Source organism: Mixophyes fleayi, chromosome 7, assembly GCF_038048845.1.
Source record: "Mixophyes fleayi isolate aMixFle1 chromosome 7, aMixFle1.hap1, whole genome shotgun sequence".
NCBI classification, from domain to species: domain Eukaryota; kingdom Metazoa; phylum Chordata; class Amphibia; order Anura; family Limnodynastidae; genus Mixophyes; species Mixophyes fleayi.
In genome coordinates, this window is record NC_134408.1 from 112,266,962 (window position 1) to 112,410,000 (window position 143,039).

Below are 143,039 nucleotides of genomic sequence, written 5' to 3' on the forward strand. Positions count from 1 at the left end.
CCATGTCGGTATTTGCCCCGCCCCCTCCATAATCACACTTACCCTCCCATCTGGGATCCCCCGGAGGCAAAGTAAAAAGTTGGTAAGTATGAGATATGCTACATTCTCAAGAATATTGGTTTAGCCAACAAAATAGCAGCACTATAAAGATAATCAAAATTGTCACGCAAATATTAAACATAACTTAGTGTGGTTTAATTAAATGTAGAAAATAAAAATGTAAGTCTGGCTGACTAAACCATAGATATGAATCTGGTGCAAATAACTGCAAAATATAAAATTATGTTAACACCAGAACTTAGGTGGAAAAATTTGGATATACACGTTATACTGCACTTATTGCTCCTGAGATGCAATCCAGCAGCTGCGCTGGATTGAAGTAACATCTGGAGGAAACAGAACAGAAAGCAGGCTATTAAGGATAAAGTAAACGGGATAAGGAATAGAATGGAAAAGAAACTGAAGGCAGATCAGTAGAAGGAATGTGTATAGCTGTAGAAGAAAAAACTATAACTATAGCCATTCAGATCATGTACTGTATTCTATTATGTGGCGGTACAGCATAGAGGGCCGAGCAGTAAATGTGCCAGAACAGAATTTTACATGTGACAGCAGGTGATGAAATAAGGATTATGAAATTATAACCTAATGTTTGCAACAGTAATTTGTTTTGCATACTCAAAATCGTAAAAGAAAGAATATATAAAAAAAGAGAATAAAGGATTCAGTTGACATAACTTACATATACCACTTTGTAACTTCCACTAGTCCATGGTTTGCTTGTTTTTTTTGTTTGTTTTTTTAAAGGCCAACAGCACAGTAGTATCACTTACCTTGTTCTGTATGTTCGTGCAACTTCCAATTTGTAATCTGTAACTTGTATGATATACTATATTGTGTATTAAAGGTGAGAATATCGAAGAGCCACTTCACGTAAATATATGCTGGCCGTGGGAAAATGTGTCCCATGATCTCACTGGTAACACAGTGATTAAACTTTGTGCGTAAATGTTATTTAGCTTACTACATGCTAGTGTCCTAAATTAGGAATGAGCACATTGTTCATTAGCATTCCAAGGTGTAGATTTATCAAACCTAAAAAGGAAAAAAAAAATGGAGGTGTTGCTCATAGCAACCAATCAGATTCTAACATTCTTTTCTCTAGCACATTATTATTGTTAATATCTTTAATTTATTAGGCGCCACAAAAAGTCTGCAGCGCCATACATGCCATTTACATTAGTATATAATATATTATGGACTGTTGCTGAGAGTGTATTACATTAGACTAAACATAATACAATAAATACACTAGTTAACAGATTACAGACAACTTGGTAATGCATATCAAGTTATTTACAGGTCAGTGAGCAAGAGTTAAGGTAATGGTTTATGTGAAGGAGGCCTGGACTCAAGAAAACATGGCATCTAGAAAATAATAGCTAGAATCTGATTGGTTACTATGGGCAATAACTCCACTTTTCCTTTTTAGAAGGTTTGAAAAATCTACCACAAATGTACTAGAGCAGACCAAACATGCAGCTATTTCTTAGACCAAACTATCCAAAACATTGCTTTGCGTGTGGACCCATTTGAATGGGACTGGTGGAAAATCCAATAAGCCTGCAACAAGGGTGTGAGGTCATGTGGCACTAACCATGCTGCATGTGATCCAGTCTCTTGACCTAAGTACAGAGTGAAGAGATTCATCCAATTTGGATACAAAAACCAAAAACAAGCTATATTTTTTTTTGAGAAGCTCCTGAGACTTTTATGTTTATGGTTTTGAACTCTGACCATGTTTAATGGTCAAAGTGAGGACTGTAGCATATTAATATAGACTGCACCACCATGCATGACGTGCACAGAAGCCTTTGCTTATGGAAACTGAAATGAAATGAAATGAAATATTGACATTACCCAGGAGAAAGGAAACACATATCCCCTTGTAAAAGTACTTTGCAAGCATATCCACACTGCAATTCCCTGGCGTTGATGTTACCGTTATTATTTGGTAGTCCACAGAAGAGCAGTATACAATAATGGAGAGCCACTAAAACTTACTCAATTTCTGTTGTGAAATAAAAGGTTGCAAATCAAAAGGTTCAAGAGTTATCTCCTCTTTATTCAGTGAAACATTTTTTTTATTAATCCTGAAAGAGAACACTCCAGTGATTGACGATGTAATAGTTTTGTAGCTTCATGCTCATTCATCTAAAGTTCAGCACAAATCAAATAAGGCCACTTTCCCCCAAAAAGAATAGGATTGGAAATGCAAACACATCCAACCACATAAGTCTGTGTTCCAATGGCTTGTTGTGAGTCCAAAGTATTAATCACACATATGCACAAACACACACACATTCATTAGTCTTTGGATGACTTTCATATCTACCCATTTCCTCCAATATACTCATCCTTCGGAGGTTCACCCAAAAATAATAAATAGGCAAAAAATAATTTAAAAAATAACCATTCCAAGTGTCTGAAAAAGGCCCAAGGCAGGTGAGGACATTCTGCATCTGGCTTTAGTCGCCAGTGCAGTCAACAATGTGAAACCCGCACTGAAACACAGGATATTCTGGTTTCCGTATGATGCTCCTCTACACCATTGACAGAGATTTAGTGTCCACTCCTTTCAGACAGAAGTGTAGCAGCTGATAGTCATGCAGTATGGCATAGCCATTATGTCACTATATAGCACAACTGTGCTCAGTAGCTGTGTCCCAGATAACTTTCACCTGTCCATAATTGTGCTTCTGTCACAGCAGCAAAAGGTACAAAAATGTAGCAAGTTGTCCAGGTTACAGGGCCTCAGACCTCGGTTATGGAAAAAGATTATTGGCTTGTACACTACTGAATTGTTTTTCTTACCTGTGATGTAATGAAGATTCTGAATGGCTTTACATACCACTAACAAATCCTGGGGTAGTGTTTCAGATGGGGGTGTCATTCAGAATGAACAACAGTATTTTTAAGTTTTTTGTGACACAAGAAGGTTTTCATCAGTCATATGTTCAGGACAGAACCCCTCTCAATAACATTTCGCTTCGCTGCTACACTCATAAGCCATGCTTTACTGTTGGAGTTACCCACTTCAGCATACCTGTGCGCTCCCTGACTTGAGGGGTCAAAGGAGACATCTTAACATAGATTTGAACCACCAAGATTTTTTTTTTCCAAGGGTGTGCGATGCATTACAAGTGCCACAGGCAGTGAAGTGATTTAAGAGATGATCTATTGGCAATAAAAGGACACCTCTGTTCTGCCCCATGGCTTCACATTGCTGGTTCTTGTTATTTGGACAGAAACAGAAGCATGGGCGAATGGCACATCCAGTGCATTCTCTCTACATGTACGTAGTCCAACCACTGCAGAAGAGGTCACTGCTTAGACAGGACAGCGCTTCGGTTAGCTTTCATCTTCTCCAGCCGCTTGACCAAATGACTATTGCCTACTTCAAGCTCCTCAATTTTATCCAAGGCTGTACGGAGCTACAGACAAGAGAAAAGAAGAAGAGATGAAAAACGAGGACATTTTTTTTAAAAAAATAAATAAATTTGAGGTTCTTTTAAACAAAATATAAAGCTATTTAAAATTTCAAAAACTGGGAAAGGGATCACGGTTTTAATTTGTCAATTTTGGAGGCCAGAAGTACAGTCAGGTCCATAAATATTGGGACAGCGACACAATTCTCATATTATGGGCTCTATACACCACCACAATGAATCTGAAATGAAACAAGTAAGATGTGCTTTAACTGCAGACTTTCAGCTTTAATTTGAGGGTATTTACATCCAAATCAGGTGAACGGTGTAGGAAGTACAACGGTTTCTATATGTGCCTCCCACTTTTTAAGGGACCAAAAGTAATGGGACAGACTAAACAATCCTACATCAAACTTTCACTTTCTAATACTTTGTTGCAAATCCTTTGCAGCCAATTACAGCCTGAAGTGTGGAACACATAGGCATCACCAGACGCTGGGTTTCATCCCTGGTGATGCTCTGCCAGCCCTCTACTGCAAATGTCTTCAGTTTCTGCTTGTTTTTGGGCCATTTTCCCTTCAGTTTTGTCTTCATCAAGTGAAATGCATGCTCAATCGGATTCAGGTCAGGCGATTGACTTGGCCATTGCATAATATTCCACTTGTTAGCCTTAAAAAACTCTTTGGTTGCTTTTGCAGTATGCTTCGGGTCATTGTCCATCTGCACTGTGAAGCGCCGTCCAATGAGTTCTGAAGCATTTGACTGAATATGAGCAGATAATATTGCCCGAAACACTTCATAATTCATCCTGCTGCTTTTGTCAGCAGTCACATCATCAATAAATACAAGGGAACCAGTTCCATTGGCAGCCATACATGCCCAAGCCATGACACTACCACCATGCTTCACTGATGACGTGGTATGTTTTGGATCATGAGCAGTTCCTTTCCTTCTCTTCCCATCATTCTGGTACAAGTTGATCTTTGTCTCATGCGTCCATAGGATGTTGTTCCAGAACTGTAATGGCTTTTTTAGATGTTGTTTGCCAAACTCTAATCTGGTCTTCCTGTTTTTGTGGCTCACAAATGGTTTACATCTTGTATCTATATTCACTCTTGTGAAGTCTTCTCTTGATTGTTGACTTTGACACATATACACCTATCTCCTGGAGAGTGTTCTTGATTTGGCCAACTGTTGTGAAGGAGTTTTCCTTCACCAGGGAAAAAATTCTTCTGTCATCCACCACAGTTGTTTTCAGTGGTCTTCCGGGTCTTTTGGTGTTGCTGAGCTCTCCGGTGCGTTCTTTCTTTTTAAGAATGTTCCAAACAGTTGATTTGGCCACACCTAATGTTTTTGCTATATCTCTGATGGGTTTGATTTGATTTTCCAGCCTAATGATGGCTTGCTTCACTGATAGTGACAGCTCTTTGGATCTCATATTGAGAGTCAACAGCAAATGCAAATGTCACACCTAGAATCAACTCCAGACCTTTTACCTGCTTAATTGATGAAGAAATAATGAGGGAATAGCCCACACATGTCCATGAAATAGCTTTGGAGTCGATTGTTCCATAACTTGGTCCCTTAAAAAGTGGGAGGCACATATAGAAACCGTTGTAATTCCTATACCGTTCACCTGATTTGGATGCAAATACCCTCGAATTAAAGCTTAAAGTCTGCAGTTGAAGCACATCTTGTTTGTTTCATTTCAAATCCATTGTGGTGGTGTATAGAGCCCAAAATATGAGAATTGTGTCGATGTCCCAATATTTATGGACCTGACTGTATATACTTTTATAGAAATGTGGCGCTTTGATACAATAGGTAAATTGAGAAGGCGTTCCACACACATGAAATACTACACAGTGTAAACGTTTTCTATTACAACCCAAATTATTTGAAAACATCTGCAGTAATGGTCAAAAATATTGCCACCCTTTCACTTTTTCAATTAACTTACAATGTCCTCTAAACACAAGTTGAAAGCAACACCAACCAGTATTTGGTCTCTACAATTCTTTCTCTATTGATATCACAGAACCTTTTGCTTTTATTCTGAATGTAATATTGTATATACTTTTAGATCATATAATGAAAATAAATGACATTGACAAGATTATTGACATGCTAGGAGTTGTTCAGTAGCACATCCTTTGGTCAAATTATTTGCAATTAACTGCTTTCTGTAGCTATAGATTAGCTTCCTGCACCATTCTACTGACAGTTTGGTTTAATCTTCTAGAGCAAAGATCTGGACTCATCATTGGCCACTTTAAAACAATCCAGCTTCTTTTCTTGAACCACTCCTGGGTGCTCTTTGAAATGTATTTTGGGTCATTGTATGGCTTTTGAAGGAGTCCCAGCTTTCAGGCACTGGGTTAAACACTGCGCTCCATTGCCTGGTAATCTCCCGATTTCATGATGCCATGCACACATTCAAGACTCAGTGCCAGGTGTAGCAACCCCAAAACAACACTGAACCTCCTTCATGTTTGATTGTAGAGAAAGTGTCCATTTCTTTAAAGGCGTCATTTCACTTTCTGTCTCCATAGGGATGATGTGCTTTATCAATTTGTTCTCATCTGTCCACAGAACATTCACCCAGAAGGAATTAGGCTTGGTCAGATGTATTTTGGCAAAGTCCAGTTGGGCTTTCTTATGTCTCTCTCTCAGCTGTGGGACCCTCCTGCGCCTTCTACCATATAACCCCCTTTTATCGAGTTGGCGACCAAGGGTACTAGTTAAAACAGTCATACCTTGTTACTGAAGGTCAGCTTGAATAGGTTTGGTAGCAGATTGAGGTGATTTCTGCACCATTCGAACAATCTTGCGCCCACATCTAAGGAGGCTACAATGTCATAAGCCTTATACTTTCTAATAAAATTACACACAGTGGAAATGGGAGCATCAAGATCTCTAGAGATTGATTTGTAGCCTTGAGACTTGCCATAATTTGCTACAATCTTATGTATGATCTCCTCATGCAAAACAAGATTCAGTACTATTCTCTATTCAGTCTTATTTAATGAGTTTTACATACTACTCACCACAAATTAGTTTAGTTCCAAAGTGCCTGAAATCTAATTATTTCTAACCACTTCTGAAAAGGTGCCAATAATTTTGACTAGCCCATTTAAGGATGTGTGTGGAAAAAGCTACCACTTTTTGTTTTATTCCACTACAAACCAATAAAATACCTAGGTCGATAGCATTATTTAATCTCAACAATTTTCTGGAAGAAATGATGCATTATTAGAAAAGTCTGCCAATATATTTAGCAGCAACTGTATTTAGTGCCATCATGGAGCAGCTCTGTACAGTAGTGGAGACTTATTGAAGATTTAATTAAACAGACAGTTTGATGTTCTGACTCGCTAGAGCGAACAATAAAAGTTAAAATGTGGGCTTCAAGTTGCAAGAAGTGTAGGCACCCAGAGCACCTCTACTTTTGTGATGTAATGTATCTATTTGTGCACAACTACATCTATTTATATGGTAAGTGTATGGCATAGAGTTTGTTGGTGGGGCAAAACTTTGCACCTTCTGATTGGAGTAGATGGACAGTTTTGGCTGTTGCATGCTGAATGGCAACTAGCCTAAGTCACAAAACTTGTACTGAACCCTAATCTATGGAGAACAAATTGACAAAAGACGACAACAGAATCCCATGGTTATAAAGACAAAAAAGCCAACATGCAAAACTGCAGATTATAAGAGCTTTTATACAGACAAATCAATATTCACCTCCCTCTGTAATCTTCGTTTTTCAGCTTTTAATTCATCTTCTACTTTTTCAGAATTTTCTGCTGAAGATTTGTACCTAGTTAACTGACTTTCTAGCCGGATAATCTGAAAAAGATATTGGCAGAATATTTCCAGAATATGAAATCAGGCGGAATTAAACAATAGATCCAGACGCCCTACAACAGCCAAGAATCATGGCTATAGTAGTCCAATAGCTGAAGAGTATTTTTTTCCTGTTCTATAAAACTATCCTTTACCCACTTTGTCTATTTAGACCAGCCAGTTATCAAACATCATGGAATTTCTAAAAATCTTGGCACAGCTCACAGAGCACTAGTGTTCTGTCAGAATATTATAAGATCTAAACAAACGCCTCCCTATCTTAGCATTCTTTCCTTTACCATCAGTTATAGAATTTGTTTAAGAACTCACATTCTGTTCTAGGGCAGTTATCTCCTGCGTGGATTTGGTGATCTTAAACTTGAGGTCACTGATTAGTCGGTTAGCATCTCCTACAACAATAGGAAATTGAAAAGTCAAACACAAAATTTAATATGTAAAGAATCCTTACAATTACACAACTACCACAGGCTGCAAATTGGGGTTGTGGGGTTTGCAAATACATGTGTGGTTTGTGATCATAGGCAAATTTGTCCCAATTTTTGCCATGGCATGTTGGGAAGTATGTTGTATGTATGGTATAACAGCAATAAGACAAGTACATCACATGCCAGCATTTAAAGCAGCGATGGGAAAGAGGCAGCCCTCTCAGTGTTCACTTTCGGAAACCAACTTTTTCTTGCTTTATTGTCAAATGTGTGTTATAGCTTGTAACATTTGTTTAAAATGCCTGCAGATATGTTATTACTGATAAGTGTCTCTTTGATTAAATGCATTGTTTTAACTTATTACAGAGATAAAAGGACCCTTTTGAAGGTTAGAGGGTAGAACCATGCAGCCCCAGAAGTGTATCGGGTAGCCCATCACTGATCGAAAAAAAGTTATATTATAATATATGGTCTCTCAGTTCAGCATATGGTATTAAGTGTAAGGGAGCAGCATATAGTTTGAACATGGCAGCAGTCAATATCCCCTGCAACTCTTGTAGTCACACTCCTGGGTAAAGCAGACTTGGGCTTATTTATATCTGTGTGTATTGGATAAAAAAAAACGACCCAAAAAACAGTGTAATAAATCCAAAACATTGGTTGATGTGGCACCATTTACAATTTGACAGCATAGTGGGCAGCACAGTGGCTAAGTGGTTAGCACTTCTGCCTTACAGCACTGGGGTAATGAGTTCAATTCCCGGCCCTATCTGTGAGGAGTTTGTATGTTCTCCCCATGTTTGCGTGGGTTTCCTCCAGGTGCTCCGGTTTCCTCCCACACTCCAAAAACATACTGGTAGGTTAATTGGCTGCTAACAAATTGACCCCTAGTCTGTGTGTCTGTTTGTCTGAGTGTGTATGTTAGGGAATTTAGACTGTAAGCCCCAATGGGGCAGGGACTGATGTGAGCGAGTTCTCTGTACAGCGCTGCGGAATTAGTGGCGCTATATAAATAAATGGTGATGATGATGATGATGATGATGATAGTGTGTTGCATGGTTAGCAATGCAGCATGCTGCATGAGTCCCCAGCTTGTTGTCCAGGATGCAAAATGCCCCTCAAATGCCACAATGTGGGCTTATGAAGAGTTTCTGCTTTAGATGCATAACAAATGCATAATAAGCGCACTGAAAATGCACATGGCTAGATCATTGGCATTTATGACTGCAAGGAAATGGCAAGGCCTGCTCTCATTGAGCACGGGTTAAATACAACCATACAAAAATGCAAAGTCCCTATCTCACTTGCATTTTTAGTGTTTCCTTAGGTAAAGCAGAAAGTGTGACCACTTAATTGGTGTCAAATACCAACATAACTTATACAATGCATAATTTATACATAAACATATACAAGGAAATTAATTTATCTGTGAGTTATAAAACAAACCTGTTATAAATGTAGCATCAGAGGATGGCATCGCTGGCTTCCTGGGTCTGTGGAACTGTGTGGATCTACACATGTCTACAATAAGTGGAGTTAGTTATGAATATGTAGGTTTGAACTTGGTGATGATAGGGTCCCGTTATTAGTTTTAACCTGGCACAAGTTTACTCACATCCATGCCCATTCCAAAAACAATGCAAATATATACATTACATATCTCCCATGATCCACTTTATGAAGGGCAGAGTGCCCTATGTCAATTTTTAACTCAAATTTCCCAACTTAGATTAAGTGGAATAATTTGGACGATAACCTCAAATTTTGGAAAATACACTATATGGACACAAGTATTTGCCCACACCTGTTAATTATTGAATTGAGGCGTTTCAAATAGACCCATTGCCAGAGGTTTATAAAATCAAGCACCTAGCCATGCAGTCTCCATTTGCAAACATTTGTGATACAAAATGGGTTGTTCTGAAAATCTTATTGACTTCAAGCATGGTACGATAAGATGCCACCTTTGCAATAAGATTGCTTGTGAAATTTCACCCACGGTCAACTGTAAGTGATATTAGAAAGTGGAAGAGTCTAAAAACAACAGCAACTCAGCCACAAAGTGGAAGACCACATAAAATCACAGAGCGGTGTCAACGACTGCAAAGGCGTATGATGCGTAAAAGTTGCCAATGCTCTGCTGATTCCATAGATGAAGAGTTCCGAACTTCAACTGACATTAATGTAAGCAGAAAAACTATGTGTCAGGAGCTTAATGGAATGGGTTTCCAAGGCCGAGAGCTGCATGCAAGCCTCACATCATCAAGACCAATGCCAAGTGTCGGATGGAGTTCATGTAAAGCACACTGACACTGAACTGTGGAACAGTGGAAACGTGTTTTGTGGAGTGACAAATCACGCTTCTCTGTTTGGATTCAGATGGGCGAGTCTGGGTATGGCAGAAGTTTGGTGGAAGAGGGATAATAGTATGGTGCTTTCTTTCAGGGTTTGGGCTAGGCCCCTTATCTCCAGTGAAGGACAATTTTAATGCTTCAGCATACCAAGTCATTTTGGACAATGCTATGCTTCCAACTTTGTGGCAACAGTTTGGGGATGGCCCTTTTCTATTCCAACATAACTGTGCCCCAGCGCAAAGTAAGAACTACAAAGACATGGTTTGATGAGTGCAGTGTGGAAGAACTTGACTGGCCCACACAGAGCCCTAACCTCAATCCCATCAAACACCTTTGGAATGAACTGGAACAGAGCTAGTGAGCTAGGTTTTCACGTCCAACACCAGTGCCTGACCTCATAAATGCTCTACAGAACGAATGGGGACAAATTCACACAGAAACACTTCCACATCTTGTGGAAAGCCTTTCAAGAAGAGTGGAAACTTATTGCTGCAAACTCTGTATTAAATATGTATTTGAATACAATGTCATTACAGTCCCTGTTGGTGTAATGGTAAAGCGTCCGAATACTTTTGTCCATATAGTGTATATGCTATACACAATTTTAGATCATCAGATTGAATCACTAACTAAATGTGGGGTTCTCTTCATCTTTCTTTGAACTTGCTCTGGGTCTTATACTTTGTTTATTGACAGAGGCCACTTCCCCTTGTTCTCTATGCTGGGATATTCAACAACCCTACATTCACAAATTCTAGTTAAACTTATGGTACAGAGCCAGGAAATAACAGAGCCTGTATCCACCAACTGCCTGTAGCCAAGAACTATAGTGGCTGTATCCCTAAACTTGCATACCCACCAACACCTACAATCGTTATTCCGTTACCTTGCGTATCAACTCTGTCCCCCACCTTGTAAACTCGTTTGGGCAGTCCTCTTATCTTCTCTTTCGGATCATTGTAATTTATTTTTATTTTTTTATCACTAACCCCTCAATGTACAGAGCAGAGTAATATAAATAATATAGTGGCATAAAATATATAAATAAAAAAAGAAGTGACCGATGAAGGGGAGGAGGGGCACAATTATAATTGACAGGACCCAATGTTATCATTTTGAAGGTGCCCCAAACCCTCTTGGTACCACCTCTCAAATTAAACGCAACCTCTGATCTGCTTTCTTCCAAAACAACACCCAACATTTTTAACAATCTGACACAAGTGGCTGAAGCATATATACATTCCTTCTAATTCTCCAGTTTCATACCACAGTCCAAATAATTGGTTAATTGGCTTCTGACAAAATGGACCCCAATTTGTATGTGTGTACATACAAAATTTAGAATGTAAGCTCCAGTGCTGCAGAGACTGATGTGAATGCTTACACATTGTCTGTACATCGCTGTGTTATACAAGTAGTAGTTGCAGGAAGCATAAATCAATAGTCACATAGATTAATGGAGACGTCAGAGACACCTTATGATGTTGGATCCCATTAGACTCACATAGACCGCTACAGCTTTAGATAAACCATTGAAGGGAAGTGTAAATATGAAGACATCAATTTTTTCTAAGAGGTTTTGTTTGCTACGCAGAGCTTTAGATGGTGACTAAGTGTTTTGAATAGAGTGTAAACACACAAATAAGCTATCCTATCCTCTCACAGACTGCACCAGATAGATGTAACCCTGCTCACTTTGCACATCGGTGCCATTCTCCAAATCTTCACCCTCTGCATTTTCAGGGCTTCTGTTTCCAAGGTTTCTCTCTTCCAGTTGGCCTTTTAGCTTCTTAATCTGAGGCAAGAGAACATTCAAAATTTGCATATTGGTAAGGGCCAAGGATAATGCTCAGCACATAGCTATATAAAAATGCACACACTATTAAAGACTGCATACATGGATGCACTGCAACGTTCTATCTGCAGACCATGTAAGTAGTCTTATAGTTGTGTGGTCATTGAGGGCTCAGGTGTATGGAGGATGATTTAGGATTGCCAGATTACATTTTGTTCTCAGACTACTTTAAATCACATCCTATAATTTCTACAAAAGCGTTTTTAAAACGTTACCAACAGCAGAGGCAGCCATTGTGTAGACTCGACCAATACTTAGAAGAATGCAGAATAACTACAGGATTATAGTGAAGAAGTTTAAAATAAGTAGGTGTAATCTTATGTTAGCCAGTGGGAGAAGCTCTATAAAATTCTAAAATGTTTTAAAATTGTGACATTCCCCTTATGGATTCTGAGGTGTTCGGGGCTTTGATAATTTTTCTGTATTACTATAAATTATTTTGTTAGTTTGAAGTCATTCACCTGTGTAAGATTACACCAAATGAGACAGAGAATTTGTTTCCTGACAACTCATGTTCAGAGTGTGTGAAGATTGTAAAAGGTTATATGTTGAAATGGACATACTTTAAAAGTAAAAAAACACAACATAACACGTTTAATAATAAAACGGCAGGTGAAAGGAATTAATGCAAGTTAAAGTGATGCATATTGTACAATCTCAGCTTTTGCGGACATTGAGCTGCTATGTTTATGGGTCCCATCATTTCAAAGCAGAAAACCAGGACAATCATGTGACTCCTCTACAAACAACATTGAAGGCTTTGCAGACTTCTTGGAATTCACTGCACAAAAAAAAAAAAAGTTGTGTTCTAATCCTCTGATACTTCTCAAAGAATAACAACTGCAAATATCCAAGTGATTCCCTTAGAATATTTCAAATAAACGAGCAATAAGGCAGATACTTCTTTTGCTCAGGGCATGTACTTTCCAAAAAGAAAAAAGGCACAGCTGCAAAGGACATGGCCGATTCTTTGTACATGATTATCTGAAGTGATAAATGTCTGTAGAACTTATAAACACATTTCTGAACCTCCCATAGAGTCTCACATTACCTGCTCCAGGAAGGATTCTCTCTCATCCAGCAGCTTCTTCAGCCTGATTTCTTCAGAGTTCAGGAGAAAAGGCAGAGACAGAAAGAATGAAGAGTTAAGGTGGAGGAGGAGATGGATGGATGGAGGAAGAAATGGAAAGCAAGAGGAAAGGTGGAGAGCAAACCAGGGTGTTGGTCATTATCGCACACAACTTTTATTATGAATTCATGCAATTCACAAACTGAGTTCACTACAGTATGTCAGTCAGAATTTGTACAACATTCTCTGTACTACCCTTATTGTACTGCACAGTGGACAATAAAAAAATAAATTATTGGTGTGTTCAGTTATAAAACACCTTAGAATGTCCAAATTCTTATAAACTTTTAGAATTATGGTTTAATTGTAAGACCAGTGCTATAAGACCCACAGAAACACTACAAACCCGGTAAACCTGCTCACTTCATTACAATGGCTATAAGGTACTTATCTAATAAAGCATGTCTGATGTTTATAACATTTTAGTGGAACAATGTTTACAAAATATGTAGGTGTAAAGTACAGTTTTAGTTGAAGAATTAATGCACGATTGAATCATCATTTCAGGGTATAAAAATGGTATTGGATCAACACATGGCTTATATGAATTTTGGTAATGCAACTTTATAATAAAACCACCCCTGCATCAAATAATGTCACCATGATATAGTCACCATGCTTAGGCTTAACAGTTTTAAAAAATATTTTAAAAAGATTAACGATGAATGCCTTTTTCACCAACACATTACTAATATTGTATACTTGTACAAAATAGTGTTTATTTTAAGTTTAAGCCAACATTTAGCTTAATTACCATTACAACGCTTGCGATATCTGATGAAAGATCATTTAGTGGACTCTTCCACTGGGGGCATATTAATTCAATTCTCAGGCAACACCAAAGTAAATTAGTTAGAGTGCTTGAAGTGCACTTGAATGTAATATGCTTTGTAAATAAAGATACATGCACTTTCAAAAGAATAAAATTGGTTTATTTCCATTATATACAGCTTAGAATACACAACCAACATTCTTATCTCTCCCTCATTACTTATAGATTTTATTAATCCACTTCTCCCCTCGCAGCAGCAGATTCCATTTGGAACAGACACACAATGTATTTACCTATATTAGTTATCTGTAGTTAAAGCTGGTTTGCCCTGGGAATGCATGCAGTGCATATAAGATCAAAATCTGTATTTTTCTTCACTAGAAATAATACATACTCACATCACTATCTAGTAGGGCTTTAAAAATATTATTTCAATTAACAAACCACATAGTAATGTGTGCGCGTGTGTTTGTATACATGGATCTAGCATTATTATAACAAGTTCCCTATTGGAAATACAGATACGGTTGAACAAAGCTGAAATTGTAACGAATATTCATGAATAGCTGAAATGCTTAAAGTACAATGGTCATGCACAAATAATGATAAATAATGGCTATTGTATATACTTCAATTCCACCTTACTTTTAATATTTAGTTTTGTAAAGTACAATAAGCATGATATGCCACATGATGGCGATGTAGCACTTCTAAAACCAGTTAGTTAAGAATAACCAATTTGAAAAAGAATGACTGGACTTGCAATGTAAGAGGGGCAATTTTACACAACATACATAAAAGTGGTACGTAGCACATTACAGAAACAAATAACAGATAAAATAAAGTAGAAGCAAACCGCTTGAGCATATTTTAACTAAATATGTTTAATGAGCCTATATCAAACACATTCCATTACACAGTCTGCAACTGGGTAAAACAGCACTGTGTTAACTACTTGTGGCTGCAAAGGACTGTACATTTCATATCTATTTCATGGTAAGTTCCCAAATAGTGTAATGATATTTGTACTTTATTAAAACATGCATCAATCTATACATTTACATTTTCTCCTCCCATCCAAAAAAAAGTGTATATGGTAGAGGAGTGCTGACTGAGCGATTGCTCAAGTCTATTGTACATTAAAAATGTTATTTAAGTAGTCTTATTTTTGGGTGTAGAGTTAATATATGCAATCCTATATGCAGATCTAGGCCGAAGCAGGAGCAGCATCTTATGGTAGAGAAACGACTGGAGCACTACAATTCTCAGAGGCTGCAGAATATGCTGAGCACAGTTCTCCAAAAGGCCGGCGGCATTTCCACAAGAGGATGTCAATGAGCCGCTACCCATTTGCCCTCCATGTCAATCCCATTACAAAAATCCAGCCATTTAAATAAACTATTCTAGTAACCGAGGGGAGAATGGATCTGATAGAGTGTGCATGTCTGAGTCTCATCTCCTTATATACACATACAAAGCTAACATACATATGTTTAAAAAAACAAACAAACATTGATTTAGTAATCATTTCTTTGTTGTACATTCAAACTGTTTAACATGGAATGTGAGATCACATTAAACACCAATCCAGTGACAAGCAAGTGAAATAAATAAAATCCCCACCATACCACCTGTCTTAGTATCTCTGCAACTTAAGAAAAAAAAACCTTAAAACTGTAACAGCGCAAGGAATATTTTTGTTATTCTTGATGGAAAAAGCATAAGGTGCTTCTGTGTAACAGAGGAAGCATGGTTCACGGTAAAAGGCCACCGCTCAAGTGAAGCAGATGTTCAAAAACAGTGCTACAACCTAAGGCACGTAGAAGGAAATTGGTCCTACAAGGATTTTTTTTTTTTTTTAATATTAAAAGTACGGTTTTGACCCAGGAACACAAGATTACTTTCTGGCATTGCCAGGACATACGCCAAATCCTTTCAAAACAATATATACTTTTCTGCAGAACAGGGAGAGGAAGTGAGAGTGCAAACCTAAAAATATATAAAAAAAATCCTGAGTACAGGCATCATGGGAATGAACACACATCAGCCTTGGGTTGCAGGCAACATTTTGAGAACAATTTCCTTGGGCCAGCCACTGTCCTGATATGTTGCCGAGTTAAACATCTAAAAACTGATCTTTCTATAAAAATGGGGACACTTTAAGATTGTGAAGGGTATAATTCTGTGGTGGTCTCCTCTGGTAGCAAAAGATGACAAGGTACTAGTGCAATAGCGTAAACTGTGAAGGAAGTTCAGCAGAGCCACAGGGACATCTACATAGCGCAGAGAATCATTTACATCTCTCTCAGGAAACCACACAGTCCTCCTTGTTTTTGCCTTTTCCTCTCTTGGGAGTTGCATCGGAGCTGTCCTCCATTCTTATATCTTCCATAGACTGACTGTACCCTGTTGACCCTGAAGGTGCACAGGGCATTTCACTCTCTCCAGTGTACTTCTCACTTCGTACAGCGCCACCTTCTTCCTCATCTGTTTCATCTCCTTCTTGTGTTGATTCTCCCTCACTGTTAAATATTTCACATGGAACAATTTCCTTTGGATTTTCAGCAACTTTTGCCATGTCGTCTTCTTTGTGCTGATATTTGCTATCTGAGAATTTTTCTTGTTCCGCTTGCTCCCCTATCTTAGAATCTTCACTTTCCAGAAAAACACACTCTGGTTTTTCATTCTCTTGATTTTTTGGACTGGTATTCAAGTTGCCGGCATCAGTAAAGTCTTCCCGTTGATCTTGGTTACTATCCCCACCAACTACGCCAACATTTACTGCCTCATCCTCTGTAATGCTTTTCCTTTTATTTAGATTGCAAGACTCTGGAACATCAAATGCTTTGTCGCTTTCACATCCCACTATAGGAACAACTACTTCTGTTACTATTGTGTCTTTGGACATCGGTTCGGGAGCAGGAAAAACTTTACACTGGTCAACATCATGCCTACCACCCTCAGTGCCACTCTCTACAGAGACTGACAATTTCTCAGCCATCACAGACTCTGTTTCAACATCATTTTCTGTTTGGCCCAGGTTTTCCCCAATAGGCTGCAATCCCAAATCATACTGTGGCGATTCCTCCCCAATTTTTACTATCTCCTGACAGGAGATCATATGTCCTAGATCTGTTATTGCTGCATCATTGGCAGTCTTCTCTTCTAAATCCTTTTCACAAGACTCTTCAGTGCTGCAGCTTATGTTATGATCATACTGTGACCTATTTATGGCTTCATTCTCCTCGCTCTTAGTGCGATTGGATGGAATTTCAATTGTGTCATCTGCTTCAGAATCTGCAATCTGAACTTCTTCTTCTGGATTAATATTACTTTCACTGAATGTGTGCTCTTCCTTACATTCCTCATCTTCCTTAGGGAGGTCCTCCTGGTGGCTGCTTTTATGGTCCACGTTCATAAAGTCGCTCACACAGAATGTAGCTTCTTCGTTAAGTCCACTAATAGCATTTGGAGTCTGAGCAACAAATTCCAGAGCATCCTGAAAGACTTCACTTCCTGACGGGCTTACATCTATCTGGTTTAATGTTGCCTCTCCATCTACCTCTGAGAAATTTTGCTCCAAAACTTCCTCTTCTACCCTTTTATGGTCAACTTCTGCCATCATTTCCTTTTCATTGTTTACATTGTCTGAATCCTTAGCCAGCCCTTCTTCCTGTTGGTCCAAATGTGTTTCATCATCAAGGTAGGTACAATCATCAGCAGGTTTTAGCTCCACACTTGTGTTACCATTAATATCCTTCTCACTGTTCTCCTGTGTTGCATCTCCACCCTGTGCATGCAATGGTATTTCCGGTGGAGCATTCTGTAGCTCTCCATGTCTATCCTGCTCAGTCTTGGATGGGGGACCTTCACCCACCACTGACATAGTCTCCTTTTTCTCCACTTCTTCTGATATGCCTAAAAAACCATGGACAGTAAAATGAAGAATCCATAGGAAGTGTAAACCCACAACCCAATAGAGCTCAGAGAGAGAAAGAGAAGTTATTTTCTTTCCAGGAAGATTATGTAGAAAAGCAACAGGTTGGACAGTGCAGGAGAAATGCCACCCACTGCTAAGAAGCCAGGATAGCTGCTGAAGAGAACAGATATATAGCAAAGCAGAGCCTGTATGTCCTGATGCTTCCGAATCTGCTGCAAAAAAGGTGGATGAGCATTTTTACACCACAACATGAGCTGAACATTAAGTGCAAAAACAATAACCTGCTTTATATTTCTGGCACAGAAAGCACCCACAAAAAAAACTGGAAACCGTTCTAGTTTGCTCTATTCCCTCTAAACCACCATGTGCTTTCTCCAAGTATAAACAAAACAGCTGGAATTAGATCCTCTAAAAACCAGAGTCTCAGTTTTAAAATGATTAATGGCACCTGTGCTCCATTTCAGAGAAGACTGTTTGCATTCCCTACTGAAATGTTTGTTGTGCAAAGCATCCCCACACCACCATAAGCCTTAACAGAGTAAACAGATGGATTACTGCAATCCAAGATATAACTGATAATTACCAGGTAAAAGTGGTGCAATCCAGGGACGAAAATCTGCATTACATGGAACAAGTCCTGGAGTCTACTTCTAAGATACTTGCTTTATAATCTATTTTGCCTTCATCTGTCCAGCTACTTTTACTTTGGAGGAGGGAGGTAGATTTTTTTTCAAAAATACCCTTACAAGGTAACGAGCTGAAGGAGTTACACAAAGCACAGCATGCAGGGTTAGTGGAAAGTTACCCAGCTCAGAGTAGGATTTGCCAGAGAATCACTCACAGTGCCACTTACCCATTGATGTTGCCCTTATCGGTGGATCTGGTGGGCCATCCATATTTACATGGGGTTCTAATGAAGCGTCTCCATTGGAAGTAACCCCGGAATCCAGTGCAATGCCGTTTTTCTAAGAGGAGAAGAATGAACTGTGCATTAGCTGCCACTGGAAATATAACTCTTCCACGCTGGATGTAGTTAGTGAGAATGCCTTACCAAACATGGGAACTGAATAAACAGTTGTGCAAAGATTTCTTAAGGCTCATTCAACAGAAATAAGGTAGTAATTACTTTTCTATCAGATACGTTATTTTTCATTATAAATCTTGCTATCACAGAACTCCTGGCTGTTTGTTTGAGTTTAACATTTTGGCTTTCGCCTTAATAGCTGAAACAGTTTTAATCTTTCAGCTACTGACAACACATGTGGGAGGCTTGAATGCATGACAGGAAAAGGGCATCTCTTGTGAAAGGTCAGCTTGTATTTAGAATCTCAGCAATTTAGCCCCTTTCTTAAAAACTTTTGTTTTTCTTTTGTTTACAACTGCCAGATACAGAGGTGAATACGTATTTGGGGATGTTACAATGGAAATGCGCTTCAAAATATTTATATATGTAAATATTATTCTAATGTTAGAAGCTCACACAAAATTAAACTTGGAGACATTCATATTACAATAGAAACAACAGATTATAATTGTAGTGCTATATCCATGCTATGTACCTTTAACTCCTCCCTCAGACGGGTCACCTCTTCCCTGAGGGTATCACGTTCACAGCGAACTGGATCAAAAAACTCTTTTTGTCTCTCTAGAGCCTGCACTTCCCCAGGTAGGAGAGGAGGAAGAGACCAAGTGATGTGGAAGAAAACAGAGCAAGAAAAGTGTGGAAGGAAAAGTGAATTGATGTGCAAGATGTAAAAGTAAGACAAGTATATGGCGAGAAGGGAACATCATTAAATCTAGATAGTTAACGGCCAATACTAGGGTTCATGGCCAGTGCATTAAACACATTCAGAGTGAGCTGCATCTCCAAGTTATTTTAAAATTCCCTAAATAAAATGCTAGTGATTGCTGACCGCTTCCTACAAATCTGGGCAGCTGAGAGTTCTCACTTATACAGTGCAGACTTTAGATAATAATCTAGTAGACTACTTTTCTCTACAGAGCAGTACATGAAACTATAAGCATACCCGTCAACCGCTGGAAAGATCCTAGTTATTAAGTTGCAAGTGAAGGAGGGACGCGATGCCGCAGATCGCATCATTTTAGCCTTGCCCCCCGCGGTGAAAGGCAGTAATGTCATTGTGCTGTGGGGGCAGGGCTAAAATTATAAAAACTGCATCACTGAGGCCCCTGTCCCACCAACAGGAAGTGGGCAGGATCCAGAAGAAATGCCTGCTCTCCCAGGGGTTCAATGGGTACTACCCAAAATTTGTGAGTCTCATTTACTTTCAGGGAGTGTAAGTATAGGCAAGTAAGACTATAACAATGAAATGGCATGTAAGCTCAAGTAGAGAGCCAATTCTTCTCATATAGGGCTGGTAGCCAAAAATCATTGTGGGACAGATATAACACTGCTCTGGGGTTCTTCTCACAGACTATCCTGTATATTATACTATATATCATGTACATTATATTATTGAGAGTCAATGACTTCTCTGCGGCTTCCAAGTGTGTGTCTCACCAGATCAAGCCGTGACAATTTACAGCAAGCCTTAAATTATATTCCTACCCCTATTTTTTTATCCTTCCACTCTATGGTCTCTTTGAGATCACAAATCTCACGGTCGCCGATTTCTTGTTTCTGTTGCAGCTGGCGAATCTCCTAATAGGCAGCAGACAGACAAATTAAAGAAAGACAAAAAGGACAGGATGTTCAGGAGAGAAAAAGAGAGGAAAGTCTGAATAAAAACATTTTTATTTTTTAAATAAAAGGGAAAAAAAAAAAAGGGAATAGTCTATCATAAAACTGATCCACCCAAGAAGGCTTTGATTATAATGTAGAACTGAAGATAAGCATTGTTTTGAAGCCTGATTGTGGTCCCACTGTGGACAGTAACTCATATTATACAAATAAGACTTGACTAAAGTAGGTAAAAAAAAAAAAAAAAAAATATCTGTGCAGAATTCTCACCAAGTGCAATTGCGATTACAAAAAATAAAAAAGATTTTTTTTTCTATCTCACCGTCAGCAGCGACTCCCTCTGTTCCAAAGCATCCTTCATCTCAGCCAGCTGGAAACGCAGGACGCTCTGGTCGTGCTTCTGCCGTTCGCATTCCTGCCAGGAACAAAAGCCGTAACCAACAAAACACCATAAATATAAACACTATCTACAGTCTGCAGATACACACTATGGCGGACTCTGGATGAGAAAACACTACAAGAAAGAAAATCCTTGCAGGTTTATTGTTCCAGAGTGGAAATAATTCTCACATTTTCTGCAGTCACCGGGTATTAGAGCATTTGCACCACACAATAGTCCCAATCAAATGGATATTGGCGTCTCAAGCTATACATTTTGAGAATTACATCTCTATACATGCCTCCTTAGAGCCAGTAGTAAGGATGTGGCAGAGAGGCCAATATATGGTGGTAACAAGATCAGATGACAGAATATATAATTCCAACAATAAAATATCATCATACATATATACAAGTTAAAATACCCCAAAATACACATATATTAAATAAGAAATATAATCGTTCAATAAATACATTAAGGTCAAAGCTATCTTTGAACTATCAACGGTTTACTGTCATTTCAGCATGTAAAATGAAGAACTCATGTCACCATGTTAATGGATAACATAAAAAAACACTTAAATAATACAATAAACTAAGGCATGTTGTACCCACTGACATTCACCTGGCAGTAACCCATTATAATCATTCTTTTCTATTCATCTCTAATATATAAACTTTCTCTATGTAATCCTGAACAACAAGCCAATGTTGCTGCTGGGTGCCAGGGTCTAGAAAGACATTGGTCAAAGTACAAGATAAATACACTAAACATTGGATTTTTACAAAATCTTTTGGTGAACAGGACTGAGTATGCCCTAACGCTGTGTTGTGTCCCCCCTAGAACTTGTAGGTTCCATCACTTACTTTATGTTTTTCGTCATACTGGCGTCGGGACTCTGCCAGTTCTTCCTCTAGCTCCAACAGAACCTCCCTCAGGGTGTCCACCTGATACTGCAAGGAACTTTTCTCATTGTCTAACTGGGCATTTGTCACCATGGACCTCTTGTACTTCTCCTCCACCTCTGCCAGAGAGTCCTGGGAAACAGCCAGAATACAAAGTGTGGTATTAATAATGGATAAAGAGAATGTATAGCAAGAAAAATAAAAAAAACAAAAACTGGGCTATTAGTAAAAAATCAATTAGTTGTTCTGCAGTCTGAAGTGAACAGATGGTTAAACAGGTTAGTTTGCACACCTATGACACACAAAGGTTGATATACACCTCTGACATGCCCTGACATAGGATTACTGTCACACAAGCTAGTACCTTCATCTCCTTTAGCCCTTGCATGTATTTGCCTTCTACATCCTCAATCTGCTCCTTTAACTCACTGATCTCCTGACAGAGGAAGAAAGAATGCACAGCAATGATGTAGTGGACAAAGGAAGGTGTGAAGGAAAACAGAACAGAGCGCACGCTTTCTGCTTTGTGTAGCATTGCTATTGGGGGTGAACACATGTATCTTAAACCAGTGGCAGAAAACTAGCAGACTGGGGAAGACAGCTGTGTACAGCTGGAATAGGACTCAGCCAGCACAGAAACCCTTAACAGTCCAGACACTCCCTAATCCTAACATGACATCAGAACAGAATTGGGAACATTTATCCTGAGCCTAAAAATGTGCTGTGGTTACCATATCTTTCAGCTGGAAAAAGATGACATATCTGGGCACGAATAAAAATACAATTATTATTTTAGCAAGAAAACCTTTTTAAATTGCACTACAGCTATCTACTAAAATCAGTCATTACAATAGTCATCAGGTGATTGATATAAAATGTGCAGAGACCTTTTTTTTAAATTTTATTTTAATTATTTAATTGCATTGCTTTCCCTTCAGATTTTCATACATGATGTTAAACCAAAAGAGGAACAACTATAGTAGAATATTTTACCTATACAAGTCAAAAAGTATGAAAAAGACAGAAATGAAGTGTCACCGGTTCAGTAAGTGATAAATACAATGGAACATTTCCTTCACCAACTCTACCTTTTCAGAAAGAGCTCATCAACTTTTCTTATTTTATTAAACAAATCAAAGTACGGAAACTTTACACGTATAGATGCGGGTTGGGTACTAAATAACGCTGTATAACACACCGACACTATTTACCCCAACCTAGTTAGTATGAAAGTGGGATCCACAACATGTTGATCTTCCCGACTGGTAAAAAAAAAAGCTGACTTGCAAGAATTTCTCCAGATTCAAAGCCCGGCACACAGAATTACGTCACTTGTGAACTCGACACTATTACTGCTGGTTTTAAGGGGCACTGTAACTAGGAGCCGGCTGGACAATGCTTTTTACTAATCCTTGTGCATTCTCCAGCCGGCTCCTAGTTACAGTGCCCGCTTAAGACCAGCAGTAATAGTGTCGAGTTCACAAGTGACGTCATTCTGTGTGCCAGGCTGTGAATCTGGAGAAATTCTTACAAGTCAGCTTTTTTCACAGTCGGGAATATCAACATGTCGCGGATCCCACTTTCGTAATAACTAGGTCGGGATGAGTAGTGTCGGTGTGTGGTATGTCGTTAAAATGACTACCACCGATAGATGCAGATGTAGCAAGTGGTGTTGTATCTTTATCTAAAACGGTATCAGGGTTTTGCAGCTTTAGTGATTCCACTATGCACCGTGGTTGTAGTTACTGGGAATAAACAAAAAGTTGCTAAAAGGAAAACGGATTGTTAAACCAGCATGACTGTATCCCATCTCACAATGCAACAAGGCAAATAAGCTGGCTGAGACCAAAAAAGAAAGAAGCAAAACGTGTAGCACTGTTTCTGAACAAAGGAAACAGAGGTCTGACCATTCCAGTGTAAAAATAATAAAAGATTGCTGTAAATTAAAAAAACGAAAAAAAGAAATAACTGGGAAAAACACAGACTGGGCAAAAGAAAAAGATGTTCTAGAAACACGTGGATAATGAAACAAAAAAGTGACATCACAAAAGGTATTTTAAAGTTTCTAGGTTAATAATTTAGGGAGGGGGGGAGAGGGGGAGTGGATGCATTTCTCAAGACAATTAAAACTTGTAGAAACTGTAATTTCAAATCATATTTTAGTTTTGCCCATAATCAAACAATGCCCATGAAGAAAAATGATCCCATCACTTAGTCACCAATATGCTACTGGACTATCTGTTATGTGTGTGCAAGTAAGCACCTTAATACCAGATCATGTGACTGGGAGGTGAATTGTGGTCAATTTGTGCTCAAACACCTTTAAATGCAATACATCCAGCTACAATCACCAGATTCTACATTATAAATTAATCTTTGTTTTACTGTTAAAGATTAACCAAGACTACATGTTTTAGAAAAGTCTGAATTAGTACTAAAACTATGAATAGCATCCACCCATTACATGCTTCCATTCCCGATTACAGGACTTTTTACCACCCTTTACACAGTTCACAAAAGACTACAACCCTCTGAACCCCTAACAAACATTGCGGTGTGACTGGATCATATGGTCCGCAAGGCACTCTTTAACTCTGCATTCTGGCTGGACCAATATGCGCTACAGAATTTGCTGGCTCTATATAGATAGCTATTGATGATAAATATATAAAAGGTTATAACAAAAACATCCCCACTCTTACTGCAGCTATTTGATGATGTCTTGCAGTCATAATGTCACCAATGCACAGAAAAAGTATACAAGTAGCTCAGATGCATAGTATAAGTAATAAGTAGAGATGGGCGGGCTCGGGAGAACCGAACCCACCCGAACTTTGCCTATCCGAGTAACGAGCCAAGCAGGCTCGGTACTCTCCCGCCCGCTCGGATTCCAAATCGAGGCCGAACGTCATTGTGACATCGTCGGATCTCAGGGCTCGGTTCTCGCGATATTTGAAATCCATAAATACCTGCCTCCACAGCAATCCATCGCCATTTGACAGAGGGAGAGAGCAGGGTGTAGTCACAGGCTGATTAGAGCAGGGACAGAGAATATACCTTATTCTTCATCCAATTCTGATAACAATTCTGATTATAATTCTGATAACAATTGATAGAGAAGAGAGGAGGATAGGGGAGTCTTTATTTCAATATTTGGCACTACAAGTGCTTTGGGGTGTCCCCCATTCTTTTGCATTAATATTTCTGGCTGTCAAAAGTCCTATTTGTCAGCAGTATCTAAAACAATTTGTAGCACTTCCAAGTGCTTTGGGCTCATAATGGATTCAAAGCAGTCCACATATGAGCAGAATCAGCAACCAGGTTCTGTCACCAGTCCTGATGGTAGTGTTCCCAGTACGTCATCTGGGAAAGGCGATGTCAAACTACACAGTCTTTGGAAATCAGTCAAGAAAACACACACCAAAAATACATTTACCGTGTTGAAGCTAAAAAGAAGTGTAACTGAGGAAAAGTTAAGTGCCGATAAAAAAAAAATTCCCAACAAGCCATTCTACACACGCAGTGGCAAAGAGAGAATGAGGCCTTCGCCTTTCTCTATTAGTGGCAGATCCAAAAATGTTAACGAGCGTACAAGTGGTGCACAACTACTGTTACGCGTCAAAGCTGAGCTGCAAGATAACAGTAAGGCATTAGAGGAGAATGTTTGCTCAGAATCAGAAATGACACCAATCCCTGTGGAGAGTCCATCCAACAGTGGTATGTCTAATCGTGAGCATTCTGTTAGTGTACCCATAAAGAGGGGCCCTTTCAGCAGTTCTGCTGATGTGTGCTTGAACAGCCCAAGTGTAGCCGGTGATAAACCAAGTGATGATGACACTGTCTTTAGAAGATGATGTGGGGGAGATTTGGGTATCCGACGAGGGCGCTGATGATGATGCGGTTGATTGTGTAAGTCCTGCACCAGAGGCAGCAGTGTGGCACCAGTGGCACGTGAGGTTCTGGTACCAATTTGCACTTTCCAAACACAAGCAGGGATGACTCAGGTGGCAGACCACAACAGTTTGACATCTGGGCTGGTTTGAAGGATTTGTCAAAAAAATGTGTGACCTTGACCATAACTCCAACCAATTCTACTATTTTTCCTAATTTGCACTAATAATGTTTGGGTGTAATATACACTCAAAGACGAGTGCTAAATTGCTAAGAGTCATTGATGAAGAGGAAGACAAGCAGGCTTGTCTGTAGAATTAGCAGGCAAATTGTGCTGCGTTATATAGGTAACACCCAAAGAGAAGAGCTCCATTGCTAATTGTAATTGCTGAAATAGAAATAATAGGGCTGACAGTCTTGGTCTAAATCTGCAGTTACATTTTATTGTACCATAGCTCATTCCAAAACAGGAGAGGTGGCAGGGTTTAGTGATAATCTTCCTCAAACAATACTAATTCATCCTACCATCATAGAAGTCTGTGTAGTATGATGTAATTGCCGATAATGGCCTTCCAAATGGAATTACTAGTTGATTTTAGGGCAGAGCTGTCACGATTTTTGGGCAATTTTTTTACAGCAGAGCAAATATCAAAATGTTGTGCGGACTCATCTGCATCACCACTGGGTGTCTTGGGAAAGCAATTATTTTTACAACAAGCAGTTGTCAGAGAAACTGAAGGAGAAGACATCCAAACAAGATGTTGATAAGTCTTGGATGCTTGCGAAGACAATTAAGTATTTAATCTACAATTAAAATATAGTTAGCACATTTACTTTGTTTTATTTCACACTATAATTTTCTGAAGCACCTTTTCAAAATGTATTATTAAGGCAATCACTTGACTCAAGCTAACCGTGTCTGCACTTTCTTCACAGGACTAAAGTATATTCCTCTCAAATGCTAGTCTTCTTGCAGCTGCTGCATTCTCCTACATGCTGTTGCAAAAACCAGAAACTGACCCTAAATGTTTTTGGACACAAACAGCATCTCCTGCATGTCATTTTTAAAAAGTTCTGTAACACCAAGTTGATAGTGTGTGCAAAACAGGAAATGTGATGGAATTCAACACCGCTGTAATGCTTGACCAATATTGGGGTCGTAATCTGAAATGACATATCCTCAGGAGAGTCCAAGCAGGATTAGCCATCTTTCTATGACATCCCTTAGTTTTTGGAACAGATTGTCAGCTGTATGCCTCTTACTGAAGCCGCTGATACGCAGAGTAGCCTACTTCTCAAAAATGTGACGTGCCTGGGTACATGCTGCTGCTGTCCATGCTGGGGAAGGCGAATGACCAACCCAGTGGGCTTTCACAGTCATATAATCTTTAGTTTGCCCAGTTCTGCTTGTTCACATATCTGTGGTTAAGTGTACAGTGGGTAGAATGCCATTTTGTCGCCCAATAATTAAATGTTTAGGAACTTTCCGGTACAGGAGAGAATTAGCTTTTCTAGTAAAATGGTATAGTGATGACATTTGCTAACAGGGACAGAACACCTCAATTAAATGTCTTAAACCAACTGTATTAATAGTGGACATTGGACGCAGATCTAACACTAGCATAGTACCCAGGGCGTCTGTGATCCGCTTTGCGACTAGGTGACAGGTTTCATTCTTGCTTCCTCTCGCAAAGGATTGTTTAACTGGCAATTGTTGGTTCAGGGGATATTGATTATGAAGGTGTTGGGGGGGAAAGATTGCAGGTGCTGGGATGTAGATGAGAGAAGGGAGGTAGATTATGCTGGACTGCTTGTTGTTATTTTTTTTAATCTAATTTTCTGATTTTCCCAACAGTTTTCCAAGAACTCGCTGAAAAATGACGAAACATGGATGAGGATCCCAGATGGTTAAGATCCCTACCTCTACTGAGTGTGGCTTTAAAAATGCTACAAATGGATAGACAACTCTTGCCAGGATTTGTGTAAAAATAATTCCACACTTAAGAGGTGGATTTTTGGTCTTATGCCCAGGCATGACAATGGCCTTTTTGTCATCACTGGCAAGAACTGCAGCAATTTTTCTTTTCAAGTATATGAAAATCATATTGTGACATAGGAGGTGGTCAAAATTGAATAAAAAAAAATGACTGGAAATTAGTGTTAGTGAGGTCAATAATAATGTAGCTACAAAATAATACCTAAATTATGTTATTTTAGCACAAATAAATGTAATTTTTTTAACAAATTGCAAAACAAAACCAAACAAAAACCAAAACCAAAACACACAAGGGCGGTTTTGCAAAACCAAAACCAAAGCACAAAAGGTAATCCAGATCCAAAAACAAAAACAAAACACGGGGGTCAGTGAGCATCTCTAGTAATAAGGCTCTAGAAACACAGATTTAACAAAGAAAATTCATATATGAGAATTCAACTGATATAGAACGATATTAATAACCTGGTACCCAACAAAATGTAAATCAGAAGTCTCTAGAGTCACAGTTGTCTCGATGTAAGATCACATGTGAGATTCATCTGATGTGAATCAGTATCAGCATACACCTGGTAACCAGTATCAAATTAGGAGTTAGGAATTGTGCTTTCTAAAATAAAGATGAATAAAAGCAATATGCCTTGTGTAAATCAGTCCAATGGCAGTGTATATATAATTGTCCCCCCAAACGAAGAGATCAAATGTCCTAAATGCAGATGGAATTCGTAGTATAGTCAATGACAGTTCTTGTAGTCTACCTCTATATAGCAGAGTAAGCCCCATCAATCGGGTGAAATGCGTCGGTATTTGATTCTCTACCTATCTCAAGGACCGCATAGTGTCACGTTACACTGCACTCATTTGGGACACAAACAGCCATCCAACTCTGATTCTGCCACATGCACAGAGAGATTAGGCCGTGGTCTATCCTACTATCACTTCCAGCATCCTACCACATACCAGCACTTACGGAGGGACACAGAGGAGACTGGAGTATCCGGGCATAACAACCATGCAACACCAACCAAGTCTCATAACATCCGTCCTGTTACTATCTCTGCTATATGGAGGAAGACTACAAGTCATTGACTGTACTGCGAATTCCATCTGCATTTTGGACATTGGATCTCTTCGTTTGGGGGACAATATATAGGACTGTGCAATTGGACTGATTTACACAAGGCCCCAGACTTTATTCATCTTTACTTTAGAAAACACAATTCCTAACAGATTCTGTTTACCAGGTGTATGCGGATACTGATTCACATCAGATGAATCTCATATGTGATCTTACATTGAGACAACTGTGACTCTAGAGACTTCTGATTTACATCTTGTTGGGTACCAGATAATTAACACTGTTACATATCAGCTGATTCTTACATATGAACGTGCTTTGTTAAATCTGTGTTTCTAGAGCCTTATTACTTATACTATGTTTTGCAACATAATTTTTGTCATTTATCTTATAGCCGCAGTGCATTGCCGATTGTAATATCTTAAAGGTAACACTGAGAGGCCAGATATATAATTATTTCAGCCTATAATATTGTACAGTGGTAAGATATGATATTCTTATAAACCCTAATACAATATTCAGATGGCTTATTTTTGTTCATTTAGACCTCGTCATTATTCTTACATATATTTCTTCTTCTTTTGAGCTCATTATTCTTATACTTTTTTAATGTCTTTTACTGAAGCGTCACAATCTGTCTACTCATTTGCTACTGTAAACTAGGGGGAGGGATTAACCCTATCCTCCTGAGCAGCATCACATTCTCTAACCACCTCACCCACAGCAGCGCAGCAAGGTTTAATTATCGAATACATTACTATCAGTTTCCACAAATGTACATAAACTGTTGTAGATGCTTCAATGTATAAACCCTGACCATCATGTATCATTCAGCAAAAACCACACATACAATGAAAAGAAGTGTCCTGATGCCAATAACTGATAGTGTAAAGAGGAATTCAGATCACATGATCAGAAGAAGGGTACACATGTACTCTCTACCCATCTCTGTGTGCAACGACTGCCAAAATCTTAAATAGGAGGCTGAGGATTTAAAACTTTACTGGAGTAGTTATATTTACTCATCCTTTAAAGTAATATGTTTGCGCAATTACCTTTATTTCCCTGATAGACGCCTCAGTATCTACAGATATGGAGGTGTCTCCACTGCCCCTACGTGAAGATGTCCCACCCAGGGAAGCAAGAGTGGCTGCAGACAGACTGGACACAGGACGGGCGCTCTGGAACAGGAGAGAAAATAAAACCATAAAATCAGTAGGTTTGGGTCCACTAAAACATACATGTTACACAATAAGCTTACAGCAGCAGAGGAACTAAGGTTTATATTTGTACATACACCGACCAGCCACAACTTTAAAACCACTTGTCTAATATTGTGTAGATCCCCTTCGCAATGCCAAAACAGCTCAGGCCCGTCGAGGCATGGACAAGACCTCTGAATGTGTCCTATGATATCCGGAACCAAGATGTTAGCAGCAGATCCTTTAAGTCCTGTAAGTTGTGAGGTGGGGCGACCATGGCTCGGACTTGTTTTTCCAGCACATCCTACAGATGCTCAATCAGATTGAGATCTGGGGAATTTGGAGGCCAAGTCAACACCTTGAAAACTTTGTCATGTTCCTCAGAACATTCCTGAACAATTTTTGCAGTGTCAGCAGGATGATGCGCCCTACCAAAGAGGCCACTGCCATCAGGGAATGATGTTGCCATGAAGAGGTGTACTCTGTCTGCAACAATGTTTAGGTAGGTGGTACCAAGATGTTAGCAGCAGAGTAACATCCACATGAATGCCAGAACCCAAGGTTTCCCAGCAGAAGATTGCCCAGATCAGTACACTGCGTCTGCCGGCTTGACTTCTTCCCAAAGTGCATCCTGGTGACATCTTTTTCCCAGGTAAATGACGCGCATGCACCCAGCCGTTCAGAACATGTAAAAGAAAACATGATTCATCAGACCCTAGGCCACGTCCTTCCATTGTACCATGGTTCAGTTCTGGTACTCGCGTGGCTATTGTAGGCACTTTCAGCAGGGAATAGGGGTCAGCATGGGCACTCTGAATAATCTATGGCTACGCAGCTCCATATACAGCAAGCTGCAATGTACTATATATTCTGAAACCTTTCTATCATAGTCAACATTAAGTTTTTCAGCAATTTGTGCTACAGTAGGTCTTCTGTGTGATTGGACCAGAAGGGCTAGCCTTTGCTCTCCACACGCATTAATGAGCCTTGGACACTGTGACGATGTATTATTGTTATTTTCCCTTAATATTCATGTATGACAATGTGTATATTGTATGTAACCTTTCAAAGTGTGCTTCACTGACTGACCTGTGCAATTGACAAAGAGTCTTTTGAAATTAGCCAGGCCTAGGGACAGATAAGTGTCGCTGAGGAGTTTGTGTATACAGAGGATGTGGACCTGATTAGCCGGGCAGAATGAGCAGAGGTGAGAATCATGCCTGAGATGTCAGATATATCTCAGGGATAGATAACTACTTCGAAAGCCCTGTGTCATTCTGGGGATCAATCTGTCCTGACTGAGAGTCAACCTCCAAAGGTGGGGGTGAGAGCTATGTGAGAAAGGTTTAAATCATCTGCCTTACCTAGTAAAATTGTTCATTTCTTTGAGGAGACCTATCTAGAATGAAGTGTGCCCTCTTTTCCAAAGTGTACTCCTCTCACGCCAAGTCTTAACAAGTAAGTTAGTGAGTCCGGATTTATTTCTGAAACTTGTTACTGTGCAACTTATTTTGTATGTCTTGTGAATAAACGTTTTGTAATTAAGCCTTGGAAACTTTTTTTTCGGATTAAATAAATTTAATCTAGAATATTTTCCATGATTCTGTGTGAATTTACGAAGCCAAGTAAGGCTCATGCTACATGTGTTTGTAATTTAATTTTGAAACATTAATAAGTAGTTTTGGTGAACGCAGGGACGCCATAGTAATTCCTTTGTGGTGGCAGAAAAGGTGTATTCATTGGTAAGTCACTAAGGCGACTCCAGTCACAGCCAGCTGTTTCAGATTGCTGCATCAGAGACAGGCTTGGCGTTTGTGACAGGCGCCCATGACCATGTTGCCAGTTTACCAGTTGTACTTCCTTGGACCACTTTTGGTAGCTACTAACCACTGCATACCAGGAACATCCCACAAGACCTGACGTTTTGGAGATGTTCTGACCCAGTTGTCTAGCCATCACAATTTGACCCTTGTCAAAGTCACTCAGATCCATATGCTATAGTGCATATCCATTTTTCCTGCTTCCAACACATCAACCTTCAAGAGCAGACTATTCACTTGCTGCCTAATAGATCACAAACTTTGACAGGTACCAATGAAACAAGATAATCAATGTTATTCATTTGACTTGTTCTCGATGATCGGTGTATATACGTTATATATACACACAAAACACATATACATATTGATATTGCACTTATGGCATTCCGGAGTATAGCAGGTAATATCAGATAGAATGGAGCTGGAGTGGGCCTAACACAGCAACAGTGTGGTGGTTTTAAAAAAATAAATAAAAAGGTCTCACCTTCTCTACAAAGTCTGATCTTTCTTCCACCTGTAAGATTAAAAAATAGATACAAGTTAAACACTGCATAGGTACATTTTAACTCCAGGTGGAGCTTGTCCAGCACTGGCAAACATACTGACAAATACCAAGTCAATAATATTTGTTAAGCACACTAGCACATGATAGACATTTATGCTTTCAATTTTGCTAAAGCAAACTCATTACACATCAAAATAGTTTTAGGACTCACAAGCTAGTGTTAGGCAATGTGATCATGGCTGATTCCATACTTGGCTGAGCAGCCTTCAGCTCTCCATGCATTAAATTACAACTCACTGGCAGAGCATTCCGAGAGTTATAATTGAGCAAGAGAGTCACAGACATCCTATGAATGCCTTAAGGTTCACGCTAGGGGAGTACAACATTAATATGTCCTATGACGTTCAGCGCATCAGGTAAAAGAATTGTAGAACCCGTGTGTCCCAGGAAAGACAAACAAGAAACACAGGTTAAGAATTACTGCATTAAAAGAATGGTTTACCTATACTGTAAATCTGTCTATTTTCAGTATGTATCTAGCAAATTTATTCCATATGCATCTTTGTTCCCTATGGAAATGCTAACAATTTGTCAAGTGACCATTCTCAGAAAAGTCTTCAATACAGCAAATGCAGCCAGGTTTCTAGTTAGTGAGTCAGCAGGCAACACCCATACATTGGCATTTCATGCCCCACATCCACACACTCACTCTGCTCACTGTAGGAACAGACCCATCTTCAAGGTGACTCAGTGAAGGGAGACTGCCATTGGCCGACCCACGTCGAAACAAAGATGGGCCAGGAGGATCTGAAGACTGCTTATAGAGGAAATGGGCAGTTGTTACAAGAGCGAGCATATTGGAAATGCCGTGACAACCAGAGGCAAGAGGATATGTTGGAAAAGAACTATAAATGACTGCAGTTCACCGACAAAGGTTGGCCTGTTACAAATGTCTCCTGCAAATATAATCTCACAAAACCATCTCATGTAAAACAGATATGTGTCAATAAACCGCAATTATGCTGAAACGAAGTACACTGTGGCAACAGGTTATAATAGTAACTAGAAATAGGAAACCAGTAGCAAACACCAGGGCTGCGACAAAGCACTTAGAAAATGTATTGAAGGGGAGACATAAGTACAATAGGCAGCATTTTCAAGGAGCAAATCCTCCTCTCAAAATGTGACATATAAGCACTAAAACAAACATAAGCTGGTCAGCATTAGAAGAGATTGAAAATAATTTGACTAGGGTTCTTCTGCGCATAAAAATGTTTTGATGGGATCTTAACTAGCCTTTATTTTACATTTCTACACAGTTAGGATTAGCCCAGGAGGTTTTGTTTTTTTTACTGTATAGCTCCAAATTAGAGCTGAAACCATGGAAGACATCCTTTAACATTGGAGCCTCCAATGTTACAGGATGTTTTCCATGGTTTCAGCTCCATATGTTTAAATGTCTGTTTTAGTGCATGCATGTCAGGTCTTTAGAAAGGAGGGTTACCCTCCAAAACGTTACCCATTTTATTTGTCTTCCACATTCCTGGTTACTGTCACAGACTTCGTATTTCTATGACGGAGGATAAGACTTCAGGAGGACCTCTATAACATTCTAATTAAGAAAAGTAACCTCATGATAAAACGACATAGAACAAGAAAGCAACTTCCTTTGGTAGTATCAAGACAAATGGATGTGACCATCATACAGAAATACAGTTCCAATATATGTATAATCCACTGTAATAGTCACACCTGAACCTCTCCCTTCTAGAAGTGCAAGGATTGTCCCTGTACATCACAGATCCTCTCATTAGACTAAGGGGAAGATCAATAGGCCACCAAACTCCCCAATCTAGATTATTTTATGTTTATTTATTTTTTCCAAACCACTTTAATTTAATTTCAACACGAGCAGTAAGCACACTGAAACGCATTGAAAATAGAAATGAAAGGGAAAAAAGCTCAACCAATCACAAGCAATGCTTACATTCTGGCAGTTTGTGATTGGCTGAATAGGTACTGACCTCCAGTACAACTTTAAAAAAAAAAAAAAAGGAAGGCTGGCAAAGAAAGTAAATTTTACTGTGGAACTGTTACAATGCGCCCTGGCTGACAGGGAATTCTTGCATTTGTAGTTTGTATAAGCGCCAGCATGTCCAAAGGCCAAGGCTCCCAGGGCGTGCTAGGACAATTAGTTCCAATGTTTTGGGGTTTTAAATATATATTCACTTTAATCAGCACTGAATTTCTATGAGCTTTCTGCACCCATTTAAATGCATGGTCCATTTAATAGAATAATGGACAGGAACCCTCACGCATCTCATTATTTTGAAAGAAAATTTGATGTCTGAAATCAGCAAGAATATTTTTGAAGATTTTCTTGGTATTTTTCAAATCACCATTTAAGAGATTCCCTGGCTCTTACTTCACAATACAGAAATCAATGATTCTTGCAATTGTGAGATGTAGGCGATTTATTACCCCCATACAGGATTGGGGAACAAAAAGTGAAGACTTACATTGCAGTTTGCCTTTAGTAAATTAGCTGAATTGCAAATTGACATGTATATTACTGAAAAAAAATAACTAACTTAAAACTAGGAGAGTCTGTCAACAATTTACTTTTGGTAGATGCTCCCCCCACACTATGTTCTCTGCCACTGCCTTGGAGCCACCTTGTCGTCCTCACTGGATATCTAAGTAGAGTGCTGATAATAATACAGACAGTAGACCTGGGACAAGGGGAGGGGAGTAGATATGCGCTACATGTCGGGAGGGATGAGTTACAGAGGTCACAATATGTAGTTTCAGGGGAGAGGCATGGCACATCACTGTTGTGACACGGCCACTCCTCCTACATGCCATGACCATGCCCACTCTAGCAGCCTTCTACGGGGACTTTCCCAATGTTGAGAGCTATGGCACAACTGCAAAGATGTTCCTCTTATTTTTCAGTGAAATCTATAGATTTTAATTTTATAAGAAAATTATCCTTTTATGGCAACCCCTTTAAATGAGTGCAATCCCCCCCAATATGGCTTTTAGGTCAAAAAAAGATCTGTGTACTCCTTCTATACATACTGAACATCTCCATATAAGAGCATCTTGAACGCTATGTGTTCTAGTGGTTTCCCCTCAGGTGTATTGCATTGTACACACAGATTTTTCAAGCATTCTTCTGGATTCCAATGAATCTCAAACTAACATTTGCTGCAATGATCTCATTTTGTTTTTCTTTTTGCTGATTTGCAATGGATGTACTTATTATTAGATGTTTATTATTATAACAGAATTGTTCATTTATACTGTAAGTATTTACAGCAGGTCCCTGCAATGTACATTTGATTTGATTGGCTTACATTAACTCTTTAGCTGCATAGAAACACAGAATTCTTACAGTGAAACTATACTCAAATTACTCTTTTAGGAGTAATAAAAAAATGAACAGCAGCAGGATCAGAAAAAGACAATGCGTTTACTCACTGCGAGCTAAACAAACTACACTCCAAAAACAGCTAGTCACGCCACCGCTTTCATCACTCCTGTTTCAGCCACTTTTCTCATATATTTTTCATTATACACCCACGTAGCATTTTTTAAAGTGGCCTTTAGGCTTTTAACTTAGACACTGAAACAATGAAACACTAAAATGAACAGAGCAAGAAGTAAAAGCAATCCTCACCACAGGGCTGGCACGAGCAGAACTGGCACGGGAGGAGGCACGCGATCCAGAGCCCAGGTAACAACTGTACTCAGAGGGCTTTCAAAGTCAAGCAGGGGAGAAGTTGACGTCAAAGAGTGCAAAATGGAATAGCGTGACACACAGAAAGACAGCATTTGTTAAAAATAAATAGAGATGACCTAAGAAGATATGCCATAAAATTTTATAAAAAAATATTGTCTTCTTTTTACAGAACAATGGATAAAGATCACAGAAGAGAAAAAGGATGATGACCCTGATCTTTACCCAACGGCAAAGTTCAGGCCTGTCCTCTATTTACAGGCCCCTCTATCTACCCCTGCTAAGAAAACCACATGTTATGTGGCGTACTAAAAATAACTGTGTGTGCAAGAGATTCTTAGGACTACAGCGTAGATAAACTATTCCTAGTATCTAAATACTCTGTAGAGCATGTGCTATGGGGACACCAGTAATATGGCAAGGACAACTACATTTAAAGATGTTTTATGTTAAATGGCTGATAATTGAGAGTCATATGTGCTAAAGCACATATCAGAGGCGTTCATTGTAAAAGCAGACACTCAGTTTTGTAAAATGATCAACCCTGCATAACCCCCTAGACAATCCCAACAGAGATAAAAGGGAAGGGATATGTTTTCTGTCTGTTCACCCAGGATTTCCCATATATGAAGTACACCCACTTGTTGAAATGTGGCCATACAAGTTGATAGATTTATTTTAAATTTAATCAAAATCAGTGTGTGGAAGACATGAAATCAAATGCAAATAAAATTCTACAACCAGATTGAATCTTTTTTCCATTCTTTTTCTAAGGCACAACAACTTTGATGACAAAAACAAATGACATTGTCACCCTAGGTCATGGCATTTGTACTTACTAAAAACTATAAATTGGTAGAAATGTTTGACAAAACAGTGTATTTCTATCTAAAACTACTTCTTTACGCATATTCTTTTGAAGTTTACACTAAAGATTTGGATAGGTTAATTGTCTATAATAATTTATGCAAATGACTGGGGACAGAAGTTACCCTTCAGTTTAACACCTTACCAAATGTGAAACGTCATGAATTTATATGGAAAAAAAATACACGGTACCTACGTTTCACAGAGCTATACCACAACTACACAAAAGACCAATGTTGTGAGTAAAAAGAAAAGTAAACCTTTTTTTTTGTGCAGGCGAAATCTAAAATAAATATTGTCTTGTATAATTACTGTTGAATCTATAGTCCACATGTACATGTTAGTTCCAGACATTTATTACTAACTATACAGGAGAAACACAAAGAAAATAATCTCACAGGTCGGGAACTTGAAGAGCGACGGCTGCCACTGGTGACCCCCTCATCATACAGAGACCCCTACCAGCAGGGAACAGACAGAAGACAGTCAGCTGGGGTGAATGAAAGCATAAAAGAGAAGATAGCTAAAAATAATAAATAAAAAGGAAGAAATCAAGTGGACTGACAGATAACCCACCCGCTGGGATCTGGAAGGTAGGGAGTTGCAGTTTAATAGTGAAGGCTGCAAGAGGAAAGAATTCAAGTTTAAAGCAAAGAAAAGCAAATCATGCTGGTTTTACGCTAAACAATAAGAGGCTGAGCTTCAATTACTAACAATTTCAACTCAGTGGTCCCACTATACTCTATACTAGACCAGTTTTATTCAGCCTGGGTCTCACTGGAGTGCTATACAGATGTTGAACACAAACGGTTTTCTAATGCTGGGTGTTTACATTCTATTGCAGCTTTAAGGAAACATATTGCATCAAGTGTGTTTAGTGTAATATTGAAATTCCCTGCAATACATTTTTCTGCCAACAGATGGAACTTTGAGAGAATAGTACTATGCATGTCATGGATATGTGTACAGTCATGGCCAACAGTTTTAAAAATGACACAAATATTATTTTTCACAAAGTCTGCTGCCTCAGTTTTTATGATGGCAATTTGCATATACTCCAGAATGTCGTTATGAGTGATCAGATGAATTGCAATTAATTTCAAAGTTCCTCTTTGCCATGACAATTAACTTTATCCCAAAAACAATAATTTCACTGCATTTCAGCCCTGACACAAAAGGACCAGCTGACATCAGGTCAGTGATTCTCTCGTTAACACAGGTGAGTGTTGATGATGACAAAACTGGAGATCACTCTGTCATGCTGACTGAGTTAGAATAACAGACTGGAAGCTTTAAAAGGAGGGTGGTGATTGAAATCATTGTTCTTCCTCTGTTAACCATGATTACCTGCAAGGAAACACGTGCAGTCATCATTGCTTTGCACAAAAAGGGCTTCACCAGCAAGGATATTGCAGCTAGTAATATTGCACCTAAATCAACCATTTAATCGGGTCATCAAAAACTTCAAGGAGAGAGGTTCAATAGTTGTGAAGAAGGCTTCAGGGCTCCCAGGAACGTCCAGCAAGAGCCAGGACCATCTCCTAAAGTTGATTCAGCTGCGGGATTGGGGCATCACCAGTGCAGAGCTTGCTCAGGAATGGCAGCAGGCAGGTGTGAGTGCATCTGCACACACAGTGAGGCGAAGACTTTTGGATGATGGCCTGGTGTCATGAAGGCCAGCAAAGAAGCCACTTCTCTCCAAGAAAAAAAAATCAAAAACATACGATATTCTGCAAAAGGTATAGGGATTGGACTGCCGTGGACTGGGGTAAAGTAATTTTCTATGATGAATCCAATTTCAGATTGTTTGGGGCATCTGGAAAAACGCTTGTCCGTTAGAAGGAAAGGTGAGCACTACCATCAGTCCTGTGTCATGCCAACAGAAAAGCATCCTGTGACCATTCATGTGTGGGGTTGCTTCTCAGCCAAGGAAGTGGGCTCACTCACAATTTTGCCTAAGAACACAGCTATGAATAAAGAATGGTACAAAAACATCCTCCAAGAGCAACTTCTCCCAACCATCCAAGAACAGTTTGGTGATGAACAATGCCTTTTCCAGCATGATGGAGCACCTTGGTATAAGGCAAAAGTGATAACTAAGTGGCTCGGGGATCAAAACATCGAAATTCTGGGTCCATGACCAGTAAACTCTCCAGACTTTAATCCTATTGAGAACTTGTGGTCAATCTTCAAGAGGCGGGTGGACAAACAAAAACCCACAAATTCTGACAAACTCAAGCATTGATTAGGCAAGAATGGGCGGCCATCAGTCAGTATGTGGCCCAGAAGTTGATTGACAGCATGCCCGGGAGAATTACAGAGGTCTTCGAAAAGAAGGGTCAACACTGCAAATATTGACTCTTTGCATAAACTTAATGTAATTGTCAATAAAAGCCTTTGACACTTATGAAATGCTTGTAATTTTACTTCAGTATACAATAGCAACATCTGACAAAAAGGTCTAAAAGCACTGAAGCAGCAAAGTTTGTGGAAACCAATACTTGTGTCATTCTCAAAACATTTGGTCACGACTGTACTGTGCATTGTGAATCAAATTATATGCAACTGGAAATAAAGAACCAACAGTGGCTGTGGTCCGAGCTGAGGTATCTATCAGTCACTAGTAGAAAAAGAAAAACAAAGAAAACACACAGGCGAGGACCTGAAAGTGATGGATTGCTACCTCGGCTCAGAACACAGGTGGCTGCACTTCGTAATGAAAGATTAATAAAAAGAACAGACAGTGTGTCCCCTCTTTCCTTAACGAATAGCAAACCAGCTTGACAGCCCAAACACTGTACCCCACCCTCCCAAATGTTATCATCCTAGTGTAGGTCAGGGTAATTCATAAGATTGAGACTACTGTAGTGGAAAACTTGCAACCTCAGTCGTCATAGTCTAACAGACTGGGGTTCTTAAGACCAATGCCCGCTATAACAAAACAATTTTTGAAAGAAAAACACATTTTCACATAACCCTTGTTCTCACTCTTATTAGATCTAAAATAAAATCTTATTTATTACTTGATCAGTAGTCCAAAATATAAACAAAAAGGGAGGGAAGAGAAGAAGAAAGCAAAACAAGTCCCCTTCGCTGGTGATTGGCCGGCAGTGAAGGGTAGTCCAGTTAGTCTTTAAATGATCAAAGTTGGGACTGTCATTGATAGTAAAGTGATGGGTTTTTGAGGGATTTTTTTTCCCCCCCATTTCATTTTTCCATGTGGGGTTTGACCGAAAAAAGAGAATCGCTTATTTTACATTTATTTACTAAAGTGGAAAACAACTTTTGGGGAGTGTTTAGAATAATTTGAAAAAAAGCTAAAGTCTGTTTGTTGAAGTTTGGTTATGTTTGTTATTTATTTTTAACACTTTTAATATCATAGGGAAATAAACCTGTTCATTATACTAGAACCAATGGGGTTGGTTGCCACTCCAGGGGTCTAACTCTTGTTAAGTTACACCTGCCCTCACAACCAATTTTATTAAACAGTGCAGTATTCTGTGGTCAGAAGTGGAGGTAACTGTAAATCATTTTGAAGTTCCCCCTATTCTGTCTTTTAACAGCCTACCTCTGCTTAGACCACAGATACAGATGGTTATTTTAAAAAAAAATGTTTTTAAAATAATTATAAATATGGTTATCACCGCAACACATAAATTAGTGTATTATGTGTTAGACAATTTGGTGCATGCTACCTCTGTACACAGTACATTGAGATCTGCAAAAGTTAATCTGACATGCAACTTAAAACAGACCACCCAACATTTCAAATAGATAAAGAAAGGCATTTTTGGCATTTTTTTCATGCATTCATAGACACATGCGCACATTTTGGCAGACTTAGAATATACAGCTGCAAACACCTTCAAGCACTGTTGTACAGAATTATACGCAGGGTGGGTGCTATACTATACATATACACTGTATACAATCCAACAGGAAATCAGAGATGAAAGGAAAGGTACAGAAAGCAACAGACCCGACTTCCATTGTGCACAGACTGCTGCTGAGCCTTCGATGTGAGTGAAGCACTGGCTAGGCTGAGGTCAGAGTAATAAGCGCTCTGCATACAGGGAGACAGGAAGACGCATGAAAGATGGAAGCTGTTCACACACACAACAGTGTACACTAAGTGATAACCTTTCATCTGTAGGATAAGGATGATACATGTCAAATTATACTTCCTACCATGGATAAAATATCCAGTATGTTTCACTTGTGGCCTGTGGAGAATCCCAATCCTGATTCCTTAATGAAACTAACCTGATCTAATCACTTTCCTCTATAGGGATTGGGTGTTACTGCAGGTATCTGGGGGCACCCTTTGCATGTTGTAAGTTCTGTACTACAAACACAGCTTGACAGGCTAGACCAGTGTTGGCTAACCTGCGACACTCCATGTGTTGTGAAACTACAAGTCCCAGCATACCCTTCCATCAATAAGCTGCTATATATTGGCAAAGCATGCTGGGACTTGTAGTTTCACAAAACCTGGAGTGTCACAGGTTAGCCAACACTGGGCTAGACAGTGTATCCATGCACTTGAATGCTACAGAAAACAGATGTAAAATGATGGGCAAGGAGGGCCTCATTTAGAGGTATGCGCAAAGATTTAAAAAAATCAGGAGCAAATTTACACCTTTGCAAACCATGGTGCAGTGCAAGGGGCAATTTTAAAATGTGCAGACAGATGTAGAGTTGGGAGGGGGCGTGTCCTAGCTCAACTCTAAATCTCAGTGTAAAAAAATGAAACTAGTCAGTATTTATGTGTTACTTACAAAAGAAGCATAGTATTTTCCCTGCATGCAAAACATACATACATTTGCACCCCTTGCATTGCAACATGGTTTGTCTGGGGGCAAATTTGCACATTTATTTGTTTTGCTCCTAACTCTAAATGATGCCCTAAATGCTCCACTCTGTACCATCCATGGTTTATCATTTATTTTCTTATAAAGTCCACATACACATACACTTCATTTACCATCTCGGTCTCTCATTTGTTCTCCAATCACTTTTGACACAGGCACTAACCTTCAAGTGCATGGGTGTGACCTCTAACAACACACTTAATTATACCTGGTTCATGATGAAGGCAGGAACACTGGGCACTATGTTTTGCAAACATCTCTTAAGCATGTGAAGTGCATACCTAGCACCTCCCTAACACCTATGCTTCATTTATTGGGAAAAAATTATGTTATGTTCAGACTATGCAATGCTATTGCAGAAAAAATTCACATTTGCCTCTGGGTTCGGCCACAAGAGGGACAGATTTAAAATAAAATAAAAAAAAGTGACAGTCTCACCTATGTAAAGCAAAATTACAAGGTGTGCAGAACACTGGGAATCATAGAAGTAGAAACTATACAACAATGTAATAAAATAATACTTGTTTACAAAAGATTTAGTGCTGCATAACATCTCCTCTATGGACTAGTAATGTGCCTTATAAATGACCAAACATATGTGAGCATCACAAGGATTAATTCAAGTTTGATAAATTCAGAATAAAGGAAAACCTTTCATACAGATGTTTTACCAGGGATGGGCAGTCTCTGGCATGCCAGCAATTACTGAAATACACTGTCCTGTCTCATGTTATATGTAGCCCAATAATAGCTGGAGGGTCAAAGATTGTCAATCCATGATCTTGACAGGAGCCCTGCTGACGAGACACTGGAAATATCTATTGATGAACACAGAACTGCAAGTCAAATAATTCTGTCCCTATGCATACATTTCTCACTAAGAATCCTAGACTGTGTAAAGTTTGTAGTTACTCGGGATCTGTATTATGCACAACCCCTCTGTTTAAAATGATTAATTATAGATATCACTATAGGTAGAGTAAAAGGAATCAGTAATATCAGTGTCACATAATGTATTAATCGTAAACATGTAAACAATCCACCAGTTAAAGTGTGCAAATGCTTGTAACTCATCACAAATTAGTGTCTTGTTAAGGAGTGTGCGGTTCCCATGCACAAGCGCCACACAAAGGCTAAACTAAAACGGCAAGCACAAAACCAACCGTTGTCTCGTCTCTGGGAGGCCTCCGGGAGGACTGGAAGGTCTCTCCGCTGCCTGTTGAGCTCTAGGGGTGAAGGAGAAACACCACAACTCACGTTTACTGAAGTATGGAGTTGTGGGAACAGTATGACATTGGAGGCTATCATTCCTACTCTTTAAATAAAGACAGATATATTTTCAACTTCTTTAGAAAAGATTAAACAAAAACACATTTAAAAGACCCCCAACACACAGCTGACTTTGAACGTCACCATCCTCTTTGTGACCAGACATATGTCCAGCCCTAGTGTGTGGCTCCTACATGAAAATCTTGAGCTCTCCACTGACCCTGCTGGATTTCCTATACTGAGTTGCTCCAAGCAATTCATCCTCGTAACCATTGGTCTGTTAGAAAAAGAGAAGGAAGGAATGATGTGTAGGCAGGCCTGCGACATATAATACACACCTGTACACAGCAAGTAAAGGGAGCATGCAAGGATAATTGATCTGAGGACCATGTGTTGGGAAGCAAAGATACCTAGAACAGGTAAATTAATTCAGCAACCAATATAATCTGCGCTCATTGTGTGAGCAGTCTGTGTAATGGGCACAGACTGTGAGCTCGGAGCGGCTTTCGTTGCTTTGCACTGCTATGAGTGCACAGCGTTTTAAAGACACTTTTCATGTAATGATATGCCATTAAATTATATGAAGTGAGATAAAAGATAAAGCAGGAGAACCTTTGTGGATTAAAACACAAGTTATTATTAAAGTTCCTTTTGTTAAATAACTTTTGCTTTATGGATACTTTCCTGTTAAAGCAACTAAACATGCTGCACAGTAAAATAATGGAAATTTAGCTCAGTGTGTCTCTTGTAAATTTATGAACAATGGTTCTCAATATACTCCAGACACAGGACGTAAACACTTGAGTACAGAAGGCCACAGGGTACGCCTTGGCTGCTGCTATCGCCAGACAAAATGACGTCTTATTCACATGCCAGTGTTTACGACTAACTGGCTCATAGACAGTAAAACAATATGTGATGCACAGGGATAATTAGTAGGACACAGCACACCAGACTAGTAACAATGTCACATGTACTAACTAAAATGTATGCATGCATTACATATTGCACAAAGTTCAGACAGGACTCGGGTTACTAACCCTAAGACTGCTCCTGCTAGTCACAGACATAAGATCATCTTCATCAGCAGAAGCCTTCAAAGGTGGAAGAAAAAGGAGAACAAGCAAGAAAGAAAAATAAGCAGAATATAGAGATATCCCCAACTGATCTAGGGTGTGTGCATTCATAGCTAAGTAATTCTAATCTATTTAAGTTCAGTTACAAAGCAAATGGTCATTCCTAAATGAATCAGAACATGGTAGCACCATTAAATTGCTGTGTATACTTTCCAGAAATAATGCCTGTTTAATAGGCTTTTAGAAATATTTAAAAATAATGCCCTTGTGTAGGAGACCTAACTCTTTTTGTTAATGGAGTTTGGTTAAAGGACCACATATGATTTAAAGAGCATTGTGCAGTCTCAGCGTTAAGAAGCATTCTGTTATATTAATCAGCAGGTTTGGCTTTTTTATGGAAATTGTATAAGCTGACATAACGGTGCAGGGGAAAGGACTGACCTGGAGATTCCTCCGTGGTCTGTGTGAGTATCGCTCACTGTCTTCCTGGAAATGCATTGCAGGAACAAGAAAAACACATGAAGCAGCTGAGAGCAAGGAGAGAAGAATGGATAGCAGAAATACAAGAGGGCACAAGAAAGCTTAGGGACGACTGACATAGAAGGGTTTTAATAAAGGGGAGAAACATGCAATCTCACACATATATTCTGACCACTCAATCTATGTAGGAGCTATAGCTCTGCACTAACGTCACATGGGTGCACAAGAGGGAGACAAGAGGGAGAGCGTGTAAACTGATGACTGTCTGAAACTAAATCCTACACACATAGGATATAATTTAGCAAAGACGGGGCGAGACTGGAGAAAAGCGTACCATCCACTGCTCAATGTCACCCCACTTGGCATCCAAACCATAATATTTCTGAAGGAAGAAGAAATAAGAGAGACAGATACAAATCATAGATAAATACTTCAAATGCAACGGGTGTGTGTTCACATGATTCATATCATTGTGTGTGTGTTCACATGATTCATATCATCATGACACACCAATTTTTAAATAAGATAATAGGTAAAAAGCCAGAAACACAAATAAGAGTATTTGAAACCTAGACTGGTTCACAAATATTTTGCTCTTTTACAATTATAATATATAATAGGTCATGTATCATTTCCATTATTACAATGCTATAATACATGTTTCAAGCATTCCTCCCTTGCAACCGATACATTTATGTGACACAATCCTGGAACAGCATTGGGAACACTTAAGGCCAAATTGAGCACAGTGAAACATGCAAAATGTTCTGGCCCTACACAGAACAGGGCAAATACTTCACGGTTATGAAAACGACTCTCATCTCTAACACAGAGGTCATTCACTCCAACCAAAATATGTTAAATATTCCAAACACTATTTGTAAGATTTACATAGCACATAATAAAAAAAATATTACAAAGTTTTGTATTAACAAATGTTTGTTTTTGCAAATGCCTGGACTATATATCCATAGATGGTACAAAAAAAAAAAAAAAAATGTAAAAACGTATCAAAACATCAAATTTAGTTAAATCTATAACTAACTGGAAATGTACTACGGTTCAAAGACAGGTAATCTTCAGTTACAGCTAATGTACAATATGTAAGGAGATGTACTCTAGCTTAACAACTTCCACTGACTTACTGGCTTAGTGACCTTTTGTACAAATGTATGAAGACCAGAGGTTTTTGTAATCCATAAATAAGGTAGAAGAATTTAGATAAGAAATCGAATATTAGACTGGCACGTAACCGCACGATCATGCGGAATATAACATATATACACAAACATTACCTTCTGAATCTGGTAGATCTGCATATGGAAAGAAAAACAGGACAGGTAGTCAGAAAGAAACAAGCAGAGATATAGTAAAAGATCAGAGAATAGATAAAAGCTAAATAACTCCAAACACCTATGAAAATACTCTAGGTGCTGTTTGTGTACATAGCATCTGAGTGGTCATATGATTAGGGTAAAGCTCTCTGCGCCTGTTGGTTATTTGGAGAGTTATACAGTTTTCAATTAGGGATCGTAAATATTTTCTAGCAAAATGTTGCTCTAGTTACTAACAAGAAGGGTTAGCAGAGTTTGGGGGAAATGGGGGGGGGGGGGGGGGGTCAGTCTTTAAATTCAGCAGGACAGGAACCTTCTAACAAACCCTACTGAAGATAGATCTTAGTGTTAAGGGATGTTTACATAGGAAGTGTTTAGACACAGTAAACCTTCTCCTTTGAGACCTGCTATCACTAAATTCCCTTACAGAGAAGCCCTTAGACATTTATATATGCAAGCCAGCGACAGGAGGTGTGTGCAGGCTCTGAGGCTCGTACACTTGTGATTGGCAGCATCTAGAGTACAATTTAGGTCAGGATAACACGTCACAAAGCTAGAGAGTGTACCAGCGCCTCTGATTTCAAAAGGGATACACCGGCTATGCTGATGACTCCTGTTACAAGTAACCAGAGCTAGGGGTATAAAAGCAGGAGCAGTGACTGTGCCAATCTGTCCATTTCCAATTTTGTAGTAAACAAACACATAATTATTTGGAAAATGTACTAAACAAGTTACTTGTTATGTATTCCTCAACAGAAATTGTGATAAGGGCACATTATCCAGTTATGGCCACTGGGCTAACTTTGTGCAAATGGAACAAGTGCCTTACAGGACAGGTCTACATAGGCACCAGCAGTCCCATCTCATAGGTCGTACTATAAACACCCAGACAGGTCTGTGCAGCTCAGTAATGTCATTAAGGGAGAACAGTACTTGATCTCAAGACAGCAATAAACAGACGGGTGACTCCCACCCTTCCTTGTGTGGGTTTATAAAGGATTCTTCTAAGGATTAAAGCTGATCTGTCTGAGATGGGTTGAAAGAGAAGGAAGAATCATTCCCTATAAAGCACAGCAGAATATGCTGGCGCTATATAAACATTAATAAAAAATAATAGTAATACTTCTTGCATAAACACTATATTACAAACATACCTGCAGTAAATGGTTCACAAAAGGTTGGTCTATACTACAATCTCTAGCCCATGGCTGGACAAATGTTAAAAAAAAAACAAAAACAAAAGAAAAAGAGAGAGGAGCACAAAGAGCTAAGGTCAAACACCTTAGTCAAACAGGCCCAATTCCTAGCACAAAACCACCTGCAACTTATAGCGCTACTGACCTTTCATATAAAACACACTAAAACGGTATATAAAGTGGTCTGATAAGGAAAGGCTGAAGTAAGTGGTACAAGGGTAAAGAAATGCTCAACTGTAATGACAAGGCTGTTCTGAAGAATTCACAACAGCTCTAGCCAGCAATAATTTTGTAACATTTGGCATTCCAGCTTTTGCCATCAACTCGTGGAAGCAGTCTACAAATGCCTGTGGAATTAAAGGATTTAGAAAGTGTGTTAGAAGATAACATTATTGCAGTGACAATAAAGGGAGAGGCAATAGGCACATACAGCCAGATTCTGAACTCCCAATACAGCTAACAGAAAGGAGCAGATTATTTTTCTGCAAGGAAGTCACTTTAGATACGAATATAAAAATGTTGGCCACACACAGATATCTGAACATATGTCGGCAAATTGGCCACAAGTCTGTTGATGCCGGGCCTCAAAATGATTTGCAGTGCCAAGAAAAATTCAATTGATCTGAATCACTTTCAGAGATGCACGAAAGACAGGGTTGGCAGATAACTGTACAGGTAAGCAATGCGTATCTCCACTCCAAGAGGCTCTCAAGGGTTCTTCAATTGCCAAGTGACCAGCTCTATCCTAGTGTCCACCCACGGGTGAGGTCAACTGATTGAGGTAGAATGGGCCCCATCAGTGGCCCGCAATATACTAAGAGATATAGAAGACCTTTAATTCATAGAGAATATGAGGGTTAATGATCAACAAGCAAGGGGAAAATGTAAGGGAAAAGAAAGCATTTTCAGTTGTCTGAAAAAAATAGCCAAGGGACTAGGCAGGTGTAGGTATCTCTAGAAAGTCCCAGGGAAAAACTGCTTGCCCTATGCCACAATTTGACAATCCTTCCCCGGTCGGCAGCATATGCACACAGTAAAGGTAACACAACTACACAGTAGAGGGATTAGGCTGGTCTCACACAATCTGTTGGATAATTTGGTAATTTCTGAACAAACTGGGACAAAATTGCACTGTATGTGGACCAGAAACAATAGTCCACCTGATCAAAATCTGATCGGGATGCCTTGAAATTTGATCAGGTGCCCTGGAAAAAGTAGTCATCCAACAACTGCAATTACATTGTGATTTGAATAGATCTGCATTATTTTGGCTATCCTTATGTGTGATCATAGATCCACTTATTCAATGACAGGGTCAAACAATCACATCACTGCATGTGTACCAACTTTACTTAATAAATACACCACTGGCTCAGAACATTGTGACAGAGTGAGTTCAGGCTGGTAGGCATGTGAATACTATCTGGAGCGTCCTCACCTCTTTCTGCTGCCTCTCCAGCTCCTTCATACGAATCTCTCGTGCTTCAGCTCGTGCCGCACGCTTTGCCGCCAACCTTGCCTCCGCCTGCAGAAATATAACCAGAATAATCAAAGTCAAAATCAGTAAGGGGTTCCCACAAAATATTCCATTTACAATGTGATTATTAACAAGCACCTTACATGTAATGTGTATGCAGCTGCAACAATTAAACACAAAGATCCACATTTACAAGACGAGAATATATATATATATATATATACATATATATCATACTTACCTACTTTCTTCAGCTCTCTTCCGGGAGCCAGCCAGTGGAGGGGGGCGTGAGGGGGCGGGGCGGCCAAAATCGCGTCATTTCGGCCCCGCCCCCTGTGACGTCATGACGCAAATTGCGTCATTTGACAGCGGGGGGCGGGGCTAAACGCCGCGATTCATCGGGAATCGCGGCGTTTGGGATCTAATTCTGCCCACTTCACTAGGAAGTGGGCACTTCCTAGTGAAGTGGGCAGAATTCGGGAGATTGCCACACTCGCCCGGGAGTCCGGGAGACTCTCGCAAAATGCGGGAGTCTCCCGGACATTCCGGGAGAGTTGGCAAGTATGATATATATATATATATATATATATATATATATATATATATATATATATATATATATATTATATATATATATATATAGCACTATTTCAACTCTATGTTGGTGGTGATAATATGTCCAGAGTTCTCATGGCAATCATAGCTTGGAGGTGTAACATTGTGGTACGGGATGCGTGTGACATCATTGGTGTTGGGTATGATGTAATTTGGGGTATGGCTAAAGCAGAAAGGACCAACAATGACAGAATGCAAGCAAATAGGTAGCAGACACCACCTCCTTAATGTTCTTATAGCCAGCACAGAGACATACCATATGTCTAACATAACCTAGACACAGTTAAATAACTTTTTTTTAGGTTATATTTATTTAAATGGGATGGATATTCTCAGCTAAATCCAATTTTCTTTACGTTTTAGTGAAACATTTTATATATACACAGCAAAGAAAAAACATTATTTAAAACAAAATAAAGAAAAACCCACACACAGGAATCCATTAATTCATTTCAGTTGCAACCTTTGTTCTATGTTCCTGCCTTTCCCAAAACTATACTGTGTTAGTATATGTAATGGCAGCCTCATGAGCCATGTTATATTGTAAAACACTAAAGAATCACTTATCAATTGAATCTGTGTGTCAAGAGAAAGGAACCTGTAACTTCCTCTATTTAAAAGAAAATCTTACATGCATAGAACATAAGCAATCTCAATAGCATCCATCTATCCATCCTTAATAGGAGCTATATCTCTAGAAACCCTGAATCTATCATAGATTCCCATACTACATAGCAGCACATCCCTAGCTCTATATGACTCATCTGTTTGCAGAACGCACATATTTATGAATCTTGCCTGGGAATAACGCATTATGCGGGTTCATTTGATTTGAATAAATGTGTTTCGTACTAATTACACAGGAAAAGAGGCAAGAGGACACACACATCACCTGTTCTATTATAATGCCATTTATTCAGAGCTTTATTAAGTGGGGAAGGAAGCATGTCTAAAAGAATGTATAGGCTAGCAGTTACCTTTTTGAGGCCCAGATGCCTCCTCAACCCAGGTGCATTGTATGTTCACTACTTGATTTAAACTGCATTGAATTGCGTTATTTACTTAAAGCGATTAAGAGCATGGCATACCTTGCCACAGAAGGCATCACGTGATCAGCTCTCTTCTAATCATATGATGCCCTCTTCAGCTTGGTATGTTTTGCTGAGCGAGCTTCCCAACCAGTGAGTTAACTAATGCGATTGTAATAGGCGGTCCCACCCCCTTTAAAATACTTAAAGATAAAACAATTATAATCCCGTAATTGCTGGAAGACAGAGTTTATCAGTAAAGTAACGCTGTATTAAATATCACCATGATGATGCTTCATCTTACACAACAGCAGTACAGTCATAACATAAACAAGAATAGGAAGGCCCCCTGCCTGTCTCACTTCATCTAACAAGGTATTTCACTATTCTCAAAATAAATTTCCTGCTCTAACTTCACCTTTGCTTTTTTGTAATAGTACAACATCCTGAAAATGGCTCAACATCCTATATAACCGTAGAATATTATTTTGTGTGTATACAATCTTTTGCAAAAAAACTTTCAGCACAAAAATAGCTTAGAGAAAGTACATGGCACATGTTTATAAAATAAAGAATATTAACTATGGCAGTTACTAAAATACAGATTTGACTATGCATAAATTACCATTTGTAGACTTTGTAAGGCAATAAAATGCACCTATCACATTAGTCCCCTGATGTGCACGGCTGAGTGATATAAGGGTTATATCTAACCCCATCATTAGAAACTAAACAGCTATAATGAGGAGATAATGATTGCTCAGTTTAAACAGAGAACAGAATAACATGCAAAGATGTGGTAATAAATATATCAGCTGTAAATGAAACATGCAGGCCTGACAATCCTGTACCTATTTACATAAAAGCACATTTAACATTCATTATCATTTAAAAAAATATATCATTGAGATGGGTATAATCCTTAACATATAAAGGACACATCTCCATGTGCAAAGCACATTGCACATGCAAAAAGTTTGTCTATTTTAAAGAAAAAAAAAAATGTCTTGCTCCATGACCTTCATGCTTTGTTCCTAAATGTATCAAACTTTTTCATGTGAAACTCCTCCAACACACAAAGTTTCAATTTGAGCAATTTAAAGTTGCATTACCACCTACCACCGACTGCTATATACAGTTGCTTTTCCCAGGGATCCTCTTACAGCAGTGGCCAAAAAAAAAAATGGGTGAGTGGGGAGTGTGGTTTGACCAGGAGGATGAATGACAAGGTTTGTCTAACACACACCCTGCACCACCATTGTAAGTTGGAAAACTAAATTGATTTGCAATACAGAACCAGCAGAGCCCTGTGAAAATGGCTCTATGTACCAGCTCCTGGGGGTTTGGCTGGTGGCTGAACATCCCTGGACTGAAACATTATATTCAGTCTGTAAGGTCACTTGGAACTAGTAACATCAAGGAAACATAGGAAAAGATAGGATTCATTTTCAAGAATATTGGTTCAATAAATGGGAGCTTTCAGCATGGGTATTCGATAGGTCTGATTAATATCATTATGAAAACAGCACAACCTATTAGCAAATAAATGTCAGCTTTGGTTAGTCTACTGCAATTTATGCAGTTTTAACAAGGTTATTAAATAAGCCTTTTACCTTTAAAACAACCTTTGAAAGTATTAAAAATAATATAGTAGGATGACTGTAAATAAGTCAATACAGAAGTAGTTTAAAGTTGTGCCAGCTTTTAGGCACTTCATAGTATATTCACTGTCACAGCCCTTAGACCATTACAATTATAAATGGTTCGCTAAACAAGGTGGAAGAACAGGGAAGGAGGAAAGGAAGACGTGCATTGGGAGGAGTCCCTACAAGCTCACTTACACGCCCATAGGAAGGAAGAAAACTAATTAAACATACGTATTTAACTAACACAGGAAACCTCTGAATAACTGCAGCAACCACACACAATATTACAAACAGTAATGCATATACAGACAAGGAATTACCTCTTTCACTGCTGTTGTGCAAAGGGTTGAGTATTATTTGACTACATTTAACGAAGCTACAAACATCAGCATATAACAAACGCCACAAATATACATCTAGAGCTACATAGACTATTTTAAGATTCTGCGATTAAATCTCATGGGATTCCTCTTATAAGAAAACACAATGCAACTTTACGTAATTTTTTCTTTTTACAATTAGTCTCATGAGATTAAAGCACCCTATGGAAAATAAAACCTTCCACTGTTTTCTATTTCACTGAACATTTCCTGCCCAGAATCATCTAAGATCTCCTGAATGAGCGATAAATCTCTCGTCCCATTAAACTCTATGGAGGAGATTAATTGCCTGAAGTTCATGAGAGGAGTTTCAATTGCGGCATTGAACGACTGAAGGAAATCTTCGCATTGCGAGATCACTTCTGTAGCAGAGGAAACAGCGAGTTACAAATTGAGCGATCTCTGTTATTAGATTGCACTCTTGAGATCTCACAACTAAAAATCTTCCACGTAACCTTGCCCTAAATCCTGAATATGTAATATAACCTTTTAAAACAATGACACATACTGGCTAACCGAAAAACCAGCTGCTAGACAGCTCAGCAACAACAGGTTTAGCAGCTTCATGAGTCCTCAATACATCTACTTTAACTTTTTCGCTATGACATTTTCAATGGTTGTTTTGGAATGGCCAACAATGTGAAACACATCACTATTTTGTGACAATTTTGCAAATATGCTAATTGCTGTGTTCCCAAACTCTATATCTAGCACCTTACAGTGACACTTCAATCTCCATTTTGTCCCTTAACCTAACTAGAGTCCCGGTAGCATTTTCCAGTTGTTCCTCCGATTTTTAGCACAGGCCTGGTCAAATATCAAGGCTGTGCGCTACAGAGGGGGTTGTGAGCGAGAGGACCAATTACAAGCCGCAATGACAAGATTGCAGCTTGCGATTAGTCCTCCCATTCGCACACACCCTCCATCGCCATTTTAATCCGGCTAACTAAATAAATTGATTTGCTGGTCCTGTATTGCATATCTGGAAAAGTCCTGGGAAAAACATGGAGCAGCACTTAAGCTACAACTAAGGGAAGACAAAGATTAACAAAATCTATTGAGTAAGCGGTAGTCGGCTTTAAGGTCTATTAGCACAATTTTGCACAGAAATTGCTCTTTATCAGGGAAATATAACAAGGCTGTGTGAATTGTTTAATATTGAGAAGAGAGTTGCTGGTGACATCACAAATATTAGTCAGTCAGGTGTAAAGCTAGGTACACACTGCAGCATTTTCCAACCAATGTGTTATCTACAATGATTGTACCCACAACTGAAGGTCCGATCGGTCGTTTCATACATACACACTATACAAGTTGTAAACATTTTTTTTCAAAACCACTCGTCCGGCCAGCAATTTCTTACAGGCATAATGTCGGCTCAAAAGATTGCGATTCCGTACACAGTGAAACGATATAAGGGCTCCCTGCAGGGATATATGCCGAAGAAATTTAAATAAAGGGCTGAACATCACCGGCAAAAACCTCCCACAAATTGTATTTTAAAAATAATTACATTTAATAAGAAGAAATCAAATATAAGATCACATGTTACTTCAAGAAATACACAACACTGTAATGAGAATATGTATTTTCACATGTGGTAAAGATACATGTCATATGGAGCGTGTAATACAGGTTTACTATTGCTTCTCTATTAAAAAACACTTTATTCCCATTTGCCTGATGTTCGGACACTGCACAACGTGGGAGAGGTAGAGACATCTTAATTATACATACGCACTACCAGAAAGGAGTTGCTGTTTGAGGAACTATTGGCAGTTGGTCGAGGAATTGGTCGTGAATTCATACACACTGCAGGATCGGAAGGCGGTTGGATAGAGATTTTTAAACAGCAGGAGCAATCAAATGAAACAACGATCAGTGCTTTGGAATGACTCTCGTTCATCGTGTAAGTATACACACTAATGTGATATCTGGCCTAACAGCCGTTTATTGGGTGATTGGTCCGACAATTGGCTAGAAAACCTGTAGTGTGTACCTAGCCTAGGACAGAATAGCTTTGCTCAACTATTTACTATGTCCACTGTAATGGTGAAACAGGCAGGCAGGGGGTACTTATGTGTTTGTGTGGGTTTCCTCCAGGTGCTCCAGTGTCCTCCCACACTTCAAAAACCATACTGGTAGGTTTATCTCACTAAAATGAACCATAGCGAGGGGCAGGGACTGATGTGAATGACAAATATTCTCTATACAGCTCTGCGTAATTAACAATAATAATAAGTACTTAATACACATTCTATTCTTGGGCATCCCACAACAAGGATCAGATCCCACTCAATAGCCTTCATTTGTCACTGTGCTGAAACTATACTTTCACCTTGAGACCCAAGTCATTAATAACACTGCTAATCAAACCTTTGGAAGCAGGTACTCTCAAGCTCTGACTGTAACCAGATAGAAACAGCGACTGCTGGCACACCTAGACTCTCTCGCAGTCACAAAGTCTGATATCTTAGCACATGGCTACAGTGAAATGGATTCCTACATTAGCACCAGATACATTTCAAAGGCTGAGGGGCAATTGCCATTTAAAATGTCTGAGGTACTTAGGCTCCAGTTTCAGATTAAATGCAGAACTTCCAGTGAACGAGTCATAATGCAACCAGTGATTATTGTACAAGCAACAGTTTTAGATCATAGATCATTTTGGCGGGTGACTGAGTAATTCAATTGATAAACTACATCAATAGGGATCATTCAAAAATAACTGCAAAATCTGCAATGCTATTTTATGCGCTTTCTGGTTGGCAGACTCTCCTGGAATTGCAACTGTGGTGGTGACAGAGAACGAGGTGATGGGTAACCAACCCCTAAATTAGTTTACATTTTTCAGTTTTTCTTCTAAAATACTGCTCAGTTTAGCCTCATTTCTTAAATTAATTATGGGTAAGGGGACATCAGGACTGTCTTTATTAGATGTGTCACTTTTGTGTGTTTGAAGATTTTTATTACATTAGCTGAAGTGTAGCTGTGAAATGCGCTTCTCCACAGAAATGACAAGTTCATCCCATTATAAGTAAAGGATGACACACAATCTGCAGAAACTCTGAGAAAACGTCCTCTTGCGGTGGAAAATCAGCATTGTGCCCTGCCACAAAGCAGAAACTCCCCTTATAGATGCATCTGTTCCACCCCTTTAATCATAGTTTACTTCAGTGCAAAACTAGGCTCAATCATACATTTAATCCACTCTTAGCAATGAACAGCCCCAGTCCACCCAACTCCTCCCATTAGCTGGTGTAAACCGCTCTACTTTACTAGATGCCGCTATCTTTGCCCAAGCCTTATACTCACCTGTAAAACTAGCTGCATTTGCACCAAAATAGAGTTATATCATGAAATAGAATTTGACCTGCGCTTTCTCACTGTTGTGGTTTATAGATGATCCTTATTGTTCTGGTATTCTGTCACGGAATACCAACAAATACAGAAGTGTGAAAGACAGGTACTGAATAACAACACAACTGACTAAAAGAGTATGCTTATTGTTATAAACCTGTATGAACCTGACTGACAAGTACAAATATAATTATAGCAGCATGAGTAACAATGTTTATTGTATACATTATGGTGGTTAGAACAAGTCAATACAAAATGATTATTTACTCTTATGGTCTGAATTATTAGTTGAAATACCTCTATTTTGCCATGATATTTAACATAGCTATTTTCTGTGCAGGGACAGTGATTCAGTCATTTTATAGAAGCAAAAAATGAAATGCACAGCCAACAGCACTCCACCCATTAAAGCCTGTGTGCAGCTATGACACAGTTTACACGCATTTGCCCTAAACCAGCACTCTGCTCAGACTTCACAGTATTGCATCATTGAACGACACATAAATTCACATTGACAATGGTTTCAGGAAATATTCACCTAAAGCACACTGTATAAGGCAGACTCACAAAAACTTTAAACAGATTGTACTTATATGAAGGAATTATTATAATATTTACTTTTATTTAGATACATATGGAATGCTAAGACATAGAAGTTTTTGGACACCATTTCTGTATAAATAAATTGCTAGTGACAACTTCCTGTTATTCAAATGATGACACTATCCAGAAAGCTGTAGTGAAGCAAAAGCACTTGACCATATAACAGTCAGGAGCTATTTTTAAAGCATCTTATGGTGAGCATGGAAAACTAGGCAGAAAAAAACCCCACAATCCTATCTGAAGGTGCAAGCTGTGAGCAGATTTTACTCTTCCTCTGATCTCACAGGTTCTGCTTAAACTGTGAGGCCTCCCACGAAGTGACCCAATGAACATCTCTAACTGCACTTGATGGCCTGATCTGGTCATACAGTGCACATATAGTCCTGGGGAGAACTACAGCATGTTTCCTATGAAGGTGTACAGGGCAGACAGGTCTCTTACCACATTCTGAGCCTCTTGGCTGAGGCAGTCTGAGATATCCTGCATCACTGCGTCTTCCTGTCTTCTTACAGTCCTCTCATTCACACTGAGCCACACTAGGATTCCACCTCCTCAGACTAGCTTCTTTCTAACAAGACGTCCCTGAGATCAGCTGCTTACAAGGGGGAGTAATCCCAGGCTCTGTTCAGCCGCTCATTAGTTTCTTGTCAGCTGTGCAGCCTCCAGCCCTCACCTTGCAGGAGTGGTTATGGAAGGCTCCTAGGTGACTCACTTCCAACAAGTTCAGCAGGCCTGACACAAACACACTGGCTGGACAGGTAAATGACCTGACTGTGTATCGTGCTGTGAGGCTGAAGGGAGGTGCAGGAACTGTGCACACAGGCGGCAGTTTCCTCTGTGTGACTCAGCGCCCGCCCCTGTACTGTAGAGTTTGCATCACACCTCACAGAGTCAGCATTGCCTTATAATAACAACCTGTCTCTGTGCTGCCTCTTCTAACACACAACTAGCAGCGAGGACACTTCACACATTTGTCACTGACAACGGTCTCTTTAAGTTTTAGGTCTTCTGGGACTAGGGCTTCATTTATTGTGATCCACACCACAAAGAGCGACAAGTTAGGCTCTCCATCTGGCGTAGAACTACAACTCCCAGAATGCCCTGACCCATAATGGTTGACATGGCATTCTGGGACTTGTAGTTCCACGAGAGCAGGGTAACTACAGAGCTCTATGACGTTAAAAAGAAGTTAGAAAGGGTTGCCCACCCTTATGTAAAGTTATATTCCCCGTAAAACAAAAGACAATGTATAGTTGTGTACTTGATGTCTGAATTTATTTACATACCTGTAAAGATGTACTTAAAGCTTCTGTGCTATGGAAAAGAAAACTTTTTTTTTTATAGTCTGAAATTTTACCTGAATAAAAGAATCTACTACTGTAATTGAGAATTAAGAAAATAATGTTTTTTTGTGCTGAAGATGTCAGTGTAAAAATAGCAACTGTGATACATTGTTATGAGTTAATAGTAGATAGAGATCAAATTACACCACTAAGAGTCCCTATCCACTCAGGAGTTTTAATATATGTTCAGTAATTCATTGAAACACAGGGAGTTGTATGCATTTATAAGTGTCACAACACATTTTGAACAGATTTTATTCTCTAAATGCAATTTACACTGTATAACAGAGGATAGGGGGGTGCATCTTCCCCCCAGGCCAGTCGTATTGTGGGCTACCTTGGGCTGAGTCACTGGGCTACGTGCATTTTTTTCCAATATAATTTTCCTGATAAACTGCTCAGCCGATTCTGGTCCCCGGGCCAAATTTTGCCAACCAGACCCTGCTGTATAATCTGCACGTTATTAGCACCAGGGCCATCTTTTCCATTGGGCACGATGGGCAGCTGCCCGGGGGCCCCACGGGCAAGGGGGCCCCATAGGCACGGCTCTTAATGAGAATAAATAATCCTGCAAAAGAAAAAAACCTGCAAAAAAAACCTACAAGGGTCACTGAGCAAGTACATCTATCTATCTATTTCTCTATATATCTATATATGTATCTGTATACATTTATATATCTATATCTAGGGGCCCCGATGCACTGCTTTGTCCGGGGGCCCATAATGTTGATAAGATGGCCCTGATTAGCACGATATTACAAGCACCATGCAAACAAATGTATATAAACTGCATAGGTGCATTTGGACCCTTAGAAGGTGTGCAGTTATATAAAAGTGTTAATATAAAATACATTCTGCTCTAAAATAAATATTTTGGTGACATTCAGAGCATATTCTTATGCTTTTCATGCAACTTGCTCTTACCAACACAATCAATCATGAGAAATGGGTGTGGTCTAAATTTTTGAATGAGTTTTTGGAATGGCACCACTGACTTTTATTTGTCATATTGCAATGCATTTTTAATGTAATTATTAATATGTGAAATATTGTAATAATTTGTCTTTCTTGTACATGTAGAGGCCAATTCAAAGCCCTGTTTTATGCATATTAATGGTTACTATGGGCCTGAATCATAAAGGAACGCAAACCCCCAAAAAAAGGAGTAAGATGGCTCCTGGGCAAACTATGTTACAATGCAAGTGGTGCAAATTAGTTTATTTTTTTGCACATAAGTTAAATACTGGCTGTTTTTTTCATGTAGCACACAACTACTTGATAGCTTTATTTTTACACTGAAATTTAAAGTTGATCTAAGAAATGCACTATCCCGACTATAAATCTGTCCCTACATTTTCAATTTACCTCCCCCTCAAATGCAACATGGTTTTGCCCAGATGCAAACTTACTCCTTTTTTGTGCTTTACTCTCTTTAATGACTTAGGCCGACTAAGTTTTTAACTTTACATGATTCATTTTTAAACTTTTTGCGTTCTTCCAACCAAAAAAAGAATTTTCATGCTTTGTAATTTCCCCATATAAGGTTCTGTTCAGTTCATTTTCACAATACTTTTACTCATGTGCAGTTAATTGTTATAGCCTGCATCTGTCTGCCATAATTCAGGGACAGTGGGATTCAAGCACATATTATACTGTAATTCATAATTAATGTATATATAATTAAAAAACACCTGTAATTATTAAAAAAAACATAAAAGCCAATGCAACTACTCTGAACCTCCGAGCCCGCATTTGTTATTGCTGGCATTGCTAAGTATTTGGATTACAAGTTAAGGTAATTTCCCGTTTGATTAAAAGCTGCAAGACTGCCATTTGTTTATAAACTGCAAAAATTCCCATTGGATTACATACACATAAAGCGAAGAACTAGGTTTTTTATTTAATTAAACATTATTTTTACAAATGTCTGTCTGTGTTATTTACTTTTTTTATACTATGTCTGTTTAATGTAAAGGGGTCTTATGGGACCCTTTACCATTGTATTTGGACTACCGAGTTTGCAATTTTGCCACTCTATTGTACCCAATATTCCTTAATACTCTGTTATTTACAATCCAGAGGTGTCAGGAAAAAGCCCAGTGCTTTTCAGGCCGGTAGTGGTGGGCAGTGATTGCCACACTGATTTTTGCACCGTCCCCCATAAAGTCTCCACAGCCCCCTGCTGACCAGCCTGGGTCTGTTTCCCGTTATGACAGGGGGACCCCATGCTGCAGGTTTCCTTGTTAATAGTGGAAACTAGCCAAGGATGCCTAGAGTTAGTGATAGTCACATTACCGATACTCAGTGGGCCGACACAGTAAATTGCTACAAAATAAAGCCAATTGTTATAAACCCGATAATAAGGAAATGCAGACTTAACTTAAAAAAGACACAGTACATCCCCGAGATGGCTGGTAAACGACTGCTCTATTTTCCACTTGTAGGAAATGGCGGCACTTGCTATTGACGTCACTAATCAGGGCAACGGTCCAATTTCCGGATTTAAAGTGGTAATACCAAAACCCATGTATAATGTAAAAAGATAGATTGCCAAGTGATGGTATTGCCGCTTTAAATCAAGACATTTGACTGTTGACCTCATTACTGACCTTGGCTTGTTAACCAGATTTGTTGCATTGAACTCTGCCAGCCCTGACCTCAGCCTGGACTATAGATTTATTCTATTGAACACAGCCAGCCCTGACCTCAACCTGTCTTTTGGTTTTATCCTGCTACCCTTGCGATTGTTACCTCCTTCCGTGTACTGTCTACCCCACCTGTTTTATAAACTAATACTACCACACAAGAAAAAGACCTGTGGGCAACCAAGTACTGTGGAACATATCACATTCCTTGGAAAGTGCTGCTATAGGTGAAAGCCTTTGTAAAATGATTCTAGTGGTTTATGATTATCTCCAGTATTATCCATAACAGTGACACCCACTATTTGCTTTATTCCGCTAGATCCCTAAACTTACACTTCGTAATGATCATTCAGTGCCAAAGGATTTAACATACGGTTAGAGATGGCATTACAGGCTGTCATTTCTAGCTGCGTGTTACATCTATGCCTACTCTGGTGCTCTGAGATCATTAAATAGGCTGACCAACAGAGGTCCTGAACAATGCTAGGAAGGGCAAACCTTTGGTGCATTTTTATGTGCCACGGCACAGCCAGGATGATTCACTAATAAAGACGAAGTAAAACCAACATATTGTATACTGACAAATGTATAGTGCCGCCATGTCTCAACTGAACCACACCAATTATTTAAAATAGGCACACACAATATTATGTACAGAAGGCTCACACTGCTTTTGTATTACATGCTTCACCCTTGTGACTGGTATAAAATAGAGAGGCCAATGTTCAGTCTTTAAATAATTATCTTTCAATACAAATTATTTGTCAATATGAAAGTTGTTTCTGACAAAAATAACAGATGGAAAGTAGCTAGGGTCAATCTGTACAGTCTGTACCATAATCCAGGTATTCTTGCAACAGTGATAAGTGCCTTAAGTTAAAATCATGAAACATGGAAAAATAGAATAAAAAGTGAAAAAAGTAATAGTGTTCCTTTAAACGAGAGAATACCACATTCACAAAACATAGAAGGTTTCATTTTTTCAGCTAGACATAAAAGAAGTATTCCCTTACTGCACATGTACACCAAAAATGCGTCTGTATATATACAGTTTTTTATTTTTAATAAATTTGCAAAATCTAAAAAAAATGTTTTCACGTTGTCATTATAGGGTATTGTGTGTAGAATTTTGAGGGAAATAGGAAATGTATTCCATTGTTGGAGGGAGAAGTGACCCCACTTCTCCCTCTAACTATCGCCCCATATCTCTCCTCCCCTTTGCCTCCAAAATTCTTGAAAGGCTCGTCTGCAGCCGTCTCTCCTCCTACCTTTCTGAACATTCCCTCCTTGATCCTCTTCAGTCTGGTTTCCGCCCCCTTCACTCCACTGAAACTGCCCTGGCTAAAGTCACCAATGATCTCCTCTCTGATAAAGCCAGGGGCCACTTCTCCCTTCTCATCCTCCTTGATTTCTCTGCAGCCTTCGACACCGTCGACCACCCCCTCCTCCTCCACACCCTCCAGTCCTTTGGCCTCTCCGGCCCAGTCTTGTCCTGGTTCACCTCTTACCTTGGTGACCGTTCCTTCTCCGTCATCACCTCTGGGTCTCTCTCCCCCCCGTCCACCCTTCCAGTCAGGGTCCCTCAGGGCTCTGTTCTGGGACCCTTACTCTTCTCTTTATACACCTCTTCTCTGGATGAACTCATCAGCTCCTGCGGCCTCAACTACCACCTCTACACCGACGACACTCAACTATACTTCTCCTCTCCTGATCTCTCTCCCTCCCTCCTCTCTAGGGTGTCCACCTGCCTCTCTGCCATCTCCTCCTGGATGTCCTCTTGATTCCATAAACTTAATCTCGCTAAAACTGAACTCAAAGTCTTTCCTCTACCTCACACCTCGCCTCCTTCTGACCTCTCTATCACTGTCGACAACACCTCTATCTCCCCTGTCCCCCAACTTCGCTGCCTCGGTGTCATCCTCGACTTCTCTCTCTCCTTTGGCCCCCACATTCTCTCTCTTGCTAAATCCTGCCGCTTCCAGCTGCGTAACATTGCTCGCATCCGGCCCTTCCTCTCCCAAGATGCCACCAAATGTCTTATTCACTCTCTGATCATCTCCCGCTTGGACTACTGTAACCTCCTCCTCACTGGCCTCCCCCAATCTCATCTCGCTCCTATTCGATCTGTACTTAACGCAGCCGCTAGGCTTATCTTCCTTTCTCGCCGCTCCTCATCTGTCTCCCCCTCTACTAATCCCTTCACTGGCTCCCCTTCCCCTACAGAATCCTCTTGAAGCTCCTCACTCTTACATACAAGGCCCTCGCCAACTCCACTGCACCCTACATCACCACCCTCCTCTCTATTCATACTCCATCCCGCCCACTCCGATCTGCCAGTGACCGTCGCCTCTCTTCCCCCCTAATCACCTCCTCCCATGTACGTATCCAAGACTTCGCCCGCGCTGCCCCCCTCCACTGGAACAAACTCCCTCCCTCCATCAGAACTTCCCCATATCTGTCCAGTTTAAAATGGGCTTTAAAAACCCACCTTTTTCTTAAAGCCTTCCAGTCTCCCACTTAACTTCCTACCTTTTCTTCTGCCTCTTCCCCTTCATTCCCCTTCCCTTATCCTTATCCTCCGTGCCTCCTTCTCTCCCTCTCTCCCCCGTGTCTCTCTGTCTGTCTACCCCACCCCTTAGATTGTACGCTCCTTTGAGCAGGGTCATCTCTCCTCCTGTCTTCACCACTTTTAACTCTGCTCTCCAGCTACCTAGCCCTCCTCGAGGACCCTTTTCCCCCGTCCCCTCTCGCTCCCTCCTCTCCCCTCTGGGGGTTTCCCTGTCATCCGTGCCCTTCCTCATGGGCTCCATCATATGCGGATCTTCCCCTTTGTTAATTTATAGACATTAGTAAACTATATGGACTTTGTTAGAAGAGAACCGTCCAGAGTCAAAATTATTGTGAGAAATTACAGAATTTGTGCATGGAATTACTTTGCCATAACTTTGAAATAAAATATCTTGTAGACATGGAAGTACAGTTTTTTCAACATACAGTGTGTATTTTTTCAACATAACATTCACTTGCATCAGCTCACTCTCCAGAAAGACTCATTTCACTCAGCAAAAAAATACTCTGCTCTGAGCCTATACTGCAGAATTATCCCTGCTGCTGTGTTGTTCTCCGCTATATGGTGTGTGTTTCTCACTACTGTATATCAGTAAGCAGCCAATACCAAGACTTCTATTTATACAATTCTGCGATGGGCAGAGGTTGCTGTTAACACACACAGACACACCCTGCCCCTGGCTATTTTTGTACATGCCTGTATTCGAACAGGCTGGGAAAATGGGCAGAGAGAAAAAGAAAAGTGTAGGCAGCTAGAGATATCCCATATATAAAATTTGCAAACGTTCGTAAAATAAGCACACCAGATACAGAACGCCTTTAGGAATCTTGCACTAAAGTGCACATTAGAAGTTGCATGCTTAGGTTTTGGTTACTGGCAAATTGTCTTTGAACTTAGGTAATACGCTAGGGGTGTTGTGGCCTTCTCTGCAGTTTGTTTTTACCATTCTGCATGCCTGGTCATCCTGAGTCACAATAATACTCCCCAAAATTTACCCTCCACACACATCTTTTTTCATATCCTTCCAATAAAAAAAAATTTTGCACATTATTCTTATTTTTTTATGTGGTTTAGTTATTACGAAAAGTTCTGCCCTACTTGCCAAGGTGTGTTCTGGAGCATGAGCATTGCTTACTTGTTATAGTACGACTGAATTATCCTGCAGAAAAAAATATTTGTTGCAACAGTTTTAATATATGCTGTCTTTGTGCCAGAATGCAGCAGTAAACTTAACAACAATGATTCACAGAACAGATGATTATTCAATTATTAATTGAGGAATATACATTAGAAACATGTAGTCGGAGATCACTTCTAATATGAAATTGTATATGGTGGCAGTCTATTCATAGCGTGGCAAGCATAATATATATATATATATATATATATATATATATAGAGTGTAGCAATTGGGACACTTTGCCACCTTCTAATAAGGAGTGATGGTTTCCCTGAGAAACCTCAGCCTAGAGGTGCAGAGAGGGTTAAATCTACACACACACACACACACACACACACACACACACACACACACACACACACACACACACACACACACACACACACACACACACACACACACACACACACACACACACACACACACACACACACACACCTGGTCCGCAAGGCCTGACAGGATGCTTGAAAAGCTGGGTTGGAAATTTGTGTGGGAGACTGAAGCAAACAAGTGGCCAGTGACTAGTTAGGGACCTAACTGTGATAGCCAGAGTTTAGGGCTATGGGACTGTGTTTATTTCTGTGATTGTTTGATTTGAGTGCTGAAGACACTGCCAAGACTGTTTATCCATCCTGAAAAGTAAATAAATATCAAAGTGTTTCAGTGGGATGTACAAAAGACAGCTAGATCATTGCTATCCCCCAGGCCAACAACTCCAGGGTGGTGAGTTATGTAAAACATCCTGACTACAATGTTTGTTTGCTGCATGCAAAAAGTGTTGCAATCTCTGAACACAAAGGCAAATGCATAAAGGTTTTTTTGTTGCTTGCAAGTACTGCAAATGTGTAAAACTGTTTACTAGAAAATCTTTGCTGCAAATGTGAGGAATTTATTGGTGACACAAACCTTGATCACAAAGCAAATGTGTAAAACTGTTTATTACAAAATCTTTGCTGCAAATGTGTGGTGCATGAAATTGATTGATGGTTGTTTGTTGTGAACTACAACTGACATACAGCCTTTCCTACAAACAAGTTTGTTTAATTTATGCTTAGGGAAGCAAAGATTCATTTTTCTTCACACCAAAATAGCAATATGGAGGAACTCTTAAGGGCTCTGGTGAATGTGACCACTCAACAGCAGGGTGCATTACTAGCTGTAGCTGCTACACAACAAGCACATCGGGCCCAAATGCTGCAGGTTGCAGAGGTCCTGATAGAGAATATCAAGCTCCTGCGTAAAGAGCTAGCACAAGTGAGGCAGATGCATGATGTGTCTGAGATGTCTTGCAGAATATGACCGCCTCAGATGATGTGGAGGCATATCTCTTAGCCTTTTAGAAAGTCGCCATGAGACTAAAATGCCCGCCAGGAACCTGGGCGGAGAAGCTGGTGCCATATTTGAGTGGTGAAGCTCAGCGTGCTTATTTTGATTTATCTGATGAGCAGGCTGCTGTCTATCAGGAAGTAAAATCTGAAATCTTGGCCCGGATAGGTGTAGGGAGAACTCAGTGCTACTATGACTGGCGTTATCTCCCAGGAAAATTGGTTCACTTACAGATTGCTGATCTCTCTAAAGTGATAAAAAGTTGGTTGCAGCCACATACCAATACACCTGGCCGCATGGTGGAGATACTAGCAAATGACCATTGTGTCTGTGGGCTGGAAAGGAGCTTACAGAGATGGGTGCTACAAGCGGATCCACAGTCTTATGAGGAACTTGCTATGGCGATAGACCATTACTCAGCACTGCAACACATGTCTAAGGCTCCAGAGGAGAATTCAAAGCTATTGCTCAAGCCAAAGTGGACATCATGGCTGGCAGAGCCAGTGAGAAAAGTTTCTCCACCTGTTTGTTTTGAATGTAATGAACCTGGGCACTTCCGTGCCGAATGTCCAAAACAACAGAAACCAATGGACTGTACTATGGCTCGGCGGAGGTCAGTCTTTCCTAGTTGCTACTCTATGTCTCCCTCCATGGGGAGTCCTTCATCATTTCGATTGCCTGTCCTGGTGAATAGTCATGCTGTTTCGGCCCTGGTAGATTCGGGAAGCAAGTTGACATTAGTCTCCAGTGCTTTGGTTCCAAAAGAGGTGTCTGCAAGGTTGCCTAAAGTGAAGGTGATGTGCATTCATGGAGCTACTGCGGAGTACATGCAGACTCAATTTACAATTATCCTAAAAGGCCAAACAGTTGAGGTAGTGGCTACTATAGCCCCAAAACTACTGTACCTACTTGTTCCAGGATTTTCTTAGTGACTGGATCCGGCTGGACATATCGGCAACTAACACACCAGCTAAAAGTCCAATCTTAAAGGAACCTGTCCACTCACTGGGCCTGGGAGAGAGACAACAGAAGTGTCGCCTATGGATGGTGAATACAGATCCATGACTGCTACTCGTCCCAAGTCTCACCCAAGGAAAAGTCGAACAGCTGTTAATACTGCAGGTACACGCCTTTAATATTGGAAACCGCACACACATCTTTGTGGGGGTCATTTAAGAGATGATAAGACTCGGAAAAGAGTTTTACTATGCTGTTACTGGCCAGGAATACATAGGGCTGTAAAAAGGTATTGCTTATCCTGCTCAGAGTGTAAAAATACCTGTCCAAAAGCTGACTACAGGGCCCCCTTCTTGTATAGAAAGAAGAGATATAGAGTCGCCAGTTGGATAAAAGTCAAAAACGATAAGTAAAACATGTCACTTTTCTAAAAACCTGGCATGAAAAGACCCTACTAAGAGGGCATAGACTAGGAACTAAATATAAAACTGCAGATGCCCACTTCCATAAAAATGCACCTCCCGTGGTATACAATTCACTGGGGTTGATGAAGCCAAAGGGATGGGTGTATGACAACGAGGGCAGTTTTGCGCTCCTGCAGGTGAGTGGGAGACTGAAGCCAACAAGTGGCCAGTGACCAGTCAGGGACTCAACTGTGATAGCCATAGTTTAGGGGTATGGGACTGTGTTTATTTCTGTGAATAATTGATTGGAGTGCTGAAGACACTGCCAAGACTGTTTATCCATCCTGACAAGTAAATAAACGGCAAAGAGCAGAAACCTGTGTGAGAAGCCATCTGTTTACATGCTTATCACAGTGCGTGTGTGTATATATATATATATATATATATATATATCTGTGTCACCGGCAGAAAGGGGACACAGATACATGGGACAGATAATGAGAAGACCATCCAATATTCAGAAATCTGACTCTATCATTAAAGCACCTTCCTGTGTGCTGGGATAGATGCTGAAAAAATAAATAAATAGTGAAGGAACAGTAGAAGTCCTGGTTTGTTCATTGTGCTGAAGGGAAATTTCTAAATAAAGTTTTACCAGAACTTCAGTCAGCAATGGTGTGGAGAATGTTTTCTTGGCACACTCAAGCTCCTTAATACAAAATGAGCATTATTTAAATGTCACATCATCAGCTATTTATATAGCACCACTAATTCCGCAGCGCTGTACAGAAAACTCATTCACATCAGTCCCTGCCCCATTGAAGCTTAGTCTAAGTTTCCTAACACACACACACTATGGTCAATTTGATAGCAGCCAATTAACCTACTAATATGTTTTTGGAGTGTGGGAAGAAACCGGAGCAAACCCACGCAAACATGGGAGAACATACAAACTCCACACAGATAAGGCCATGGTCAGGAATCAAACTCATGACCCCAGTGCTGTGAGGCAGAAGTGCTAACCACTAAACCACTGTGCTGCCTACTGGAGTATTGTTGCTGACCATGTGCATCCCTTTATGGCCACAGCCTACCCATCTTCTAATTTCTTCTTCCAACAGGATAACGTGTCACAAAGCCCACATCTTCTCAAGCTGGTTCCACAAACATGAGAATGAGTTCAATGTACTCCAATAACATCCACAGTCACCAGACCTCAATCCAATAGAGCACCTTTGGGAGATGGTGGAAAGGGAGATTAGCAGCAAAACTGTTCTGCCAACACAAATCTACAGCAACTACGTGAAGCTATCAAGTCAACATGTGCAAAATATCTAAGGAATGTTTCCAGCACCCAGAAGTCTGCTCTAGGGCAAAGGGATACTAGAAGAGGTGTACCTAATAAAGTGGCCACTGAGTATCTGAGTGTGTGTGTGTGTGTATATGTATATATATATCTACTGTATAAATGCCTAGTCTACTATATAAATGCCTAGTGGCGTGTGTGGAAAAAACAAAAACAAAGCTGCAGCGCCACCTGCTGGGCAGAGTTATACACTGAGCTATATATTTCTTGAAGGAGAAGTGACAGTTGGGAGTGGTTGGTGGTTGCCGGGGGTGACAGTGGGGAGTTTTTAACACCTTAAGTAGCTTGATGAAGGATGTGGCGATGAAGATGAAGGATGAGATGATGGAGAAAAATGATGAGGTGGTGACATGTGGACAAAACCACGTTAAAAAAGGGCGCTTGCGTCGGGAAGTAACGCTCTTCCCCTGAGGAGGCCTGGGCTAGGCCCAAATGCATGACAAGAACCTTTTTAACACCTTAAGTAGCTTGATTTGACTAGAATGCATGAGTATCATGCACGGGTTAACTTGTATGTATGTATATATATATATGTATATATATATATAAAATATATTATACATGTATGTCAGAAACGCCAGGATAACTTTGTAAATTATTCAGAGGCTTCCGGACTTGCTGGCTTCAATCAATAAATAACCCAAGAAAGTGAGACTTGTTTTTTTTAAACTGCTTATTCTTAAAGTTTTAAGGCATGCAGACATAGTTTAACCTCTTTTATCTGTTTACAAGCCACAGATATTTGTTCTCTTTCAAATATTATGGCCCAATACCTGAGTTTAGAATCATACTTGATGGAAAACAGATCACACAAATGTACTCTGTATACGGCCTGAGAGTTTCCTCTGTTCTTTCCTAGACAAATGCTGATTAGGTAGCCGTGGCACTAGTTAGGACTCATCTGAACCTCAACTTGTTAGATGTGGCAGGTCAAAACTGTCAATCTGGCATCTGCATTTGGTGGGTCTAAGAGTATTTTTAGCTTGTTCTGGGTTTCCAAATGTTTGTTTAAATGGGCTACTTATCCCCAATCACCTTTCCAAATCTTCTTTGAATAAAATAATAGCAGGCAGCAGTCACATATATCTAGACCACACTATAGTACTGTTGTGGCATTTGTTTGCGTCACCATATCTCCGCAGGGGCAAACGCAGGATTTTTAAGGGGGGGTTCCCCCCCCAAAAAAAAATATATATATAGAGAGAGCTGCTCCTTTTTGGCGATGCTGTACTGTACAGCAGCCGCGGCGCTGTCAAAGAAGCGTCCGTGACAGTGCTGTATTGTAGCACAGTAATTCTCTTGAATGGACAAATCACATCGCTGGAGAGAGTGTAATGCAGGGGTGGGCAGGCCTTGAATTGCGTCATCTCAACCCTTCCTCCCTGACTCTAAATCTTCTGGAGGGTAGGTCTACAAAGTCAGCAAGCAGGGCCAGCGGAACACAATAAGCCCGGTATGTGCAGCAAGAGTGCACTACACTTACTAGAAGGCCCCACCAGCCCACACCACTTTCTAGTTTTGGCATGGTGCCGCTTTAAATTGTGCTCATAAATCCCTAGCATGTTGCAACCACTCAACCATTACTGCATTTAATATACTAAGCTGGCCAAACATGTTAAGTGGTATTTTTCCCGGCAAACAGAAAAAAAACTGTTCTGCAGATAACAGCACATTCTAATTTTAATATTATCAGCATTCCATTGTATACTAGAATCTGGAGTATGTGTGTGATCTGATAAGTATTCTGAGGTCTGCTTGTTCATCCTAGATTGCTGCAACAAATGGTAATGTGACCTATGAAGCATCTTGTTTCTGACACTGCGCTGTTCACTTTTTCTGTTTTATTCAAACCCTTGAATATATTCTATATATCATGGTTGGAGATAAAGAAAATTAATTCTGGCAAAACGTAGCTCAAATTGAGTTTAACAGCGTAAAAGGTTATTGTGCTGAGGTTTTGGTTATATAATTTTCAAGTCCTGTGTTTGCTTCAACACTCCCTGGAAATGCCTAACGTTTCTCTTAGTTCTAAGTGTACTAATGGGATGCTAACCTGTTATGAAAATCATACTTGGTTCGGCACTTTACACAATGAACATGGTCATAATGTAATTTGTTTTATTTTTAATGTGTAATAATAATAAGTCAAGAGATTAAAAAGTACTAGTGACAATTGCGTATTATAAACATAATAAGAATTCTATTGGCCATTTCTAGGACAGGCAAACAGAGACACTTCCAGTGACAAAAATAAGAAAAACAAATCTTTAAAACTGATGGCTCTGTCTGCAATTTAGGGTCCGTTGGCAACTACAATATGTACATGAGGGAAACTAATCTTAGACTATTATGTGTGTGTCATTTGTTCTTCATTATATCCAAGTTTGGCTTAGTTTTGGGATGAAAGGAACATTTTGTATTGTGTGTGAGGTCACACAGTGTTTCCATAGTTGCCTCTCATGATGTCATGTGCGTAACCGTATAAGGCCAAGTTAGGAGCTGTGCATAAACATTACAGAGATCACAGCTCAGAGCCGCCAGAACTGCATGAGAGAGATTACTCTGGCGATAATCCATGAAGCATTAACTAGATGCTTCCAGGGACCAGAAAAGAACTAATCCTTGCCTCACAGGCACAGACCTGCAAAATATAAGCACACACGGTCCACCTAACAGTCAGGGAGACTTGCAAAGCATTAAAACCTGTGTTTCCAGGAACTGTGCTGTGCTCCAAAGTTGCTATTTGGGTGCATCATATATGTTTGATCTGAATTGTTTATTGAACTTTACTGCGGCGTATCTAGAGCCTCAGGCTTGTAGTCCTACAATAATATTTCCTTAAGTATCTTATTTGATTTAAGAAAAGTTAGAATTACAATATGAAACCCACCATAATGAAAAGCAAGTTATGATTATGGAATTTGGAACCTGGTTGGACTTTGGGGGGATGCAAATCAATGTACATAGAGAGAGCTATATAATTTATACACAAAAAAGAGACCCCAGAATACGTATACAGAAGCAGACAACTCTGTTTATAAGATCCCATATTTTGTCCAAGTGGCCACTGCTTTTCTGTAACTAACATGCATTTATTGCTTGTTTTCATCACCAATACACTCTGCTATATTTGACTCTCTATCACCCTCTGCTGACAGTTTCACGTTGTCTGTAGTATTTTTTTTTTTTTTAAAAAAGGTTTTGAAACAGTTATAGCACCAGACTATCCTGATATATTGCACTGCTAAAGATACATTTCATATAATTCATTATCTTATCATCACAAACACACTGACTGACCTAACGATTTAAGCGAGTAACTATTGTGTCTGTACCTTATAAGGTTTACAGACAATGTTTATGCATGTTCAAAAATAGAAACATCACCTAAATGACGGAAACCAAGCATATTAAAAGCAAGTGCTCCCACACTGGTGTGGCTAATGCATTTTTTAAGCAATTAAGACAACAGCACGGTCATTTATGAAATTGCTGGACTGCCTGGTTGCAAACAATTGTGGCTAGCTTGGCTGTAAGAGGTGACCTAAGTGACTTAGAAAGAAAGAAGTATGGTTGTTAGAACACATTTGGCAGGCGCTTCAGGGATTGACAGCTCAAATTGCTAATGTTTCACTAGCAATGGAGACTAAGGTGATGTCAGCATGGAACTGCAAGGGAAACATATAATCAGCAAATGGCAACAGTGGACAGAGAGGCATACTCGGGGACTCATGATATCCACACATTTAAGTGCAAGGCAAAACAGACAAGCAGCTGCTGACTAACTGCACATTTTAATCTGCATTGCAGGCAGACGGCTTCATCAAAAACAGTGCAAGAACTACAAAGAACAAGATATCAGAGTAGGGTTCCAGTGCACAAACTGCTCATCATACATGGCAATGCATGTTTGTGAGCTCAGCGATGCAAAGAGCAGTGAACTACAGTGCAGTGAAGAAGGTGATATTGTCGTTCTCGACAATCAGATGAGTGCACTCAGGGGCAGACTAGGCTCAGGGGAGCAGAGCGGTATGGTTTGTAATTTTGCCTGGCCGACTTATCCACAGTTCATGGCCGCGACTGGCAACTATGCAGCAGATAGAGGATGCTCCCTGGCTGTACCAATTGTGTTTTATTGTAAACACAACCGGAACAGTCAGCGAATGTCATGTACTCTGCAGATGAACAGTTACTGGTTGTGCTGTAGTGATGGGTAGTTCACGAGTGATTAGTTCAAATGAACTAATCTTCAAAGTGAACTAAATCATTTAGTTCACAGCTCTGGCAAAGATTAGTTCACCAGGAACTAAAACAAGTGGGAGGAGTTAGAGATAAAGCCGAGCAGCTCCAGCAGCCTCACTCACTGTCTCATTCACACTGGCTCTTTTGTTTCTATTCAGCTCTCTCATTTAATACTCATGAGTCAGTACCTCTAAACTACCAAAGGTGGGACTGCTGTGCTCAGACATTGTGTGAGACTCTGGAGCTGATCACTGACTGAGTCATGAGTCATTCTTCTAGCTGGAGTTCATTAGTTCATCTAGTTCATTTCACTCTTCGAATCTTTCCACTCTTTCGAATCTTTCCACTCTTTCGAATCTTTTCAATCATTCAGATCATTTAGCTCATGAGTCACAGGATAGATTCCCTTCCCTGTCAGCTCAAGACACACTGCACTGCTGAGTGCTGCATGCTATATACTGTAGTTCTGTTTACTGCACCATATATACAGGGGCGATGTATTAAACCTTCAAGAGAGATAAAGTAGAAGCGTTGCCCATAGCAACTTATCAGTTTCTGTCATTTTATAGACTCTGCTAGATAAATGACAGAAGCTGATGTGGTGGTCGAGTACTGATGGGAAATCCTTCCCTTACCTTGTCCTCCAGACACGAGTCAGGTTCTTTTCTGTTCGGATATCTGGTGGTCAGGAGATAAATACTTCAATGAAAGGGACAAGGATTGGTCAAACAACTTGGGTTTATTGAGAATGCGGTAAGGATAGTTTCGGTAAGCCACCGCGCCACTGACCCCTTCAGCTCAATAGTAATGACAAAATAATGCGTCTGATCAGCATAGAGCACAATAGCATTTAACATATAACATACACCTGGTGAGTATAAGGCACAATAGCGATAACATCTTCAATGCACATTGTCTAATAAGGCACACTGGTAATCACAGTTACTACTTTCAAGTTAACAATATCTGACTGGTGATGATGCAAGAACCATCAATAATAACCCATAAAGACTCTTATGGTCACTACCGCACCCACTAGAGGGCTCCTCCTTATTCAGGTGTTTGGGGTACCGTGCTATTCCCTCTGGGTTAACTTGAATCGCAGTGGTACCGCTAATGCTGAATGTCATACCTTCAATATCAATAAATCAACTCTTAGGTAAATAACATAACATTAACATCATCTAAAACATTTGGTGCACCAATATTATCCCCGTTAACTTTACCATATTTTACACGCAGTCCTGGGCTGACCTGTGCACAGGAATTTGGTAGTGTTCCAATGTCCTGCAGAGGTTTCCAGAAGGGTTAAGTATTATAGTAGAAAGCAGGGCTGTTGCTCAGTTCAGCCACAAGATGGCGCTGTTCCCTCAACAGTCAATGAATCTATTTTAGCACATTTGCTCTGCAACAGGAGATAGTGTCCAGATATCAGCAACACATAGGATATAACTTAATTGTTCCCTGCAGCCTGTGTAAAGGTATGATCTGGGGAAAAACTCTCACAATCCTTCCTTGTACAAGAATGCAATGGCAGTTTTGGGTAGATTCTCTCATCACTCTTCCCTCTGACACTGGGGTGTGTGCAATACACTGCAGGCTAGGGTTTTACTTTGAGAGGGTTCTGCAGTTAGTGGAGACTGTCTTTGGCGCCCCGCTGCATGTACCCAGCTGTTCTCCGTCCGCTTTGCTGGCAATGTCACCAGTTCTGACAGCAGCTTATCTTCTCTCTGCTCGGCTGCACCTCAGCCCCCCTTGTTCCTTCTACCATGCTGCTCTCTTCCTCCTCCTTCCTGCCCATCCTCTTCCTGTTACTCCCCAGCCAATCAGGGCTTTCATCCTCCTCCTGTCAATCACTCCTGGGCACAAGTTTTCAGGAGCACAATTAACTCCTTGTAGCCCTGCATTTTAATAGCGCTGATGCACTCCTCTGTGCTGTTCAACTGGGCTTTGGGGCACCACACTGATTAGTCATAATTGCCAACATTATGTTGGTTACGTCTGGGAGTTCCTGGAGCGGGGTATTGGTGTAGGGGGCGGGGCTTCGTGAATTGCGCCATTTTGGCCCCGCACCCAGTGAGGTGATGCCTTTTTGGGGTCTTTTTACAGCTATAAAAATTCCCCCCTAAGGTTTGATACATCTCCCCTATATCCTGATTGCACTGATCTCAATTTTAAAAGCAAAAAAGTGACACTTTATAATACTCTGAATTTGGGTCTTTTTCATTTGCATATTATGGAAATAAAAAATAATAATGAAAATGTAATTAACTTTGCAGAGCTCAACATGTCACTACTAGTTTTTGTATAAGTGATTGCCCTTTTTAAAATATTAAAAATGATCTGACATATTAAACTTATCTGATCATTTTAACAGGACTATAACTCAGAGCCGTAACTAGGGTGGTGCGGGCGGTGCCGTCGCCCAGGGCGCAAGCCCAAGGGGGCGCAGCAGCCACCCGCTACCTTCCCCTCTGTGGCACAGACTGCCGGCACACTAAAAAAAAAAATCACGGCCGTGTTAATAAAGTTAAAAAAAAAGCAAAAAAAAACCAGTCACCTGATCTCATGGCTGCTCCCGGCAGTCTCCTCGATCCCACTGGCTCCCGAAGGCGCGCATTAAATGAATGGAGACATCACAACTTCCACTAACTACCCTCATACCGAAGTGGATGGTCTGTTAGAGGAAAGTATCGGAAGGTGACCGTCCTTCCGCAATTGTAAGTCCAAAGACTGTCTTCCGTTTTTGCTGTTTCCCTGCATTGCCCTCTGATGTGGTCAACTATCGGCACCCATTCTATTAAGTGTGGAAGACTGTGTTAAGCTTATGAATTGGGAAAAACTCCAAATAAATCACAGGGTTTACTATTGGTGGACTATTTTAAAATCTCCATTTAACCCAGCTGTGTGTTCCAGCCTCTGCTTCACCGCAGATGGACTATCGTTATATTGTCTGTAACCCAGAAGCATATCTTTGAGATTGTACATTTGTGATTTATATGTAATCAATTTTTGTTTACTGTGATTTACTTACTGGACTTGTGTTCTACTGTTCTGGCCAGAACTATTATATTTTGCTGTTTGCAATAAATTGCACATTTTCTCTAGAATGCTCTCTGTGTTGTAAAGTTATTACTAGAATGTTCTCTTTATTGTATAGTGGTCACCAGAATGCTCTGTGTATTATATATCAGCCACTAATATACACTGTATTTTGTGTATAGGTCACTAGAGTAGTCTGCATTGAATACTACTTAGATGGGGCTGATAGTTAGGTGTTGTATTTGATACTAGCTCTTTGACATAATAATATTTCATAGATTTCAGTGGTTATATAAAACCACACCCACAGGTAATTTTTTTTAATCACTCCAATTATTCCATTGCGATGCAAATATAGAAGAGTCTGTTGCTTGTGTTTTTCTTTCTTGGTCTTAAAGTTGCCAGTACTCTCTTGAGCGCACGTGTGACACCCATCTAAAAGGACTGTACAGTCCTAAGTGGTTGTTTCCAAAATGACAATGGTGGTTCTGTAATGTTGTGAGCCACATTTTACTGGCATGGTTTAGATGTAGTCATTTCCTTTGAAGTCAAGGTCACTGCTAATTGCTACTGAGTGATCATCTTCACCTCTGATAGAAGGGGTGTCTTCTAGGAAGACAATGCCACCATCCACATAGCCGGTGTAGTCACTCAATGGTTTGATGAGCATGACTTTGATGTCATACATATGTCATGGGCTTATCAGTCACCAAATCTAAACACAATCAAGCTTTTCTTCAGGATATTCTGGAATGTCACCTGAGACGTTTTCTAGATTCATCAACCAGGCATTAGTTAAGTAACTTTCTTGTGGATGAATTGTGCTGCATTACTCCTGCACAATTCCAGACATTAGTAGACTCAATGCCATGGTGCCTGCATGTGGTGACCCAATACCATATTGAATGACTTTATATTGGTGTTTCTGCTTTTATAAAAAGTACATTATGGCTCAAATTTAAGGGATTAAACAAAAGAAGGAAAAGGAAAATATAATAATGATTTTCCTTAGTAATAAAGTTATGCAGGGATATTGTGTTTCTACCTTTTTTTCTGGACATGACAAGAAGCCAATGCCTTTACATTCTTGTGTTATGAAGTCAAGTTTCTTAGCGCAATGTGATCTTGTCAGGCCATCATTAGTGATGCCTACACTCCTGACATCAGCCAGTCATGGACAAGTTTTCATGTAGCTCATAGAATCAGGTTACTCATCCAGTCCAAGGTCAGCAGCTATCAGATTATAAAGTGTACGTCAGGTGAAAACCAACTAACTGCTTCTAAGCGGCCTGTATAATAAGCAACTATATTTTCTCACACTCCCTATAAGCAACATCACTGTATACCCTCTGTTTTCTTTTCATACTATGTTTACTTGTCACTGTCCCCCTTTTTTTCTAGCAGACATGAAAAGTACATGAAACTGTATGTTGCCAGCAGCCTAGAGCTGGTGCACATGAGCCTTGCAAACATAAAAAAACGCTTCTCTAATTACTCATTACTTTGAATAGGAAACGTTTCCTTGGGACACGAAAGCAATTTTAGCACTCTACGTTTTCAAAGTGCTGGATACAGTAAAGAACACCAGGGCTCCCTATATTCCAGGGTTTCCTAAACCCAGTCCTCACTCGGTAACAGTGCAGGTTTTCCATATCTCCTTGCTGCAGCACAGGTGTATTCATTACTGACTGACACATTGTAACAGATCCACAGGTGGTCCTAATTATGTCACATGTGATCCAGAAAACCTGCACTGTTAGGAAGCCCTGAGGACTGGGTTTGGGAAACCCTGCTATATTCTATGAGATTTATTTACATTGGTTTATGTGTGCATTCTATTGCACTTTCACTATTGAAACATGCACTTGTGGCACAAAAAGTGTCCCTTTGGAATAAAAAAGACAACAGTGGAAACAATAGAAAATAAATAAATAACTTTATTTAAAAAAAGGGAAAAAAAATCTTTATTTTACTAATAAAGTATTTTTTCCTTAGCTGACCCCTAGTTATCCCCATCCTGAGATGGTGATAGCAATAAGAGGACAGGGATGTTTCTTGTACCGCTGATGTACTTGTCAAATAGACTACCCCATGCCACCGCTGGCAATACCCGATGATAGCCTTCACTGGCCAGGGGCTTTGTTAAACAGGGTGCAGTCTTAAAACTGATGGAAACTGCAGTTTAAATAATATATAATAAAATAATATATAGATATAAATAAATCCCAAAATGTCATATGTGCATAGAACAAGGTACATAACTGCACCTCTCCTGCATTCTGCATCTACTCATACCCGGTAAGTTCCATCCATCATAAAATATTTGACTGCAAAAAATGTGTTCATCCTGCATTTTGTCCTACTAATGCACACTATGGACCTCATTTAGAGTCGGACGCAATGTGCGTCTAAGACGTCGAGGAGTGGGAGTGTGCCGCAGCTTGGTAGGGTATTACGAGTGGCATGCAACCCCAGTTGCGTCCCACTCGTAATACCCTACCGAGCTGTGAGCAGTTCCTTCAGTTAGCTTACTACTTGCGCCACCTAATTCCTGCTGCACAGTTTTAGCCCTTTTTTGACGTGTGTTACGTCTGCGCCTTACTGCGTCTAGGATTTACACCTTCAGAATTCCGCGTTACGTCCTTTCTCTCGTAGTAAGCCGCAAGTGTTAATTGCGTCCAAGATGCATGCGAATATGGTGCTTGCTGCATATGCGTGATAGTGGTTTTTTGGTCGATGCGCCTAAAACGGACTTTGCGTCCGACTCTAAATGAGGCCCTATATGTTATCAATGTGACAATACTAACATTTCAAGTTCACAATTTTCTTAGTTTTACTTATTTAGAATCACTGTCTATGCAAGCTCACTGTGTTTCTAAAAGAGCAGCTGGGTTTCACTTAAGATATATCTGGCACATTTCACTCAGGACCCATCCACATTAGTGCTTTCAACAGCTGCATTTCAAACAGAACGTAAGTCTAGAAAACTGCAGGAGAAATTGTGCAGCAAAGAGATCCATTGTTAACTATGCTAATCATCATCATCATTATTTATTTGTATAGCGCCAACATATTCCGTAGCGCTTTACAATTGGGAACAAACACAATAAACTAATAAACAAACTGGGTAAAACAGACAAAGAGGTGAGAAGGCCCTGCTCGCAAGCTTACAATCTATGGAACCGCCTCTGCTGTACTCAGAAACAAATTTTAACCACAGCTTGAGAAAATAGCTTGTATGAAAAAGCAATTGGGCCACCTGGGGTATAGACAACACTATCAGTTAATTAAATAATAATAACCAAAAAATAGGGCATTACTGGCAAATAATGTCCTTGCTGGAAGAGCGGAAAGTCCGCGGTGAAAAATACTGCAAGTAAACTATTTGCAAATCTCTGAAGCTATTAACTACCAATTTGGCTCAGGGGACTCTGAGATCATTAAGACTACACTTCAATGAACATGTTAAAATGTAAATTAAACAGGTTATCTGTGCAACTGGCTCCTTAGAAAGATCCAATCACCCTTAAATTAACTATTTTAATTATTTGTAACTCTAACACTGAAAATGAACATCGGAAAATCATTATTTAATGTATATCTGCTACTACTGTGTTTTATCTTTATGAAAGGCAATGACTCTTTAATTACTTTACAGAAAAAGTACAGCAGAAAGCAACTGATTTATGGATTATAACAATCCGCCAGGGATTGCATGAACAATGGGAATGCTGTCATTATAAAATATATTTTGAATGTAGTCAGTCTGTTTCACTTAGGTTATTAATCCCTTACTGTTTGTATTTTATTCAGACAACTGCCGTTAGGGTTTTGTTTTTCATAATGTGCTGTGTGGGCCAATGTAATTCTTAACAAAACCTTGCTGAGCAAAGTCTTTAGCATGAACATGCATAGTATAATATACAAAACAATATTATAATCATTTGTTATGCACACCACAAGCACTTGATGACATAAACATGGTAATTGTACAACTACATGCTTGTGTTCTTGTGTATGTAAATGGCACATAGTTGCACTATTATATTTTTTTCTGCTATAATGAAGTAACTGCTCTTGTTAAGGATACAGCTGCTTTTCCAAGGTGTGTTCCTCCTACACTGCATTCCCTGCATGGCTTAGAACAGCCACTTATGGACCTCGAGAATAGAGGGCACTTAAATGACACACACAGCATGGGACATTTTTATTAGACCAAGGGCTAGATTTACTAAGCTGCGGGTTTGAAAAAGTGGGGATGTTGCCTATAGCAACCAATCAGATTCTAGCTGTCATTTTGTAGAAGGTACTAAATAAATGATAGCTAGAATCTGATTGGTTGCTATAGGCAACATCCCCACTTTTTCAAACCCGCAGCTTAGTAAATCAAGCCCCAAGACCCTTTTTTTAGAGAAAATTGGAAAAAAGGGGCAAAAAAGTAAATTCATGCTTGCTTTATGAAGCTGTGGATTAGTTGTTGAAAACAACAAATAACACACCTAAAGAAGAATTATGCCTAAAAATATATTTTATACATCAGACCCAACATGATTGGACCTTGCTATACGTAACACACATTCCCGGTCCATTCATTGGTTACATATAATGCAGAGAGCAGAAGACAGCAAAAAATACTTACAATGACCAAAACAATTCATGTGCATCTTTAAAAAGAGAATTCAGGGAAATAGGACATCCATCCCCCTGAAGCTTCCTACTCTATTTACTGTTAATGTTCTGGTACCAACAGAATGATGATTTTTAAGCCCTGCTTTAACAGTGAGGGCATTAAATTCATGATTTTTTTTCCTAGCATTTCAACTGCAGTATTACACATTTAAACGGGTCTGAACTCACATTCATGTACATTGCAATAAAGTTTTTCCAAACGCCGCTTGCTCCATTCACGTTGGAGTACTGTAAGTGAACACATGGGGGAAGACTAGATGACCGCAATGACCTCACAAACGTAAGTAAAAATGCTATTGACAACTGCATGTCAAACATCTTTGTTTTGTGTTACAAAATGTAATTAAAAATGCAAAGTGTGTATGAGGCCCAGTGCTGCTAAACCCCCCCAAAAACAAACATAAATAGAGAAGTAGTCTGGTGCTCTTAAGACATAGCATTGGGTATAAGACATAGCATTGGGTATAAGACATAGCATTGGGTATAAGACATTGCATTGGGTATAAGACATAGCATTGGGTATAAGACATAGCATTGGGTATAAGACATAGCATTGGGTAGGACCGATGGGCACACTGTAAGGAATTCTCATTGCTATTTATCTATAGCTGCCCAGGTGACTATTTCTCTTCTCAGAGTTGCAGACAGGTATCAGAGATAAAAAATACGTAGATTTTATGTTATTAATGGTAGGCAAGCCCAAATTCAATATGGAGCGGACCTGAAGATACATGCGCTGATGAATTTGGGTGTAGGTCTGCTCAACTATACTACACAATACACTGCAGGATATGCCCAATAGATATGTGGATACATTTGCAAAAGAACACACAGAAAAAAAAAATATTCAATTAATGTCACCTGTTAATAATATAAAAACGATAAAACAGCTAAAAATAAAAAGAGTTTTGTTTTTTAATATATATTTTTTTTCATAAATACATTTATTAGGTTGTTCTTAATGTTTACTGAACATAAAATCCTTTTTTACAGGTGTTCCTTGCAAACACGTTATAGCATGCATATGCAACTGTCATCACTAGTAATGAGCACTTAGACTAGCTCTGTAGCAGGAGCAAAAAATACGGACGAAAAACAAGTACCTTCGAGATGCCCAAAGCTTGAATTGGACGTGGTAGCATGTGCTCCAGTTTGGCACGCCCTTATTGTACATTGACTACAGGCAAACACCCCTTCCCATCCCTGTTCCCGCCCCAAATTCATAAGCTGTAGTAAGTGTCCTTTGCGTGAAAAGATGAATTGAACGTTGCTGCATTTAGTTGCGTATGGTCCGGTTCTGGGCATGTGCAGATCAGATTTGCAGATTATACACACAAAATCGTCATTTACATTCCTTGATGAATCATGCCCTGTATGTGTATATAATTCAAGTGACCAGAGAGAGACTCTTAGTACCAGCCAAGTGTACTAACTTTTGCTTGTGTTACAACTATATATACATAAACACATGGTCAAAGATTAGCAGCATTCCAGAGACAAACAAACATGAAAAACAGCTGATAATGCATAAGCACAAAGCAATAACATAGAAGGGTGTGTCATTCTGGTAGTACCAAAATACACTATTCAAATATGTGTTTCCAAGATGCCGCTCTAATATTTAGATCTGTGAATATAAACTTATAATTTTTCTCCCAAAAATGTCTGTCTAGTCTCAAATTTAGAAACGCATTTTTAAGTACGGTCACAAGGAGGTTTTGCTGTAGCCGCAATCATTTTTCTGCACTGTACGGGTCCAGAGAACAGACGGAGTGTTAGGAATCTTGCTGCGTTTCCAGTACTGGTCCCTGACAACATTATTTCTTATCACTTGTCTCTGATTGGCTTTTGGAAATCACCAATCGTGGCAAGTGACACTACTCGCTGGTCTACGGCAGTACTTACAGCAGCAGCAAGGTAAATAATACTTGTACACATTGACAGCTTTTAAAGTACCATGCAGCAAACTGAGCCAAATGCTGCCTTTGGAGAACCATGCTGAATATGTCCTTAGAGACTCGGGTACCTTGTATCAATGCAAATATTGGGGGTCTCGTAGAGTCGGACGCAATTATGATTTGTGCTTTTACTTACTGATCATGTGCAGTAGAAAAAGTTATGTCTCAGTCTGAGAGGAAGAAAAGGTGAGGGAAAGGGCGGGCATGCCTCTAGGCTTATCTGCCAAAAAAAGAAATAGTGCTGCCAGCCTAGGCTGGTACTGGCAAAACCTGGGGGGACAAAAAGCATTAGGCCCCCCAAAATTACAAGCATCAGTACTACCCTAGGCCAGTCAGGACTGGTGGCACTATATCAGGTAAACCTAGAGTATAAGGTCCACCTGCCATAGCAAAAACCAGCCCTAGACAGGTAAGTAGTATGACCTGCCGATGTGACTCCCTGCAAGTAGAGTCATTTTGGCCTGGTCCCGAGTCATTTTAACGCGACTACTGCATTGCGAACTAGGGCCGGGCCAAAATGACGTGAATCGCAGCACCACACCTCCTTCACTAGCCACTTGACCTTCCGTCCAGGATCACCGGGAGGGCAGAGTAGTAAAGTTGGCAAGAATATATTAGGTTTAGGCACTTCCACTTCTGAAACATGAAACTTCTGAAACTTGGTATAAAAATCTTAGGAAGTAGAGTTTGTTAATTTAATCTACAGTCCCCTCTCATAAAACAGGACCCTTAAATGTTCATAAAATGGAGCTTCTTATTTTCTCAGTATAAAAGATTGCTGCATTAAAATAATGTATTCATTGTTGAAGAGATATTTAATTAATTAATTGTTGGTTGCTTAGGAAAATACATATGTATATTTGTGTAAAATAAAAATAGCATAGGCTCAGGTTAATTTATAGCTGAAGGCTTAATCCACCACTCCCGCTCAGCAAAAGATAAGGGAAAAACTAACTAAAGCTGTAAGGTTGCAAAAATAGCCAGTAATACACACAGTCCGAGGATAATGAAATGGAACATTTGTACTAATCTTTAGCAGCAATAATTTTATCTTAGCATCAGATTAACAATAACACACTATTATATAAACCTGCTTGTTTTATTTATGAAATACAAAGTGCTAGTTTGAATGAATGGGATGTTGTTTTAAGCAAAGCTATCTTGTGTGTTTTCCCGACTATGGCCTTATCTGTGTAGAGTTTGTATGTTCTCCTCGAGTTTCTGTGTGTTTCCTCCAGGTGCTCCAGTTTCCTCCCACACTCACAAAAAATTATAGTAGGTTAATTGGCTGCTATTAAATTGACCTTAGTCTGTCTCAGTATGTGTGTGTGTGTGTGTTTGGGAATTTAGACTGTAAGCTCCAATGGGGCAGGGACTGATGTCAGTTCTTTGTACAGTGCTGCGGAATTAGTGGCGCTATATAAATATAGATGATGATGGTGAAGAGCATTTTCATAAGCCAAAGCATTTCTTGTGGACACTACTTGTATTTACAGATGAGCACATGCACTGTGGCAGATGTTCAGATACACAAAACACAATTTACAGCATATAGCTACAAACAAATGCGTGACAATACTATACAGGCTACAATCCGTAGGGCAGCACAGTGGCGTAGTGGTTAGCACGTCTGCCTCACAGCATTGGGGGTCATGAGTTCAATTCCCGACCATGGCCTTATCTGTGTGGAGTTTGTATGTTCTCCCTGTGTCTGCGTGGGTTTCCTCCGGGTGCTCCGGTTTCCTTCCACACTCCAAAAACATACTGGTAGGTTAATTGGCTGCAATAAAAAAAAAAAAAAAAAAAAATTGACCCTAGTCTCTCCCTCTCTGTCTGTCTGTGTGTGTGAGTGTGTGTCTATAGTAGGGAATTTAGACTGTGAGCTCCAATGGGGCAGGGACTGATGTGAATGAGTTCTCTGTACAGCGCTGCGGAATTAGTGGCGCTATATAAATAAATGATGATGATGATGATAGCTACAAACAAATGCGTGACAATACTATACAGGCTACAATCCTCAGACATAGGTAGTGTAAGAAAGTATGTGGGCGCAATGCAGAATTTATAAATACCTACTTCCGCAGAGGGTGTGAAGGCCCTTGCGCATGGTGCTCACAGTTACCTGGCTACATAAGCAATATTTAAATTGCAAATATGGTGGCAGTTATCTACAAGCACCTGCTGTTTATTTCTTTGCAATGTTTACCCGAGCTGATCTGTGTAGAGTTTGTATGTTCTGGCCATGTTTGCATGGGTTTCCTACAGGTGCTCTGGTTAATACGCACTGAGTTTGTACAATAAGATACATATATAGCCACATGAGGTGGCTAACAGGTGCGCAGCCACCCCCTTTTGCTGAAATCCCAACCACCTGATGCCAGCTGCCTGAAGGAACTCTTTTGTAATTTAGTGCAGCACACTGCTCTTACCTTCTAATAGGTCACGGCTGGACCCCTTTTCCTGCATACTATGGGCTACACGCTGCATATTGGCAGTGCATGGCCACTTAGCTTTCAGAGCGCAGACCCCGCGCCCCATCTACTTGGGTGAGTAGCACCAGAGCGCTTCTCCGTCTTCACTGATTCGAGATCAGGTAACTTTGTTGTGCATGTCATGTGTACCTCAGTATCTCCATGTGTGCTTCTCCCTTTGTGTTTGGGTGTCTGTCTACTTGTGTCCTCTTATTCCATCTGTGCCCTAGGCACATAAATGGGGGGGGGGGGGGTAGGGGGGAGCTTTTTCAAATCGCCTGATTACCCCTGATTACCAACAACTGCACAAACACAGAATACATTTATTAAACATCAAAGAATTATATTAATCTGTTATTACCATCCTGAGATGATGATAACAGAATAGGTATTGCAAGTACAAGTAAATATGCTTCCCTATGCAAAAGCATTTGAAACCCCCCACTGTAAATCCTGCATTTGCCCCTGAGAACCTACACTATATTATAAAGCCACAATAACCCATATAAGAAGGAGCAACAATAGATCTCATAGTATAGAACCACAAAACCCCTTGTGGCACAGAAGTTAGCATTCCTAGTTCACAGCACTTGGGTCATGGGTCTTATTCCCACCATGGTCTTATCTGTGTAGAGTTTGTATGTTCTGGCCATGTTTGCATGGGTTTCCTACAGGTGCTCTGGTTGAAAGACAACTAGTAGGTTAATTTGCTTCTGACGAAACAAACTAGTGTGTGTGTGTGCGTGCAAGTGCACTTATGGTAGGAAATTCAGATTGTAAACTCCACTACGGTAAGACTGATATGAATGACTAAATATTCTCTCTAAAAATTTGTAGATGCTATATAAATAATTGTTAATAAATAATAAATAAACATGCCCATCAATGGTAATATGCACAGCACTAGTAATATTATGTCTTTCAGTAATAATATGAACAACATAAGCAGTAACACCCAATGAAATGGCAAACAGTAGTAATAACGTGCAAAACTTTAGTAGTAATATCCCACTAATATACAAACCAATATGCACAGCATTAGTTATAATGCCCACTAATATGCCCACCTGTAGTTATTTGCTATTCCATGTCATTACTTTATGTAATAATTCTGAGCAATACGCCTTACTCACATGTCCGTCCCCTTCTCTGTTACATCCTCTTCAGTCTCCTGTGTCCCAATCTGTTAATATTTGCTTTTATTGGTACAAAATATGACATTAGGGTGCCCCCTGGCATCCATGCTATCCATGCCCCCCAGTTACCAGTGCAAAGTAGCCAATCCAAACACAATGACAGCATAGAGAGCAGGGAACAGTCAGCATGGCTGGGAGGGTACTGCAAGTTTATCTCACTCACAGTGTATGGTCTATGCAGGAATTGACTCAATCTAACACCCCTCTCCTATTCATGCTAGAGTGGTGACATTCACACTGCTTAAAACTGTGATGTAACCAAGAGACAATGTTTATTACCTCACACTACAAAAAATAGTGCAATAAACTCCACCACCCTTATAAGTCAATATTGTATATGTTACATTGTACATGTGGATTGTCAGTCACATTTCAATATTAGAAATATGGTGTGCAAAATAGATTTTGTCATCTATATTCGGGTCAATCACTCCTGCAAAATGTATGTCGGGTTAGCCAATAAAATAGTTTGAATAGTCATGAACATGCCTTTGCTGCCTGTTTGAAAAAAATTAAGATATACAATTTAATGTACTTAAACTTATTTTACAATATATCTGTTCAGCATGTTTTTCAGCTTGTTTACATTTTTATTAGATTTGTACCGTATTGTATAAAATGTATCAATCGATCAATTTAAAAAACTGAGATTTGCAGCTTGTGCAAACAACGGCATCCTGTATGTCTACAAAACTTCAACTATTAATCTTTTTCTCTTTTTATATGTCTATTTGTTGCACTTTGTACTTAATACAATTAAGGAAAACTGACATCCATTTAACTTGAATTAATGTTTGCTTGTTTTTATTCACTGTTCCTAGGGAATTCACTGACAAACATACAAACAGTCTAAATGTCTACTGTAAATCAATGGCAAGATTTGAGGAAGAAAAGGGAGGGGTGTTAGATATTCTTAGAATTTGTCCTTTTACAGTAAAGTTTCAGACACAGTGTTTCTTTTAGCTCAAAACCAACATTTAGGTAAAGTCTTGGCCAACTTTTTCATTGACTGGCCTTGATTCTTATACAGTGCCATGTAAATCTCCACCGTTTTTATGTGGTTTTTTTTTACCATTTTACAACACATAAAACAAAATATATATAGAGATTGCTATTCTGATCTACACAACACATACCAAGATTTCAAAAGAAAAGCAATGAAAAAAAACAAAACAATTCATTGCATAAATATACAGTATATATTCCTTTACACATTTTCATGGGTGCTCCATGTCTAAAACACCTTCTTTGCATATATGGAGGAAGAAGTGTTTGCCTATTATTTTGGCAGATTAATTTAAACTGGAGATTGGCTGTGGACTATACTTGTCGAGTTTTTCCACATATTTTCTGTTTGATTTTTAGCCATCAGAATAATAAAAGAGGAACATTTTTGCAAGGTATTGCAAGAATTAATTCATGATCAGATTGGTATTTAAAAGTGTCCTTTGCAAACAAAGCCCACCAGCTTGTCCAAAGTAAAAATAGAAATGTTCAGTCAAATGACTTTGTCTATTGGCAGCATTGCCTAGTCAGTACTTTAATAAAGTAAAGAGCGTGTAGTGGTTGAAGCCCACAATGATTTCATTAAAAACATGAGTGAAAAAGTGACTAGGGCTGAGCAGTCCATCTAAACAAAAGTTTAGTAGCCCAGACAAGCAAAACTAATATGCTTAGATGGCCCTTGTGGCCAGAGTTGGCTGATTTCCTGGCCTGAAAACATACATGGTTGTAGAAGTGAGAAAATAAAATTAGAAGAAAACCTTCTATGATATGAAGTAATGTCTCTGAGAGATCATCATCATCAGCTATTTATATAGTGCTACTAATTCCGCAGCGCTGTACAGAGCACTCACTCACATCAGTCCCTGCCCCATTAGAGCTTACCCTCTAAATTCCCTAACACACACACACAGACAAAGAGAGACTAGGGTCAATTTGAAAGCAGTCAATTAACCTACCAGTATGTTTTTGGAGTATAGGAGGAAACTGGAGCACCCGGAGGAAACCCACACAAACACGGGGAGAACATACAAACTCCACACAAATAAGGTCATGCACGGGAATTGAACTCATGACCCCAGTGCTGTAAGGCAGAAGTGTTAACCACTAAGCCACCGTGCTGCCCATGCCACACTTCTTGCTTTCTGGAACTATTACGATCTTACTATACTGTATGTAATAGTTCCAGTAACAATTTAAAACTGAAGGTATTGGAGATTAAGAACATTTTCTGCATGCACTATAGACTTGTCATTGCTAGATGCCTTACTAAGCCTACAATGATGGTAATAGAGGTTACTAGCTTGTAGAGTGGTAGACAACAAGGCATACCCACCCCCAGATGTATTATCTTAATTAATAATCCCTTCAGTTATTTCATGTATGTTATTCGGCCTAGTAATACCCAGCCTGTAAGATATACTGGTCTATTTATGATTAGCTTTAACTCTGGTGAAAATGGTTGTTTTGCAAAATATATTAAGGGTTTAAAGTCAATTACAGCACTGATTTCAACAACGCTAACCCTGATTTCGACATATATTTCTGTCCCCATATAAATGGTCCATTTATTGAGAGACGAATAAGGTTAACTTTTTCCGATTCTATTTTTCTCTCTCCTGAAGTTAACGCTGTCAGTGGTTGGTGTTACTCATGCAATTGTATACATCTGTGGCCCGCTGGAGGAGAAGCAGAGAAGAGGCAGCTCATCTCTTCTCTTTAAGAACTGCAGTATGAAGTGTAATTATTTATGTGCTAATATATATTTAATAAAATGCAGAAAAAAGATGTGTGCCATTAAGTATATATTACTAATGAAATTAATGTTACTGGCACTGTCTTTAATTGATAATAATTTAGCCTGTTCAGTATATAACTTTTTTCTACGGAGGTTTGCCGCTTAAAATATGAGTTTCATTATAAAATAGTAAAGTTTGATTAATCCTGATGTGATGGAGGTGTGCGTCAGCTGCTCTCCCCCACGGTGCCAAGGTAACTGGGAGAGAAAGGAACACTGAGCCTACTCAGACATTTTGTTATGCATGTGTGCTGTTCATTGTAGTAGAAGGAGGATAGAGATAGCTTTCACTGCAGAGATAATACTAAGTGGAAGTTATCTTTGCTGAAGACAGAACAAGCTAGGGCAGCAACTTTTCCTTGTTGCTGTCCCGGACAGCATTATTAAATTGCAACGAAAACATATTTTTTATCACTGAAAAAGCAACAATAAAAAATAGTAGTTTTCTCCTAATCAGGGCACAGAATAATAAATAAGCCCATGTTGACAGGGGCGCATGCAGGGGGGGTTGCTGGTTCTCCAGTAACCCCTCCCCTCCGTGAACAAACGGCACTGTACAGCAGCCGCGGCGCTGTCAAAGAAGCGTATTGTAGCACTGCCGCGGCTGCTGTCCAATTCAGAAGTGCCGCAATGGAGCTGCTGCGCATGCGGAAGCTCACGCTCTATCTCAAATTTTTTGGGGGGTTTCCCCCCCATTAAAAATCCTGCGTTTGCCCCTGGTTGAGTGGTGGTTTTACGTGCTCTACATCAGTAGCAACAACATGCAGAAAATGTAATGAAGGCAGCACACAAACTTATCTTCTTCTTTCAAATCATTTTGTAAAGGCATTATTGATAAAAGTTGCATAACATATTACTTAATGAATTATGTTCCTAATAGATACCATTACAAAAAGTATTCACTACATTACTTCATACTTGCCCACTTCCCAGAATGTCTGAGAGACTCCAGAATTACAGGTAGGTCTCCAAGACTCCTGGGAAAGCTGGCAAATCTCCAGCAACCCGCCCTTAGGGAACATAAATGATGCGATTTGTGCACCCAACCCCCTTCCGATTCCCCATGGAAACAATAGAAAGTTGGCAGTTATGCATTACTTACATCATAATAATGTCTACAGTCTACTACTCAAGAAGGTATGTTTTGATGGGCTATCCATATTATTCCTACACATTGTATGCATTTAATTCAAGATAATGCTTTTTGTTGTTAGTTTGCACTATAATTTTCAAGAGCAGATTTCTATTTTGAAAACCTATGTGTAAAATCCTTGATAGTGAATCTTTGATGATGATTAGAAGAAAACAAAATACACACATCTGTCCATGTTGGGTAGACTTTCTTTGCCATGTCAGGAGTATAAGCAAAGTAATGGTATTTTCGGCCAATTCAAGTCTTTTAAAAACTAAACAAAACAATGTATAATATATATAGCTACTGCATAAACAAATTACTGGTATTGATGTTGGAATGTGACCACACCAAATAATGCTAAAATAGACTCAGCACAAGGGTGAGAAAATGTCAAGGGTGAAGTTGGTAAACCTGGCACTATGACTGGCAATTAGGAACAGTTGGCAACTATGTACAGGTGTGCTCACATTGGACTGTGGATATTTACCTGCATGTGAGCAAATCAGAGAAGACTAAGGGCTAGATTTACTAAATTGCGGGTTTGAAGAAGTGGAGATGTTGCCTATAGCAACCAATCAGATTCTAGCTTTTATTTTATAGAATGCAGTAAATAAATGATAGCTTGAATATGATTGGTTGCTATAGGCAACATCTCCACTTTTTCAAACCCACTGTTTAGGAAATATACCCCTACATGGGGTAAATGGGGCAGCACAGTGGCTTAGTGGTTAGCACTTCTGCCTCACAGCACTGGGGTCATGAGTTCAATTCCCGACCATAGCCTTATCTGTGTGGTGTTTTTATGTTCTCCCCGTGTTTGCGTGGATTTCCTCCGGGTGCTCCGGTTTCCTCCCACACTCCAAAAACATACTGTAGGTTAATTGGCTGCTATCAAAATTAGGGATGAGCGCACTCGGATTTATGAAATCCGAGCCCACCCGAACGTTGCGGATCCGAGTCGGATCCGAGACAGATCCGGGTATTGGCGCCAAATTCAAAAGTGAAACTGAGGCTCTGACTCATAATCCCGTTGTCGGATCTCGCGATACTCGGATCCTATAAATTCCCCGCTAGTCGCCGCCATCTTCACTCGGGCATTGATCAGGGTAGAGGGAGGGTGTGTTAGGTGGTCCTCTGTGCTGTTTAGTTCTGTGCTGTGCTGTGCTGTGCTGTGCTGTGTTCTGCAGTATCAGTCCAGTGGTGCTGTGTGCTGTGCTCTGTCCTTCTGAGGTCAGTGGTGCTGCTGGGTCCTGTGCTGTGTCCTGTTCAGTCCAGTGGTGCTGTGTCCTGTGCTCTGTGCTTCTAAGGGCATAGTTATTTCCCCAATATTCCCCTGTGTTTAAAAAAATAAAAAAAAGTTTTTTTAAAAAATACCAAAAACTACTTTAATTTTTTTTAATTACCACAAAATTTGCACAACCAATCCTGCAGTATAAGCCCATTGGTACTGCAATATTACCAAGTTCACACATTCAGCAGTAAAAGTCCAGTGGTACTGCAATATTACAAAGTTTACACATTCTGCAGTATCAGTCCAGTGGTGCTGTGTCCTGTGCTCTGTCCTGCTGAGTTCCGTAGTGCTGCTGGGTCCTGTGCCGTGTCCTGTTCAGTCCAGTGGTGCTGTGTCCTGTGCTCTGTGCTTCTAAGGGCATAGTTATTTCCCCATTATTCCCAAGTTTTTAAAAAATAAAAAAAAATGTAAAAAAAAAAAAAAATTAAAAAAAAAAAAAAATATATAATAATTATAACCAAATTTGCAAAACCAATCCAGCAGTATAAGTCCATTGGTACTGCAATATTACCAAGTTCACACATTCTGCAGTATCAGTCCAGTGGTGCTGTGTCCTGTGCTCTGTCCTGCTGAGTTCCGTAGTGCTGCTGGGTCCTGTGCCGTGTCCTGTTCAGTCCAGTGGTGCTGTGTCCTGTGCTCTGTGCTTCTAAGGGCATAGTTATTTCCCCACTATTCCCAAGTTTTTTAAAAATAAAAAAAAAGTAAAAAAAAATAAAAAATTTAAAAAAAAAAAAATATATAATAATTATAACCAAATTTGCAAAACCAATCCAGCAGTATAAGTCCATTGGTACTGCAATATTACCAAGTTCACACATTCTGCAGTATCAGTCCAGTGGTGCTGTGTCCTGTGCTCTGTCCTGCTGAGTTCCGTAGTGCTGCTGGGTCCTGTGCCGTGTCCTGTTCAGTCCAGTGGTGCTGTGTCCTGTGCTCTGTGCTTTTAAGGGCATAGTTATTTCCCCACTATTCCCAAGTTTTTTAAAAATAAAAAAAAAGTAAAAAAAAATAAAAAATTTAAAAAAAAAATAATATATAATAATTATAACCAAATTTGCAAAACCAATACAGCAGTATAAGTCCATTGGTACTGCAATATTACCAAGTTCACACATTCTGCAGTATCTTGTGCTACATATAATGGAGACCAAAAATTTGGAGGATAAAGTAGGGAAAGATCAAGACCCACTTCCTCCTAATGCTGAAGCTGCTGCCACTAGTCATGACATAGACGATGAAATGCCATCAACGTCGTCTTCCAAGCCCGATGCCCAATCTCGTAGTACCGGGCATGTAAAATCCAAAAAGCCCAAGTTAAGAAAAAGTAGCAAAAAGAGAAACTTTAAATCATCTGAGGAGAAACGTAAAGTTGCCAATATGCCATTTACGACACGGAGTGGCAAGGAACGGCTTAGGCCCTGGCCCGTGTTCATGACTAGTGGTTCAGCTTCACCCACGGATCTTAGCCCTCCTCCTCCTCCCCCCCCCTACAGAAAATTGAAGAGAGTTATGCTGTCAGCAACAAAACAGCAAACAACTCTGCCTTCTAAAGAGAAATTATCACAAATCCACAAGGCGAGTCCAAGGATGTTGGTGGTTGTCAAGCCTGACCTTCCCATCACTGTACGGGAAGAGGTGGCTCGGGAGGAGGCTATTGATGATGTAGCTGGCGCTGTGGAGGAACTTGATGATGAGGATGGTGATGTGGTTATTGTAAATGAGGCACCAGGGGGGGAAACAGCTGATGTCCATGGGATGAAAAAGCCCATCGTCATGCCTGGTCAGAAGACCAAAAAATGCACCTCTTCGGTCTGGAGTTATTTTTATCCAAATCCAGACAACCAATGTATGGCCATATGTAGCTTATGTAAAGCTCAAATAAGCAGGGGTAAGGATCTTGCCCACCTAGGAACATCCTCCCTTATACGTCACCTGAATAACCTTCATAGTTCAGTGGTTAGTTCAGGAACTGGGGCTAGGACCCTCATCGGTACAGGGACACCTAAATCCCGTGGTCCAGTTGGATACACACCAGCAACACCCTCCTCGTCAACTTCCTCCACAATCTCCATCAGATTCAGTCCTGCAGCCCAAGTCAGCAGCCAGACTGAGTCCTCCTCAATACGGGATTCATCCGAGGAATCCTGCAGCGGTACGCCTACTACTGCCACTGCTGCTGTTGCTGCTGTTAGTCGGTCATCTTCCCAGAGGGGAAGTCGTAAGACCGCTAAGTCTTTCACAAAACAATTGACCGTCCAACAGTCGTTTGCCATGACCACAAAATACGATAGTAGTCACCCTATTGCAAAGCGTATAACTGCGGCTGTAACTGCAATGTTGGTGTTAGACGTGCGCCCGGTGTCCGCCATCAGTGGAGTGGGATTTAGAGGGTTGATGGAGGTATTGTGTCCCCGGTACCAAATCCCCTCGAGATTCCACTTCACTAGGCAGGCGATACCAAAAATGTACAGAGAAGTACGATCAAGTGTCCTCAGTGCTCTTAAAAATGCGGTTGTACCCACTGTCCACTTAACCACGGACATGTGGACAAGTGGTTCTGGGCAAACGAAGGACTATATGACTGTGACAGCCCACTGGGTAGATGCATCCCCTTCCGCAGCAACAGCAACAGCTGCATCAGTAGCAGCATCTACAAAATGGCTGCTCATGCAAAGGCAGGCAACATTGTGTATTACAGGCTTTAATAAGAGGCACAACGCTGACAACATATTAGAGAAAATGAGGGAAATTATCTCCCAGTGGCTTACCCCACTTAGACTCTCATGGGGATTTGTGGTGTCAGACAATGCCAGTAACATTGTGCGGGCATTAAATATGGGCAATTTCCAGCACGTCCCATGTTTTGCCCACACCATTAATTTGGTGGTGCAGCATTACCTCAAGAGTGACAGGGGTGTGCAGGAGATGCTTGCGGTGGCGCGCAAAATTGCTGGACACTTTCGGCATTCAGCCAGTGCCTACCGCAGACTAGAGGCACATCAAAAAAGCATGAACCTGCCCTGCCATCACCTCAAACAAGAGGTTGTGACGCGCTGGAACTCCACCCTCTATATGCTGCAGAGGATGGAGGAGCAGCAAAAGGCCATTCAGGCCTACACAGCCACCTACGACATAGGCAAAGGAGTGGGGATGCGCCTCAGTCAAGCGCAGTGGAGACTGATTTCCGTGTTGTGCAAGGTTCTGCAGCCATTTGAACTTGCCACACGAGAAGTCAGTTCCGACACTGCCAGCTTGAGTCAGGTCATTCCCCTGATCAGGCTGTTGCAGAAGCAGCTGGAGAAAGTGAGGGAGGAGCTGGTAAGCCATTGCGATTACACCAAGCATGTAGCTCTTGTGGATGTAGCCCTTCGTACGCTTTGCCAGGATCCGAGGGTGGTCACTCTTTTAAAGTCAGAGGAATACATTCTGGCCACCGTGCTCGATCCTCGGTTTAAAGCGTATGTTGTGTCTCTGTTTCCGGCGGACACAAGTCTACAGCGGTGCAAAGACCTGCTGGTCAGGAGATTGTCCTCTGAAGAGGACCGTGACATGCCAACAGCTCCACCCTCATTTTCTTCCACATCTATGGCTGCGAGGAAAAAGCTCAGTTTTCCCAAAAGAGGCACTGGCGGGGATGCTGATAACATCTGGTCCGGACTGAAGGACCTGCCAACCATTGCAGACATGTCTACTCTCGCTGCATTGGATGCTGTCACAATAGAAAAAATTGTGGATGATTACTTTGCTGACACCATCCAAGTAGACATGTCAGACAGTCCATATTGTTACTGGCAGGAAAAAAAGGCAGTTTGGAAGCCCCTGTACAAACTGGCTCTATTTTACCTGAGTTGTCCCCCCTCCAGTGTGTACTCGGAAAGAGTTTTTAGTGCAGCGGGGAACCTGGTCAGTGAGCGGCGAAGGAGGTTGCTTCCTCACAACGTTGAAAAAATGATGTTTATAAAAATGAATAATCAATTCCTCAATGAAGTACAGCACTGCCCTCCAGATACTACAGAGGGACCTGTGGTTGTGGAGTCCAGCGGGGACGAATTGATAATGTGTGATGAGGAGGAAGTACACACTGTAGGGGGAGAGGAATCAGAGGTTGAGGATGAGGACGACATCTTGCCTCAGTAGAGCCTGTTTAGTCTGTACAGGGAGAGATGAATAGCTTTTTTGGTGTGGGGGCCCAAAAAAAACAATCATTTCAGCCAAAGTTGTTTGGTAGGCCCTGTCGCTGAAATGATTGGTTTGTTAAAGTGTGCATGTCCTATTTAAACAACATAAGGGTGGGTGTGAGGGCCCAAGGACAATTCCATCTTGGACCTTTTTTTTTTGCATTATATGACCAATCAACAGTCGTTTGCCATGTTCAAAAAGTAAAACCAAATTTAAAAAAATACAAGAAATTAAACCAAAAGTAAAATGCCGTGTCATAATTTAAAACAAGAGGTATTGACGTGCTCTAAAACTACTGTATTGTTGTTTATATGTTATAAACACTACACTTGAAAGCTTGAGTCTTTCAATAAAAAAGTAACTGTCCATTGCACGAATATTTGCAACAGGGACAATTTTAGGGTTAAGAAAGTCAACTAATAACACTTCGACGCTGTCTGTCTTTATAAACACTACACTTGGAAGTTGGAGGAGGTATTGTGGCCCCGGCACCAAATTTACTACCGGGGCCACTCCACTGTGCAGTCCATATTTAGGTGTATCAGATATTAAACAACGGTGACAGTTGATGCCCAATTTTTTAATTATATTGTGGCCTCGGTACCAAATTGTGTACCGGGGCCACCACACTACGCAGTCCAGATACTTGTTTGGTGGAATTCAGACCAGTTGAGGGTTTTATTATTATTATATTGTGTGGACCACTCTATCTATACCACACTACAACTCTATATACCACTCTATTTCATACTTTAATTCTATTTCATACTTTAATTCTATTTAATACTTTAATTCTATTTCATACTTTAATTCTATTTCATACTTTAATTCTATGACTAATTACCATAAAGAGGAACAAAATAAACCAATTTTACCAAAAGTATAATATGACTTAGACTTACAAACACTACACTTGAAAGATCGTGCCTTTAAATGAAAAAGTCAGTCTTCATTGCACGACTATGTGCAACAGGGACAGTTTTTTGGGTTTACAAAGTCAAACAATAACACTTTGACCCTGTCTGTCTGGGATCTCAATGACGAATTGTCTGTACCATGTTTGGAGGAGGTATTGTGGCCCCGGTATCAAATTGGGTACCGGGGCCACCCCACTATGCAGTCCAGATACTTGTTTGGTGGAATTCTGACACGTGGAGGGTTTTATTATTATTATATTGTGTGGACCACTCTATCTATACCACACTACAACTCTATATACCACTCTATTTCATACTTTAATTCTATTTCATACTTTAATTCTATTTAATACTTTAATTCTATTTCATACTTTAATTCTATTTCATACTTTAATTCTATTACTAATTACCATAAAGAGGAACAAAATAAACCAATTTTACCAAAAGTATAATATGACTTAGACTTACAAACACTACACTTGAAAGATCGTGCCTTTAAATGAAAAAGTCAGTCTTCATTGCACGACTATGTGCAACAGGGACAGTTTTTTGGGTTTACAAAGTCAAACAATAACACTTTGACCCTGTCTGTCTGGGATCTCAATGACGAATTGTCTGTACCATGTTTGGAGGAGGTATTGTGGCCCCGGTATCAAATTGGGTACCGGGGCCACCCCACTATGCAGTCCAGATACTTGTTTGGTGGAATTCTGACACGTGGAGGGTTTTTTAATTATATTGTGACCTCGGTACCAAATTGTGTACCGGGGCCACCACACTACGCAGTCAAGATAGATAGATGCGTATCATAGATAAAGTACATTCAGTGGTGTGGGGCAAATTGAAAAATATTCAAAATGCACTGACATTATCAAAAACAAGAGGTTGTCACACGCTAAAACTCCAACATGTATATGATGGAGAGGATGGAGGAGCAGCCGTATGTGTAGTGTAATGCAGACCTGTTGAAGGTTTTTTATATATTTTATTGTGGTGCCCAGTGCCCACTCCTCTACGCAGTCCAGGTACATTTATTGGTGCGATTCATAAAAGTTCAGGGTTTTTAAGATATTGTGGTGACCCACTCCTCTACGCAGTCCAGGTACATTTATTGGTGCGATTCATAAAAGTTCAGGGTTGTTAAGATATTGTGGTGACCCACTCCTCTACGCAGTCCAGGTACATTTATTGGTGCGATTCATAAAAGTTCAGGGTTGTTAAGATATTGTGGTGACCCACTCCTCTACGCAGTCCAGGTACATTTATTGGTGCGATTCATAAAAGTTCAGGGTTTTTAATATATATTGTGGTGACCCACTCCTTTACGCAGTCCAGGTACATTTATTGGTGCGATTCATAAAAGTTCAGGGTTTTTAATATATATTGTGGTGACCCACTCCTCTACGCAGTCCAGGTACATTTATTGGTGCGATTCATAAAAGTTCAGGGTTTTTAAGATATTGTGGTGACCCACTCCTCTACGCAGTCCAGGTACATTTATTGGTGCGATTCATAAAAGTTCAGGGTTTTTAATATATTGTGGTGACCCACTCCTCTACGCAGTCCAGGTACATTTATTGGTGCGATTCATAAAAGTTCAGGGTTTTTAATATATATTGTGGTGACCCACTCCTCTACGCAGTCCAGGTACATTTATTGGTGCGATTCATAAAAGTTCTGGGTTTTTAAGATATTGTGGTGACCCACTCCTCTACGCAGTCCAGGTACATTTATTGGTGCGAATCATAAAAGTTCAGGGTTTTTAATATATATTGTGGTGACCCACTCCTCTACGCAGTCCAGGTACATTTATTGGTGCGATTCATAAAAGTTCTGGGTTTTTAAGATATTGTGGTGACCCACTCCTCTACGCAGTCCAGGTACATTTATTGGTGCGAATCATAAAAGTTCAGGGTTTTTAATATATATTGTGGTGACCCACTCCTCTACGCAGTCCAGGTACATTTATTGGTGCGATTCATAAAAGTTCAGGGTTTTTAAGATATTGTGGTGACCCACTCCTCTACGCAGTCCAGGTACATTTATTGGTGCGAATCATAAAAGTTCAGGGTTTTTAATATATATTGTGGTGACCCACTCCTCTACGCAGTCCAGGTACATTTATTGGTGCGATTCATAAAAGTTCAGGGTTTTTAAGATATTGTGGTGACCCACTCCTCTACGCAGTCCAGGTACATTTATTGGTGCGAATCATAAAAGTTCAGGGTTTTTAATATATATTGTGGTGACCCACTCCTCTACGCAGTCCAGGTACATTTATTGGTGCGATTCATAAAAGTTCAGGGTTTTTAAGATATTGTGGTGACCCACTCCTCTACGCAGTCCAGGTACATTTATTGGTGCGATTCATAAAAGTTCAGGGTTTTTAATATATATTGTGGTGACCCACTCCTCTACGCAGTCCAGGTACATTTATTGGTGCGATTCATAAAAGTTCAGGGTTTTTAATATATATTGTGGTGACCCACTCCTCTACGCAGTCCAGGTACATTTATTGGTGCGATTCATAAAAGTTCAGCATTTTTAATATATATTGTGGTGACCCACTCCTCTACGCAGTCCAGAAAGATACCTTGTTGCAACGTTTTGGACTAATAATTATATTGTGAGGTGTTCAGAATACACTGTAAATTAGTGGAAATGCTTGTTATTGAATGTTATTGAGGTTAATAATAGCCTAGGAGTGAAAATAAGCCCAAAAACTTGATTTTTAAACTTTTTATGTTTTTTTGCAAAAAAATCCGAATCCAAAACCTTAAATCCGAACCGAGACCTTTCGTCAAGTGTTTTGCGAGACAAATCCGAACCTCAAAAATAACGAAAATCCGGATCCAAAACACAAAACACGAGACCTCAAAAGTCGCCGGTGCACATCCCTAATCAAAATTGACCCGTGTCTCTCTTTCTCTCTCTGTCTGTGTGTGTGTGTGTATGTTAGGGATTTTAGATTGTAAGCTCTAATGGGGTAGGGAGTGATTTGAGTGAGTTCTCTGTACAGCGCTGCGGAATTAGTGGCGCTATATAAAAGAATAACTGATGATGATGATGATGATAAATGTAAATGTGACCGAGGATTGCACTTTGATTTTTCACTTCTACTGATTTTCTTCTCTATAGATGGTAAAAGTCGGACACATTTGTAAAAACAAGGCTTTCTGCTTTGTGTATAACAAGAACATATTAGTAATGTTAAGATTAATAGTGAGGTTCATGTGCTTCAAGCTAAAGGACAGCTCAGTCACCAGGGACACCCTGACAGAGAGGCCCAGCTGTCCCTATCAGTACATACCAGACATAGCTCAGTGCCAAGCCTCACTCATTTACCTTATTAGTCCAAGAAACATTCAGGCCGGTGGGAGCTATAAGCTCACCATATTAATGTGTATAGATGACCAATCTCTGCTCCAGAACAAAGATTAAAGCAGGCAACCTGTTGCTCTCCAGCTGTTGTGGACCTGCAAGTCCCAGGATGCTCAGTGAGCCTCTTGCTGGTAGGGCTTACTCTGCTAGAGAGCCACTGGTTGCCAACTCTGCTCTATTGTATCAAGTCAGGTTCAAATCATATAAATCTGTAGCTGGTGCCTTGCGCAGTGTTCTGATTTAATGTGATATTTCTACTCAATGATTAAGGCTAAGGTTTTTTCACTCTTCAACAACTGCACATAATATCATAAATTAATCTGAAATACCAAGACATTAAACCTTTCACACTGTAAAGTAGAATTATTTTGTTATGGTAAGCTGTTTAAAATGATGCACATTATATAAAAAATTAACCAACACACACAAAGGTAAACCGTTAAATTTATGACTATTTAAGATTTCCATGGGATTCAGAAGTCATGAAGTTCATGCAAAGGTGAAGATTCCCTTTCACTTGCCAGATGTTCTTATCTTACATGGATATTCCTAGCTTATATTTTCTACATTCTTATGTCCCTGAGAAAGTGCAGTGTGATTGTGTGTGACATGTCCTGCAGCAAAATGTCCCTTACAATTGCATTCAAATGTAGGCAGCTGTATACATTAGAGGAAGTATGTTTTTAGTTGGGCATTGATAATAAATTTACCAATTAATTTACATTGTATGTAGTATGCTACATACATATTCAGTGGACATAATCTTCAGTTGCACTAATTAAAGCAGCAATCCCTTGACAAAATCAGATGTGTTTATTTAACATAACTCACTGTGACTGGTTATAAGAAGAATGATGGTGTTTACCATTTTCCCTTGCTTTTTCATCAGGAAAAGAATTATGTTTTAAGATTCTGGCCTATCTTGGCAACCTCAGTAACATGGCACATGATGTAGTGAGCAGAGAGGCTTCGGAACGCCCCTCTGAGCTCTGTCTGCAATGTGACATCCTCTTTCTCCACCCTCTGCCATCACATGACATGCTGAGATGTGTGAGTCTGTGTCTGTGTAACAGACTGACTGTGTCTGGCAGCCATTTTTGTTTGCCAAACAGAGAGGTTTTTGAAAAGGAGATAATGATTTGTAGGAGGTTAGCTAAGAAATGAGATGCATGCTTAAAAGGTACTTAACTTGCCTAAAGAATGGGGTACATCTAGCATATTTAAAGCAATCACTTCCTTACAGCTGTAACTCATTAAGCAACTGGCACCTTATCATAGTCAGGGTCTTTTATAAGACCCTGCCCTAATTGCCTATAATTATGGCTACCATGACTGCGATAGGAGACCTCAGTGACGAAAGATGATTAATTCAGGGGCGCACGCAGGATTGTCAGGTTTCCCCCCCTCCCCTGACCAAAAAACCCCCAAAAAACAACCACGAGAGAGAGCTGCTACAATACAGCACCGCCGCGGACGCTTCTTTGACAGCGCCGCAGCTGCTGTATAGGTCAGTGCCAATATGGTGTGCACTGAGTTAGCGCAGGGGGGATGGTTTCTGGAGACTCAGAAACCCTCCCTGTGTGCGCCACTGTAATTGTGGGGGCACATTCGGCAAGAGTATAAGTGTCTGAGAGTGTCTGAGACAGCTCAACTTCCTAATGTTTCAGAAGTACCAGTATCTAAAGTGATGTCAGCATTGAGCTCTAAGGGAATAAACGTCCTCAAAAGGGCAAATAGGATTGCAGTATCTGTGTTCTAATTGGAAATGCAAAGCAAACAAGTGAGCAAATGCAAATCACTTAACTGCAAATTACAATCTCCTGTACAAGCAACCAAATAAAAAACAGTCTGATAAGAACACCACAGAGCAAAACATCATTATCGGGTTGAAGTGCATAAACCACTTATCACACAAACAATGCATGTTTGAAACCTCAATGGTGCAAACAGGCAATAGACTGAAGCCCCCATCTATACAGCATGTGTAGTCACACAATTGTTTCATGAGTATGACACTGATGTTATCATATATCATGGCTTTATCAGTCACCAAATCTGAACCCAATAGAGCATTTAAGGTATATTCTGGAAAGAAACCCAAGACAGTGTTTTTCGCCACCATGAGTCAGGCCTTGGTTGAGGGATTTTCTTGTGGTGAATATTCTCTCCAGCACAATTCCAGATATTGGTTGAATCAATGCCACAAGTGGTGTCCCAAAGCTTTATTAACGCTGTATTATTTTACATTGGTGTTTGCATTTTAGATTCCACTACTTGTGGGATGGGCAATAAAAATAAAATTTGATGCATACCCAAAAATAAAAGTAAGTTTGCTAGTCTTGGAGAGTGAGTAATATGCAAGGTCGGACAGGCCCACCGGGGAGCCAGGGTATCCCCCAGTAGACCCAGACCCCTGTTGGCTCCCCTCTTCATTGGTGGGTGAAGCGGGTACTTTTAAAAGAAAATAATAAAATAATATTAACGTGATCGCGGCCCTGGCTCTCTCCTCCTTCTTCTCTGCTCTATTCGCACTCAATGTTGGGCGTGACGTCATCACGCCACGCCCGACATTCAGTGAGGAGCGGCGCAGACAGGAGCAAGAAAAAAGAAAGAAGACAGAAGAGAAGAAGCCAATATAAAGGTAAGAAAAGGAACGGAGGCATGAGGACGAAAGTAGGATGGTGAATAGTGATTTTCTTTAAATTCGGCGCTGTAACACTTGTCTTTGTATTAAACCAACTAGGTGTTGTCCGGAGTCTCGTCGCTGATAAAAGCCTGTGGGCTAGAATCGTTTTCCTCTGATGAAATCACGTTTGTGATAAAACGCGTCAGGAACGATTTGCACTCCCATGTTCCACTTGGACAATAGATCATTGTAAAGTCTTGGATTAGAACAGTCCCTAGTTCAAAATTGCGGAGGTCTTTGGATTGCCGGAGCGACCCGGCTGGAGACTAATACCAAATCAACTTGGAGGATTCCTAAAAGTGTATACACATATCGATAACAGCGGCCCAGGAAAGTAACAGTTTATTATTTATTCTAATATTGCATTGCTTTCAATTGCTAAACTGCTTGGACTTTCCGTAGAATATCTCACGGAAATTTTTTCAAAGTGATACACATGAGACACATTCCACTCGATACTGTTATTAAGTGATTACATCTGTGTTACAAGAGGAATTAGAAGTGTCTGAAAAAACTAACATCTTCATGTAGCCATCTAAAGCTGAGACTGTTACGCTATCTGAGTGGTTCTAGGGACTTGTTCTTATTCTACAGATCTGTGACATACCATCCGGAGTTACACCTATTGTGCCCATTATGTTGGAATCTTGTTTCTATTATACCTAGTGACTCCCATTTACCTTTTGGGAAGGATTTTGGATCCATCTAACACATATATTTTTACAGATCAAGACCGTTTAACGTTTAATATATTTATTTTTTGCCGGCATTATTGTCTAAGAAGTGGTAATGGTATCAGTGCACTGATAAATAATAGTACATTGCTGTTTTTATATTGTTATTTTTATCTTTGGTATAATAAACTGCCTTAACATTACATTTTCCACACGTGGATTCATTCATTCACTTTAGGTCTAGTTTGGAGCCCCAGCGCTGATTCAAATTGTATATGGTGAATAGTGATGAAGGGAGGGAGAGGCGCAGCATGACAAAGAGTGATGAAAGATGGGGCAGCATGACAGAGTGATGAAAGGGGGGGCAGCATGGCACAGAGTGATGAAAGGGGGGGAGGAGCAATATGACAGAGTGATAAAAGGGGGGACGGAAGCAACATGACACAGTGATGAAACGGGGAGAGGGCAGCATGGCACAGAGTGAAGGGGGGAGCAGGATGGCACAGTGTGATGAAGGGGGGGAGCAAAAACAGCATGGCACAGGGTGATGAGGGGGGGGGCAAAAGCAGCATGGTACAGGGTGATGAGGGGGAGGAAAAGCAGCATGGCACAGGGTGATGAACGGGGGAACAAAAGCAGCATGGCACAGGGTGATTAAAGGGGGCCAGGAGAAGGGGGCTCAAAAGCAGCATGGAGGGCGCAGTGTGATCATAAGGGGGCACAGCATGGTGATGAAGGGGCACACTAATGTGTGTGTGATGGCACAGGGGGCTTGTGGCAATGTAGTGTGTGTGTGAGTTAGGTGGTGGCTAATTAATGGGTGCTATTTTGTTTGTGGGGTGATGGTGGGGCAATTTCATTTTATAGTGTGGACTATTAATTTAAGATGGGGTGGTTTGGAGGCTATTAATTGAACGTGGAACTGAATTTGAGGAGCATTACGTCTATTTATTAAATGTGAATATGAATTATTTAATGGCAGTGACGGTTGCGGGAAATAGGTATATTTATTATACTTAACTGCTATTAATTTATTGCTGGGACTGTTTGGAGGGAGGGAAATGGGTTTATTTATTAAATGGGAATACTATTACTTTAATGTTGGGGTTGGTTGGAGGGATATAGATCTATTTATTAAATGTGAATATTATTATTTTAATGTTGGAGGAAGGCCTAATTGGGTCCTATTGATTTAACGCCGGGGCTGGTTGTAATTTACTAAATGTACCCATTTTTTCCCCGAATAGGGCCCCCAACATTCCAGGATCCAGACAAGCTGCAACTAAAGAAACCTGCAGCCACAGGTGGTGGAAGTGACAAGAACATGTTCTGATTGTAGTGGGACAATCACGATTTTTGGTGACTGTTCTGCCCAATCTAAGGGGCAGGATTATTCCTTATATACTACACTATGGTGCTAGCTGTCCTTCGTGGGCTTACCACATGCCGGTTTGGTTACCCCTCTCTAATGGCTGGCCACACCCCCTCTGGTGGGCCCCTACCATTGTATTCCCCCTGTGGGTCCTTCATGTCCCAGTCCGACACTGGAAATATGTCAATAAACCCTATCCATCAAGAGCACTTCTTCAGAGTTATCTTTGACTTAGAACTGTCCCTTGTTCCCCACATCCAATATGTATCCAAACCCTGTTACATACATCTAGGAAACATTTCCAAATAGGCACATATCTCTCACTGCAAAAACTTTAATCCACGAATTCATCATCTCCGGCATTGACTATTCCCTCATTAATAGTCTTCCCCTAACCAGACACTCACACCTATAATCTATTTTGCAAGTATGGGCTAGATTAATTTTTCTTTTAAACCGTACTTCTACTGCTATGCTGCGCTGTCAGTTCCTCCATTGGCTGCCTGTATTTTAACAAAATATATATAAAATACTTCTACATACAAGCCCATAAACAACACTACACCAACATATACCTCTTCACTTGTTAAAAATAGCTCCCAATTCAACCGCTATGATCTGCATAAGATCTGCGTTTCTCATCCACACTCTTCACCAGTGGTATGCCTTCCCTCAGTCAATAAGATTTTTGTCAAACATTCAAAAGTGCCCTGAAAACTCATTTCTTCAGGCAACTTTATCAACTTCGTAAAATACCCTCCTAACCCTCCCTGGCAACTCTACCCAATTACCATTCCTCTACACAATTTCACACAAAATTTACATGTATTCTCTTTCTATGCTCAAACAGCCCTCTGATCCCCACAAAGCACATTTTACCTGTACAATCTGGCTCTACCAATATGAATATATAACTCTCCAACTCCTTTTATCCTACAGATTGTAAGCTTGCGAGCAGGGACCTCTTTGTCTATTAATACCCAGTCTTGTTTTAATACTATTTGTTCCCTATTGTAAAGCTCTGCAGACTATGCTGGTGCTGTACAAATAAATGTTAGTAACTATTATACATAAAAATAGATTGAAATAGATCTCTAATTTCTGCCACATGCCTCAGTGATGTCATCGTTTCTTGTGGATTCGTAAACTGTCAATGATTCATTCCATAAAATGGCTGCTTCCGCTGTGTGTCGGTGACATGTACATTTTAAGTGGATAGCTAGAGCTTCTATTATGTATCTCTATATACTTACAGTAAGAGGCAGCAACCAGATTATGGCTACAATGTTTGTGCCTCCTGTGCGCATATGTTATCATTAAAGTGTCTTGAGGGCTACAATAAATAATATAGTAATGAACACACTTAAGATGCCCATACACACTGTGATTTTTATAACCAATTAAGCCATTTTAGACCTAATTGTCCACAAATTGTAGTGTGAATGGGCCTGAAAACACAGCTGACCCTAATCTAAGTGGGATTTGTGAGATGTTAATTTGGATGATATTTGGTCAAACAATGACCACGTATGACCATGTATCATCATCGCTCAACTACGTTATTGGTGCTTTGCTGGATCCAGTCATTTTGGCTGATAACTGAAAGGACTAATATTTCAGATTTGACCACACAGGTTTGTAGTTATATGGTCAGTTCTGACAGAGATCGAGCAGCCATATCAGCCTGTGTATGACTAGCTTAAGGTGAATGCTCTTTGGGAGAGTCGCCAGTGAGAGGCCAGATCTTCTCCCAGAGACCAATATTTGGCTTCTGATTTCAGTGAAAATGGTTGTCTGAAGATAGCTAAGAGATGTTCTGTGTGCAGGAGGCAATGTGGCAGTGAGCTACAGAGTTATTTCACTGTGATGGTTCACATATTTCTGCACAATGCTCACAGCTAGCTTGACATAGTGACAAGCTGCACTACCGGAGATAACCTGGATGCCATTGCCCACACTCAAGCACTGTATTGACTCTTAGTTAAGCATTTAGAAAGTCCAAAAGTCTCTTGCACCCTGAATGCAATTTCTTTACAACACACATCTGATACATAGCTAAAAGAATCTATGTACTGTCCACCCCAATAATATCCAACAAGTCCCATCATTAACATTTAATGTGCCCGGAGGCACAGTGAGACCTCTCTGGAGAGCATATTTTGCCCAGTAATCTTCTAAAAACCACCTTGGTGTAAAAAATACAATCGATTTATAATAGATCCATGGAATAAAATAGTAATCAGAAGACAGTGAAAACAACGGATTGTAAAAAAATAAAAAATAAAATTGAGTCATTTCCCCTATTCCTATCCCTAATTACTTTAATATATAGTGAGAACTATGAGCCTGATTCACTAAGGAACTTAGGCAAGAATTTGAATAAGTTTTCTTACTTAAGTTTTCTGGACAAAACCATGTTGCAATGCAAGGTGTGTAAATTAGTTTATTATTTTGCATATAAGTTAAATACTGGCTGTTTTTTTTTATGTAGCACACAAATACTTGATAGATTATTTGTACACTGAAATTTAACGTTTAGATTTGTGTGCTACATGTAAAAACAGTGTTTAACTTATGTGCAAAATAATAAACTAAATTACACCCCTTGCATTGCAACATGGTTTTGTCCAGTAAACTTAGGCAAGAATTTGAGTAAGTTTTCTTACTTAAGTTCCTTAATGAATCAGGCCAGGTCCTAAGAGGAAAAGCTAAATAAGCAGTTAGATAACAATACATTGTTACATTGGTATATAACAAAAGATGAGTTGCTGGTCGCTTGTGAAAAAGGAGGGACTCAGACAGGAAATACCAATGGTCTCTGGACTCTAAATATCACATGGGAAAATGTAATAAGCATTTCAATAATCATATTTTTATTAAACTCATGCTGCATATTTCTGACCAAACACACATGGAATAATGCACATGGAAGTCAAGGGAAGAGTTTGTGGTGGTCCACAAAATGGTTAGGAGATGAGTAATTGTCAAATTCTAGAAATGAAATTGGAATACAGAAGCCTGGTAGATTATATTAAGGTCACAATTCTTAATTCATTTTTGTAGTAGCTACATAAGGCAACGTGTAGAGGGTTTCATTATTTAAGTTGTCAAACCTCACTAAATCAGATTGATGATAAAGAACAGCCTTGATAGCAAGACACGTATATGCCATCTGCCCTGACCCAGAGCAGGCTTTACAGAGAAGGCTATTTTAGGCTATGTCTCAGCAGGAAGCATTCTGGGCTACCCACTATAAAACCTGGGTCTCTACACTAGGTTACAGTTTGATCTTTAGTATAACTATAAATATATACTTATATATAGTGTATGACAGAGAAGGGGGGAAGTTGCCATGTACCATGCGAATAGCTGGAGTATTCTTGAACAAGTCTTAGAAGCTGATTTATTAATTGGACACTGGCCAGTCATATAGTCATCATTGGATCAGCAAGAAGTATGGTAACTTAATGATGTATCAGCCTAACCATCCAAAACATGCATGAGATGAAGATTTAAAAATGTACTCACATGTAGCTATACCAACTTTGGCCCTTTGAACTGAGGTGCAAATTTATTAGTGAATCACAGCAAGCAATCACACCATTTATCATTACCACTGTCTCCCACTAGGCAAATAAAAGCAAATTTGCACCGTAGATCAGTTTTTGTGTATAAACCTTTGTTTTATTTTACACTGCAACACTTATTAAATTGTAGCCACAGAGTTTAACAAACTAGACTTCTGTAATCCAGGTTTTCCTGGTATCAGTCCAAGTTTTTCTTAACTGTATATCAAGGAGGATAATTTACAGTGTTAATAACCAAGAGGGGTTAACATGGTTCATTAATGGGGACAGAAGTCTTTGGGCATCTCAGTGCCTGACAGGAGCACCAGGTGACACGACAGCTGAGAGACCCTTGTCAGACTTGGTTTGGACATGTGACAGGGAAAGAAGAGCTCTCCAGGGACTTGCTCATTCCTTGCCTTTGGCTTTTTAACCCCATATGTACCCAGAGATCCCACAGATGTCTGGTAATTCGTACTCTTAACACTACACCTAACACACTCTGAAGGGACACAGACACGAATTGTCAGTGCTTGCAGTCGTCAGGAGAATCCGCGAAAGCGCATGACGTCTATCACCCACCCTGTCAATGTTATACAGTACAATCAATGAGATATAAGTGACCCATTTGGAGCACTGCATACAATATTATCTTCAATTTCATAGCATCAACATTTTACAGCGCTAGCCATTATTTATAAACATAACCCATATTCTGTAACGCTGTTTATCTTGCAATTATAGCAAAAAAAAATCCCAGACTCACCTCTCGAGCTATTTGATTTAAGGCAACGTCCTCGGCAGAGAGTTTTTCCCTGTTGGGGTGTCTTTTCCTTCCAGGGCCCTGGGTACCCATTTCCACTCAGAGGTAGCAGTGGTTGGAAGAGGAAGGGCAGATTAGTCCAATATCCACATGCAGCAAGCAGCCTATAGATAAACACACGGTACCAGAGCGGTCCACGTTACCAGTTCTATCAGTACATAGGTGGTAATAACCAGGCTGTCCTCCCTTGTAAAACAGTGTATTCTCCTTTTGATGCCAATTCTCTCGTATAATCCTTTTACCCTGGTTCCTGATGACAGTTTATGCAGCAATTTATACTGCTATTTATGTTTTTTTTTAACCTAAATTCCTACCACATTTCCCCCCCCTTTTAACTGGTAATTACAGTCACAATGTGTCTCTCCCTATCTCCACAATACAGTGCACATGCCGCTGGGATATGTGTGTCTGTACCTCTACTGTCCTTGTCACAGTGTGTCCTCTACTGATCCTGTTCCTGCTGAGGCTGATTATTGTTTGCTTAGTGCTGTATGCAGATACCTGGCTGTCATGTCTTCTAATTACACTTAATATAAGCCCACACTAGTATCAGTATCCCCCTCTATCTGCTACTGTTTCTAGCACTGAGATTGCAAAAGGAAACGGGTCAGATGTTCTTCCTCTCTGCAGGGTACTCCTCTCCTTTCTCTCCCTCCTCTTTCTCTCACCTCCTCATCTCTCCTCTCCCCCTAAGCTCTGCAGCTGACATCAGTGGGAGTGGAAGAAGGACATTACAGGGAGAGGATTTATACAGTATACTAACAATCTGACTTTTTATATTAGACAATAATTGACTCATAACTTACTAATATTAATTACTATTTTACATATTATTTATTTTACAAATTACCATTGCATGTTAATGTGAAACACTGCATTTCGATACCAAACAAGAGCTGTTCCTCTTTTAGACCACAAATGCACGTCCCGTTTTCCTTTCCTACTGCCCCTTCTCTTGCAAAAGTCTCTCTAGTTACAAAAAGTCAATGTTTTTATTTTTCTATCCCATATTCTATAGTGTGATTTAGTGTTTTGTGTGCATGTTTAAGTTATCTGGATGTGTTCGAAAAAGATGGACATTCTTGTTTACATGCTAAGATATATGTATTTTATTTTTCAAACTACCCAAGTTGTCCTATTGAGTACTGAAGTTATACTGAATACTGTTTTTTTAATTGAGAAAGTATCTTTATTTTGTATAAAGGTATAAAAAAACATACAATACATAACATTCAAGTGTACTGCGTTGCAGCGCAGCACATTACACAGTGAAATATAAATCAGACATGCTTTTTAGTACAATACAAAACATAAGGTACAAGATATGACATCCTACACTATGCATCAAGTACTGTACTAAACATACCTCACTTTCACAACACCACAGATTCAAATAAGCAATATATGTGAGGGGGGAGGTGGGTGATGTGGGCAGGGGGAAAGGAAATCACAGGCCCAAAGCTTTATTGAAGGACAGACACATATATAGGTATAAAGCAACGGGCATGGTGTATGGTGTTACAACCCCTTCATCATCATCATCATCATTTATTTATATAGCGCCACTAATTCCGCAGCACTGTACAGAGAACTCATTCACATCAGTCCCTGCCCCATTGGAGCTTACAGTCTAAATTCCCTAATATAGACACACACTCACACAGACAGACAAAGAGGGAGACAGACAGGGAGACAGACAGACAGAGACTAGGGTCAATTTTTGATAGCAGCCAATTAACCTAGCAGTATGTTTTTGGAGTGTGGAAGGAAACCTGGAGCACCCGGAGGAAACCCATGCAAACACAGGGAGAACATACAAACTCCACACAGATAAGGCCATGGTCGGGAATCGAACTCATATCTAATACATACCTGGGGGTAAATGTATCAAGCTGAGAGTTTTCCAGCGGGTTTGAAAAGTGGAGATGTTGCCTATAGCAACCAATCAGATTCTATCTATAATATTGTAGAATGTACTAAATAAATGATAGCTATAATGTGATTGGTTTTTCAAACCTGCCGGAAAACTCTCAGCTTGATACATTTACTCCCTGAATTGCACTTTTTAGCCATGTTGTTAGCAAGGAAGTATCAGTGATGGAACTATAACATTTCCTTGGGGTTAAATTCCACCTTCACTGGGAACACTCAGGAGTTGAGTGAATTAAGCTACCATTGTTATTTTTGTTTGCTCCATATTGTGCACTAGTGAGCTCTACAGACAGCCAGGAGCTGGAACCACAGGGGTCACCTGAGGGAAGACACCTGGGGAGGTAGGGGAGGGTGCTGGATAGTGTGAGAAGCCCACCAATTGAGCTCTTTTTCAACTCCCCTGGGCAGGCAGTTGCAAAGGTGGGATTATGAGGTGATAAAAGAGGCTACCCCAGGGCCGGATTAAGGGGGGAGCACAGGGGGCACGTGCCCCGGGCCCCCCTCTCTCTGAGGGCCCCCCACCCCCGGCCGCACGCTGATCGGATCACCTGTCAGTTGGTGATCCGAATCTTCTGCTTGTGCGGCTGTGGGGGCCCCCCTGATTCAGGCGCACTCCCCTCACAAAATTTTAAAGCTGGCCTGATGTACAGCAGCACCACGGCTGCTGTACATTCTAAGATTCCAAAATGGAGCTGCTGCGCATGTGCAGCCGCAGCAGCTCCTATTTGTACTGACACGGATATTGGCAAACTTTTTCACTAACACTCTAACATTAACACACTAACATTAGGACCTTTGACAGAGGGGTGCGCAAGCGCACCAGTCTTAAAGCAGCAGTGAGTGAAGGAGCGCGCAGGAGAGTACAGAGCCGGCTGGCGTCTCTCCAGTGAAGTTACGCCAGTAGGAAATTGGAAACACTTCTGGACCGCTAACCTTCCGGACATATTATACATTTGAGGTACCCATATCTCCTTACCTCTTTTCGGATAAGGCAAATCTGGGATTGTTGGCTCATAGAATTAGTATATGGAAGAGCCGGTATACAACTAAAAGGATTCTGATATTTAACTTTTAGATTTTTTCTGGACTGTGTTTTCATAATTTTTACATTTTTTCAATGTTATTATACATTTGTCTGCAGACATTTTTTATATTTTTTATCATGGGGTATGCGTTTATTTATGTATTATATTAGTATTTAGTCCTCTGGTAATATTTTGTTGTTTTTTTCTCATTTACACATAAGGTTTCAAACCTGTTTACCTTTATTTCTCTTCACTTAGCATCTTTTCTTTTGAGCGCCGGGGAGTGTATTTTGTTATAATATAATATATATTTACTTTAATAATGAGTAATAAAATAGAGGTTCCTATAACATATAAGTTATAGGTTCCTCTATTGTATTATTCATTATTATATATATATATATATATATATATATATATATATATATATATATATATATATATATATATAAAATGTGTGTGTGTAGTGTAATTAAACCTTTAATAGAAGAGGCAGACTTCAATAATTACTTTAATAATTATTAATAAAATAGAGGACCCATAACATATTTGTTTGTGTATGTGTATATACATATATATATATATATATATATATATATATATATACACACACATACATATATAGCAATGATACTGCACATTAAAGAAAAGAAACATTGATAACATGACACCAAGTTTTATCTATCTATATATATATATATATATATATATATATATTAGTCAAAGCTGATGTAATTTTATCAGTTTTTTTTTTTTTCTTTAATGTGCGGTATCAATTCTAGTTTCAGGGACGGGGAGTTGGGGGGCATATACCCGCTTGGCCGGACAGAAAAAAAAAAAGACTATTTTGGTCCGGTCTCTGCACTGGCCCAAGTCTCTATTGATGGCTGGCCCCTCCTCCGAGACCAGCCACCTTCTATCATTGGCCGTGGATCCTTTCAATCCATCTCCCCATCCCCTGTGTGGCCTGCTATTGGTGTCACATGGGACGTGCAACACGTGACAGGTCCTGTCCCATGTGTGTAGAAAAACAAGGTCATACAGCGCGCAGATAGAACAAAGTTAGTGGGGATAGTATGTTAATATAATGTGTGTGTGAGAGAGGGGTAGTATGTTAATATAATGTGTGTGTGTGAGAGGGGTAGTATGTTAATATAAGGTGTGTGTGTGTGTGTGTGTGTGTGTGTGTGTGAGAGGGGTAAAAAGTGTGAGGGAAGGGGGGTTCATAATATAATGTGGGAGGCAGGTTATTAATTTTATGGTGGACTGCAGGTGGGTGTTAATTATTTAATGGGTGCTATTTTATTTTGGGGTGATGGTGGGGCAATTTAATTTAATAGTGGGGTCTATCAATTTAAGATGGGGTGATTGGACCTTTACATTTAATGCTGGGGTGGTTTGTAAGCTAATAAATGAATGTGGGGCTGTTTGGGGAAAATTAGGTATTTTTTATTAAATGTGAATATGAATTATTTAATGCTGTGGATGGTTGTGGGAAATTTTTATAATTTTTAAATGTAAATGCCATTTAATTTATTGATAGGGCTGTTTAGAGGGAGGGAAATGTGTTTATATATTAAATGGGAATACTATTGTTTTAATGCTGGGGCTGGTTGGAATTTTCTGACTTTCATGTACCCATTTTTTTCCCAATATGGGCCTCCAGCATTCCAGGATCCAGACAAGCAGCAACTGAGCTAAAGACACCAGCAGCCACAGGCGGAGAAAGTGACAAGAACATGTAGGAGAGAGGAAGACAGTCTGCCAACTGTCCTGAATCTGTTGGGGCAGTCCTAAATTTGGGTGACTGTCTCGCGTAGTCGGGATTTGGTCCGACTACAAGGACAGTTGGGAGGTATGACCTGCTTCACACTGTATTGCTCCTGAAGGCAGAGCTGGATGCATCTGACAGTAGTGCACACAGTAGTGCCTGTGTATTTGTCTAAAATGATAACCATGTTACATCTTAGGGCCCCCCCCTGTCTAAAGTGCCCCGGGCCCCCCAGAGCCTTAATCCAGCCCTGGGCTACCCTAGGAGCTGGAGATATATGTGACTGACTTTGACTAAGAGGTGATGCTCTGCCAGAGATGTGCTGTGGAACCTATCTCACTGAATTTACTTGAACTGATTTCCTCACTTCCTGGACCTGCTATTGTTAAGTGGACCATGCTGTACCTATCCCACTGGATTTATTTGAACTGATTTCCTCACTTATTGGACCTGCTATTGTTAAGGGGCCGTGCTGTATTTAATCCTTTTCTGCTGTCGAAGTCAGCAAATTGGATAAAGTCATTTCAATTAAAGTTGAGCAAACTTGGTCGTCTTTGTCTGAAAAGATGCGTACGGTACACTACGACGTACAAGGGCACGCTACGGCGTGAAAGGGCGTACGCATCCACTACACGTGGCAGCAACAGTAATTGGTCTTTTACCATACATTCGCACAAACACGCATACTAATAAAATAGTACACATTAATGGTAGTTGCAACACATAGTCAGTTATGTCGAAATATAGTAGTATTTATATGTTATATTAGAGTTACATGCATATTAGTGAAATACACGGAACAGGTTGAAGGAATCATATCATGAGTGGTATCATAATAAACCTCTTTACATATCCTACTGTTTGGTTCACTCTGCGAGGGAATCGCAGAGTGCATACACAAGTTATGAATGATAGGGAATTATGAACTACTTAAGACTAAGGAATCTTGGCGGGAAGAGCCGAGCATACCCCCCGGAGAGGTGACCCCCTCCTTTGGATTCCTCAGGATGAACTAGCCAATGATTGACAACCCCTTGGACCTTCCTGAGACCTGGACCAATAGATGCAAGCTATTCCATCTTCATTGTGTTACTGTATTTTTGTGTGTATATAAGCAGCAGCTTCACATCTAGTGTTCAGACATCTTGTCCCCAGACTTCAGGATTGAATGACTGCACACTGGATCCAGAGCGCCTGCGATAAGTAACGGCTGTATTTATTATCACTTCGCTTGAGCATATTATTCTATTATTTGCGAATAAATCTTTGTGCGTTGGAAACACAAATCGAGGTTCGACAATCGTTATTGGTTAGCGACAATACGCACATAACACTGCAGAATAAATCAACCTTCTATTTTTCACCTAATACCGTGTCTGAGTGTTTTGGAAACCGTGTATTTTCCCATTTGGTGGCAAGCAGTGGGATCATTCAGTGACAAGTAAGGAATTGGAAAGGCACGGTCGAATGGAGGCAGCAGAACATACAGAAACACAAAGAAAGGATTTCTGCAGGAACTTTATCAAGCAAGAAAAATTGAGATCAACTCAATGGATACCAGGGGGTCCCTAATCGAAAAATTGGCTCAGTAGGACATAGAAAACCCTGGTTAGGAGGAGGAGGACGCGGTTCAGGACTTGTCAGGGGAATCCAGTAATGAAACCGGGGGGATGACAACCCAGGCAGCTGCAATACCGTCGGCAACACGGAACAGCTGCAGATTTGGTTGAATATACTTGGACCAGGAGCTGCTGCACATGAGAGGGCAGCAGTATTGGGAGCAGCGCCGGGTAGCCGGTTGTGGTACCTGCAATGGCATCAGTGTCAGTATTGGAAGGAAGACAGATGCTGCAATTGGGATATCACGATGTACCGTGCCTTGTGGAATCAGCCACGGACATTGACACTCACCTTCAATTATTTGAGTCCATGATGGCAATGCATGATATACCTGTGGCGGAGTGGTCAAAATTTTTGATACCTAGTTTGATGGGCCGAGCAGAGGAGGCATACCATGCCCTCAGCCCAGAGCATGGAAGAGACTACCAGGAGATTAGGAAATTATTGTTGGCTTGATATGTGGTTGTTAGGAACTTACCTTGTTCCCGTTCCGCTGCGCTGTCAGCGGGAGCTGACAGCGGTGTCCATCTCTTCAGCGCTTCTTCTGTTAGCGCTGCCGCACTTCCGGGTTCTCTCTGCTGCTGATCATGTGACTCCTGGGCGGGGAATTCAAACTCCTATATCTTCCCTGCTCTGACACGCTGCCTGTGTCAGAGCAATGTGTTTCCTGTTCCTGGCTACCGTTCCTGTGTCCTGACTCCTGTGAACCTGCTCCCTGTTAACCCCTCTATTCCTCCTACTCCTGTGTACCTACCTGGCTGTGACCTGACTATTCTCTGGATCTCCCTCTGGCACCGCATACCTGATACCTTCTGTGTACCGACTCGGCTGTGTTACCAACTATTCTCTGGATCTCCCTCTGGCACCGTATACCTGATACCTTCTGTGTACCGACCCGGCTGTGTTACCAACTATTCTCTGGATCTCCCTCTGGCACCGTATACCTGATACCTTCTGTGTACCGACCCAGCTGTGTTACCAACTATTCTCTGGATCCTGCCACGCACCCATTGCCTCCGTGCATCTACCGGTTACTGTTCCAGACCTACTACGCCTGGAATTAACGGTTAGTGCCTGTACTTGCACCGCATTGTCTATTTTCTTGTCTGCCTGCCATCACTTAGAACTTTCTCCCTTACGTCAGTAGGCTAATCTGGGGGCCGCGACCTGCGGTTCTTCGGCAGCTAAGCCCACACTACCTTGCGGTGGTTCTTGGTGAAGACCGGAAGGCCGTTAGACTCCGCGCCCTAGGTAAGCCTGTGCTAATACTGACTAAGGCATCAAAATCGTAACAGTGGTCACCCCTGAATTCTACCACACTAAGTTCAGAACTATGGCAAGAAGCAGTGATTCTTCTTATATGGAATTTAGCAGTTTATTGCAAAGAAACTGTAATCGGTGGCTATAAGGAAAGCAAGCCACAACCATAATGGACATTAAAAACATCTTTATATTGGAGCAGCTAATGAATATAATGGCTCCAGAAATTAGAGAGTGAATGTTGGACAGAAATCCCACTACCTCAGAGAAGCAGCAGCATTAGCTGATGAGTTCCTGGCAAACCGTCCCCAATGGAGGGGACCTAGTGGAGGTGAAGGGGCGACTATTCAAAGGACCCCACCCAATCAAGATACACCACCAGCTACATCATGCCCCATATCGCCACGTACCCCAGCTGCACACTCTAGTGCGCTCAGACCTTGTGGCCCAGCAGTATCTGACCCTAGGAGGTGCTACACTTACCAACAACCGGGGCACATACAAAGAAATTGCCCACGGGGAGGAAGACCATTCTCTGGATTGAGACCAGCTGTGCCCCGAGTTTCAGTGTGCCAAGGAACATCACTTGAGGGTGGGGAGGGGTACTACGATCCTGATGCGCCAGAGGCGGAGGAAGTAGTCTATCAGGTGGAGGTGGTAACAGCAATCGGGAAGGCTAGCTCTGCAAGTTTGAAGGGACATCTGCAGCCTGTAAAATTGAATGTCCAGGAACTTCAGGGACTCCGGGACTCAGAGAGCTTCTATTACTCTGATACTGCCCAGTTTAGTCCCACCTAATCAATGGCTAAAGAATCAGAAAATCAAAATTTCAATGGCGGGATGCCAGATTATAGGTATCCCCATGGCCAGGGTTAATTTGGATTGGTTCCAGGGTTCGAGGGAGGTGAATGTGGGACTTTTGGATGGATTACCTACACATGTTATTCTGCGTAATGATCTGGGGGGTCAATTGGCCAGTTACTTTGTGGGAGCTCTCACACGGAGTCGAGCACTGGCTTTGGAGACAGCTCCAGAGGACCCACCCATACCAGCACTAGAAGTCCCTGTTGGATCAGCTTCCACACACCTGAACCGCTGTCGGAGAGTAACGCTGTACCAGACTTACCTGACACTGACATGAATCTGGGGGAAGTAGATAGGACTGCATTTATGGAAGCCCAACGGTCTAACCCATCTTTAGATGGACTCTGCAGTGCGGCGCAAAGGACAGATTGGGGACCCCAGCACAGTACTCCTCAGCAAGGCGACAGCTTTGCTTCAAGGCCCTCAAATGAGCGTCAGCCGAGGCCACTCAGGGAGGTGTATAGGAAACAGCTGATTGTTCCCCAGCAGTACAGTCACCGGTTAATAGCACTAGCCCATGACATCCCCCTAGCTGGCCACTTAGGGGTTTGTAAACCTCTGCCAGGTAGCTACGCCATTTCTTCTGGCCTGGAGTTAACCAGGAGGTCAAATACTATAGGTTCTCATGCAATGTATACCAACGCCTCGGAGAACCCCCACATCGGGTCTCCCTACAGTCCATGCCCATCATAGGTGAGCCGTTTAGGAGGGTAGCCATGGACATTGTGGGACCTTTCAAGAAACCAAGCTGAACAGGGAAGTACATCCTGACCGTAGTCGACTACGCAACTAGATATCCTGAGGCAGTGGCACTAGCATCCATAGATGAGGAACATATTGCTCAGGCTCTCATGGATATCTTTAGCCATGTAGGATTCCCTCAAAAAGTAGTCACTGACCAGGGGACGCAATTTCAAGTGGACTTGCTGCAGGCAGTATGGGACAAAATTGGGGTCCATCCCTTCCACACACCTCTCTACCATCCCCAGACTAACAGTCTTTGCGAGAGATTCAATGAGACCCTTAAGCAGTTGCTGTGGGCATATTGTCACTCACCGGACTGTGAGTGCCTCTGCGCTGGTACGTGGTTCTCTATCCTTCCTGCCGGCGCCTGTCCTGAGCCGCGGCCATCCGCCATCTTGATGGACTGCGCATGCGCAGCATCCATGAACTCTTAAGACCTTGCTTTTAACCTAATTGGTGGATCAATCACCTCTCCCTATTTAAGGCACCTGTGGCCATGGTATTGTTGCCTGATCTTGAGTCTCATTCCCTGTGAGTCTCTGAAGGTGTCTCCTGTGTCCTGCTCGTATCTTCAGTTTCCTGCTGGATTACCTGCTCTGCTCATCGGTGGTTCCCATACCCGCTACTGATACCTGTGTCCTGCTCGTGTCTTCAGCTGTCTGCTGGATTACCTGCTCTGCTCATCGGCGGTTCCCATACCCGCTACTGACTCCTGTGTCCTGCTCGTGTCTTCAGCTGTCTGCTGGATTACCTGCTCTGCTCACCTGCGGTTCCCATACCCGCTACAGTCTCTCAGCTCTCCTGCTGTGCCTGCATATCCTCGTTGGGCAAGCTTCTCTACTCAGCAGCGGTATCCATACCCGCTATAGACTATTAGCCGTTACGCTGCATATCTGTTTGAACAAGCTTCTCTACTCAGCAGCGATATGCATACTTGTTATTGACTATCAGTTGTTATCCTGCATATCCGCTTTGGACAAGCCTCTCTACTCAGCAGCGGTATACATACCCGCTATAGACTATTAGCTGTGACGCTGCATATCTGTTTGAGACTAGCTCCTCTGCTCTCCAATTGTATTTATACAGTTATAGACTCTTATCACTCCTCCACTTATCCGCACCTGGACAAGTCCTCACCTCATCACAGCAGTGGTACAACTTGCTATACGCAGACCACTGACTCTCCCGCTACCTACCTGCACCTGGATAAGTCTTCCCTTCACAGCAGTGGTACAACTTGCTATCCGCAGACCACTGACTCTCCCGTTACCTTCTGTCACCTGTTCGCGTCCACTCTACTCTCCTACCAGTACAGCTGCAAGTCGCTGACTCTCCTACCAGTATAGCTGCAAGTCACTGACTCTCATGTATTCCATTGGCATTCTCTTTCCATCTGCTGTTATTTACGTTCCTACTATTCACCCTACTGCCCAGAGGACCGCTGTGTAAACCCCGCCCCTCTGGTAAGCATTATCAACTGGTGAATCCTGGGCAGAACTCCTAGTGCTCGTGACACATATGCTGAGTCGGAGGGGGGAGACTGGGAAAAGTCATTGCAGCAGCTAATATTCGCGTACCAGCGAAGTGCCACAGGATTCTACTGCATTCTCTCCTTTTGAGTTATTATATGCTTGAAGGGTACCTCTCGACCTAGTCCGAGAAAGGGTCATTCCATTAACCTGAGGTTCCAGTCTTGGAATATGTGGTACAAATGAGGGATAGACTGCAGAGATGCAGCTCGCTCATGAACACTGGAGTTTCGGAAAGGACGCGGCAGTGATGATCTGCGGGCAGCAGAATATTACCACTGGAGCTGCGAACAGCAGGCCTGGACGCCAGGAGGCGGCAGTGATGATCTGCGGACAGCAGAACATCACCACTGGAGCTGCGGACAGCAGAACCGGATGCCAGGAGGTGGCAGTGATGATCTGCGGGCAGCAGATCACCACTGGAGCTGCGGACAGCAGTACCAGATGCCAGGAGGCGGCAGTAATGATCTGCGGGCAGCAGAACATCAACACTGGAGCTGGGCCCAGCAGCACCAGACGCCAGGAGGTGGCAGTAATGATCTGTGGGCAGCAGAACATCATCACTGGAGCTGCGGACAGCAGTACCGGACCCCAGGAGGCGGCAGTGATGATCTGCGGGCAGCAGAATATTACCACTGGAGCTGCGGACAGCAGAACCGGACGCCAAGAGGCGACAGTGATGATCTGCGGACAGCAGAACATCACCACTGGAGCTGCGGACAGCAGGACCGGACGCCAGGAGGCGGCAGTGATGATCTAAGGGCAGCAGATCACCACTGGAGCTGCAGACAGCAGTACCGGACGCCAGGAGGCGGCAGTGATGATCTGCGGGCAGCAGATCACCACTGGAGCTTCGGACAGAAGGAACAGACGCCAGGAGACGGCAGTGATGATCTGCGGACAGCAGAATATCAACACTGGAGCTGCGGACAGCAGGACCGGACGCCAGGAGGTGGCAGTGATGATCTGCGGGCAGCAGAGCACCACTGGAGATGCGGACAGCAGGACCGGACGCCAAAAGACGGCAGTGATGATCTGCGGGCAGCAGAACATCACCACTAGAGCTGCTCACAGCAGGACCGGACGCCAGGAGGTGGCAGTGATGATCTGCGGGCAGCAGAACATAACCACTGGAGCTGCGGACAGCAGGACCGGATGCCAGGAGGCGGCAGTGATGATCTGCGGGCAGCAGAACATAGCCACTGGAGCTTCGGACAGCAGGAGCAGACGCCAGGAGACGGCAGTGATGATCTCCGGACAGCAGAGTATTACCACTGGAGATGCGGACAGGAGGCGTCAGTGATGATCTCCGGACAGCAGAACATCACCACTGGAGCTGCAGACAGCAGGACCGGATGCCAGGAGGCGGCAGTGATGATCTGCAGGCAGCAGATCACCACTGGAGCTGCGGACAGCAGGTCCGGACGTTAGGAGGCGGAAGTGATGATCTGCGGGCAGCAGATCACCACTGGAGCTGCGGACATCAGTACAGGACTCCAGGAGGCGGCAGTGATGATCTGCAGGCAGCAGAACATAGCCACTGGAGCTTCGGACAGCAGGAGCAGACGCCAGGAGACGGCAGTGATGATCTCCGGACAGCAGAGTATTACCACTGGAGATGCGGACAGGAGGCGTCAGTGATGATCTCCGGACAGCAGAACATCACCACTGGAGCTGCAGACAGCAGGACCGGATGCCAGGAGGCGGCAGTGATGATCTGCAGGCAGCAGATCACCACTGGAGCTGCGGACAGCAGGTCCGGACGTTAGGAGGCGGAAGTGATGATCTGCGGGCAGCAGATCACCACTGGAGCTGCGGACATCAGTACAGGACTCCAGGAGGCGGCAGTGATGATCTGCAGGCAGCAGAACATAGCCACTGGAGCTTCGGACAGCAGGAGCAGACGCCAGGAGACGGCAGTGATGATCTCCGGACAGCAGAGTATTACCACTGGAGATGCGGACAGGAGGCGTCAGTGATGATCTCCGGACAGCAGAACATCACCACTGGAGCTGCACACAGCAGGACCGGACGCCAGGAGGCGACAGTGATGATCTGCGGGTAGCAGAACTTCACCACTGGAGCTGCGCCCAGCAGCACCAGACGCCAGGAGGTGGCAGTAGTGATCTGCGGACAGCAGAACATTACCACTGGAGCTGCGGACAGCAGTACTGGACGCCAGGAGGCGGCAGTGATGATCTGCGGACAGCAGAACATCACCACTGAAGCTGCGGACAGAAGGGCCGGACGCCAGGAGGCGGCAGTGATGATCTGCGCACAGCAGAATATTACCACTGGAGCTGCGAACAGCAGAACCAGATGCCAGGAGGCGGCAGTGATGATCTGCGGGCAGCAGAACATCACCACTGGAGCTGCGAACAGCAGTACCGGACACCAGGAGGCGGCAGTGATGATCTGCGGGCAGCAGAGCATCACCACTGGAGTTTCGGACAGGACGCGGCAGTGATGATCTGCGGGCAACAGAATATTACCACTGGAGCTGCGGACAGCAGGACCGGACGCCAGGAGGCGTCAGTGATGATCTGCAGGCAGCAGAACATCACCACTGGAGCTGCGAACAGCAGGACCGGATGCCAGGAGGCGGCAGTGATGTTCTGCGGGCAGCAGAGCATCACCACTGGAGTGTCGGACAGGACGCGGCAGTGATGATCTGCGGGCAGCAGAATATTACCACTGGAGCTGCGGACAGCAGGACCGGATGCCAGCAGGCAGCAGTGATGATCTGCGGGCAGCAGAACATCACCACTGGAGCTTCGGACAGCAGGAGAAGACGCCAGGAGACGGCAGTGATGATCTCCGGACAGCAGAGTATTACCACTGGAGATGCGGACAGGAGGCGTCAGTGATGATCTCCGGACAGCAGAACATCACCACTGGAACTGCGGACAGCAGGACCGGATGCCAGGAGGCGGCAGTGATGATCTGCGGGCAGCAGATCACCACTGGAGCTGCGGACAGCAGGTCCGGACGTTAGGAGGCGGAAGTGATGATCTGCGGGCAGCAGATCACCACTGGAGCTGCGGACATCAGTACAGGACCCCAGGAGGCGGCAGTGATGATCTGCGGGCAGCAGAACATAGCCACTGGAGCTTCGGACAGCAGGAGCAGACGCCAGGAGACGGCAGTGATGAACTCCGGACAGCAGAGTATTACCACTGGAGATGCGGACAGGAGGCGTCAGTGATGATCTCCGGACAGCAGAACATCACCACTGGAGCTGCACACAGCAGGACCGGATGCCAGGAGGCGACAGTGATGATCTGCGGGTAGCAGAACATCACCACTGGAGCTGCGCCCAGCAGCACCAGACGCCAGGAGGTGGCAGTAATGATCTGCGGACAGCAGAACATTACCACTGGAGCTGCGGACAGCAGTACTGGACGCCAGGAGGCGGCAGTGATGATCTGCGGGCATCAGAACATCACTACTGGAGCTGCGAACAGCAGGACCGGATGCCAGGACGCGGCAGTGATGATCTGCGGGCAGCAGAATATTACCACTGGAGCTGCGGAGAGCAGGACCGGACGCCAGGAGGCGGCAGTGATGATCTGCGGACAGCAGAACATCACCACTGGAGCTGCGGACAGCAGGATCGGACGCCAAGAGGCGGCAGTGATGATCTGCGGGCAGCAGATCACCACTGGAGCTGCGGACAGCTGTACCGGACGCCAGGAGGCGGCAGTGATGATCTGCGGGCAGCAGATCACCACTGGAGCTTCGGACAGCAGTAACGGACGCCAGGAGACGGCAGTGATGATCTGCGGACAGCAGAATATCAACACTGGAGCTGCGGACAGGATGCGGTAGTGATGATCTGCGCACAGCAGAATATCACCACTGGAGCTGCTCACAGCAGGACCGGACGCCAGGAGGCGGCAGTGATGATCTGCGGGCAGCAGAACATAACCACTGGAGCTGCGAACAGCAGGATCGGACGCCATGAGGCGACAGTGATGATCTGTGGACAGCAGAATATTACCACTGAAGCTGCGGAAAGCAGCATCGGACGCCAGGAGGCGGCAGTGGTGATCTGAGGACAGCAGAATATCAACACTGGAGCTGCAGACAAGAGGAACGGACGCCAGGAGGCGGCAGTGATGATCTGCGGGCAGCAGAACATCACCACTGGAGCTGCGGACAGCAGCATCGGACACCAGGAGGCGGCAGTAATGGTCTGCGGGCAGCAGAACATCACCACTGGAGCTGCGGACAGCAGTACCGGACACCAGGAGGCGGCAGTGATGATCTGCGGGCAGCAGAACATCTCCACTGGAGCTGCGGACAGCAGCACCGGACAACAGGAGGCGGCAGTAATGATCTGCGGGCAGCAGAACATCACCACTGGAGCTGCGGACAGCAGTACCGGACGCCAGGAGGCGGCAGTGATGATCTGTGGACAGCAGAATATTACCACTGAAGCTGCGGACAGCAGCATCGGACGCCAGGAGGCGGCAGTGGTGATCTGCGGACAGCAGAATATCAACACTGGAGCTGCGGACAAGAGGAACGGACGCCAGGAGGCGGCAGTGATGATCTGCGGGCAGCAGAACATCACAACTGGAGCTGCAGACAGCAGCACCGGACAACAGGAGGCGGCAGTAATGATCTGCGGGCAGCAGAACATCACCACTGGAGCTTCGGTCAGCAGTACCGGACGCCAGGAGGCGGCAGTGATGATCTGCGGGCAGCAGAATATCAACACTGGAGCTGCGGACAAGAGGAACGGACGCCAGGAGGCGGCAGTGATGATCTGCGGGCAGCAGAACATCACCACTGGAGCTGCAGACAGCAGCACCGGACAACAGGAGGCGGCAGTAATGATCTGCGGGCAGCAGAACATCACCACTGGAGCTGCAGACAGCAGCACCGGACAACAGGAGGCGGCAGTAATGATCTGCGGGCAGCAGAACATCACCACTGGAGCTGCGGTCAGCAGTACCGGACGCCAGGAGGCGGCAGTGATGATCTGCGGGCAGCAGATCACCACTGGAGCTTCGGACAGCAGTAACGGACGCCAGGAGACGGCAGTGATGATCTGCGGACAGCAGAATATCAACACTGGAGCTGCGGACAGCAGGACCGGACGCCAGGAGGCGGCAGTGATGATCTGCGGGCAGCAGAGCACCACTGGAGCTGCGGACAGCAGGACCGGACTCCAGGAGGCGGCAGTGACGATATGCAAGCAGCAGAACATCACCACTGGAGCTTCGGACAGGATGCGGTAGTGATGATCTGCGCACAGCAGAATATCACCACTGGAGCTGCTCACAGCAGGACCGGACGCCAGGAGGCGGCAGTGATGATCTGCGGGCAGCAGAACATAACCACTGGAGCTGCGAACAGCAGGATCGGACGCCATGAGGCGACATTGATGATCTGTGGACAGCACAATATTACCACTGAAGCTGCGGAAAGCAGCATCGGACGCCAGGAGGCGGCAGTGGTGATCTGAGGACAGCAGAATATCAACACTGGAGCTGCGGACAAGAGGAACGGACGCCAGGAGGCGGCAGTGATGATCTGCGGGCAGCAGAACATCACCACTGGAGCTGCGGACAGCAGCATCGGACACCAGGAGGCGGCAGTAATGGTCTGCGGGCAGCAGAACATCACCACTGGAGCTGCGGACAGCAGTACCGGACACCAGGAGGCGGCAGTGATGATCTGCGGGCAGCAGAACATCTCCACTGGAGCTGCGGACAGCAGCACCGGACAACAGGAGGTGGCAGTAATGATCTGCGGGCAGCAGAACATCACCACTGGAGCTGCGGACAGCAGTACCGGACGCCAGGAGGCGGCAGTGATGATCTGTGGACAGCAGAATATTACCACTGAAGCTGCGGACAGCAGCATCGAACGCCAGGAGGCGGCAGTGGTGATCTGCGGACAGCAGAATATCAACACTGGAGCTGCGGACAAGAGGAACGGACGCCAGGAGGCGGCAGTGATAATCTGCGGGCAGCAGAACATCACCACTGGAGCTGCAGACAGCAGCACCGGACAACAGGAGGCGGCAGTAATGATCTGCGGGCAGCAGAACATCACCACTGGAGCTGCGGACAGCAGTACCGGACGCCAGGAGGCGGCAGTGATGATCTGTGGACAGCAGAATATTACCACTGAAGCTGCGGACAGCAGCATCGGACGCCAGGAGGCGGCAGTGGTGATCTGCGGACAGCAGAATATCACCACTGGAGCTGCGGACAAGAGGAACGGACGCCAGGAGGCGGCAGTGATGATCTGCGGGCAGCAGAACATCACCACTGGAGCTGCGGACAGCAGCACCGGACACCAGGAGGCGGCAGTGATGATCTGCGGGCAGCAGAACATCTCCACTGGAGCTGCGGACAGCAGCATCGGACACCAGGAGGCGACAGTAATGATCTGCGGGCAGCAGAACATCGCCACTGGAGCTGCGGACAGCAGTAACGGATGCCAGGAGGCGGCAGTGATGATCTGCGGGCAGCAGAACATCTCCACTGGAGCTGCGGACAGCAGCATCGGACACCAGGAGGCGGCAGTAATGGTCTGCGGGCAGCAGAACATCACCACTGGAGCTGCGGACAGCAGTACCGGACACCAGGAGGCGGCAGTGATGATCTGCGGGCAGCAGAACATCTCCACTGGAGCTGCGGACAGCAGCACTGGACAACAGGAGGTGGCAGTAATGATCTGCGGGCAGCAGAACATCACCACTGGAGCTGCGGACAGCAGTACCGGACGCCAGGAGGCGGCAGTGATGATCTGTGGACAGCAGAATATTACCACTGAAGCTGCGGACAGCAGCATCGAACGCCAGGAGGCGGCAGTGGTGATCTGCGGACAGCAGAATATCAACACTGGAGCTGCGGACAAGAGGAACGGACGCCAGGAGGCGGCAGTGATAATCTGCGGGCAGCAGAACATCACCACTGGAGCTGCAGACAGCAGCACCGGACAACAGGAGGCGGCAGTAATGATCTGCGGGCAGCAGAACATCACCACTGGAGCTGCGGACAGCAGTACCGGACGCCAGGAGGCGGCAGTGATGATCTGTGGACAGCAGAATATTACCACTGAAGCTGCGGACAGCAGCATCGGACGCCAGGAGGCGGCAGTGGTGATCTGCGGACAGCAGAATATCACCACTGGAGCTGCGGACAAGAGGAACGGACGCCAGGAGGCGGCAGTGATGATCTGCGGGCAGCAGAACATCACCACTGGAGCTGCGGACAGCAGCACCGGACACCAGGAGGCGGCAGTGATGATCTGCGGGCAGCAGAACATCTCCACTGGAGCTGCGGACAGCAGCATCGGACACCAGGAGGCGACAGTAATGATCTGCGGGCAGCAGAACATCGCCACTGGAGCTGCGGACAGCAGTAACGGACGCCAGGAGGTGGCAGTGATGATCTGCGGGCAGCAGAACATCTCCACTAGAGCTGCGCACACAGCCGCACCGGACGCCAGGAAGCAGCAGTGATCTGCGGGCAGCAGAACATCACCACTGGAGCTTCGGACAGCAGGAACGGACGCCAGGAGACGGCAGTGATGATCTGCGGACAGCAGAATATCACCACTGGAGCTGCGGACAGCAGGAGCGGACGCCAGGAGGCGACAGTTATGATCTGTGGACAGCAGAATATCACAACTGTAGCTGCGGACAGCAGGACCGGACGCCAGGAGGCAGCAGTGATGATCTGCGGACAGCAGAATATCAACAACGGGGCTGCGGACAGCAGGAACGGACGCCAGGAGGCGGCGCTGATGATCTGCGGGCAGCAAAGTATGAGGAAACGGGTTGCTACTGGATTGAGAACTTTGTATTCATCACCCGTTTCTCACGGTTTAAGGTACTTTTTAATCCTTGGCCCAGTTTAAGTATATACACCAGAGCATCAGTGTATTATGTGTATTATTATTTCATGTTATTAGATACATTTTGCCCATACTATTACCTGCGATATTGTATGTAGTATAAATATAAACAATATTGCCATACTGTGTGAAAATATCAGAACAGCAGCAGTCATTTTGCTTGTGCTAGCTAATGTAATTACCATTTGTCTCAAATGTCTATTGTATGGGGTGCAGCTGAGATGTGGTTTGTAATCAGAACAATGTCTGAGTTAACTAGATGGCAGCCCATGTTAATTATCTAGGTCAACAGGTAACCTGATAGGTAATGAGGTTTGAACTTCTAATGACATGCAATGTGCCTCCACGGTAATATATTGGTTGAAATAGCATGGGGAAATGTATCAATATAAATGTAATTGTATCAAAAGGTATCACAGACTTATATTGTGTAACACTGCTGATATAATATGTCAAAAGTGTTATTGTTCCATGTAAGCGTGCAGTGTCATTCCTTGATGTACTATTGTAACCCCATGTGTAGTGTATCCAGCCAAAACAGCTAATTGAGTCAAGCCATTCTATTGTCTAATCAAGGTAACAGGGACAGTATGTCTAGTAGCTAAATTGTTGACTGGGAGACCCCTTCTGTAAAAGGGAGGTTTGTGACATTTGACCCTACTTCCTGTGGATACAGAAAATAAGATAGGGCGAGGAGAATGCCAGGAGAGCGATTCTAGTTTGGAGGATCCTGGTGTAGAAGACATCAGTGAAAAGGACTCTGGGCCAGGCATTGTGGTGCCGCTGGAGGGAACCCTACCAGGACAGGGTTGGTGTGAGCTAGTAACCCAGGCTAGGAGACACCATAACTGTTTTGCTAAACGGTAGTGGTAATATTGCTGGAGGATACATTTACCCTGTAACTTGTGAACGTCTTGTGGTGTTGTGCTGTCGTAATAAAGTCTTATTTTGGATATATCGTGGTCTACCCGAGTGAGTTGAATCCCACAGAGGATAACTTCCATCCCAGCTAAGGGTGGTATCCTCACATTTGGTGGCAAGCAGTGGGATCACTCGGCCCGGTGTCACAAGAACCGGGAAGACTGCAAAGGACGCAAGCGGTTGCGGTCCAAGAGCCTTGTAGGTACAGCACAGCACAGCACCGGCTGCACAGCACCCAGAGGAAGCCTATCAGAGGAGTTGCAAGAAACTTGAACCATGAACAAGTATAACTCCCTAAAACTGGATGAACTCCGGGGATTATGGCAGACAAGGGAAATTGCTACTACCCAGGATGACTTCAGGCCACAACTAGTGGAAAAACTACGCAAATGGGACCTGTGCCTACTCGATAATGCGGGCAGGAAGGAAATATCAGATGTCCCAGCAGTGGAAGCCACCCAAGTTGAGACTTATGTTGCAGAAATCCTGAAAGCCAAGGAGTTGTATAAGGACCAGGAGCAGCCAGTAAGGATTCAGGAGATTTCAGCTACAATACAAACATCCCCCACCCCAGGCCAGTCAGCAGTGCAAAGTGGAAGCTATGACTATGGTCAGCTTCGTCAAGAGCTGCAGCATGTCCTTGGTCAGTGGATCCGGAGAAAAGGGCTTGAGCTGGTAAAAGCAGGGCTGACTGAGATATTTCCCAGCCTTCAGGATTGGGTGGCAAAGTGTAACCCACAGTCCTGGGAGAAAGTAGAAAAGGGGCAGAGTGAAGGCCCAAGGAGACCCAGCAGCCAAGGACAAGCAATACCACACTTGGGACAAGTCTGGAAGTGGTGCCATTGATGTGGATACTGGGGACATCTTCAACAGCAGTGTCCCAGGAAAGGAGGTCAATTAGACCAAATACCACCCACGGGGGTTGTTGGCAGGAGCCACCCCCGGAAAAACAAACACTACCACCCTGATGCGCCAGAGGCGAGGGGGGTAAAGGCCACTTGCAATGCTGTGACTGACATGAGGCAAACAACAGGAGGACGCCTTCACAGGCACTTGAAACCTGTATGGGTGGATGGCAGAAAAGCCCAAGGATTTAGGGACTGTGGGGCAGCCATCACCCTGGTACGCCCCGAGTTGGTGGATTCAAGAAGAATTATCCCCCACAAGTACTTTAAAATTAGGATGGAGGATGGGCAGAGATTCCAACAGCCCAAGTCCAGTTGCATTGGGGCCATTGTATCAACCTGGTGGAAGTTGGAGTTATGGCAGGAATGTCCAATGAGGTGATTTTGGGCAATGATTTGGGGCAAGACCACAGGTATTATTTTGTTGGAAAAGCCCATAGAAAGGTGAGCCCCAGGCAGAGGAAGAACAACCACTTCTACACGCCAGTAACTAACGGGTATCAGCAACCTCTCTTTACCATCTCCGGGCCTCTGAGGGTGAGTAGCCAAGACCATCCTGAGGGGGGGTTAGTCCTGGGGGAGGAGGATAAATCTAGACTGCAAGAAGCCCAGCTACTAGATCCAGATCTAGAAGGGATGCGGGCACTAGCAGATATGTCGTATACGACTGGGGTGGTAGAGGATTGTGCTTGGTTGGATGGGTTACTGTATACGGTGTCCAGCCCAAATCATAAGTACAGGTTGGTAGTCCCACCCGAATATCGGGATCGGTTTATAGCTCAGGCCCATGGGGAAGGGGGTACCGATCACAGAGGAAAAAGGAGAACGCGAGCCAGGCTCAGACAGCAGTTCATGTGGTTAGGTTTAGCGAGGGATGTAGACCGCTACGTAGCCAACTGTGCAGACTGCAAGAATATGTTAGGGCAGGGCTGCAACAGTGACATTCGGACACAGGAGGGGAGAAGGCAGCATAGAAAGCAGGACATTGATGACTGCGTGATGTTACTCTCAGTAGTCCCTGCAGGAGATAGTGTGCAGCAGGATTCCTGCAAGAACCCTGTGCATAAGCGGGTGCAGACTGGGGAAATGAGTAATCCCAGTGCAGAAGGGAACTGGGGAAGGGGGAGGCGTAGCCAGACAGGACCCCAGACAACCATGGAAAGGCAGTCGGTAAGGCTCTTAGACAGCAGGGCTCAGAGTAGCTACTGGAGCAGGAGACCGAGACTTCCCGCAGAGGCTCTGAGAATTGATAGGTGCTGGCGGCTACAAGAATATAACAAGGTGCAGCAAGTGAACGCTGGAGGCTGCGCACAGCCCAGCAGGAAATTGGTTCATCTCGTGGGAAACCGCAAAAAACCTGCAGTAGTGTCTGCAGAAGAGACTGGGGCTCAATTTTAAAAAGTAGGGGAGGAATGTGAGGAAACGGGTGAAAATATCAGAACAACAGCAGTCATTTTGCTTGTGCTAGCTAATGTAATTACCATTTGTCTCAAATGTCTATTGTATGGGGTGCAGCTGAGATGTGGTTTGTAATCAGAACAATGTCTGAGTTAACTAGATGGCAGCCCATGTTAATTATCTAGGTCAACAGGTAACCTGATAGGTAATGAGGTTTGAACTTCTAATGACATGCAATGTGCCTCCACGGTAATATATTGGTTGAAATAGCATGGGGAAATGTATCAATATAAATGTAATTGTATCAAAAGGTATCACAGACTTATATTGTGTAACACTGCTGATATAATATGTCAAAAGTGTTATTGTTCCATGTAAGCGTGCAGTGTCATTCATTGATGTACTATTGTAACCCCATGTGTAGTGTATCCAGCCAAAACAGCTAATTGAGTCAAGCCATTCTATTGTCTAATCAAGGTAACAGGGACAGTATGTCTAGTAGCTAAATTGTTGACTGGGAGACCCCTTCTGTAAAAGGGAGGTTTGTGACATTTGACCCTACTTCCTGTGGATACAGAAAATAAGATAGGGCGAGGAGAATGCCAGGAGAGCGATTCTAGTTTGGAGGATCCTGGTGTAGAAGACATCAGTGAAAAGGACTCTGGGCCAGGCATTGTGGTGCCGCTGGAGGGAACCCTACCAGGATAGGGTTGGTGTGAGCTAGTAACCCAGGCTAGGAGACACCATAACTGTTTTGCTAAACGGTAGTGGTAATATTGCTGGAGGATACATGCTACCATTTACCCTGTAACTTGTGAACGTCTTGTGGTGTTGTGCTGTCATAATAAAGTCTTATTTTGGATATATCCTGGTCTACCCGAGTGAGTTGAATCCCACAGAGGGTAACTTCCATCCCAGCTAAGGGTGGTATCCTCACACAGAGTATCACCACTGGAGCTGCGGACAGCAGGACCGGACGCCAGGAGGCGGCGGTGATGATCTGTGGGCAGCAGAGTATGACCACTGGAGCTGCGGACAGCAGGACCGGACGCCAGAAGGTGGCGGTGATGATCTGCGGGCAGCAGAGTATCACCACTGGAGCTGCGAACAGCAAGACCGGATGCCAGGAGGCGGCGGTGATGATCTGCGGGCAGTAGAGTATTACCACTGGAGCTGCGGACAGGAGGTGGCAGTGATGATCTGCGGGCAGCAGAATATTACCACTGGAGCTGCACACAGCAGAACCGGACACCAGGAGGCGGCAGTGATGATCTGCGGGCAGCAGACCCACCACTGGAGCTGCGGACAGCAGGACCGGACGCCAGGAGGCGGCAGTGATGATCTGCGTGCAGCAGAACATCACTACTGGAGCTGCGGACAGCAGGACCGGACGCCAGGAGGCGTCAGTGATGATCTGCGGGTAGCAGAACATCACCAACGGGGCTGCGCAAAGCAGGACCAGACGCCAGGAGGCGGCGGTGATGATCTGCGGGCAGCAGAGCATCACCAACAGAGCTTCGGACAGCAGGACCGGACGCCAGGAGGCGGCGGTTATGATCTGCAGGCAGCAGGGTATTACCACTGAAGCTGCGGACAGCAGGACCGGACGCCAGGAGGCGGCGGTGATGATTTGCGGGCAGCAGAGTATTACCACTGGAGCTGCGGACAGCAGGACCGTACGCCAGCCGGCGGCGGTGATGATCTGCGGGCAGCAGAGTATCACCACTGGAGCTGCACACAGCAGGACCGGACGCCAGGAGGTGGCGGTGATGATCTGCGGGGAGCAGAGTATCACCACTGGAGCTGCGGACAGCAGGACCGGATGCCAGGAGGCGGCAGTGATGATCTGTGGGCAGCAGAGTATTACCACTGGAGCTGCGGACAGGAGGTGGCAGTGATGATCTGCGGGCAGCAGAATATTACCACTGGAGCTGCACACAGCAGGACCGGACGCCAGGAGGTGGCAGTGATGATCTGCCGGCAGCAGAACATCACTGCTAGAGCTGCGGACAGCAGGACCGGATGCCAGGAGGAGGCAGTGATGATCTGCAGGCAGCAGGGCATCACCACTGGAGCTGCACACAGCAGGACCGGATGACAAGAGGCATCAGTGATGATCTGCGGGCAGCAGAACATCACCACCAGGGCTGCGGACAGCAGGACCGGACGCCAGTAGGCGGCGGTGATGATCTGCGGGCAGCAGAGTATCACCACTGGAGCTGCACACAGCAGGACTGGACGCCAGGAGGTGGCGGTGATGATCTGCGGGCAGCAGAGTATCACCACTGGAGCTGCGGACAGCAGGACCGGACGCCAGGAAGCAGCAGTGATGATCTGCGGACAGCAGAGTATTGTCACTGGAGCTGCGGACAGGAGGTGGCAGTGATGATCTGCGGGCAGCAGAATATTACCACTGGAGCTGCTGACAGCAGGACCGGACGCCAGGAGGCGGCAGTGATCATCTGCCCGCAGCAGAATATTACCATTGGAGCTGCTGACAGTAGGATCAGACACCAGGAGGCGGCAGTGATGATCTGCGGGCAGCAGAATATTACCACTGGAGCTGCGGACAGCAGGATCGGACGCCAGGAGGCGACAGTGATGATCTGTGGACAGCAGAATATTACCACTGAAGCTGCGGACAGCCGCACCGGACACCAGGAGGCGGCAGTGATGATCTGCGGGCAGCAGAATATAAACCGCTTATGGTGGACCACATACAATACCATCTTTTACTACCTTTACCAGAGTAAACTTACAACTATAATAAAGACACAGAGACTTGAATTGGCGTTAGAAAGATCAGGAATTTATTAAAGGCGAACCTGCTGGGGAAAAATTGGTGGCCAATATAAACAGACCAATCAGCATCCAGGCCACACCTACTAGCTGTAAATTCCGTCCAAACTAATTTGGACCCAACTAGGCGTAAAAAGCCAAACTCCCCCATTTGGCATATTAGCTAAGACCTGCCCGCCTAAGCGGAGTCCCTTAACCCCGAAGAGGCTATTCTGACTAATTGCCCAATCCCTTTAAGGGGAGAGTGCCTACTACGCCTTAAATGTAACAAAATGGCCGCTGATTGGGCTGCTTACCGCGACTTTCAAACACAAGTACCAATACCAATACTATAAATATGGGATGGGTGGGTGGGTAACGACTCCAAAGGCAAGAGGAAATGATATCCTTTTCCTATATGTTATAAGCCTTTTCTGGAAACCTAACCCCTCCCCTTCCGGTTCTACTGATTGGTAGCTCATATTTTACCACTACCCAGATAAGTTAACTCCTGGTATGCCTGTACTTTTTCTACTGCCTACCCCCACAGCGTTTATGTCACCTCGGTCTCATACAATCCCTCTGTTATATTAAACCGCTTATGGTGGACCACATACAATACCATCTTTTACCTTTACCAGAGTAAACTTACAACTATAATAAAGACACAGAGACTTGAATTGGCGTTAGAAAGATAAGGAATTTATTAAAGGCGAACCTGCTGGGGAAAAATTGGTGGCCAATATAAACAGACCAATCAGCATCCAGGCCACACCTACCAGCTGTAAATTCCGTCCAAACTAATTTGGACCCAACTAGGCGTAAAAAGCCAAACTCCCCCATTTGGCATATTAGCTGAGGCCCGCCCGCCTAAGCGGAGCCCCTTAACCCTGAAGGGCTATTCTGACTAATTGCCCAATCCCTTTAAGGGGAGAGTGCCTACTACGCCTTAAATGTAACAAAATGGCCGCTGATTGGGCTGCTTACCGCCACTTTCAAACACAAGTACCAATACCAATACTATAAATATGGGATGGGTGGGTGGGTAACGACTCCAAAGGCAAGAGGAAATGATATCCTTTTTCTATATGTTATAAGCCTCCTCTGGAAACCTAACCCCTCCCCTTCCTGTTCTACTGATTGGTAGCTCATATTTTACCACTACCCAGATAAGTTAACTCCTGGTATGCCTGTACTTTTTCTACTGCCTACACCCACAGCGTTTATGTCACCTCGGTCTCATACAATCCCTCTGTTATATTAAACCGCTTATGGTGGACCACATACAATACCATCTTTTACCTTTACCAGAGTAAACTTACAACTATAATAAAGACACAGAGACTTGAATTGGTGTTAGAAAGATCAGGAATTTATTAAAGGCGAACCTGCTGGGGAAAAATTGGTGGCCAATATAAACAGACCAATCAGCATCCACACCAGCTGTAAATTCCGTCCAAACTAATTTGGATCCAACTAGGCGTAAAAAGCCAAACTCCCCAATTTGGCATATTAGCTGAGGCCCGCCCGCCTAAGCGGAGCCCCTTAACCCCGAAGGGCTATTCTGACTAATTGCCCAATCCCTTTAAGGGGAGAGTGCCTACTACGCCTTAAATGTAACAAAATGGCCGCTGATTGGGCTGCTTACCGCCACAGCTAAGGTTCCCCACCAAGAACCGCAGCCCGCCACCAACTGACCTCTCATAGCCAAACAAGAAAACCAAAAATCTGCTCTATAAAATATGCCATACCCAAATCAGACAAGTGCACACCATCGGGCCTATAGTACTGCGTCAAAACCGCCCTTATGGAAGGATAACTAATGCAACCACCGCCTACTTCCTGAAAGATTTTCCGCACCGCCCGATTTACCTTTCCATGAGCTTTCTCAATACGAGCTAGCTTAACCGCCCCTCTCCAATTGCGCCTAGGGATCATGTCGGACCAAACTAGTCGAGCTGTTGGCCAATGTGACTTAATGGCCCCAACATCAGATTTTATCTGCTCAATGAGCTCCAAACTGGACCACTTACCCAGGTCATTCCCCCCAAGGTGAATAATAAGTACTGAGGGGTGCCCAAACCTACTCTCATTGTCTTTTAGGATATTCAACAAAGACGCCCAACGCATTCCCCTAACACCTATCCATCTTATTGACTCTGCCCGGGGAAATTTGCTCAAATCATGAGCATGGCCGCTCTTACCGGCCCAGAAAATAAATGAATGGCCGACCAACCAAATATTCCTCCCATCCTGACGTGCACCTGCAACATGGAGTAATAATGCATGTAAATGAAATGACAAAACATATTATGATTAATACGGAAAAACAAGAATACACCACATTCGCGCATGACGCAGGGTGACCCATGCGGAGGTAAAACCGGAAACCCCGGGGTGCCACCGCCAATCAGGCCCCCGGAGAAAAGAAATGGCAAAACCCTCCACGCTCCCTTTCAACAAGGTAAGCAACGCAACGTCATGGGTCAGCCTTACTACATCGCACTGACTAAGCCTATAACGCCACAGCTGGCCTCACATACCTCTTAAAACACTTAGACCTCCATCTACCCAAAGCCATAATGCTTTGATCAGACACACCTTCTTCCGCCGCTACCGTAGCTGCCCCAATCCTAAAGGAATGCGTCCCATAGTCAGCTGCACTCAAACCAAGCTTAACCACGCAACTCTTGAATACTGCTGATAATTGAAACTTCGTAAGGGGAAGACCATCACTATGTCTAAGCCAATTATCACTGGGAGCAGGAGACCTATCCCTGTACAATCTTGTCAATTCTACTGGACAAACTGCTGTATCCTGGTTCAGCTGCAAAGTGACCCACTTCCCCCTACCCAATGAATCGGTCTTTGATCTATGAATTTTACAAGCAATACTCTCATCTTGTACCACAACATTCCTAAACAGCAAGCCCGAATCAACAGCCGTCCTAGAGGAGGCTACCAACTCACCTATTCTAAAAGCCCTGAAGAAAGCCATAACAAATGCCAGCCGAAACAAAACCGCCTCAAACTCATCCGTCGCCACAACCGTGATAACATTCAAAAGGTTCACTAACATTCTCTTATCAATCGGTCTACGTTTATCCTCTAACGGGGGGGAAATTCTAGCCCAACCTCTTAAAACCTTGCGCACCAATGCCTGTTTGGTAACATCCCGACTACCTGTAACCTGCAGTAAAAACAAAATACCAGCCAAAGCAGACACCATATATGTTTTAGATCTACCCGCCTGAAAACAATGCCACACATATGCAAGCATGCACTCCCGCCTCGTCTTACCTCGAGCCTCATCAGATCCACAAAACCCCTCCCAGGATGACCAAGCCTCCCGATATTTCTTCAACGTCCCAGGTGCAACCGAATGCCTAGCAAGCTCTTCTATACCGACCTTATAATCTGCCAGACAAAATCGGGGCATGAAACGCCAGTCACATTCGCATGAGGGGCTAACAAACAAAACTTATTCCAATCAAACCTAGACAAGGCATCCACAATACTGTTATCTACCCCAGGTACATGCCTTGCCCTAAAAGTGATGTTAAGAGTAAGACATCTATAAACCAAATGTCTCAACAACCTCAGAGCTGGCAGGGAGGTGGCCCTCTGATTATTAATAGCATGTACTACCCCCAAATTGTCACACCAAAACAATATACTTCTATCAATCAGACCAACACCCCACAACTCGATAGCTACAATGATGGGGAACAACTCCAACAGTAAGAGATTCCTCGTGAGGCCCTCCTGACGCCAAGTACCTGGCCAAGCCGCTGCACACCACTCCCCGTCCAGGTAAGCCCCAAACCTGGAAGACCCAGCAGCATCAGTAAACAATTGCAACTCCACGTTATTGGCGCCAGGCAGGGGCCACAAGCAAACTCCGTTAAAACGTTCCAAGAACAAAAGCCACATAGCCAAATCATCCCTAATCTCTTTGGACATTCTCACAAAATGCCTTGCCTTTGTAATGCCAACTGTAGCCCTCTCTAGGTTCCGACAAAAAACCCTCCCCATGGGAATGACTCTACAGGCGAAATTAAAAAGACCAAGCAGCGACTGCACCTGCCTCAACTGCACTTTACACTCACCCTGGACCGTCTCCATTAGACCCCTCAGCTTAGCCACCTTCTCTGCTGGAAGCCTACAACAACCCGCAACCGTGTCAATCTCAATGCCTAGGTATGACAATCTCACAGTCGGACCTTCCGACTTGTCCGCTGCCACCGGAACTCCCATTACTCTGAACAGCGCCTGAGCAGAAAACAACAAATCCTGACACACTGCCGTACCTGCTGGACCAATGAACAGAAAATCATCAAGGTAGTGGGCCACACTCTGATGCCCAGACCCGGCCACAACACACCAGTGGAGAAAAGTGCTTAAACATTCAAAAAACGCACATGACACCGAACACCCCATAGGTAAACATTTATCCACATAAAACCCATCAGACAACCGAAAACCCATATACCGAAATGAAGACGGATGCAGGGGCAACAACCTAAAAGCCGACTCAATGTCCAATTTAGCTAACAGCGCACCCGCACCACATTGCTGCACCAACGACAAGGCATCCTCAAAAGACTGGTAACCGACTGAACATTCAGACTCTGCAATCGCATCATTCACAGATGTGCCCTGCGGGTGAGATAAATGCTGGATTAGACGAAACTTTTCCACTTTCTTCTTTGGCACCACTCCCACCGGGGAAATAACTAAATCCTGAATCAGGGGAACCGAAAAGGGGCCACACATTCTGCCCAACGACACCTCCTTACACACTTTCTCGTGCACTACCATCGGTAATTCAGTAGCCGATTTCAAATTCCGGGGCGTACCAGTCTGCACCACACCTGTCACCGGCAATATGAAACCAACATTGAAACCATTCCGTAAAAACTCAGCAGCCCTCCTATCAGGGTACCACCCCAGCCATTTCCCAAGTTCGACCAATACAATGGGCGATGCCGCCTTACCGAGTCGCGCCTCTGGTAGCGGCTCTATCAGTAGTGGCAGGACCGTTCCTCCTGGGGCACTCCCTCCTTGGGTGACCCCCACTGCAGGCTGAACACACATGTCTGAATCTGCAAGCCGCACCTCTCTCACATTGGTCCCCGTTGAAAGCAAAACACTTCCCTCGAAAGAGCTGGCTAAAACGCACCGGGGGCTGCCTCTGTCTTTCCACGCTCACATCAGTACCAGCCATCCTCGGATGTGTCACATCCAACCATACCTCCACATCCTTGCACCCAAAATCCATCAATGACATTCCATCTTGCTTCCTCCGGAAGGCCTCATCGTACTGCCTCCACATAGTACCCCTGGATCGGGTAAACATCCCTTGTATTAAGCATATGTACTTAATTACGCTCATGTGCTCAGCTGGCATGCTTTCCAGGTAACATGCAGCAAAAACTAGGAAGCCCTCCAACCAACTCTGAAAACTCTGATATGCTTCCTCTACCACGCCAGAGCGTGATCGTGCTGCTATTAAGCCATCCTTAGCCTTTTTCGTGATGGCAAACATGTCCACAAAACGACCAGCGCGTATCTTACTGCGCACACTGCTCCTGATGTCACGGAGGACCGCTGTATTAGCACAGCGCACAACATTACCTCCCGAGGTACCACTGTCCTCCCGAGGCCCCCCGCCTCCAACCTCCGCCCTACGGCGGGAACTCTGTTAATTCCTCCTCAGGAGCCTCACCAGCGATGACCTGCGGACAGCAGAGTATTACCACTGGAGCTGCGGAGCGCAGGATCGGACGCCAGGAGGCGGCAGTGATGACCTGCGGACAGCAGAGTATTACCACTGGAGCTGCGGACAGCAGGACCGCTCGCCAGGAGGCGGCAGTGATGACCTGCGGACAGCAGAGTAAAACCACTGGAGCTGCGGACAGCAAGACCGCTCGACAGGAGGCGGCAGTGATGACCTGCAGACAGCAGAGTATTACCACTGGTGCTGTGGGCAGCAGGACCGGATGCCAGGAGGCAGCAGTGATGACCTCCGGAGAGCAGGAGAGCAGAGTATCACCACTGGAGCTGCGAACACCAGGACCGCTCGCCAGGAGGCGGCAGTGATGACCTGCGGACAGCAGAGTAAAACCACTGGAGCTGCGGAAAGCAGGACCGGACGCCAGGAGGCGGCAGTGATGACCTGCGGACAGCAGAGTATTACCACTGGAGCTGCGGACAGCAGGACCGGACGCCAGGAGTCGGCAGTGATGATCTGCGGACAGCAGAGAATTACCACTGGAGCTGCGGACAGCATGACCGGACGCCAGGAGGCGGCAGCGATGACCTGCGGACAGCAGAGTATTACCACTGGAGCTGCAGACAGCAGGACCGGACGCCATGAGGTGGCAGGGATGACCTGCGGACAGCAGAGTATTGCCACTGGAGCTGCGAACAGCATGACCGGACGCCAGGAGGCTGCAGCGATGACCTGCGGACAGCAGAGTATTACCACTGGAGCTGCGGACAGCAGGACCGGACGCCAGGAGGCGGCAGCGATGACCTGCGGACAGCAGAGTGTTAAGACTGGAGCTGCGGACAGCAGGACCGTTCGCCAGGAGGCGGCAGCGATGACCTGCGGACAGCAGAGTATTACCACTGAAGCTGCGAACAGCAGGACCGGACGCCAGGAGGCGGTAGCGATGACCTGCGGACAGCAGGACCGGACGCCAGGAGGCGGCAGCGATGGCCTGCGGACAGCAGAGTATTACCACTGGAGCTGCGGACAGCAGGACCGGACGCCAGGAGGCGGCAGCGATGACCTGCGGACAGCAGAGTATTACTACTGGAGCTGCGGACAGCAGGACCGGATGCCAGGAGGCGGCAGAGATGACCTGCAGACAGCAGAGTATTACCACTGGAGCTGCGGACAGCAGGACCGGACGCCAGGAGGCGGCAGCGATGACCTGCGGACAGCAGAGTATTACCACTGGAGCTGCGGACAGCAGGACCGGACGCCAGGAGGCGGCAGCGATGAGCTGCATACAGAATATTACCACTGGAGCTGCGGACAGCAGGGCCGGACGCCAGGAGGCGGCAGCGATGACCTGCGGACAGCAGAGTATTACCACTGGAGCTGCGCACAGCAAGACCAGATGCTAGGAGGCGGCAGCGATTGCCTGCGGACAGCAGAGTATTACCACTGGAGCTGCGGACAGCAGGACTGGATGCCAGGAGGCGGCAGCGATGGCCTGCGGACAGCAGAGTATTACCACTGGAGCTGCGGACAGCAGGACCGGACGCCAAGAGGCGGCAGAGATGACCTGCGGACAGCAGAGTATTACTACTGGAGCTGCGGACAGCAGGACCGGACGCCAAAAGGCGGCAGAGATAACCTGCGGACAGCAGAGTATTACCACTGGAGCTGCGGACAGCAGGACCGGACACCAGGAGGCGGCAGCGATGACCTGCGGACAGCAGAGTATTACCACTGGAGCTGCGGACAGCAAGACCGGACGCCAGGAGGCGGCAGCGATGACCTGCGGACAGCAGAGTATTACCACTGGAGCTGCGGACAGCAGGACTGGATGCAAGGAGGCAGCAGCGATGATCTGCAAACAGCAGAGTATTACCACTGGAGCTGCGCACAGCAGGAGCGGACGCCAGGAGGCGGCAGCGATGACCTGCGGAGAGCAGGACAGCAGAGTATTACCACTGGAGTTGCGGACAGCAGGACCCGATGCCAGGAGGCGAGAGCGATGACCTGCGGACAGCAGAGTATTATAACTGGAGCTGCGGACAGCAGGACCGGATGCCAGGAGGCGGCAGCGATGACCTGCGGACAGCAGAGTATTACCACTGGAGCTGCGGACAGCAGGACCGGACGCCAGGAGGCGGCAGCGATTGCCTGCCGACAGCAGAGTATTACCACTGGAGCTGCGGACAGCAGGACCGGACACCAGGAGGCGGCAGCGATGACCTGCGGACATCAGAGTATTACAACTGGAGCTGCGGACAGCAGGACCGGACGCCAGGAGGCGGCAGAGATGACCTGCGGACAGCAGAGTATTACCACTGGAGCTGCGGACAGCAGGACCGGACGCCAGGAGGCAGCAGCGATGACCTGCGGACAGCAGAGTATTACCATTGGAGCTGCGGACAGCAAGACCGGACGCCAGGAGGCGACAGCGATGACCTGGGGACAGCAGAGTATTACCACTGGAGCTGCGGACAGCAGGACCGGAAGCCAGGAGGCGGCAGCGATGATCTGCAAACAGCAGAGTATTACCACTGGAGCTGCGCACAGCAAGACCGGACGCCAGGAGGCAGCAGCGATTGCCTGCGGACAGCAGAGTATTACCACTGGAGCTGCGGACAGCAGGACCGGACGCCAGGAGGCAGCAGCGATGATCTGCAAACAGCAGCGTATTACCACTGGAGCTGCGCACAGCAGGACCGGACGCCAGGAGGGGTCAGCGATTGCATGCGGACAGCAGAGTATTACCACTGGAGCTGCGGACAGCAGGACCGGACGCCAGGAGGCGGCAGCGATGACCTGCGGACAGCATAGTTTTACCACTGGAGCTGCGGACAGCAGGACCGGACGCCAGTAGGCGGCAGCGATGACCTGCGGAAAGCAGAGTATTACCACTGGAGCTACGGACAGCAGGACCGGACGCCAGGAGGCGAGAGCGATGACCTGCGGACAGCAGAGTATTACAATTGGAGCTGCGGACAGCAGGACCGGACGGCAGGAGGCGGCAGCGATGACCTGTGGACAGCAGAGTATTACCACTGGAGCTGCGGACAGCAGTACCGGACGCCAGGAGGCGTCAGCGATTGCCTGCGGACAGCAGAGTATTACCACTGGAGCTGCGGACAGCAGGACCGGACGCCAGGAGGCGGCAACGATGACCTGCGGACAGCATAGTATTACCACTGGAGCTGCAGACAGCAGGACCGGACGCCAGTAGGCGGCAGCGATGACCTGCGGACAGCAGAGTATTACCACTGGAGCTACGGACAGCAGGACCGGACGCCAGGAGGCGAGAGCGATGACCTGCACACAGCAGAGTATTACAACTGGAGCTGCGGACAGCAGGACCGGACGCCAGGAGGCGGCAACGATGACCTGTGGACAGCAGAGTATTACCACTGGAGCTGCGGACAGCAGGACCGCTCGCCAGGAGGCGGCAGTGATGACCTGCAGACAGCAGAGTATTACTACTGGTGCTGTAGGCAGCAGGACCAGACGCCAGGAGGCGGCAGTGATGACCTCCGGAGTGCAGGACAGCAGAGTATCACCACTAGAGTTGCGGACAGCAGGACCAGACACCAGGAGGCGGCAGTGATGACCTGTGGACAGCAGAGTATTACCACTGGAGCAGCGGACAGCAGGACTGGATGCCAGGAGACGGCAGTGATGACATGGGGACAGCAGAGTATTACCACTGGAGCTGCGAACAGCAGGACCGTTCGCCAGGAGGCGGCAGCGATGACCTGTGGACAGCAGAGTATTACCGCTGGATCTGCGAACAGCAGGACAGGACACCAGGAGGCGGCAGCGATGACCTGCGGACAGCAGAGTATTACCACTGGAGCTGCGGACAGCAGGACCAAATGTCAGGAGGCGGCAGCGATTGCCTGCGGACAGCAGAGTATTACCACTGGAGCTGCGGACAGCAGAACCGGACGCCAGGAGGTGGCAGCGATGGCTTGCGGACAGCAGAGTATTACCACTGGAGCTGCGGACAGCAGGACTGGACGCCAGGAGGCGGCAGCGATGACCTGCGGACAGCAGAGTATTACCACTGGAGCTGCGGACAGCAGGACCGGACGCCAGGATGCGGGAGAGATGACCTGCAGACAGCAGAGTATTACCACTGGAGCTGCGGACAGCAGGACCGGATGCCAGGAGGCGGCAGCGATGACCTGCGGACAGCAGAGTATTACCACTGGAGCTGCAGACAGCAGGACCGGACG

At 42.8% G+C, this 143,039-nt stretch overlaps 1 protein-coding gene across 20 annotated transcripts; it reads right to left on the reverse strand.

Annotated features, from left to right (window-relative positions):
* Positions 1–2,104: 2,104 nt before the first annotated feature.
* LRRFIP1 (LRR binding FLII interacting protein 1) lies at positions 2,105–109,119 on the reverse strand. 20 transcript variants are annotated; one of them, XM_075180371.1, is made up of 27 exons: positions 108,401–109,119; positions 48,578–48,664; positions 45,905–45,922; positions 44,944–44,991; positions 44,571–44,615; positions 44,094–44,147; positions 43,274–43,330; positions 42,948–43,010; positions 40,893–40,976; positions 37,490–37,534; positions 37,312–37,371; positions 35,987–36,064; positions 33,014–33,121; positions 32,284–32,313; positions 29,833–29,958; positions 22,180–22,251; positions 21,777–21,947; positions 20,854–20,946; positions 20,400–20,492; positions 19,390–19,482; positions 18,684–18,795; positions 13,041–13,090; positions 11,830–11,929; positions 9,227–9,301; positions 7,665–7,744; positions 7,233–7,337; positions 2,105–3,494 (listed from the first exon to the last, which is right to left on the reverse strand). In XM_075180371.1, the coding sequence occupies exons 1-27, from the start codon at positions 108,488–108,490 to the stop codon at positions 3,384–3,386; spliced, it is 2,148 nt and encodes a 715-aa protein (XP_075036472.1). In that variant the 5' UTR covers positions 108,491–109,119; the 3' UTR covers positions 2,105–3,383. The 20 variants fall into 20 exon arrangements, with proteins under 20 accessions (XP_075036472.1, XP_075036473.1, XP_075036454.1 ...); XM_075180372.1 differs by lacking the exon at positions 9,227–9,301 and having other exon boundaries at positions 108,401–109,118; XM_075180353.1 differs by lacking the exons at positions 2,105–3,494; positions 7,233–7,337; positions 7,665–7,744; ... (1 more) ...; positions 11,830–11,929; positions 13,041–13,090 and adding an exon at positions 14,029–17,808 and having other exon boundaries at positions 33,014–33,118; positions 108,401–109,109.
* Positions 109,120–143,039: the final 33,920 nt, after the last annotated feature.

Excerpts from the sequence above, each read along its gene's own strand:
- LRRFIP1 (XM_075180352.1), bottom strand. The coding sequence starts at position 108,490 with ATGGGTACCCAGGGCCCTGGAAGGAAAAGACACCCCAACAGGGAAAAA. Across the intron at positions 22,252-29,832 it reads CGTCTATCAGGGAAATAAAG|GAGATCAGTGAGTTAAAGGA; the intron begins GTAATTGCGCAA and ends TTCCTCTGTCAG. Across the intron at positions 17,809-18,683 it reads GATAAGGGCAACATCAATGG|GCATATCAGAAGAAGTGGAG; the intron begins GTAAGTGGCACT and ends ATGGTTTTTTAG.